Source organism: Lissotriton helveticus, chromosome 2_1 (assembly GCF_964261635.1).
Source record: "Lissotriton helveticus chromosome 2_1, aLisHel1.1, whole genome shotgun sequence".
NCBI classification, from domain to species: Eukaryota; Metazoa; Chordata; class Amphibia; order Caudata; family Salamandridae; genus Lissotriton; species Lissotriton helveticus.
Window position 1 is genome coordinate 511,621,670 of NC_136059.1, and position 144,179 is coordinate 511,765,848.

Consider the following 144,179-nt stretch of genomic DNA (forward strand, 5'->3'; position numbering starts at 1 on the left):
AACAATTCCTTTTCCCCAAAAACGATTTTCAAATCATAATTTCAAAACACTGCACATGGGAAAATTACTTAAAATGTCCTTAAGACACATAAAAGCGTTTTTTAATTGCCTTTGCAGCATGTTTGTATCACTTTTAACATGGCTATGTAACACAAACAATAAAAATCTAAATTTTCCTTGCACAGGTGGGAGCATATTTACAAGCAATTTGCGCCACATAATTCATAATTTTCTCCTTAAAGCACACTATTCTCTATCTAAATTAAAGAAATATTTTCTCACCTTAGCAAATACTTTGAGTTTGAAAACAGTCTCAGAAACACACCAATTTGTCTTCAGCAGAGCAAAAGGTATGCACTCCAGAGTCTGCAGCTATCAAAAGCACAGAAATGCTGTAATTCTTCACACATATCTCTCATGTCACCCAATCAAAACTCTTCCCTCACTTTTTTTCAAATGAAAACCCTTCCCCCCTCTGCCATTTCATGCCTTTTCTGCATGGCAACCACCTCTTGGAAGACTTCTGGTGTTTGCAAGTTCACACAACAATGTTGCAATTGAACTCTGAACTCTCAGTGCACCTGCATATCCAGTGCATTCTTTCATTTAATGATTTTTTATTGACCATTCAAAATACATCTTTCAAATAACTCATCCGTGCACCCTAACTTTCTGTTTTCAGCAATCAAAATCCACCAATCACTGTTACTGCTTCATGAACACAGAAACTCCACAGTTTTTTTCATTTTAAACTCTCATTTTTTCAACTGCCATTTCATTGCCACACTTCATCTGACTGCAGGAGAACCTTCTCTCACCATGTTTTCTGTCTGGATTGTTGGACATAGTTATATTCACTGGGCTCAAAGGTACACTGAAAACAGGAATTTACCTAACCTCAATTTACAAGATGTGGAAATTAAGTGGTTTGGCCACAGAGGATTAAAATGTCACCAATTGATACCATTGGTGAAAACCTTTATGCATTTGCCCAAACCTGACCTGTTAATTGTGCACTGTGGAGGTAATGACTTGGGCACTTTGACTAGTGTAGGTCTGGAAATGCTTTTAAAGGACACCTTTGAGCAATTAATGGCACTTTTTCCTCAGCCTGCCTTGGTATATTCAAATATATGCCAAAGACAGAAATGGAGGTGGTCAAACCAATTTTGTCCACAAATTGAGAAGTCGAGGAAGCATGTAAACAAATCTGTTTCAGCTTACATGAGAGACCATGGAATGGGCTCCCTGTACAACAATAACTTGCGTTACTACATGCAAGATATCTACAGAGGAGATGGAGTTCACTTCTCAGATGAGGGCAACAGAATTTTCACTCTGAATTTAAGAATGTGCATTGGTACCTACTTATAAGTACCTAAATGTACCATAAACCCAAAAGCTCTTCTCAGAGCTACCCTACATCTGATCACTCACAATTATTATTTTACTCTAACATTTTTCACTAATTTTCAACAAAGTACGCTCCCTGGGGCGCTACCCGGTACGCGAACCGGGAGCTAACCTCGCGAAATTTAAAAAAAAAATGTTTTTTTTTCGCACATATGGGCCTCCTCAGCCACCCTCACAAAACCTAGGGGGTCAAGATAAGTCTACCGTGCCCCCTTCTACCCATTCTGAACATTATTTGCCCTCCATCTTGTATCTTAATTCGACCGAAACACAAAATGGTGGACTCCCGTTACGCTTAAGGTTCGCGAACCGGGGCGCTCAACGGTTCGCGTACCGGGTCGCTCCCTGGGAAGCGCACCATCAAAAAAGGTGGGAAAGTAGTTCACAGAAAAGCCACTGGAGACAATTTCACCAAATATAGACTAGCTCATACTACATACCAATCCCTACCATTTTCACAAATTTGATTGGAATTCCATTTAGCCATTTAGCCTGTAGACCTCTCTAAATACCGTGAGGTAAATTACTTCACAAAACACATCTGATGTGTTGGAATTGACAACCAATTAAAATGTTACTTTCATTTTCTACTTTTTTTTACCTGACATTTGATTGGTTATATACCTGAATATATATAAAGGAAGAGAAGAAAACACAGCCATTTTGACTACTACTTCTTGGTGTACATTTCAATAGGATTTTCACTAATTCCTTCAACTTCTTTCTAAAGGTAAGTTTTTATTTTTAAAACTGAAGTATATTGTGCACTATAAGTTAATATGGTAAACTTTTTCTGGAGTTAGGCTTCTCTTGAATAATTATGAATTTACTTACGTTAAATCACATACACTTTTTTATATTCCTACTTCCACTCTGATACTATACACTGCCCAAAATTAATCCCAACAGTGCCCTATCTCTACTAATATATATTTTTTTAATCTAAATTTCAGGCAAAATGGAAGGCGAACAGAAAGTTGAATTTCAAATTGTCCTGCAAGAGAGCAGCCAAGAAATCAATGATGAAAATGATATTGAATTTTTCGATGAAACTTTAGACAAAGAACTACTGCAATGTGTACAAGCAGTAGATAACCTCCTTGAAAATGAGGACATTTTACACCCTCAGAGACTACAATGTATATTCAATGATAATTATGAAATTTCTGACAATGAAATGTTAGAAAGTTTAATAAATTATGAAACACAATCACAATAAAAAAAATGCTTAAAAAATAAAGAAAATAAAAAATAATCAACAAAACCAACAATCAATTAACATACAGCATTTGAAAAGTCTATCATTCATTTTTCATTGCAGTACGCTGCCCAGAACGCTTCCCGGTTCGCGGACCGGGCGCTCCCCACGCAAAAAAAAACAAACATTTTTTTTTGTTTTTTTTGCCCCGCGGGGCCCTTTTAAAACCTCCACATTAAACCTAGGGGGTCAGGGAGGATCTAGTATGCCCCCTTATGGTTATTTCCCCCTTTGTTTTGGCCTCCTCTTGTCTCTCAATCCTACCGAGAGACAAGATGGCGGCCGCTCCGGACTGTTTAGAATGTTTACAGACACCGGAGAGCCAATCAGCTTAGCTACGCGAAGTTCCGGTACGCTTAAGGTCCGCTGACCGGAGCGCTGCCCAGAGCGCGCTTACAGATATATATCTTTTTTTAAACGTTAATTTCTCAAAATCCACTGGAGCACATATATTGAGACCTACAAAAGGCACATCGGGCTACCAGTCCCTACAATTTTGCCAAGTTTCATGCAAATCCATTCAGCCGTTCGGGCTAAAAGTGAGGCCAACCGCCCTATGGAAAACTCAATGTTAAAAACACGTTTTGGGACCCCCCTTTTTTCTCGACCCCCCCTGGACGAACCCCCCCCCAAATTTCCAGGGGCTGCTCAGAAACAAAATGTTCCATTTTCCAGAAAATTTCAGCCAATTCCGTCCACAAACGCCAAAGTTATTAGACATAGAATTTTCAAAAATCCCATAGGGAAAAAATCCTAACTATATATACCTACTGGCGACCGCCAGTAGGTAATACATATATATATATAAATATATATATATAGTTATATATATATATATATATATATATATATATATATATATATATATATAAACACTCCACCAGTACCGGTACAGGAGTTCGGCTGTCACGGGCGGTCCTGTTGTAGCCACCGGTAGGCTTCCAAATTCGCTCCACGACACTTCAATTTACTGAAGAGAACAGGACACCCATAAGCTCAAGTTCAAGAATTTATTCTGCAGGTGAAAGAATCTCCACGACGCGTTTCGCCATTACGGCTTGGTCACGCTCATCGTACAGTGCCGCACACACTGTACGATGAGCGTGACCAAGCCGTAATGGCGAAATGCGTCGCGTGGCGAAACGCGTCGTGGAGATTCTTTCACCTGCAGAATACATTTTTTAACTTGAGCTTATGGGTGTCCTGTTCTCTTCAGTAAATTGAATGTGTCGTGGAGCGAATATATATATATATATATATATATATATATATATATTATAATTTTCACAGTCATGATCTCAGAGGAGTTTATGACCCGTCGCCACGAAGATCAACATTTTTTACCTCCCGGAGAAAAGAAGCTCAAAATAATTACGGCTCGAAAGTATTTCGTTATGGATGTTCTGTTAAATAGATAACTTTATTTTCCTTTTCTTTTTACTGTAACAATGGTATCAATCGTTATATTGTAATAGATTGTCCGATTGTTACAGAAGAGGAATAGGAGATTTTTATGCGCCATCTGGAATACACCTTAGAGCTTACGAAATATTAGAACATACTTGATCAGATATTTTTTTTAAGAAAAATATTTTACAAAATTGCAGAATAGAAAATATAGCTATCATGCATACTTTGTTACTTTAAATATTTGATAAACCCTACATTTCTGAATGTTATTTTCTAATTTCTATTCTTCTCATTTGCGGTTCCTATTCACCTTCTCCCTAAAGAAGATATAGGACCAGTACTGTATATTATAATAGTACTATCCTATATATTCTTAAGTGAGTATGTGATTTGTTGGCGGAACAGTGTGTGACCTCTAAGCACTACGACAGAACGTTCCTAAATTCTACAGAATACAAATTTGAAAAATAATAATGCATACATTTCTATGTAATATGAAGTCAGTTGTATTTAACTGTTTTTTACTTGTTCTCTTGACCTCAGATAGTGTTGTGCGGGAGTGTTTGTTGTAGCACTTCTATTCAACTTTATCTAAAAGTAACTGATGCCCTCTTACATTATCCAGAATATGGGGCAACACTTTTACAAACTATAGCAGAAAAGAGAAGGATATGGCCACGCTTAACTGATATTTTATGAAATTCCATTTTTAATTGTCACCCCTTTCATATATCCAGCGTCAGTTTCTGAAGAAAGTTTATTTGTAGTTGCTAAATAAAAACTGTTTCAAACCTAGACTGAATTTTTAGCTGCGCAACCACACTTCCCCATCAGAAAAGAAAACACCACATTATAAGTAAATAGTGCTCCTGGAAAGTATGTCACCCGCAAACTTGATAAAAAAACAGCGCAAGACACTGCCATTTTTACGCCTTGATTTGTACACCACACGGCAGTTACATAAATGGCCCTTAAAACATATAAAAACTATTTTTACCTTCATAATCCCTCTCCACCACCTTGTGACCACTGTACAGAGTTAATAGTGTGCCTAACCTCCCCTCTACTACTTTTTTTTCCCATACTCCTTTTGACAACAGTGAACCGTTCCCACCCAATAAGGAGCAAACTTGTGCTCAAAACACTTTAGCCGATAAAATGTCCATGTTTTTCAGCAGAGGAGGAGGAAATGGCTGCCAACACTTCTACTTTTAATGCTTCCCAGCCAATGAATATTGAGCTTTGTAAGGTCCCGCTGGGAACACGTTACTCAATTAAATGTTCCTAATACTCCGCGAAGAGGGAAGGAATCGCTAACAACACTTTTACTTTCAACAGTTATAGCCAATCAACTATAAGCTTGGGAAAGTCCTCCTTGGAACACGTCAGCAAATCAGATGTCCCTCCTATTCCGCAGAGGGGAAATGAATGGCTGACAACACTTCTACTTTCAATAGTTTGCAACCAACCAACATAAAGCTCAGGAAAGTCCTCCATACAGCATGTAAGCCAATTAGATGTCCTTACTACTCTCCGGAGCAGAAGTGAATTGCAGAAAATACTTCTACTTTCGATAGTGCGCACCCAAATGAACATTATGCTTGCTGTTGGAACACCTTTTTTATTTTTTTTAACTTTATTTTCCAGGTTTTGCATACAGGAATAGGATAATCATTACAGTGCAGTATACAGCACTTGTAATAATAAAGCACATACATAGCAAATATAATGTAAAATGTTCACAGAGATCATTGTAAGTAGACGGTATAATATGGTCAGAAGTCGAAAATATACATCCAATGAAATCAATAAAGTGATACTCCATACAAAGAGACAATAACCTCATCAGTGATCAAAACATTACAGATGACATCATATCGATAGCGGCAGTAGGCAGAGGATAGATCATCCATGCAACACTCCACCACAGAACTGATGTCTAACAAATACCCTCAGGAACAATACCACTTGTCGTCTGCGAGCCCTGGTCGGATTGCTGTCTGGCTATGTAGTCCCGGTATGGGCCCCAGATGTCTACTGGCCGTGACGAGCTAGGGATCAGAGTAGAGTATTCTTTGCAGTTGACATGGAAAATGCCAAACTCCGGAGCCATACCTGAAGGGAAGGAACTCTATTACTACCCCACAATAAAGCAATCTCTTGTTTGGCTAATAGGAAGCCCAGAGCTGTCAGCTTTCTGACCTTCTGAGGGAAGTTGACCACATAACCCAGCAGTGCGATCTCAGGGGTGGGTAATAACTGCCTGGACAGTATGTCTCCCAGTGTGGAGTGGACGAGGGACCAGTACTGGTGTATCTTGGGACATGGAGAAGTGTGGATCAATGGTTAGAGCGGCAGACCCTGAAGCAGAGGTCAGGCCCGGGACCAGGGTTCAATTCCCGACGCGGCAGGGTCTTGGGTTCAAATGTTCGCGGACTCGATAATTCTCGCCTCAGTGCCTACTCTAATCATGGGTCACACTCTGCAACTCTGGGCAATAGCTTGCTTAATATCCATAATGGCCCCAACAACGCTAGGATGCCTGGCTTCACCTTGGGGGTGCCCAGGAGTGGGCACATCACAGGAAAAGCCAGGAAGGGTTTCACAGCAGTATTCGTACAGCGCCTTGAGACCCCTGAAGGGGAGATAAGTGCGCTATACAAGTATAAATAATAATGTCCAGGCGAGGTGAGCAAAGTTGGCAAATGGGGGCAAGCACTTCCAGCAATGATGGGGCCTGTTGTGGTCTATTCTATGTTGAACGTTCGGGAGTGTGATTCATTCTGTGAAGGAACTTAAAATGAAGAAGTTTGTGCCTGCTGTTCAACCAGACCTCTTTGGTAGCCCTACAGCACTTCTACCATTGGTCATCAGTAATGGGCCTACCCAAATCCACCTCCCAAGCTGCCCATATCTTGGCGTCAGATAAAGGTCTGAACACCCCACATTTTTTATATAGTTTCGAGACCAAATGTGCGCCGGTAGGATTCTGTATCAGCAGTGTCAGTGGTGGGGTTGGTTCGGGGGCCGAAGGGAATGTAGGGAATGTGGCCCGAAGCATGGAGTGCATACGTGTCATGACAAAAGTATCCATAAAGGATCGTTCTGTAAATCGGGCCTCCTCCGATACCGAGAAGACATGACCCTCAGGAAATAGATCCCCTATTGTGCGATTGTTAAATTTCTCCAGTGTACGCTGGACCAAGACTTCACCTGTAATTGGAAACAATGAAGGATTTGGTAGGGGCAGCTCTGGAGAGTAGAGCAGCTCGAGTCCCAACAATCTTCGCAACCTGTCCCACGCCCAACATGTGGTGGAGACAGTTTGAATGTCTCGGGGGTCTCGAGGAAGTCCCGTAGGTATAATAGTGGAGAGGTGGCGCGGAAGCACAAGGTCTGCCTCCGGCTTTAAATATGGGACGCGTGCATCAGGGTGAAACCAGACATGCGCGTAACAACATTGAGCTATTAGGTAATACATGTAAAAGTCTGGGACCCCAAAGCCCCTCCCTCTCATACGGCAGGGTCAAGGTCTGAAAGCGAACCCGAGGTGTCTTGTCGCCCCAAATAGGGTGCAGTAACAGTGTACGTAGCTGTGAGAAAAAGGTCTTCGTAAGAGGGATGGGAATATTATTAAAAAGATATAGAAACCGGGGGAGGACCCGCATTTTAATTATGGCAACTCTTCCAGCCATTGATAACGGCAATCGTAGCCATTGCTCGATCTGCGATTCAAGGGAGCTAATCGCCCTGCCGTAGTTTAGCCTGATCATAGTGGTAGTATCTAGATGGACATAAACACCAAGATATTTAACCGCGTCACTGCACCACTCAAGTGGGAACTTGCAGGTCCAGGCAGTCGTGCCAGCTGTTAGTGGGAAAATAACTGACTTATGCCAGTTTATGCTGAGCTAAGAAAACTTAAACTGAATATGGCCTGGTGCCAGAAGACCACCAGGACTCCAGCACGCACAACGAAATTAAATACTCCTTTTGTCCATATAATGCATTTTTTATCTTATATCTTGTCAAAAAAGTTCATAACATTACAGTCATCATATACTGCTAATCAATAAATCACAAGAAAATCACAAGAAAAACATTCGAAATTCGCATGTTCATCAAATACACAAATGATAATAATCAGTCTCAAAATTGTTAAAAACAAATCAATAACACCCAATGCATTTCGGGGCCAAGCCCCTTCGTCAGGGGTCTATTGGAGAGAAAGAAAAGAAAGAAAGAAGAAACTTTATTACTCTTGAAATATAGTGATTTTGTAGTAGCAGCAAACAAATTACAATAACTAGGTAAGCCACATGCAGCACGAGAGTTGTTTAGCATGCATACTCTCCCTCCTTGACATCAAGAGTAATAAAGTTTCTTCTTTCTTTCTTTTCTTTCTCTCCAATAGACCCCTGACGAAGGGGCTTGGCCCCGAAATGCATTGGGTGTTATTGATTTGTTTTTAACAATTTTGAGACTGATTATTATCATTTGTGTATTTGATGAACATGCAAATTTCTAATGTTTTTCTTGTGATTTTCTTGTGATTTATTGATTAGCAGTATATGATGACTGTAATGTTATGAACTTTTTTGACAAGATATAAGATAAAAAATGCATTATATGGACAAAAGGAGTATTTAATTTCGTTGTGCGTGCTGGAGTCCTGGTGGTCTTCTGGCACCAGGCCATATTCAGTTTATTCTTTATAGTGTGCAGGCACTAATCCAACACAGCACACATATTGGTTTAAGAATCAGCATACATATGAGCTAAGAAAACTTGCCAAATCGGACAATTTCCAATATCAAGTCCAGGTTGAGCTGGGGCAAAAGCGAAACTAGAAGGGGCCAGTACGGAATTGGAGGCCACGGTGCAAGTGCTTCTCCTGAAAATGGCACACCAGGGGATCCATGGCCAAAATAAAAAGCAGTGGGGATAGGGGGCATCCCTGTCTCATACCCCGAGATAGAGTGAATGGGTCAATTAGAGTGCCGTTCACGTGTAATCTAGCAGTAGGTTCAGTGTACAGAAGAGCCACCGTAGAAACAAAGCATTCCGGCATACCCATGCATCGCATGACAGATAGGAAAAAGGGCCATTCGAGTGAATCTAATGCCTTTTCGGCATCCAGGAGGAAGGCGGCAGCCGGCGTGGAGGGATCTATCCTGTGCAATACAGTGAATAAGGTCCGCAGATTAAGTGAAGTGGATCTATGTGGGACAAGGCCGGACTGTGCCGGCGAAATGATGCATTCCATTAATAAAGACAATCGTATTGCTATTGCCTTAGCCAGTATTTATAATCGAGGTTCAATGAAGATAATGGTCTATAGGAGCTACACAAGTTAGGGTCTCTGCCTGGTTTGGGAAGGAGAATAATGACCGCTTCTCTGAATGTTGGAGGAAGGATGCCCACCTCCAGTGCCTCCGCATAAACCTTGACTAACCGCGGGACTAAGATTTCTTTATATGCTTTATAAAAATCGGCGAAAATGCAGTCAAGGCCAGGTGACGAAGAACCCCGTAGTACATCAATGGCTTTCACAATGCTATCCTGGGAAATGGGAACGGACAAAAAATCCTGCATATATCGTTCTAAGTAGCCAGTGCAATTTCCGCCAAATACTCCCCCTGGTCCCGCAGATCCCCAGTAATTCTGGAAGTATACAACATTTTATAATATGAAAGGAAACAATCGCATATGTCTGGGGTAGAGTGTAACTAGGTGTCATTCGGACCAATAATTTCCGTGATGTAAGCAAAGTCCCGCGGAGGGCGGAGAGTGTGCGCGGGTAATTTACCAGGTCTCTCGCTCTCGCCCTCGCCATACCGCCGCGCAGCGTGTTGTTTATTAAGGAACAGTAACTCTCACTCCGCCGTCTCCCTAAATTCAAGCAGCAGGGCCAGACGCCTTGCCTCCAATGTATTTGAGACCGTGACAAGTAGGTCTCGGTCTAAGGCCGCTATGTCAGTTTCAATGCGGGTTAAAGTAGAGCGGAGATCCCGCAGGACACCGGCATCTTTGGCAATACAGACTCCTCTAATATATGCCTTGAACCCCTCCCAAAGTACGGGTGTCAACTGACCCGGTGTTGATTTCAAAATAGTCCTCAAACGCTTGCCTCACTTCCTCATTAAAAACCTGATCCAGCAACGCGCTTCCAGGAAAGCGCCATTGTCTTTCGTAGCCACCCGGTCTGGGGATATTCAAGTGGAGCACAACCGGAGAGTGATCCGAGAGTGTACGGGGGAGTGTAAGTATACCACCTAACCAGCCAGCAACCCCCGGGGAGACCAGCCAATAATCTAACCTTGTCCACGTATTATGAAACCCCGAATAGTGCGTGAATTCCATAAGGTGTGAGTGCAGTGTATGTTCGACATCTATCAAAGAAAAATGAGTACATATGTCCTTAAGAGCTTGTCGGGCCCAAGGTTTCGTGTCTGTGGAGGTGCAAGTGCTGTCTCTGGATGGGTCCAATAACAAGTTGAAATAACCCCCAATTATCATTAGCCCGGGGTTAAGTGATAGGAGCCGAACCTGCAGCTCATGGAAGAAGGCTGGGGAGTCTACATTAGGATCATAAACCCCGACCAACGAAATGGTGTGTCCCATCAGTGAGCCAGTGACGATCAGGGTTCGACCCTCAGCATCACTCAAGGTTTTGTGTAGTGAAAAAGGGACACGTTTGTGTATGAAAATTGCGACACCCCTAGCATACCGACTGTAATTGGAAAAAAATCTGTGGGAACCCCAACTCGTAGTGGCAGGAGTGTGATCGGAGTTAGAAAGATGCGTCTCCTGCATGAACACAATGTCAATGTGATGTCTGACAATATAGTTGAGGACTTGCCTACTCTTTCTGGTATTATTTAACCCTCTGACATTCCATGACATCAAGGAAAGTCCGGAAGGACCGGGCTGTTGTCCTAGCTTGACCATTGGAGAACCGTCTTCTCAAGCGCACTGCAATGCATGCCTATCTCATGCCTTAAACTAGCAACTTGATCAATAATACTGCAAAAACCTTTAAAACTGAGCAAATAACACCCCCACCCACCACCCAGCCTCCTGCTAACCCCAAAGAGGCATACCCCATGTTTAGTAGCCAAATTCTTGTGTGATGAAAACAGCAACATAACTGTAGGAGACAAAAGCGCACATCTCAAAGAGAACACATTATGTAAAGGTACCTTGGTATTCACCATAGGGCGTGGCAACGCCTCGCCAGCCGGGCAATAGAGAATACAATATTGTCACGTAGAAGATAAAATGTATGCATGAACTAAACATAGCAGAACACAGCGATAAATGCAAAAATCATTCAACCAGTCCCGGGGTGGGAGAAGAGTTCTACGCAGTCCTGTGAGCCCCCTTGTAATGGTGAGGCGGGATGTGGTCCATCAGTCGTCCCAGAGCGGTTCTTCCTGTATTCCTGGCAGAATTCCTGTGCCTCCATCGGAGTATCAAATATACGAGCTCTGCCATCCACATCCACCCTCAACCTCGCCGGATACAGCATTCCGTACCTGAGCCCCAAGTTCTTCAAGGCTGCTTTGGCTCCCTGGTATTTACACCTCGCCTCATAGACCATGATGGTAAAGTCAGGGAAAAAGACAGTTTGTTACCTTGCCACTGGACGTCCCCCGGAGGGAAGCATCTTTGTCTCTGAAGTTCATGAGCCTGGCAGCGACCTGTGAGCACGCTCAACAACAAAGCCCTGCGTGAATGTTTCCCTGCTGAACAGCTCTGCAAGTAGTTGTCCTATATATGTCCAGTGCCGTCGTCTCCCGAATCCCAGTGATACGGATATTATTGCGGCGGCTGCGAGCTTCTAAATCTTCATTTTTGATAGCTACATCTTTGAGGATCTTCTCCACCCTTTCTAGCCGCTTCAAGGTAGGTGACGCACCATCTTCGATGTCCGAGACCCGCGCCTCCACAACATCCAGCCGTCGATCATGTACTTGTATTTTAGTTCCCATGTCAGCCAATTTCTTGTCCAGGTCATCAAATCGACCATCCAATGCCCTAAAACCGGCTCTCATCTCAGATTGCATGGCAGTCGCAAGAGAGGCAGGGTCTTCAGTGTTGTTTGAGCCCGTGCCCCACCAGCCAAACTAGGAGGGACATCTGAAGCGGGGCCAGCAGCCTTACCAAACTGTAGCATACGCTGTTTAGGGTCTTCCTTTCCCATCTTGCAAGGGGAGGAGGGGAACCTGGCTGTGGCCTATTAGATTAACAGCTGAGGCGTGATCAGAGGCCAGAGTGCCAAACACGTGGGTGTCTTCCAGCCAGTTCTCCAAGCAACAGGACCATTGACTGGCTGACAATGCAATGCAGCAGACGTGGCAGCATTGGGTGGCAAATGTAGAGTAGAGAGGTGTCCAAACAAGGATGGAGGTGAGGTCACGTAGGTACAGTGGGAGGTTCAGGACAGAGTCCTGAGGAGTCCATGGGCTGGCGCAGCCACGTGGCAACCACGATACGCACAGGGGAGGGCAGCACGGAGAGCGTCGGGCAGCACAGATCACAGGACACAGGCAGGCGAACAGTTCACGATAAGACTCTGGTAGCTCCAACCCCCTCTGGGAGGTAGAGGCCTCCAATGGTCATCAGTCATCAGAGTAGAGCCAAAGCATCAGGGCGGTCAGAGGTCCCAATTTCACAGTGCCTGGGGGTAAAAAGGTGTTTGCAGGAGACACATCCACTTGCGCGTGTCTCCCTTAAGGCAGGCCACTGTTCTCCCTGGTCACTGCGTGTTCAGGAGGGGCTGGGGGGAGTCAGCACACTTGACGAGGCCCAGCGCAGCCGCAGCTCCCGGTTGGAGCGCTGGGGCCACCTTGCAAACCCACCTCGCCTCCCGCCGAAACCAGCACGCCAGGCCCCGGCGTGGCAACGCCCACAAGGCCTCGGAAGCCCCGAGAGAGCGCCGTGGCAGTGGGACCTGGCCCAAAGGTGCAGCAGGAGGGGCGGGGGAGGAAAGCCCACAACAAGGAGCGTGGGGGAACGCAAACCAGCACCGGGCGCTCGCCAGGTCCAAAGTCACCGCCCCGCAGATGCCATCTCCACCGTCGGGGAAGGCCGCAGGGCAGCGCCAGGTCTCCGCGCCGGCCCGCCACAAGCCAGCCCCGGATATTGCCGCCGTCCGCGCCCGGCATCAGACTGTTCCCCACAACCTCCGGGAACTGCTGGAGGGTGTCTGCAAAGGCCAAAATGCTCCTACATCGAGCAAATAAAGGATTATGAGGCCCGGCCGGCGGAGCTTTAGGCAAAGGCGGCCATCTTGGTCGCCTCCGTGGCCACGCCCCTCTTGTTGGAACACCTTAGCCAATTAATTGTTAAATTTGTTCCATGCACACATACAGAACACGCCGTCCTACATATTAATACATTTCCTGTAACAAAGTGACTATATCCGTAACAAAAGTGAACACTGCCTAATAAATAAACATTATTCCACATTATATTAAAGAAAAGTCGCATTGTTGTTTTCCCGATATAATTTCCACAGCCTACTGCACTGCCCTCCCAACATGAGTGAAGCCCCAGGACTGTGGGGGCCCCAACGAACCCCTGCTATTATTTTTATTATATTTTCCACTGACATCTTCTACGACTAACGGTTCCTATGGAAACATTTTATAACTCCAGCACAGTAACTGTTTCGATTAGCAACATAGTGTGGTGAACTTCTAACCTCTGTGCTCACTTAAGTGTTCCATGAAATGTTACTATGGTAACAGGCAATAAGCCATTTGAGGGTAGGGTTGAAAGGTACTGCCTGTACAGAAACCGTTATATTTACCCAGGATACTCTACATGACAGAAAGGAAAGCAAAGTAAAACAGACCACTGGGTACCAGATTTACAACTCCCTTGCGCCACCTTCGTGTCCAAGGCACCCCCTGCAAAATTCGAATTGTGGGGGCCTCAACGACACCCCTCAAGCCCCGGGAACCACCACCCCCGGGGATTTGTGTATTGTGGGAGGCAGACTGTGTGGCCCTCCGTCTGGAACCCTCAAGGGCCCTCGGGCCCTGGGAACCGCCATGCCCCAGGGCCGGCTCCTGCAGTGTCCCGGGGTACCTAACCCTGGGACACTGCTGTTTGCTATGAGAGGGCGGGAGTCTCGCGGCTCCCTCCCTCCCATAGCAAACTTAGTTTTCATTTTGAAAGAGAGAGCAGTGAAATCTGTTCTCACTTTCAAAATCCAAACCAGATTGCTTTTCCACATGCAAGTTAGCATCGCCATAAAGCCCCGTGGGGTGGGGGTCCCCGCTGCTTTGGAGACTTTGGACCCCTCCCCCCACCATTTTTTTTTTTTAGCCCGGGGGATAACGATCCATAAAATGTTATAATTTTGCCCCCGTTATTTAGCCCCCCAGGGGCTAATTATAAAAGAAACTCAATTTCTTTTTTTACGGCAGAGTCCACACACCCTACACCCACATGCCAGGTCTTTTAAAAATATATATATATGGGCCCTGGGGTCCTCCTGGGACCCTCTAAGCAGGTCTAGAGGGTAAAAGTATTTCTACCCTGCCCCCTTTCTACGTTTTGCACACATATTCCACTGACTTCCTCAGCCTCGCTTCTACCGAGGCACAAAATGGCTGCCAACAGTTCCTGGTTTCGAATGTTGACAACAACTTGACAGCCAATTAGCATTCAGCGCGTGATCTCAAGGGTGCGCTTATGGTGCGATGACGATGCGCGCAGACTACGCGGATCCACCGCACCCATAGATATATAAATGATTTTAGCTGTAATTTTCTCAGTAACTACTGAACAGATTGACACCATTTAAGCAAAAGGCACAAGTCTGAACTGAGGACTACCTCTTTGCCAAAGTTGGCGTAATTCCGTTCAGCAGTTCAAGCTGTAGCTGTGGCTAAAGGTCCTATGGGAAATTGCATGGGAAAACACGTTTGGGACCCCCTTTTTTCTCGGCCCCCACTTGACGAATCACAGGATAGGAGCAAACCAGAGCTGGCCAAAAGTTTGGAAAATTTCGCAAAGATTCATCAATCGGCGCCAAAGTTATTGGGAATAGAATTTTGTGGTTTTCCTATGGATAATAGGTCCTAATTATAACTACCTACTGGTGACCGCCAGTAGGTAATATATATATATATATATATATATATATATATTCACTGAAAAAACCATAGGTTATAGACCATATATAGTTAGGAATTAGCATTTAGAAAACCTTATTTTACTCACACAAAACCATTGAAATTCCATATATAGTTAGTTGCACTAACTATATATCGCGCACCCGCAATCCACTGCTGATGATGTCACATATTACATCATTCATGACATGGTCAGTGACATCACTGATGACATCACTGACATCTCAAATGACATCACTGATGACATCACTGATGACATCTCAAATGACATCACTGATGACATCATGACACACCAATACCAGTTACTACATACGCACTCACTGATTCCTACGTCTACACACACATTCACTCATTCACCCATACAATCACTCATACATACAGTCACTCATTATTACAACACTATCATATGCACTCATACACCTATGCAGACAGTCACACACTGCCACTCATCCATGGAGTTACTCACACACCAAGTCAGTCCTGTAAAGAATCAATCACACTTCCATTTCTTCATCTATACAGTTAAACACAGAACACCATACTTCAGTGACATCACTGATGACATCACTAATGACATCTGAAATGACATCACTGATGACATCTCAAATGACATCACTGATGACATCATGACACACCAATACCAGTTACTACATACGCACTCACTGATTCGTACGTCTACACACACATTCACTCATTCACCCATACAATTACTCATACATACAGTCAGTTATTATTAGAACACTATCATATGCACTCATACACCTAGTCAGTCCTGTGAAGAATCAATCACACTTCGATTTCCTCATCTATAGTTAAACACAGAACACCATACTTTTCACACATATACTAACACATACTTACTCTCTTATACAATCACTGATACAAGTACACATTGATATGCACAGCGTCACACACCTCCCAGCCAGCCACACACACACTCAGTCTTCCATCCATCCAGTCATTCTTCAATATGTAAAACGTATTTAAACTTTACAAAAACACACAGACACTAGATGATGTCATCAGTGATGTCATTTGAGATGTCATCAGTGATGTCATCAGTGATGTCACTGACCATGTCATGAATGATGTAATATGTGACATCATCAGCAGTGGATTGCGGGTGCGCGATATATAGTTAGTGCAACTAACTATATATGGAATTTCAATGGTTTTGTGTGAGTAAAATAAGGTTTTCTAAATGCTAATTCCTAACTATATATGGTCTATAACCTATGGTTTTTTCAGTGAATTTTCAAGGTTTTGTAAATGCTAATTCCTAACTATATATGGTCTATAACCTATGGTTTTTTCTGTGAATTTCATTGGTTTTTTAACAGCTAATATCTGTAGCTGTAAAATGTATTCTTCTTTAAATCCAAAAATATATTTTATATGTTTATGAATAATTTTTTTTTTAAATATTTTTTTTTCTTCGTTCCCGCTTCGCGAATCGGGAAGCTTCCCGTTAGCTGACCTTGATGCCGCGAAATAGACCGCGAGCCGGTAAACGTTTCTTTACCGCAAGTGACGCGTTAGAAAACAACATCGTGACGCCTCCCGTCCGCATGACGTTTCACGTTCTCGCGTGATACGTCATATGACGTGCTACGTTAGCGAACTGGTACGCGAAGCGAGTCGCAAAGCGCAGGTTTCTGGAAGCAAACCGGGAGGCCCTGCAAAGCGCTTAACGTAAACACAGCAAGTCATGTGACTTGGTAATAACACTTTTCATTGGTTCATTTCACTTTTGGTTTCCTAATGATGTAAGACTAGGTCATATAATCTAAAATGAACACTTTTGATTGGTTGAGAACTCTTGTTTTTCCCAAATGATGAAAACCCCTCCTTCTTTCCTCACTCTGACTTTCATCTTTGTGAGAGGAAGACCTATTGTCAGTACTGAGCAATGGCTTCATTAGTAGCTTCAGCTGGTGCTTCCCCACCACCTCCACCACCTCCAAGGAAGAGAGGACCACCTGCTGAAGTTATCATTCAGCAAGAGGAGGAAGAAGAGGAAGAAGAGGAAGAGCAGGAAGAGAGGCAGTTTTTGCGTGAGGAGCCCAGGAGGTCTCATGTCAAAGAAAACTTTATTTGGCAATTTTTTAAATATCCCCGGGGCCAAAAAAAAGTCAATGCCCGGTACGTAACTTGCCTGATATGTAAGAAAGATTTGTCCAGAGGGACAGATAAAAAACATAGTTACGGTAATTACACAATGCATCGCCATATGGAGAGGTGGCACCCTATCAACTACAGTGCTGCGCAGTTACGTGACCAGCAAGATAATCCCCCTTCTGTGGCCAGAAGATCAGTTGTACAGGAAGTGATGGGACCAGAGGCGAGGGAGATTGTCCCAAATATACAGATGAGGTTTGGGGAAGTCAAACAAGTGTGCGTGCGTTGTAATCAGATCATTTGCTACAGAGAAAGTAGCATCAATCTAATCAACAGAGCTATCGACAATCATGATTGTCCGAAACGCCCCAGAGAATAAATTCTTTTTTTTTGTTGCTCCTGTTGAGCCCTTTACAATGAATCGTTTTCGTTCCCCCCCCAAAAAAACCAAAAAAAATATTAAACCGTTCAAAAAATACAAAAAAAGTAAAAAAAAGTGTTCAGAAAAATAATATAAAAAATATAAAACAACAAAAATAATTAAAAAAAAAGGTATTTTCAGAACTACCTCCCCTTCATAAAAAAATTGGTAGAATGTTTAGCACTCTGCCAACCTCTATTTTTTAAGTTCGCTTCCCGGTTCGCTCGCCGGTACGCGAACCGGGAGCGAACCAAAACATTTTTTTTTTTAAAAAAGAAGAGTAAGTATAAGGGAAGGAAACAGAGAGTAATGTTAAAAGAAAGACAGCTATAGGGACTAAACCAAAGATACTGTTTAATAGATCTATTTACCGAAGAAAAGATGGAAGAGGGTATAATTGTGAAAAACAAAATAGATAAGGAAGTGAAAGAAAAAAAGGAGAGTAGAAGAATAACAAACAAGAGTTTCTTAGAGAATGTGACTGAATGATCAAATTAAGATTAAAACATTGGAATAACAGAGAGAAAAAACAGAATGCAGAAAAGAAGAAGTAACAGAAAAGGAATGATTGAAACAGCAAAGAAATGTAAATAACATAGGGGCATATTATCAACATAGGCGATAAAAGTTTCGCTGCTTTTATCGGCAGAAATCTGCCGCTAAAGCCGCTTTTGCGGCAGAAAACTGCCGCTAAAGCCACTTTTGCGGCAGTTTTCTGCCGATAAAAGCAGCGATAATTTTATCACCTGTGTTGATAATATGCCCCTTAGTGTGTTTGAACTACAGGGAGAAAGCATAATGAACAAGTAGTGAAAGAGTGATGAGTCAGAGATAGTGAGAGTAATCGAGACGGAGTGAGTGAACAGGAGTGAGGAACTATGAGAAGAGAGGGACTGAGAAAAAGAGTGGAAGGAGTAGAGTAATTAAGTAATAGAGAAAGGAATGAGGGAAGTAGCAAAGGCAGGAAAGTGAGGGTTAAAGAAATGAAGCAGTGGAACTAATAGAAGTTAAATGTGATAGAAATGTAACGAAAAGAGTACAAAACATTTACCTTATAATTGTCGTTAACTTAGTCAGTTGTTATTTTTATACTTTCAATCTGTGAAAGACAGAACAAACATTTGAAAAATATTAATACATGTATTTAAAAATTAGAAAAGACAAGGGAAAAGATTGAAGGAAAAACAGTTTTTCAACAACTCTGACACTTACAGAAGCCTCTGTGTTAGAACCCGGGGTCTCTGGTTGGCAGAGGTAAGTACCTTAGACCAAGTAGGGACCCTTGCTTCTAGTCAGGGCGAAGGAATAACCCTCTGAGATAACCCCTGCTCACCCTCTAGGTAGCATGGCGCGAGCAGTCTAGGCTAAACAGAGGCAATGTGGATAACATTTGCACTTAACACAACAATAATCCCCAATCCACCACAAACTGAGACCACACAGGTAAGTATATTTTATAAAAATATATAGCTTTATCTAGTTTCAGCATGTAAATGAAGCAGTTGCACGATAATCACTTCTTTAGACAACGTAGCATTTTATCTTACGGGTTGCACTTAATTCTTAATGGTTCTTGTAAATAGGCAGTTCTCAGAATCATAACAAAACAGTCTCAAGTCTCTCCAATCAGGGGTCTAAAAATATTGCCCCTGATTTCTATTCAATCCGCTCTCAAAGCGAGCAGTTAAAGCAATGCCCATGCTCAGTTATTCACAGCCAGCCTTCATAGGCACTTATCCCCCCAAGCGCGGCAACCGCGCCTCACCCGGTATCCTGGGGACTTCTTTTCGGCTTGTGCGAGGCTGCCACGTGCGCCGGATGGCCTCAGGCGCCTCGCGCCTAGAAGAGCACACTCGCTCCTGGCCCCGGCCGGTCCCCTGGTGCTCTCCCGCCCGCTCTCGACAATCCAACGAGCGGCGGGGGATGCAACACACCTCGGGGGACGACAGGCCCGGGGTGAGGAACACACGCGGACTCACTCCCTCGGCGAGGACGGGTCAGCCAGCTGCTCCGGCGGTCGGCTCCTCGCTGGGGGGAGTAATCATATCGCGATTCCCTCGGCGGCTTCCAGGCTGCTCCACGCTGCGGCCAATCAGGTCGCGGCCCTCCGGTTGAGCCCCTTCAGTACCCGGGAGTCAGCCAATGGCAGAGCGGCTCCCGGGACAGTCAGGCAATGACGCTCCGCTACCTCGGCCAATCACGGCCCACCACCGATGATGACGCTGCGCCGCACGGGCCAATCCCGTTGCGGCGTTAGTGAGGGGGCTCGGCTCCCTCCACCAATGGGAGCGCGGCGTCTTCGTTCTTTGGCGCTTCAATTCCCCCTCGCAAGGCAATTCACGGAGGGTGTTTCTGGCCCCGGGCCGCGTCGGTGATTCGGCGGCAAGACTCCCTTGGGGCCTGGGATCGCGGCAGGACGTCTCTGTGGCCCCCCCAATCAGCAGGGGGGGATCCTAGTTACAGAACCACACCACGGTCCCTCCTCGCCGCTGGAATCTGTGCCGATGAGCACAGCGAGCTCCAGACAGCTGGCAATTGGGACACACGGGTTGGGGCCGCTCCTCACACGATCTTTCCGCAGTTTGTGGCAAAGCTTCAGGAACCTTTAGCCCTGGGTTCCAAGCAGGAGGCCAGCTCTTCTCAGGCCCTTGGAGATTCAAGTTGCAGACACAGCACACAGCAAGGTCTTGGCAGTTTCAAGCAGGCAGGGTCACAGCACACAGCAAAGCCCCTTTCTCCTCCTCAGCTTCCAGTCAAACAGCAGAACAGGTCAGCCCTTAGAGCACACTGCAAGGCAGTCTTCCTTTAGTTCCCTAGCTGTCCTCCTTCCAGCAGAGGTTCCTTCTTGATTGTAGAATTTCAGAATCTGACTTCTGTAGTCAGGGGTCCTTTCCTTATACCCCTCAATGTCTTTGAAGTCCTTTGAAGTCTTTGTGCATGGAGGCCCTGGGTCCAGTCTAAACCAGTTCTGAGGGTTGCGGAGCACTGAGGTGTCTCTGGATTTCTTCTTCCTGTCAGCTTCAGGGCCAGAGGTGTCAGTTGACCACCAGGAGGGAGCTAGCAGGGGGAGGCAGGCCAGCGCAGCCCAGCACTTATCAGGCATTCCTTCCTCCCACCTCCCAGGCAGGCAGATGTGCTCTTTCATCCCCGGGCTGGCTCCGACCCTCTCCTCCGGGGCTCTGCAGCCCCCCCTGTCACATCCAGACCAGGCAGGCATTCCACAAACCCAGGCACACAGAAAGGTTTAGACAAGAGAACAGCCACTTTCTAAAAGTGCTATTCTCCAACACAGGATTTAGAAACACCCTTCACTAACAGATGTGTCATTAAATTCTGAGTTCAGGGATATCTTTCACTTATGTCCCATCTTGTTCCTATGGGAAGATAGGCTGGCATCACATGGGGCCAGTCTCCTCCATGTTACTCTATGGAGCAAGAGAGCCTTACAGCAGTGAGCACATAAAATGGCTGCTGCCCACTACCAGAGCATGTGACCTGCACTAGTACATGCTCTACCTTAGCTATACACTGCACCCTGCCCAGGGGGGTACCTTGAGCCTTCCATAGGGGTGGCTGATGTGCACAGACAGGGAAGGGTTAGGCCCAGCCAGTGGAGACACTGGCCAGGGGGACAGGGCAGTGCACTGACTGCACACAGGCCCTGCGCTGGCAGGCCTGAGTCACTATTTTAAAGCTACTCATGTGGGTGGCGCAATCTGCGCTGCAGGCCCACTAGTAGCATCTGTCATCACCAGCCCTGGCACACACAGTGCACTTTACTAAGGACCCCATGGTGATACAAATATGCCAATCAGGTATATTCAATTAATATGGCAATTTACAGAGGGAGCACTTACGCTCTGACACTGATCAGCAGTGGCAGAGTGTCCAAAGCATCTAAATCAGCAAAAACGAAATCCAGCACAGCATCAAAACACATGAGTCAGAGGCAAAAAGATGGGGGAAGAACCACGCCAAAAGGTGTCAGGTCTAACACTCTGCTTCTCCAGGCCCCTTACACAGTCCTAAAAATATACATTTTAAACTAACAGTATCTTGATGCAGATGAAGTGAGGCCTATCTTGCAACATGGTGCATCTTTTGCACTGCTACTGTCTCACAAAAGTGATGCAACGGCAGCGCAAAAGAGGTGCACAGCCATCATAAAACTGTCCCTAACATTTTAAATGATTGGTTCAGGATGACGATAAAGTTTGGCCTATCCAGAGGTTTGTTTGAGGTGAGGCCTACTCAGGGTTGCAGATGAAATTTAGAGTTGTTGAAGAGTACAGAGGAGATAATACATTTGCAGGCCTACCAATGAAGTGAGTCATGTCCACTGCACTCTTGAACAAAGGCAAAACCTCCTCTGTTTCCCTGGACAGACCTAAACTTGATCTGCACAATGTGATTCGTAATGTTAGGAAACACAGGTGATGTAATTGAAAAACGTGCAATTTCTTTTGCTCATTTCACAATCACATCACTTGTGTTTCCTTTGCTTAGGTATCTCATTGTGCAGATGTAGTCCAGCATATGAAAGAGTACGCAGAAGTGCAGCACTGCATGCAACAACTTTGACACTTACTGAAGCCTCAGCTTCTGCATGCCCCCTACACAGTCTTAATTATATACATTTTAAACTGACGGTATTTTGCTGGAGATGAACTGAGGCCTATCTTGCAACATGGTGCATCTTTTACACTGCTGCTACGTCACAAAAGTGACGGAACAGCGGCGCAAAAGAGGCGCACGGCCATCATAAATCTGCACTTAACATTTTAAATGATTGTTTCTAGATGCTGATAAGGTGTGGCCTATCCAGAGATTTGTTTCAGGTAAGTCCTACTCAGGGTTGCAGATGGAATTTAGGCTTGTTGAAGAGTACAGAGGAGATAATACATGTGCAGGCCTACCAACGAAGTGAGTCATGTCCACTGCACTCTTGAACAAATGTCAGACCTCCTCTGTCTCCTGGAACAGGCCTAAACCTCATCTACACAATGTGATGTGTAATGTTAAGAAACACTGGTAATTTAATTGAAAAACGTGCAATTTTTTTTGCTCATTCCACAATCACATCACCTGTGTTTCCTTTGCTTAGGTATCTCATTGTGCAGATGTAGTCTATCATATGAAAGACTACGTAGAATGTGAGCACTGTATGCAACAACTTTGACACTTACAGAAGCCTCAGCTTCTCCATGCCTACTACACAGTTCTAAATGTATATCATAAATACAAAAAGTACAGAATTAATTATACATGTTAAATGGTTTATTTTTGCTGTTCTCAGAATTTATCAAATTTCACTAAAAACAGTGACTTGAAGGTATTCATCATATAACAGCGGGGAAAAAAACACAATCAAAATGATTGTGTTTAAAAAACCCACATAACATAACTAATCAAAAATCAGAACTCCTTAAAATTAACTTACTTTCCATAACGTCGAAGGATGTCCTATGAACAGCTTACACTCTGGTGTGCTGTTATTATTTTCAGCCCGCCACTTTCTGAAACAAAACCTCCATCGTTTTGAAAATATGTTACATACAATAAATGACTTCTCGCTCTCTACCACACGTTTCCACAAGGCCAAATTGTGTAAGAGCCATTTATAACTCTTGGAATTCTTCTAAGCAAATCCCGTCATTTTGTATTTCCGCAACTTTCAGAAAGAAAACGTTCAAGATCACTTTCACAATCCTGGACTAGTAATATCTTACCCTTCTTGCTCACTCATGTTCTACATTTCCTATGACACTGATACTGCTTACTATGAAGCAGACTTACACTACCTCTATGACTACTACAATTATTTAATTCTCTACATCACTTTTAATCACAAAGCAATTTAAAAGAGTAGATAAAATTATATCAACCCCTAGAATCATTATAGGCCAGTTACCTACCCTAAATTCTCTTTTCTGAAAACAGAAAGTAAGAATATTTTTAAGTAAAAAGGCAACATTGTATCGTAGTCAAATAGGAATCATTTACGAAACAGCAGCTTTTTTTACATTTTAAATAAGCTCTGTAATAAGCGGATCTTGTCAAAGGACCATCATGTCATATAATAGCTGCAGTTAAAAATGTTCTTCCTAAAATAAACGACTGTGTAGCCACAACATTTGTAATTAAAGTTGAAGACTTACTTTCATCAGGTTTATATAGTTGGAATTTTAAAATGACATTATAACCAAAAGTTTGGACAAATAATCTAGACAGCATTGCAGACTTACATTACCTCTACTCCATGTTTTAATTGGCTGCTTGAATTAGCTTATAAAAAGAAACAGTTTTTCTGAACTCATTCAAAGTGCAGTTATTTTTCCATGACGTTAAGTGTTATGGTAAGAACACCGTTTGCTTTGGGAAATACTCTGTTGTCCTTTAACTAATCCGTGCCCACCACTTTCTGTAAGAAAACCTTTTTTTCCAGGAAGTAATTAAAACTCAAAAATAACTTTTGACTCTGTACTACACTTATGTTCAAGGCCAAATTGTGTAGGAGCCATTAGAACCTCTTGAAATTCCTCAGAGCAAATCCAGAGATTCCTTCCCTAAAATTCTGGTTTTAAAAACACCAGGTAAGAATTTTTAAGGTCAAAAGGCAAATTTTTTTTTAAGTTAAAACAGAATCATTGCAGAATGACCAGCCGTTTCTAGACTTTAAATAAGCTGTGTAATGTCCTGAGGTTGTTGAAGGACCGTCATGATATATAATTGCTGCAGTTACAAAAGTCCTTCCTGATATTGACAACTGCGAACTCACAAAATTTTTAATTAAAGTTGTCAATTTTGTCCCATCAGGCCTACATCGTTGGAACATTAAAATGACATACTGGCCATATGTTTGTATAAATAATGTTGACAACATTCAGACTTACATTGGCTACACTCCATGTTGTGATCAGCTGCTTTTACTAGCTTATTAAAGGACACTGATTTACTGTCTGGCAAAGTTAAATATATAAATTTTTCTGAGTCTACACTAGTAGTACTTGATACCCTACAGTTCTCGCAGTCATGCTGCCATTGATAAGAAAGCCCAAACAGGTGATCTACATCTACACCTTCATCATGCAATACATCAAGCATATACATTAAAAACTCCTGACAATCTTGCTGAATATTTTGAGAGAATTGTGTTTGACCTGAACATCTGTCTAACAGATTTCGAATTTCAGACACACTTTCTATTTTTGTTCTATCAGTGCTACATTTCTCTAACACAGAATTCAACAAACTGCAAAATCTTTGATCCGAATTGACCACAATCTCTTGTTTTACATTTTCTAGAGAAAACAAAACATTAACCACTACATTAGCATAGCAGTTGACACCAGAACTGTTTTCAAATTGAAAACCAACAACATCTTCAACAAAATCCTTTTTCTTCTGCTTATAATTTCTGGTTCATCGAATTTTCGTCTTTTTGCTACAACCTCCCTACTATTGGTCACATTTCTTCGTTTCCGGCCTACCACACGTTTCTCAAACAAAGGATATTGAGGCAAATGTGGCGCATACTCTCTTCTTAACCTATTGTATTCCTTAACACAATCTAGATCCGCACAAATGTTTGTGACATCACACTCAATCAAGTACAATCCCGATAAAGTTCTAACTCGTGACAATGCCACATATGCCATACCCTCCTTGAACACAGAACTGCCAATATTCACCAATGCACTGTCTACACTTAAACCTTGTGATTTATGGATTGTCACCGCATATGCCAAGCAAACAGGAAACTGCTTACGGCGAACATATAAGTCTTTTACAAGCAAAAATCTAGCAGAGCAACGACCAATTAGCTGTACTTCCTCAATGCCATCAAATTTAATTTTTAAAAATTCAATTCCATCTCTATTTCTGTATTTCACAAAATCAACAACATTACCCATTGATCCATTTACCAGACCTCTTTCAACATGTAAATTCCTTCTTAAAATTATACGGCAATTTAAGCACACATTCAGAGTCTTTTCAAAACCTGCAGTTTTAGATATAGTCTTCTCTAATGAATCCAATTTTGATTTCAAATTCTCAGACAAAATAATTGTTGATCCCATATGCTCTACTCTGTCAATAGCTTCCAGTTTCACAATCTCTTGGTTTTCTAAATACAACATTTTGTTGTTGAAGATGGCACATTCTGCAAGAGTTGGCATCAAACATATTCCAGATTTCTTCTCAGTAATTTTCTGAAAAATATTCTCAGGCACAACGTCTTGTTCTGGATACAAATTTGACAGTAATCGTGCATGTAAAGCTTCTTTCCCATGCTCGGTCACTTTTCCGATTCTAACATCTTGTAGAATATTCTTGTAATCTTCATCCTTCGCCTGACGCATATTTTCACGCAGTTCAGCATAATTGAAGTTTAACCATATATTAACGTTGCCAATGCTCCCTAGGCACTTCCTGGTATCTTCATGCGTAAGTACTTTGAACACAGGTTGTCCTTTCACTGGTGTCAGCTGCAGAAGATCACCGAAAACAATGATGTGTTTGGCACCAAATAACACATCATACTCTGTTTTAAGAACTTCTTGCATTCTCAAATGCACAAAGGCAAGCATGACATTGGAAACCATGCTTACTTCGTCAATGATAAGAAGTTTCATTTTCTTCAAGACTCTTGAAACTTCACAACAAGCATCTCCAGATAACTTGTGGTATTGTAATTTGTTATCATGCTCCACTGGCAGCATCAGTAGACGATGCAAAGTAATACCTTTAATGTTATGTGCTGCCAGTCCAGTTGGAGCGGTGACATTACAAGACAGCGATGACTCAGTCCTTTTCTGCAAATAACATGAAATTGCTTTAATGAGGAAACTTTTTCCAGTTCCCGCTTCTCCACTCACGTACAGTCGGACAGGCTTCAACGACGTACATGAGCACTCTTTCTTCTCATGACTTAATCCATGATCAATTTGGTTGGTAACTTCATCATATATTTTCCTCTGCTCAACGTTGAGTTGTCTTTCCAAGTCTTCTAAGTTAACCGCATCCTCCTGAGCATGTGCCATGGCTGTTTCCACTTCAATCATGGCAGTGGCAGCTTCATTTTCGATAACTGGTCCTCCTAGTGGATCCTGACTCAATGAAACAGAACTCTGACTGTCCTGAGAACTGTCTCTAGCAATCTCGGCTGCAATCGTTGCTTCCTGCTCGATTTCCGCATTCAACATTTCTAGATATTTGGGAAAAACAGGACATTCTATGGTCTCCTTGGCGGCATTGAAAGAGTGTTCGTAAGAGAGGAAATCTCCAAGCAGTTCCTCTTCTGCACGCCAAGGCTTGAAAAGTTGCAAAAGTGCTAAATAGAAAAACTCTTTTTTTTCAGGAGATTCGCCACTCAATTTTCGATGGTTTACCAAGTGGCATTTTCTTTGCTTGACGAGACATCCCTCACTTCCAATTACAGCATACACTCCTTTATCAATATCTTCTTTGATGTTCCTCTTGAATATGTAATTTTGTAGAACCTCATACAGACAAACATTCTCGAGGTGACTGCTTCTATTTGGATAATATGTATCCAACATGTTGGTCTTCAAAATATCAGTACTGTTTGGCTCCTTTTCCGCCAAATACTCAATTTCCCGCACAGGTTTCAGAACTCGATTACACGTTGCAGCAAGACCAAGACTCGCCCAAACGATACTCCTGGATTTGGCATAGAGACTTGCTGAAGATAACCGGTCAGAACATTCGTAAGCTCCGATTTCTTGATGTGACAACATCTTCAGACTGAAACTGTACAACTTCTTACTGAGGCTCTTTTCATGGGAAATGTCCTCCCACATATCCTTCAATTCTGTCTTTTCTTTTTTGGTGATGTAAGATGTCACATACCGAGCCACAGCCATACAGTTATCAGCCACAAACTGTATATCCATGTTAGCATTCCACATGGACAAAATCACTGGGTTGTAGTCGTTGATGTACTTGGACTCTTTGTTCCTTTTCAAATTGTATGTGTTTTTAGGTGATTTCTTCATCACATTATGTCGCAGCGAAGACATCAAACTGTTCACTCTTCCTTTAGAAATCACCGGTCGTGGAAAGGCGAAACGACATTTGGTGTAGAACTTGTCCTTGTTTCTGAATTTACGACGACAGTACTTTCCACAACGATGGCTTTGGAAGCGTAAAACTTGTTCTCTTAGGCTTTTCTCTTCCTTTGCGTTTGGAACAGCACATGTAGAATACTGTTCTATGAAAATCATCACTAAGTCTTCTGGATCTGTTCCAAATTTAGGTGCATCCTTGATCCACAGCAGCATATGTATATGAGGAGCACCTCTTGCTTGGTACTCCTTTCTCCAGAAGAAATCCAACACCTCTCCAAGAGGTGGATTTTTCTTGTTCATGATGAAAGACATCATAGCTTCAAATCTATGATTGAAGTACCTGCATACATTCACTGGATCCAAAGAGCACAGTTCTCCGGGTGTCTTGAATTCAATATTTTCAATGTTTCCATTTGCCTCTCGTAGAAATTCAAGTAAGTCTTCCCAGCCATACTCGGCACAGCTGAGAGTGAGGCATACATTTTAAATCACCATGACGACGGTACCAGTACTCATTAGTACCACGCTGACACGCCATGAGATTAATCAGGTGAAAATCCAAAATACTGTCTTGCACCTTGACTTTATCCATAAAGTCACTTGCCGAGATGTTTTGCATCTGTATACCACTTTTCAAGATGTGGTTCACTGCATATGACAGTCCAGACAGATCGCTTTCAAACAGGAGATGAAACAAATACGGAATGCATTGTCGAAACCTAGGATCTTCTGCATAAAATCGTAAAGTCCGGTATTCAGAAGCAGGAATTTGATGAGGTCGCTCATCATATCTTCCTCCTTGACCTGTTGGAAATAGCTGTGGGAAACACCGAGCTTCCAAACTTTCCTCCCAAACACTAATTGGACTCCCTTTGGCTTGTTTCATTTGAAACAACTCAATAGCATTCCCCATGACTTCCTTGGAATGCAAAGGATGAACACTATAATGTTCATATATTTCTTCACTTTTAGAGGGTTATACTTTCTCAATTTGACCACCACACAAATCACTATCCTCTTCTTCACTTACTTCCTCTTCTGCAACATATACATTCTTATAGTACTTATTGCTTTTTTTCAAATACAATGTTGCCTTTTTGACTTTCCTAACATCCACTAAATCTTGCCATATTTTCTTACTCTTTGTCGGAACCCCATTAACTAAGATAACCAGAGATTCCTCTTCCACTTTTTCTACTCCAATTGTATTAATGTTTTTCTTCAAATCTAGAGGCAAATAAACAACTCTTCCCTTTAATCCTCTCTGTAAATCTGATGGAGGCAATTTCCCTGTCTTTGGCTCCATTCTTACAATAGCCTGAAAGGGATGGATACTTTGAATCAAAATAGATTCATAAGTATTTAAATCCTTCAATTCAGAAGGAATCTCAACCAATTCCAGATTATTATGAACCGCTCTAGCAGGCATCCGGTTTTGATTTAATTTGTTACAACAATAAGTACACACACGTTGATCCAATCCCAAATCAAAAAAATTTCTACCATCAAGTATGTTGCGAAATCCTTCCATTCACAATTATTTTCCCTTTCACTTTTCGCATATAAATCCACTAACTTAGTCTGATTCTTATAATAAGTGTGTCGACAACACACACAAGTGAAATTAGGCCTCTCACTTGATTTCACCTGAAACGTGGCAATTTCCTTCTGAAAATTATCTGTACTGGAAACCTGTACACTATCTTCCACATTACCCTCTTCTTCTGGGTCAATTTGAACATTCTCCTCTTTACTTCCAAAGTAACAAAACTCAATTTCTTCACAAATATTCTTCACATCTATTTCAGAACCATGCAAAAGAGCAGTGCATAATTGTTTAAGCATAATTGCTGGACTCTTAGCATAATACAAAATTCTAACTAATTTCCTCACTTTATTATGATGCACTGCTAGCATCCGGAAATGATGAAAAACACTCTGGCATACTCTCCTGGAAAGACAAGCCAGTGAATGACCATGCAAACCTGTCACTTCTCTCACTCTGCAAGGATCTAATTCTTGCAACAACATCATTTTCTGCTTCAAACTTTTCTTATTAAATGTCCGTACAAAATCACAAAGCAAATTGATGGAATCCTGTCGCACACTGCAAATACTACTACACTTCCAGGTGTACACAGGTCCCTTAGGACGTCTTCCTAAAACCTCATTACCTAACACCTCTTCTGCCTCTGTTGTCACAAGTTTTTCTTTTTCAACTGAACAACCATCTTTCACCTCATAAGCTCGACTACTGGTGTCAACTGCATGCACCAAATAATTATCCTGGAAATAACTCTCCTCATTAAAAAATGCCTCACAACTTGAACTATGCATCCATTCTCCTGAAAAAACTTCACAAAAATTACTACGATTAACTGTTCTCTTCCATCTACTATTTCTTTTGAAATCATAAATTGCCTTGTTTAGCTTCCTAATTCTATTGATTATCAAAATAAATAACTTTTGCTTAATTTCAAATGCCTGATCAATAACTTTCTCAACTTTTCTTTTTCTCTTATAAAAAACCACTTTCTGTTGACCTTTCTTAATATTTTTTAACAAATTGCCAATTATCCTGTTGCGGAACATTCGTCTACGAATGTCCCTAAACTGTTGTTTCCTTCTACTATCATGCACAGAGTTATCTCCTGCTCTAGCAGTAACATTTTTGATTGGCCTTTCCTTTCCGTTTAAATTGCTTCTCTTTTTCTGGACTAAAACATTTTCTGTAGTACTACTTTTTTTTCTACAAATGTTTCTTATGAATGATTTCGTTGTCTTACCCGGAGCTTTCTTGGTGACTTGACGAGTTTTTATTGTAGAGGACTGCTGCAGCAATTTTTTAAGCTGCTGTCTTTGACGTTTTGTAGCCTTTCGGATTCTACCCTTAGACGGCATACTCTAATTTCGAAATGATCTCCAGTTGAATCTGTGGTAAAATATAATAAAAAATGTTATTAACCACTATTACCAAACAGTAAATCAATAACAGTCGTCAAAAATTTAACACACTACTTGTAATTTTTACATAGAATAATTTTTAGTGCATTGGCAAATTTACTTTCACAAATAGTAGCAAAGAAATGGAATGCTTCTACATTTTACCTGTGCTGTTTTATATGTGAATCTGATCTAATTTTATGAGCATATTTGACTATTTCATTAAAGACACTACACATAACCTGTTTTTGAAGTTGTGTTTAATTTTAAATGAAACGGTTTACATTTTTACTTTTCATTTCAAGTAAATTTAAAAAAAAATGTTTATAGTTCCATAGGCTCAAGCAGGTCAGCTTCCCACCCTATGTCATACAATTCTGACAAATCGGCATCCTCATCATGTTCTTCATCATCCTCAGGATTTAAATCATCCAAGAGATCTACTTCCACTGACGTTTCAATGACAAGTTCAATGATAAGGTCGAGATCAACTGATTGCTCATTATCACTCATGGTTGATGTTGTCGTTATCTTTAAAGAAAGAGAACAACAATGAGATGTTGCAGAGTAAGAGACAAATCTCAGAGACTATAATAGTAAAATTGTTTAACAAGAGTAACATTTTGCAGCTATTATTTAGCCATGTCCAGCGATGCTGAGGAGGTGAGGCCTATGTCCAAGTTTTCAGTGAACAGGACTCACCTCTTCTTAACCTTGGATAAGCCTCACCGACTCTGTGTCCCCTCTCATACTTAAATGTAAAGGGGCAGATTTATGTTAACTGGCGCATCCCCACGGATGCACCAGTTAATGTGCACCGCTGCTCTGCCACCCATGGTGTGCCGCATTTACAATGTGGAGCACCATTCAGTAAAAACAGCACAGATGCGTCACGCATCTGTGCCGCAAAAGCAGCACATTGCAGGAATCACGTCGTAAGCGCGACATGTCTACTGCAATGCACAGGAGCAAGCCACACATTGCATGGAGCATCACTCCTTATGCCTGTTTCAAACAGGCGTAAGGATTTGATTCAGCAATGCTATAAAGCTGACTCAGTGAAATCTTCTAAATTTCACTGTGTTAGTTTTACAGGGCTTTCATGCAAATGAATGCCCACCCTGCAACAAAACGCCTATATGAAACCTGACGCAGGTTTCATGTGGCACAGGACTTTACAGCATGACACATCTGCCTAGATGCATCAAGTTGTAAATATGTCGCAACATAGCGCATCTTTTGCGCCGGCGCTACGTCACAAAAGTGACGCAAAGCGTCGCAAAATAGGCACACGGCTATCATAAATCTGTCCCTAACATTTTAAATGATTGATTCAGGATGACGATAAGGTGTGGCCTATCCAGATGTTTGTTTGAGGTGAGGTCTACTCAGGGTTGCAGATGAAATTTAGGCTTGTTGAAGAAGTGGAGAAGTGTGGCTCAGGGGTTAGAGGCAGCAGACCCGGAAGCTGAGATCGGTCCTGGACCAGGGTTCAATTCCCCGCCTCGGCGGGTCTTGGGCTAAAAATTCCACGGACTCGATCATTCTCGCCCCAGTGCCTCCTCGACTCACAGGTTCACACTCTGCGACTCTGGGCAATAGCTTGCTTAATCTCCACAACGGCCCCTCGCGGCGGGATGCCTGGCTTTCACCTTGTGGATACCCTGCTATCTCACAGGGGAATACCAGGAAGGGTTCCCTAAGCAAGTGCCGGGAAACCCACTGCGGGTAGCTGTGCACTATATAAGCTCAACTACATTTACATTTACAATACAGAGGAGATAATAAATGTGCAGGCCTACCAATGAAGTGAGTCATGTCCACTGCACTCTTGAACAAAGGCCAGACCTCTTCTGTGTCCGTGGACAGGCCTAAACCTCATCTGCACAATGTCATTCGTAAAGTTAGGAAACACAGGTGATGTAATTGAAAAATGTGGAGTTTCTTTTCCTCATTTCACAATCACATCACCTGTGTTTCCTTTGCTTAGGTATCTCATAGCGCAGATGGAGTCTAGCATATGAAAGAGTACACAGAAGTTGAGCACTGTATACAACAATTTTGACATTTACAGAAGATTCAGCTTCTTATCTTGTTGGAGATGAAGTGAGGCCTGTCTAGCAACATGGTGCATCTTTTGCATCACTGCTGCATCGGTTTCATGTGGCACGGGACTTTACAGCATGACACATCTGCCTAGATGCATCAAGTTGTAAATATGTCGCCACATAGCAAATCTTTTGCACCGCCGCTGCGTCACAAAAGTGACGCACAGTGGCGCAAAAGAGGCACACACCTATCATAAATCTGTCCCTAACATTTTAAATGATTGATTCAGGATGACGATAAGGTGTGGCCTATCCAGAGGTTTGTTTGAGGTGAGGCCTACTCAGGGTTGCAGAGAAAATTTAGGCTTGTTGAACAGTACAGAGGAGATAATACATGTGCAGGCCTACCAATGAAGTGAGTCACGTCCACTTCACTCTTGAACAAAGGCCAGACCTCTTCTGTGTCCGTGGACAGGCCTAAACCTCATCTGCACAATGTCATTCGTAAAGTTAGGAAACACAGGTGATGTAATTGAAAAATTTGGAGTTTCTTTTCATCATTTCACAATCACATCACCTGTGTTTCCTTTGCTTAGGTATCTCATAGTACAGATGGAGTCTAGCATATCAAAGAGTACACAGAAGTTGAGCACTGTATACAACAATTTTGACATTTACAGAAGATTCAGCTTCTTATCTTGTTGGAGATGAAGTGAGGCCTGTCTAGCAACATGGTGCATCTTTTGCATCACTGCTGCATCGGTTTCATGTGGCACAGGACTTTACAACATGACACATCTGCCTAGATGCATCAAGTTGTAAATATGTCGCCACATAGCACATCTTTTGCACCGCCGCTGCGTCACAAAAGTGACGCTCAGTGGCGCAAAAGAGGCATACACCTATCATAAATCTGTCCCTAACATTTTAAATGATTGATTCAGGATGACGATAAGGTGTGGCCTATCCAGAGGTTTGTTTGAGGTGAGGCCTACTCAGGGTTGCAGATGAAATTTACGCTTGTTGAAGAGTACAGAGGAGATAATATATGTGAAGGCCTACCAATGAAGTAAGTCATGTCCACTTCACTCTTGAACAAAGGCCAGACCTCTTCTGTGTCCGTGGACAGGCCTAAACCTCATCTGCACAATGTCATTCGTAAAGTTAGGAAACACAGGTGATGTAATTGAAAAATGTGGAATTTCTTTTCCTCATTTCACAATCACATCACCTGCGTTTCCTTTGCTTAGGTATCTCATTGTGCAGATAGAGTCTGGCATATCAAAGACTACGCAGAAGGTGAGCACTGTATGGAACATGGCTATCTAACTCAAAGAATCAAAATCTAATTTTGCCAAGCACACATGGGGGTGTATTTACAAGGACCTTCCACCACGGGAAAATGTCTTTAATTAAAATTTAAAAAATAACATCAAAGGGACTCAAATGCCTTTTAAATATACCCCAAGCAACCTATGAAACTCTAGCACTACATATCAAGAAACCTAATTGATTTCAAAAATTGTTTTTAAACACATCATCTAAATCAATTATATACCTACATTCAAGGGGAAATGACTTAAAATGGCCTAACACACACAAAAGCGTTTTTTAAGGCCCTTCCACCATTTTTGGGTCACTTTTAACATGGCTTTGTAACTCAAAGAATTAAAATCTAAATTAGCCAAGCACAGATGGGGGCATATTTACAAGGACCTTGCACCACGGTGAAAGGTCTTAAATTAAAATGGGAAAAATAACATCAGAGAGACGCAAATGCCTTATAAATATGCCCCAAGCAACCTATGAAACTCTAGCACTACATATCCAGAAACCTAATTGATTTCTAAAAACGTTTTTAAACACATCATCTAAATCAATTATATACCTACATTCATCGGGAAATGACTTCAAATGCCCTAAGACACATGAAAGCGTTTTTTTAAGGCCCTTGCACCATTTTTGGGTCAATTTTAACATGGCTATGTAAGTCAAATAATCAAAATCTAAATTTGCCCAGCACAGATGGGGGCGTATTTACAAGGACCTTGCACCACAGGGAAAGGTCTTAAATTAAAATGGGAAAAATAACATCAGAGAGACTCAAAGGCCTTATAAATATGCCCCAAGCAACCTATGAAACTCTAGCAGTACATATCCAGAACTCTAATTGATTTCAAAAAACGTTTTTAAACACATCATATAAATCAATTATATACCTACATTCAAGGGGAAATGACTTAAAATGGCCTAAGACACATGAAAGCGTTTTTTAAGGCCCTTCCGCCATTTTTGGGTCACTTTTAACATGGCTATGTAAGTCAAATAATCAAAATCTAAATTTGCCAAGCACAGATGGGGGCATATTTACAAGGACCTTGCACCACGGGGAAAGGTCTTAAATTAAAATGGGAAAAATAACATCAGAGAGACTCAAATGCCTTATAAATATGCCCCAAGCAACCTATGAAACTCTAGCACTACATATCCAGAAACCTAATTGATTTCAAAAAACGTTTTTAAACACATCATCTAAATCAATTATATACCTACATTCATTGGGAAATGACTTAAAATGGCCTAAGACACATGAAAGCGTTTTTTGTAAGACCCTTGCACTATTTTTACGTCACTTTTAACATGGCTATGTAAGTCAAATAATCAAAATCTAAATTTGCCAAGCACAGATGGGGGCGTATTTACAAGGACCTTGCACCACAGGGAAAGGTCTTAAATTAAAATGGGAAAAATAACATCAGAGAGACGCAAAGGCCTTATAAATATGCCCCAAGCAACCTATGAAACTCTAGCACTACATATCCAGAAACCTAATTGATTTCAAAAAACGTTTTTAAACACATCATCTAAATCAATTATATACCTACATTCATTGGGAAATGACTTAAAATGGCCTAAGACACATGAAAGCGTTTTTTGTAAGACCCTTGCACTATTTTTACGTCACTTTTAACATGGCTATGTAACTCAAAGAAACAAAATCTATTTGTAAAACACTTGACACAAAGCAACATTTTAAATACACAACTTTCTTCATAATTTTCTCCCTAAAGCATACTATTCTCTATCTAAATTAAATAAATCTTTTCTCACCTTAGCAAATACTTTATGAGTTTCAAAACAGTCTCAGAAACACACCAAATTGTCTTTAGCAGAGCAAAAGGTATGCACTCCAGAGTCTGCAAGCAACAATGCCACAGAAATGCTGTAATTCATCACACATATCTCTCATGTCACCCAATCAAAACTCTTCCCTCACTTTTTTAAAATCAACACCCTTCCCCCCCTCTGCCCTTTCTGCCTTTTTTTCCATAGCAACCACCTCCTGAAAGACCTCTGATGTTTGCAAGTTCACACAACAATGTTTCAATTGAACTCTGAACTCTCAGTACACCTGCATATCCAGTGCAATCTTTCATAAAATGATTTTTTCTTGACCATTCAAATTACATCTTTCAAAGAACTCCTCCATGCACCCTAACTTTCTGTTTTCAGCAATCAAAATCCACCAATCACTGCTACTGCTTCATTAACACAGAAACTCCACAGTTTTTTTTCATTTTAAACTCTTATTTTTTCAACTGCCACTTCATTGCCACACTTCATCTGACTGCAGCAGAACCTTCTCTCACCATGTTTTCTGTCTGGATTGTTGGACATAGTTACATCTACTGGGCTCAAAGGTATGCTGATAACAGAAATTTACCTAACCTCAATTTACAAAATGTGGAAATTAAGTGGATTGGCCACAGAGGATTAAAATGTCACCAATTGATACGATTGGTGAAAACGTTTATGCATTTGCCAAAACCTGACCTGTTAATTGTGCACTGTGGAGGAAATGACTTGGGCACTTTGACTGGTGTAGGTCTGGAAATGTTTTTAAAAGACACCTTTGACCAATTGATGGCACTTTTTCCTCAAACTGCCTTAGTATATTCAAACATATGCCAAAGACAGAAATGGAGGTGGTCGAACCAATTTTGTCCACAAATTGAGAAATCGAGGAAGCATGTAAATAAGTCTGTTTCAGCTTACATGAGAGACCATGGAATGGGCTCCATGTACAACAATAACTTGCGTTTCTACATGCAAGATATCTACAGAGGAGATGGAGTTCACTTCTCAGATGAGGGAAACAGAATTTTTATTCTGAATTTAAGACTATGCATTGGTACCTACTTATAAGTACCTAAATCTACCATAAACCCAAAAGCTCTTCTCAGAGCTACCCTAACTATGATCACCATAAAAAATTTTTAAATGTACATTTTTTTTTACTAATTTTCACAATTTACGCTTTCCGGAGCGCTACCCGGTACGCGCACCGGACGCTAACCGCGCGAAAATTATTATTTTTTTTTTTCGCACATATGGACCTCCCCAGCCACCCTCAGAAAACCTAGGGGTTCAGGATACGTCTACCGTGCCCCCTTCTACCCATTCTGAACATTTTTTGCCCTCCATCTTGTATCTCAATTCTACCGAAACACAAAATGGAGGACTCCCGTAACGCTGCCGGTTCGCGTACCGGAGCGCTCACCGGGAAGCGCTCGATTAAAAAAGGTGGGAAAGTAATTTACAGAAAAACCACTGGAGACAATTTCACCAAATATAGATTAGCTCATACTACATACCAATCCCTACCATTTTCACAAATTTGATTGGAATACCATTTAGCCATTTAACCTGTAGACCTGTCTAAATACCCTGAGGTAAATTACTTCACAAAACACATCTGAAGTGTTGGAATTGACAACCAATTAAAATGTTACTTTCATTTTCTACTTTTTTACCTGACATTTGATTGGTTATGTACCTGAATATATATAAAGAAAGAGAGAGAAACACAGCCATTTTCACTACTACTTCCTGAAGTACATTGCAAGATCATTTTCACTGACAACTTAAACTTGTTTTTAAAAGGTAAGATGTTATTTTGTAAATTTGAATTTGAAAGGAGAACTATGTCATGCACTTTAAATTAATTTGGGAAAACATTTTCAGATAGTTATATACTGTCCCTCTGTAAGAGTTAGAGATTGAGAAAGGCTTGTTTATTATAATTATGGATTGATTTTGGTTTCTGTGGTATAATTATGAATTTACTTAGGCTTCTTCACAGGCACTTTTTAATAGTACTACTTCACGCCTGAAACCATACAGTACCCATAGATTACTTCTCTGTTATAAACTCACAAGTACCTGTCTGAACTTAAACACAACAGTGCCCTATCTCTACTGATATATTTATTTTTTATGCAAATTACAGCAAGAAAATGGAAGGAGAGCAGATTATTTCCTTCAAAATTGTTCTGGAGAACAACACAGAAAAAGTTATTGAGGACAATGATGACTCAGATTTCATGGATGAATCACGGGACCATGAATTAATTCAATGTGTAGATGCAGTAGATTCGCTGATTGAAAATGAGGACATTTCCGACAATGTGTTGTTAAATGTTCTGTTAAATTTGGAAAAAGAATCACAAAAATAAATTTATATTTAATAAAAAAAAAGCACAAAAAAAACAACAAAATGAACAATCAATAAACATACAATATTTCAAAATATCATTGTCTATCATTCTTTTTTCCTTATAGTACGCTCCCCAGACCGCTTCCCGGTGCGCGTACCGTTTGCGCAACTACCGCGTTAGAAAACAACATCGTGACGCGTCGCGTAACGCGTTGTCACGTAATGCGTCATATGACGCGCCGCGTTAGCGCACCCGGAAGCGCTCCGGTCCGCGAAGCGCGAAGCGCAGCTTCCCGGAAGCGATCCGGGGCGCGGCGCGGAGCGCGTAACGTAAGCATAACAGGTCATGTGACTTGTCATGTGACTTGTTAATAACACTTTTCATTGGTTCATTTCACTTTTGGTTTCCTAATGTTGTTAGGCTAGGTCATGTGACCTAAAAATAACACTTTTCATTGGTTTAGAACTATTTTTTTTCCCAAATGATGAAAACCCCTCCTTGTTTTTACCTCATTCTTACTTTCTACTTCCAGAGAGCAAGACCTATTTTTCACAATGGCTTCTGTAATAGCTGCAGCTGGTGCTTCTCAGCAACCACCACCACCACCACCACCACCAAAAGGACCACCTCCAACACTGGACTTTGGTAGAGAGGAAGATAATGAGGACGAAGAGGAGGAGGAGGAGGAAGAGCAAGTAAGGCAGTTCCTGCCAGAAACACCAAGGCAGAGCCATATTAAAGAGCACTACATATGGCAATTTTTTTAAATTCCACCTGGACAAAATAAGGTCAATGCACCACAGGTGTCTTGTTTGATATGTAAAAATATACTTTCTCGTGGCAACCCCAACAAGAAATACAGCTTTGGCAATCATACAATGATTCGCCACATGGAGCGATGGCATCCTAATAATCTTTCCCAAGCACAAGTAAGGGATCTTGCTGCCAATCCCCCAAATGTCATCCCCAGCACCTCCAGTGGACAAAGCTCATTCACCGGACCAGAAGGCCGAGAAATAATCCACAATATTCAAGCTCCTTTTGAACACTACAAAATAGTTTGTATATATTGTGGAGGAACTATTTGTTATGGAGAGAAGAGTATTACTTTGATTAACCGAGCTGGAGAAAATCATAAATGCAACAAGATGAGAAAACAATGAATCCTTTTTATTTTTTTTTGCTCCTGTTGAGACATGTTCAAACCCTGCTTTTTTGTTACTTCCTCTAAAAAAACACTAAAAAAACACAAAATAGTTTCCAAAAATCAAAAAAATATCAAAAAATTGTTCAGAAAATTAATGAAAAAAAGAAAAAAAAGAAAAAGAATAAAAAAACAGTTCTTTTCAGAACTACCTTCCATTTATAACAAAATTGGCAAAAATGTTATACCCTGTCTTTCTTTTTTCCTCATAGTACGCTCCTCGGACCGCTTCCCGGTGCGCGTACCGGGCGCTCCCCATACAAAAACAAAGAAAAAAAATATTTTTTTTTTTTGCCCCGCGGGGCCCTTTTAAAGCCTCCACATCAAACCTAGGGGGTCAGGGAGGATCTACTATGCCCCCTTATGGTCATTTCCCCCTTTGTTTTGGCCTCCTCTTGTCTCTCGATCCTACCGAGAGACAAGATGGCGGCCGCTCCGGACTGTTTAGAATGTTGACAGACACCGGAGAGCCAATCAGCTTCGCTTCGCGAAGTTCCGTTACGCGTCAGGTACGCGAACCGGGGCGCTGCCCGGAGCGCGCTTACAGATATATATATTTTTTTGAAGGTTAATTTATCAAAATCCACTGGAGCACATATATTGAGACCTAGCAAAGGCACATCGGGCTAACAGTCCCTACAATTTTGCCAAGTTTCGTGCAAATCCATTCAGCCGTTCGAGCTAAAAGTGAGGCCAACCGCCCTATGGAAATTAACATGGGAAAAACGCGTTTTGGGACCCCCCTTTTTTCTCGGCCCCCCATTGATGAACCCCCCCCAATTTTCAGTGGCTGCTCAGAAACAAAATGTTCCATTTTCCTGAAAATTTCAACCAATTCCGTCCTCAAACGCCTAAGTTATTCGACATAGAATTTTCAAAAATCCCATAGGAATAAAATCCTAACTATATATACCTACTGGCGACCGCCAGTAGGTAATATATGACGCTCAGTCTTTTCTTAATACTCCATAAGAATTACACAGCACTCAAGGGGGTCGTGGTACCCACAAATTATTTATTGTGCGGGGGACCTGCACAGACGCGTTTCGGCATGCTGCCTTCGTCAGTGTGTATAGCACTGTAACATTCAACATGTTTATAAAGTTTTTCTCAGTTTTTTTCACACAGACATGGATATCATCAAAGGACTAACCCTCCTACAGTTACGGCGGGCGCCATCTTGGAATGCATATACCAAGCCATTGAAACATGCTCAAAGCACATATTCTGTTCGCCGATGAGCTATGCTCATAACAGTGAGGGTATTCGTTATATGGTTCAAAATTATATGAACAATAATAACATTTGATATTCAACAAAAATAAAGCCGTGGATCGGCTTATGTCCTCTGTTAATCTATCCTGTAATGAATATTTCACTGTAACATAAATTCACATGTGTTACACCGAGTCAAATAAAAATTCATCAAATCCCAGCATTCAAAGAATTAATATATAGGGCAGTTCATCAATACCTATAGTGAATCAATAGGTTTAAATATATAGATTAAAGCTTCATTAATCTAGTATTATGGAAAAAGCGAAAACATCTATGCATCAGTGGTAAATTGGCATGCATGCTTATGGCAGACTACAAAATATTTTATATTTCAATCAGAATTTACGATTCTACGAGTCATATCTCACATATCAAGGATCACAAGTCAAAACAGGCATATGGGAAATAGGTTTGAGATCAATGATTATGCATTCCATGTTGATGCACCTAACGTTATGAAACAATACAGCCAACACATTGACCTTTCTATTTGTTGCTCGCATAACGATATTACTTTCCCAAGTGGAACGCCATCTCCTCCCCGCTATTTAGACCTTTCGGATGCTTAGTGGACAGGTCTATGATGATGTACCTCGACTCCAATCTGCGGAGTCGTCTTAAGCGGTCGCACCCCTGGCATTAGGTGGGACAATATCCAAACAAAAATATTGTAATTTGTTACGATCCCGACCATGTGTCTCAGCAAAATGGCGGGCCACAGGATAGGCGGGATCTGCCTTGTCGATAGCCCTAAGGTGTTCTAGTACCCTCAGTTTCAGTTCCTTGATTGTACTGCCGATGTAGCGAAGGCCACAGGGGCAGAGCAAGCAGTAAACTGCATACTGGGTGCTGCAGGTGATAAACTTTTTGATGGTTATTCTCTTCCCTGTCTCCGGTATCATGTACGATAGAACCCTTCTGCTGCCCGCACAGCCTTTGCAGCGGCCACAGGGGTAAAACCCTTTCTGTTCTTTGAGGGTATTAGTTCTCGATATTGGTCTCTCAAGGTGGCTCGTAACAAGCATGTCTCCTAGTGACCTTCCTTTGCTGAAGGTTAGTAATGGATAGGCAGATAAATCTTCCTTCAGCACGTTATCCGTTAATAGGATATGCCAGTTTTTTTTAAGCATAGCTATCAGGTCATTGGCCCCAGATGAATAGGGCGTCATCAGTCTAAATTTCCCATGGTTTGTGGCTTTATCTCTGTCACGGCTACCCCTTGTGGGTTTGGCAGTGATCAAAGTCCCTCTAGAGATCTTTCTCACCTTCTCAGTGTCCTTTGCAGTAGTTCCGTGTCATATCCCCTAATCGCGAAGCGTGATAGACACTCCGAGGCAGCCGCCTCGAAGTCAGTCCTTGGAGCAATTTCTTCAGAGTCTCAAAAGTTCTCCATAAGGAATGCTCCTAATTAGCTGAGGGGGATGGCTGCTGCTGGCAAAGAGTGTTGAATTGCCAGCAGTCTCCTTTCTGTATAGGGTAGTGTGTATTTGTTCCCCTTCTATGAATACTCTCAGGTCCAAATACTCCGCTGCCACCGGACTAATGGAACTCGAGAACTACAGGTTGAGGTTGTTATCATTCAATACCCTGATATATTCCTCAGCTGTATTCATCCCACCGATATATATATATATATATATATTCACTGAAAAAACCATAGGTTATACACCATATATAGTTAGGAATTAGCATTTAAAAAACCTTATTTTACTCACACAAAACCATTGAAATTCCATATATAGTTAGTTGTACTAACCATATATCGCGCACCCGCAATCCACTGCTGATCATGTCACATATTACATCATTCATGACATGGTCAGTGACATCACTGATGACATCACTGATGACATCTCAAATGACATCACTGATGACATCACTGATGACATCTCAAATGACATCACTGATGACATCACTGATGACATCTCAAATGACATCACTGATGACATCACTGATGACATCTCAAATGACATCACGGATGACATCACTGATGACATCTCATTTGACATTACTGATCACATCACTGATGACATCTCAAATGACATCACTGATGACATCACTGATGACATCTCAAATGACATCACTGATGACATCACTGATGACATCTCATTTGACATTACTGATCACATCACTGATGACATCATTCATGTGATAATACGATGAACCTCTTCAGACTCTAATATAACCTTAGATACACTCAGTGTAAACACAGACTCGCAGATTGTCACTCATCCATGAAGTTACACACACACCTAGTCAGTCATGCAAACAATCAATCACACCTCCATTTCCTTAACTATACAGTTAAACACACCTTACTTATTCAAACATATACTAAAACATATTTACTCACTTATACAATCCTGGATACAAGTTCACAATGATCCATACAGCCACTCACACATTCACTGGCTCTTATGCACAGTTATTTATATATGTCAACTCTCACATGTACTGTATTTTACATATGTACTTACTTTGACATGTAGCACTGAGATATCTATTCACTCACCAATACAGTCATGCACACAGTCAACCGCCCATACAGCTGTTTCCACATGCACTTTTGAACCCATACATCTATGCAGAGAGTCATACACCTCCCAGCCACCCATACACACTCTCAGTCTCCCATACAAATACTTGGGCAACCAATCAATAACCCATATAGTTAATCATATAGCTACTGATCAACACATGCAGCAGTTTACAGAACAACAGACATAATGATGCACAAATTAAGACAGTTTAGTCACTAACCCATGCACTCAGTGAGACACATTTAATCACTCACTCATACAGTCAGTCATGCACCTACTAAATCCTTTGTTCAGACACTTCTACATCCACTCATTCTTCAATATGTAAGACATATTTTAACTTTACAGAAACATACAGTCACTGGATGTTGTCATCAGTGATGTCATTTGAGATGTCATCAGTGATGTCATCAGTGATGTCATTTGAGATGTCATCAGTGATGTCATCAGTGATGTCACTGACCATGTCATGAATGATGTAATATGTGACATGATCAGCAGTGGATTGTGGGTGCGCGATATATAGTTAGTACAACTAACTATATATGGAATTTCAATGGTTTTGTGTGAGTAAAATAAGGTTTTTTAAATGCTAATTCCTAACTATATATGGTGTATAACCTATGGTTTTTTCAGTGAATTTTCAAGGTTTTGTAAATGCTAATTCCTAACTATATATGGTCTATAACCTATGGTTTTTTCAGTGAATTTCATTGGTTTTTTAAAAGCTAATATCTATAGCTGTAAAATGTATTCTTCTTTAAATCCAAAAATATATTTTATATGTTTATTAATAATTTTTTTTAAATATTTTTTATGTTTCGCTCCCGGTCCGCGAACCGGGAAGCTTCCCGTTAGCTCAATTTGATGCCGCGACCCGGTCCGCGAACCGGTAAGAAATCAACATAGTGACGGTATCGCGTTGCCGCGTAATGCGTCTTATGACGTACTGCGTTAGCGCACCCGGAAGTGCCCCGGGGCGCGGACCGAGGCGCGAAACGCAGCTCCCCGGAAGCGATCCGCGGCGCGTCGCGAAAGCGCGACGTATCGCGTTGCCGCGTAATGCGTCTTGTGACGTACCGCGTTAGCGCACCCGGAAGTGTCCCGGGGCGCGGACCGAGGCGCGAAGCTCAGCGACCCGGAAGCTAACCGGGGCGCGTTCCGCAGCGCGTAACATGAGCGTGAGAGGTCATGTGACTTGTTAATAAAACTTTTCATTGGTTCATTTCACTTTTGGTTTCATAATGATGTAAGGCTAGGTCAGGTGACCTAAAAATAACACTTTTCATTGGTTGAGAAGTATTGTTTTTCCCAAATGATGAAAACCCCTCCTTCTTTCCTCACTCTGACTTTCATCATTGTGAGAGGAAGACCTTCATTACTATATCAGAAATGGCTTCAGTAGTTGCTTCAGCTGGTGGACCCCCACCACCACCTCCACCTCCTCATGGGAAGAGAGGACCACCTCCCCAGGTGATGACCAACACTGAGGAGGAAGAGGAAGAAATGGATGAAGAGGAGGGAGAAGAACCACAGTTCTTAGAAGAGGTGCCCCGGGTTTCACATAAGAAAGCCAGTTTCATCTGGCAGTTTTATTCGATCCCTCCTGGCCAAAAAAAAGTCAATGCGAGGTATGTCACCTGCCTCATCTGTAAAGAAAAATTATCCAGAGGGACGGATAAGAAATATAGTTACGGAAATCATACAATGCACAGGCACATGACAAGGAAGCATCCACTCAATTATAGCCGGGCGGAAATACGGGATTTGCAGGAAAATCCAAGATCAACTCCTGTGGCCAGATCAAGAATACCCATTTCATTGACACCAGCAGAGGCACGGGAAACTGTGCCAAATATACAAGAACATTTTGGCCACATGATACACTCTTGTATGCACTGTCGTGCGTTGTTAGCATGTGGCAACATGAGCATAAATGTTATAAACCTGGCGTATGAACACCATAATTGCCCTAACCGCCCCCAGTAATTTTTTTTTTGCTCCTGTTGAGCCCTTTTCAATGCCTGTTTTTTGTTGTTTCCCCCCCCCAAAAAAAACCCAAAAAAATATAAAATCGTTCAAAAAATACAAAAAAAACAAAAAATGGTCAAAAAAAAAAAATATATAAAACAACAAAAATATAAAAAAAAAAAGTTCTTTTCAGAACTACCTTCCCTTTCAAAAAAAATTGCTAGAATGTTTAGCACTCTGGCAAGCTCTATTTCTTTTGGTTCGCTTCCCGGTTAGCTTCCCGGTACGCGGACCGGGAGCTAACCAAAAATTTTTTTTTTTTTTAAAAAGAGTAAGTATAAGGAAAGTAAACAGAGAGTGATGTTAAAAGAAAGACAGCTATAGGGAGTAAAGAAGAGATACTGTTTAATAGATCTATTTACCAAAGAAAAGACGGAAGAGGGTATAATTGTGAAAAACAAAATAGATAACGAAGTGAAAGAAAAAAAAAGAGAGTATAACATTAGCAAAGAAGAGTTTCTTGGAGAATGTGAGTGAATGTTCAAAATAAGATTAAAACATGAGGAATAACAGAGAGAAAAAATAGAAAACAGAAAACAAAAAATAACAGAAAAAGATTAATTGAAACAGCAAAGAAATGTAAGTAACATAGAGCCATATCATCAACATAGGCAATAAAAGTTTTGCAGCTTTTATTGGCAGAAATGTGTCGCTAAAGCTGCTTTTGCGGCAGAAAACTGCCGCTAAAACCACTTTTGCACCAGTTTTCTGCCAATAAAAAGAGCAATAATTTTATTGGCTGTGTTCATAATATGCCCCTTAGTGTGCTTCAACTACACAGAGAAAGCATTATGAACAAGTAGTGATAGAGTGATCAGTCAAAGACACTAAGAGTAATAGAGACGGAGTGAGTGAACAAGAGTGAGGAACTATGAGAAGAGAGGGACTGAGAAAAAGAGTGGAAGGAGTTGAGTAAGTAGGTAATAGAGAAAGGAATGAGGAAAGTAGCAAAGGCAGGAAACTGAGGGTTAAAGAAATGAAGCAGTGGAACTAATAGAAGTTAAATGTGATAGAAATGTAATGAAAAGAGTACAAAACATTTACCTTATAATTGTCGTTAAATTACTCACTTTTTGTTTTTATACTTTCAATCTGTGAAAGAGAGAACAAACATTTGAAAAATATTAAAACATGTATTTAAAAATTACAAAAGACAAGGGAAAAGATTGAAGGACAAACAGTTTTTCAACAACTTTGACACTTACAGAAGCTTCTGCTTCTCCAGGCCCCCTACACAGTCCTAAAGATATACATTTTAAACTAACAGTATCTTGATGCAGATGAAGTGAGGCCTATCTTAAAACATGGTGCATCTTTTGCATTGCTGTTGTCTCAGAAAAGTGTCGCAAGACACTAAAATTTTAAATGATTACTTCAGGATGCCAATAAGATGTGTCCTATCCAGAGGTTTGTTTGAGGTGAGGCCTACTCAGGGTTGCAGATGAAATTTCGAGTTGTTGAAGAGAACAGAGGACATAATACATGTGAAGGTCTACCAATGAAGTGAGTCATGTCCACTGCACTCTTGAACAAAGTCCAAACCTCCTATGTTTCCCTGGACAGACCTAAACTTGATCTGCACAATGTGATTCATAATGATAGGAAACACAGGTGATGTAAATGAAATACGTGCAATTTATTTTGCTCATTTCACAATCACATCACTTGTGTTTCCTTTGCTTAGGTATCTCATTGTGCAGATGTAGTCCAGCATATGAAAGAATACGCAGAAGTGCAGCACTGCATGCAACAACTTTGACACTTACAGAAGCCTCACCTTCTCCATGCCTCCTACACAGTTCTACATATACATCATAAATGCAAACAGTACAGAATTAATTATACATGTTAAATGGTTTATTTTTGCTGTTCTCAGAATGTATCAAAATTCACTAAAAACAGTGACTCGAAGGTATTCATCATATAACAGCGGGGAAAAAAAAACACAATCAAAATGATTGTGTTTAAAAAACCCATACAACATAACAAATCAGAATTCAGAACTCCTTAAAGTTAACTTACTTTCCATGACGTCAAAGGATGTCCTATGAACAGCTTACACTCTGTTGTGCTGTTATTACTTTCAGCCCGCCCTTTTCTGAAAGAAAATCTCCATCGTTTTTAAAAACATGTTACATGCAATAAATGACTTCTTGCTCTCTACCACAAGTTTCCACAAGGCCAAATCTTGTCAGACCCATTTATAACTCTTGGATTTCTTGTAAGCCAATCCCGTCATTTGGCATTTCCGCAACTTTCAGAATTAAAATGTTGAAGATCATTTTCACAATCCTGGAATAGTAATATCTTCCCCTTCTTGCTCAGTCATGTTCTACATTTCCTATGACACTGATACTGCTTACTATGAAGCAGACTTACACTACCTCTATGACTACTACAATTATTTAATTCTCTACATCACTTTTAATCACAAAGCAATGTAAAACAGTAGACAGCATTGCAGACTTACATTCCCTCTACTTTATGTTTTGATTGGCTGCTTCAATTAGCTTATAAAAAGAAATAGTTTTTCTGAACTCATTCAAAGTGCACTTATTTCTCCATGACATCCAGTCTTATGGTTAGAAGTTATGTCTCTGAACTACACTTATCCTCAAGGCCAAATTGTGTAGGAGCCATTAGAACTTCTTGAAATTCCACAGAGCACATCCCGAGATTATTTCCCTAAAATTTTGGTTTTAAAAACACCAGGTAAGAGTTTTTAAGGTCATACGGCAATTTTTTTTTGAAAATTAAAACAGAATCGTTGCAGAATGACCAGCCATTTCTAGACTTTAAATAAGCTGTGTAATGTCCTGATGTTATTGAAGGACCGTCATGATATATAATTGCTGCAGTTACAAAAGTCCTTCCTGATATTGACAACTGCGAAGCTACAAAATTTTTAATTAAAGTTGTCAATTTTGTTCCATCAGGCCTACATCGTTGGAACATTAAAATGACATACTGGCCATATGTTCGTATAAATAATGTGGACATCATTTCAGATTTACATTGGCTACACTCCATGTTGTGATCAGCTGCTTTTACTAGCTTATTAAAGGAGACTGATTTACTGTCTGGCAAAGTTAAATATATATATATTTCTGAGTCTACACTAGTAGTACTTGATACCATACAGTTCTCGCAGTCATGCTGCCATTGATAAGAAAGCCCAAACAGCTGATCTACATCTACACCTTCAGCATGTAATACATCAAGCATATACATTAAAAACTCCTGACAATCTTGCTGAATATTTTGAGAGAATTGTGTTTGGCCTGAACATCTGTCTAACAGATTTCGAATTTCAGACACACTTTCTATGTTTGTTCTATCAGTGCTACATTTCTCTAACACAGAATTTAACAAACTGCAAAATGTTTGATCAGAATTGACCACAATCTCTTCTATTACATTTTCTAGAGAAAACAAAACATTAACCACTACATTAGCATAGCAGTTGACACCAGAACTGTTTTCAAACTGAAAACCAACAACATCTTCAACAGAATCCTTTTTGTTTCTGCTTGTAATTTTAGGTTCATTGACTTTTTGTCTTTTTGCTACAACCTCCCCAGTATTGGTCACATTTCTTCGTTTCCGGCCTACCACACGTTTCTCAAACAAAGGATACTGAGGCAAATGTGGCGCATACTCTCTTCTTAACCTATTGTATTCCTTAACACAATCTAGATCCGCACAAATGTTTGTGACATCACACTCAATCAAGTACAATCCCGATAAAGTTCTAACTCGTGACAATGCCACATATGCCATACCCTCCTTGAACACAGAACTGCCAATATTCACCAATGCACTGTCTACACTTAAACCTTGCGATTTATGGATTGTCACCGCATATGCCAAGCAAACAGGAAACTGCTTACGGCGAACATATAAGTCTTTTACAAGCAAAAATCTAGCAGAACAATGACCAATTAGCTGTACTTCCTCAATGCCATCAAATTTAATTTTTAAAAATTCAATTCCATCTCTATTTCTGTATTTCACAAAATCAACAACATTACCCATTGATCCATTTACCAGACCTCTTTCAACATGTAAATTCCTTCTTAAAATTATACGGCAGTTCAAGCACACATTCAGAGTCTTTTCAAAACCTGCAGTTTTAGATATACTCTTCTCTAATGAATCCAATTTTGTTTTCAGATTCTCAGACAAAATAATTGTTGATCCCATATGCTCTACTCTGTCAATAGCTTCCAGTTTCACAATCTCTTGCTTTTCTAAATGCAACATTTTGTTGTTGAATTTGGCACATTCTGCAAGAGTTGGCATCAAACATATTCCAGATTTCTTCTCAGTAATTTTCTGAAAAATATTCTCAGGCACAACATCTTGTTCTGGATATAAATTTGACAGTAATCGTGCATGTAAAGCTTCTTTCCCATGCTCGGTCACTTTTCCAATTCTAACATCTTGTAGAATAGTCTTGTAAACTTCATCCTTCGCCTGACGCATATTTTCATGCAGTTCAGCATAATTGAAGTTTAACCATATATTGACGTTGCCAATGCTCCCTAGGCACTTCCTGGTATCTTCATGCGTGAGCATTTTGAACACAGGTTGCCCTTTCACTGGTGTCAGCTGCAAAAGATCTCCGAAAACAATGATGTGTTTGCCACCAAATAACACATCATACTCTGTTTTGAGAACTTCTTGCATTCTCAAATGCACAAAGGCAAGCATGACATTGGAAACCATGCTTACTTCGTCAATGATAAGAAGTTTCATTTTCCTCAAGATTCTTGAAACTTCAAAACAAGCATCTCCAGATAGCTTGTGATATTGTAATTTGTTGTCATGCTCCACTGGCAGCATCAGTAAACGATGTAAAGTAATCCCTTTAATGTTATGTGCTGCCAGTCCAGTTGGAGCGGTGACAACACAAGACAGCGATGACTCTGTCCTTTCCTGCAAATAGCATGAAATTGCTTTAATGAGGAAACTTTTTCCAGTTCCCGCTTCTCCACTCACGTACAGTCGGACAGGCTTCAACGATGTACATGAGCACTCTTTCTTGTCATGACTTAATCCATGATCAATTTGCATGGTAACTTCGTCATATATTTTCCTCTGCTCAACGTTGAGTTGTCTTTCCAACTCTTCTAAGTTAACCGCATCCTCCTGAGCATGTGCCATGGCTCTTTCCACTTCATTCATGGCAGTGGCAGCTTCATTTTCGATAACAGGTCCTCCTAGTGGATCCTGACTCAATGAAGCAGAACTCTGACTGTCCTGAGAACTGTCTCTGGCAATCTCGGCTGCAATCGTTGCTTCCTGCTCAATTTCCGCATTCAACATTTCTACATATTTGGGAAAAGCAGGACATTCTATGGTCTCCTTGGCGGCATTGAAAGAGTCTTCGTAACAGAGGAAATCTCCAAGCAGTTCCTCTTCTGCACGCCAAGGCTTGAAAAGTTGCAAAAGTGCTAAATAGAAAAACTCCTTTTTTTCAGGAGATTCGCCACTCAATTTTCGATGGTTTACCAAGTGGCATTTTCTTTGCTTGACCAGACATCCCTCACTTCCTATTACAGCATACACTCCTTTCTCAGTATCTTCTTTGATGTTCCTCTTGAATATGTAATTTTGAAGAACCTCATACAGACAAACATTGTCGAGGTGACTGCTTCTATTTGGATAATATGTATCCAACATGTTGGTCTTCAAAATGTCGGTACTGTTTGGCTCCTTTTCCGCCAAATACTCAATTTCCCGCACAGGTTTGAGAACTCGATTACGCGTTGCAGCAAGACCAAGACTCGCCCAAACGATACTCCTGGACTTGGCATAGAGACTTGCTGAAGACAACCGGTCAGAGCATTCGTAAGCTCCAATTTCTCGATGCGACAACATCTTCAGACTGAAACTGTACAACTTCTTGCTGAGGCTCTTTTCATGGGAAATGTCCTCCCACATATCCTTCAATTCTGTCTTCTCTTTTTTGGTGATGTAAGACGTCACATACCGAGCCACAGCCGTACAGTTATCAGCCACAAACTGTATATCCATGTTAGCATTCCACATGGACAAAATCACCGGGTTGTAGTCGTTGATGTACTTGGACTCTTCGTTCCTCTTCAAATTGTATGTGTTTTTAGGTGATTTCTTCATGACATTGTGTCGCAGCGAAGACATCAAACTGTTTACTCTTCCTTTAGAAATCACCGGTCGTGGAAAGCCGAAACGACATTTAGTGTAGAACTTGTCCTTGTTTCGGAATTTACGACGGCAGTACTTTCCACATCGATGGCTTTGGAAACGCAGAACTTTTTCTCTTAGGCTTTTCTTCTCCTTTGCGTTTGGAACAGCACACGTAGAATACTGTTGGATGAAACTCATCACTGAGTCTTCTGGATCCGTTCCAAATTTAGGTGCATCCTTGATCCACAGCAACATATGTATATGAGGAGCACCTCTTGCTTGGTACTCCTTTCTCCAGAAGAAATCCAACACCTCTCCAAGAGGTGGATTCTTCTTATTCATGATAAAAGACATCATAGCTTCAAATCTATGATTGAAGTACCTACATACATTGACTGGATCCAAAGAGCACAGTTCTCCGGGTGTCTTGAATTCGATGTTATCTACGTTAGCATTTGCCTCTCGTAGAAATTCAAGTCAGTCTTCCCAGCCATACTCGGCACAGCTCAGAGTGAGGAACCATGTGGGAGTACCTAAGTTCCTCAGCATACATTTTAAATCACCATGACGACGGTACCAGTACTCATTAGTACCACGCTGACACGCCATGAGATTAATCAGGTGAGAATCCAAAATACTGTCTTGGACATTGACTTTATCCATAAAGTCACTTGCCGAGATGTTTTGCATGTGTATACCACTTTTCAAGATGTGGTTCACTGCATATGACAGTCCAGACAGATCGCTTTCAAACAGGAGATGAAACAAATAAGGAATGCATTGTCGAAACCTAGCATCTCCTGCATACAATCGCAAAGTCCGGTATTCAGAAGCAGGAATTTGATGAGGTCGCTCATCATATCTTCCTCCCTGACCTGTTGGAAAAAGCTGTGGGAAACACCGAGCTTCCAAACTTTCCTCCCAAACACTAATGGGACTCCCTTTCGCTTGTTTCATTTGAAACAACTCAATAGCATTCCCCATGACTTCCTTGGAATGCAAAGGATGAACACTATAATGTTCATATATTTCTTCACTAGTACAGGGTTCTACTTTCTCAATTTGACCAGCACACAAATCGCTGTCCTCTTCCTCACTTACTTCCTCTTCTGCAACATATACATTTTTATAGTATTTATTATATTTTTTCAAATACAATGTTGCCCTTTTGACTTTCCTAACATCTACTAAATCTTGCCATATTTTCTTATTCTTTGTCGGAACCCCATTAACTAAGATAACAAGAGGTTCCTCTTCCACTTTTTCTACTCCAATTGTGTTAATGTTTTTCTTCAAATCTAGAGGCAAATAAACAACTCTTCCCTTTAATCCTCTCTGTAAATCTGATGGAGGCAATTTCCCTGTCTTTGGCTCCATTCTTACAATAGCCTGAAAGGGATGGATACTTTGAATCAAAATAGATTCATAAGTATTTAAATCCTTCAATTCAGAAGGAATCTCAACCAATTCCAGATTATTATGAACTGCTCTAGCAGGCATCTGGTTTTGATTTAATTTGCAACAACAATAAGTACACACACGTTGATCCAATCCCAAATCAAAACAATTTTCTACCATCAAGTTTGTTGCGAAATCCTTCCATTCACTATTATTTTCCCTTTCACTTTTTGCATATAAATCCACTAACTTAGTCTGATTCTTATAATAAGTGCGTCGACAACACACACAAGTGAAATTAGGCCTCTCACTTGATTTCACCTGAAACGTCGCAATTTCCTTCTGAAAATTATCTGTACTGGAAACCTGTACACTATCTTCCACATTACCCTCTTCTTCTTGGTCAATTTCAACATTCTCCTCTTTACTTCCAAAGTAACAAAACTCAATTTCTTCACATATATTCTTTACATCTATTTCAGAACCATGCAAAAGAGCAGCGCATAATTGTTTAAGCATAATTGCTGGACTCTTAGCATAATACAACATTCTAACTAATTTCCTCACTTTATTATGATGCACTGCTAGCATCCTGAAATGATGAAAAACACTCTGGCATACTCTCCTGGAAAGACAAGCCAGTGAATGACCATGCAAACCTGTCACTTCTCTCACTCTGCAAGGATCTAATTCTTGCAACAACCTTATTTTCTGCTTCAAACTTTTCTTATTAAATGACCGTACAAAATCACAAAGCAAATTGATGGAATCCTGTCGCACACTACAAATACTACTACACTTCCAGGTGTAGACAGGACCCTTAGCACGTCTTCCTAAAACCTCATTACCTAACACCTCTTCTGTCTCTGTTGTCACAAGTTTTTCTTTTTCAACTGGACAACCATCTTTCACTTCATAAGCACGACCACTGGTGTCAACTGCATTCACCAAATCATTATCCTGGAAATAACTCTCCTCATTAAAAAATGCCTCACAGCTTGAACTATGCATCCATTCTCCAGAAAAAACTTCACAAAAATTACTACGATTAACTATTCTCTTCCATCTACTATTTCTTTTGAAATCATAAATTGCCTTGTTTAGCTTCCTAATTCTATTGATTATCAAAATAAATAATTTACGTTTAATTTCAAATGCCTGATCAATAACTTTCTCAACTTTTTTTTTTCTCTTATAAAAAACCACTTTCTGTTGACCTTTCTTAATATTTTTTAACAAATTGCCAATTATCCTGTTGCGGAACATTCGTTTACGAATTTCCCTAAACTGTTGTTTCCTTCTACTATCATGCACAGAGTTATCTCTTGCTCTAGCAGTAACATTTTTGATTGGCCTTTCCTTTTCATTTGAATTGGTTCTCTTTTTCTGGACTGAAACATTTTCTGTAGTAATATTTTTTTTACTACACATATTTCTTATGAAATATTTTGTGCTCTTACCCGGTGCTTTCTTCGTGACTTGACAAATCTTTTTGTTAGAGGACTGCTGCTTATTTTGTTTCACCTGCTGTCTTTGACGTTTTGCAGCCTTTCTCTGTCTTTCTATTGTTGGCATGGTGAAATCTTGAAATGATCTGCAGTTGAATCTGTGGTAAAATATAATAAAAAATGTTATTAACCACTATTACCAAACAGTAAATCAATAACAGTGATCAAAAACTTAACACACTACTTGACATTTTAAATAGAAGATTTTTTAGTCCTTGGCAAATTTACAATACAGAAATAGCAGAAAAGAAATGACATTTATATTTATGTTACCTGTGCTATTTTATATGTGAATCTGATCTAATTTTATGAGCATATTTTAATATTTTATTGAAGACACTACACATAACCTGTTTTTGAAGGTGTCTTTATTTTTAAATTAAACGGTTTACATTTTTACTTTTTATTAATTATAAATTTTAAAAATAAATGTTTATAGTTCCATAGGCTCAAGCAGGTCAGCTTCCCACCCTATGTCATATAATTCGGACAAATCTGCATCCTCATCACGCTCTTCTTCATCCTCAGGATTTAAATCATCCAAGGGATCAACATCCACTGATGTTTCAATTACGAGTTCAATGATGAGGTCAAAATCAACTGATTGCAGATTGTCGCTCATGTTGATGTTGTCTTTATCTTTAAAGAAAGATAACAACAATGAGATGTTGCAGAGTAAGAGACAAATCTCAGAGATTATAATAGTAAAATTGTTTAACAAGAGTAATATTTTGCAGCTATTATTTAGCCATGTCCAGCAATGCTGAGCAGGTGAAGACTATGTCTAATTTTTCAGTGAACAGGACTCATCTCTTCTTAACCTTGGATAAGCCTCACCGACTCTGTGTCCCCTGCACATACTTAAATGTAAAGGGGCAGATTTATGTTAAATGGCACATCCCCAGGCATGCACCAGTTAACGTGCACCGCTGCTCTGCCACCCATGGTGTGCCTTATTTACAATCAGATAGGAGAAAGCTGCGTCAAAACCCTGCGCCTGCTTTAAGCAGGCATAGGTCTTGACGCAACATTGTGGAGATGGGGCACCCCTGAGCCTTGCTTGAGCTGCATCGCACTTGCGATACAACTCCAGCAATCACTACCTTTACAGCACAGATACGTCACGCATCTGTGCCATTTTTGCCCCATGATGCCCCGCATTGTAAATGCAGCACACCATGGGTGGCGGAACAGCGGCGCAGGATGACTGACACATCCCTGGTGATGCACCAGTCATCATAAATCTATCCCTAAGCTTCTTATCTTGTTACAGATGAACCGCCATATGTACCATCAAACTATTTTGCATTTCCTAAATAGCAAATTTTAAGGGATAAATAGCAATTCTTTACCATTCCTAATTTGCAATGAGCAAATTGCTAATTGCAAGTTACCCATTCATTTCCATGGGCTAGGAGGCTCATAGGAATGAAGGTTTAATTTGCGATTAGCAATTTGCTCATCACAAATTAGGAATTTTTCCAAGGGTGCAGGGGTGTCTCAAAAACACCCTGCTGCACCCCTGAAAAAGAAATTTGGGGGCATATGGCACACATACATGCCCTAAGGGCATGTGTTGGCATCATATGGGACCTTTTGTTTTTGGGAAAAAAAGCTTTTTGAAAAGAATTCACAAATTACCACCAACTAGAAGTTGGTGGTAGTTTCCAAATCCTTAATGTCATTTTTTACATATTTTTTGTTTGATACATTGCATTTAAGTAATCGCAAAATTTGCAAATCCTTCAGTGCAATCGCAAAATAAGGAATAGCAAATTTTGCTACTCCTTATTTTGCATCAAACTTGTTTGATACATACCATTTGTCTAATTAACATTCGCAAAGGCCGAAATTCGCAGAATTTTGATCTTTGCGAATGCTAATTAGCTTGATACATATGGCCCCAAGTGAGTCCTGTCTTGCAACATGGTGCATCTTTTGCATCACTGCTGCATCGGTTTCATGTGGTACGTTTTTTTTACACCATGACATATCTGCCTAAATGCATCAATTTGTAATTTTGTCGCCTCATAGCAAATCTTTTGCACCGCCGCTGCATCATAAAAGTGACGCACAGTGGCGCAAAAGAGGCATACACCTATCATAAATCTGTCCCTAGCATTTTAAATGATTAATCCAGGATGACGATAAGGTGTGGCCTATCCAAAGGTTTGTTTAAGGTGAGGCCTACTCAGGATTGCAGATTAAAGTTACGCTTGATGAAGAATACAGAGGAGATAATACATGTAAAGGCCTACCAATGAAGTAAGTAATGTGCACTTTATTTCGCCAGTCATCATAAATGTATCCCTAAGCTTCTTATCTTGTTACAGATGAACCACCATATGTACCATCAAACTATTTTGCATTTCCTAAATAGCGAATTTTAAGGAATAAATAGCAATTCTTTACCATTCCTAATTTGCAATGAGCAAATTGCTAATTGCAAATTACCCATTCATTTCCATGGGCTAGGAGGCTCATAGGAATGAAGGTGCAATTTGCGATTAGCAATTAGCTCATCACAAATTAGGAATTTTTTCAAGGGTGCAGGGGTATCTCAAGAACACCCTGCTGCACCCCTGAAAAAGAAATTTGGGGGCATATTGCGCACATACATGCCCTAAGGACATGTATTGGCGTCATATGGCACCTTTGTTTTTTGGAAAAAAATGCTTTTTAAAAAGAATTCGCAAATTACCACAAACTAGAAGTTGGTGGTAGTTTCCAAATCCTTAATGTCATTTTTTACATATTTTTTGTTCGATACATTGCATTTAAGTAATCGCAAAATTTGCAAATCCTTCAGTGCAATCACAAAATAAAGAATAGCAAATTTTGAATTAAGGACATTTTAAGTAATTTCCACATGTGCAGTGTTTTCAAATTATGATTTGAAAATCGTTTTTGGGGAAAAGGAATGGTTTGCAAATTTATGACAAGGACATAATGGTGTATGCTTCTCTATAAGGCATTTCAGTGTCTCTGATGTCATTTTTCCCATATTACATTATAAGACCTTTCCCCATGGAGCACATTCCTTGTAAATATGCTCCCACCTGTGCATGGTGAATTTAGATTTTGACTGTTTGAGTCACATAGCCATGTTAATAGTGACCCAAAAAAATTGGAAACGCTTTAAAAAAACACATTCATGTGTCTTAAGGACATTTTAAGTCATTTCCCCGTGGACAGTGTTTTGTAAGTGACGCAAAAGAGTCATACACCTATCATAAATCTGTCCCTAGCATTTTAAATGATTAATTCATGATGACGATAAGGTGTGGCCTATCCAGAGGTTTGTTTAAGGTGAGGCCTACTCAGGATTGCAGATTAAAGTTACGCTTGATGAAGAATACAGAAGAGATAATACATGTAAAGGCCTACGAATGAAGTAAGTGATTTGCACTTTATTTCGCCAGTCATCATAAATGTATCCCTAAGCTTCTTATCTTGTTACAGATGAACCACCATATGTACCATCAAACTATTTTGCATTTCCTAAATACCGAATTTTAAGGAATAAATAGCAATTCTTTACCATTCCTAATTTGCAATGAGCAAATTGCTAATTGCAAATTACCCATTCATTTCCATGGGCTAGGAGGCTCATAGGAATGAAGGTGCAATTTGCGATTAGCAATTAGCTCATCACAAAATAGGAATTTTTTCAAGGGTGCAGGGGTATCTCAAGAACACCCTGCTGCACCCCTGAAAAAGAAATTTGGGGGCATATGGCGCACATACATGCCCTAAGGACATGTATTGGCGTCATATGGCACCTTTTGTTTTTTGGAAAAAAATGCTTTTTGAAAAGAATTCGCAAATTACCACAAACTAGAAGTTGGTGGTAGTTTCCAAATCCTTAATGTCATTTTTTACATATTTTTTGTTTGATACATTACATTTAAGGAATCGCAAAATTTGCAAATCCTTCAGTGCAATCGCAAAATAAGGAATAGCAAATTTTGAATTAAGGACATTTTAAGTCATTTCCACATGTGCAGTGTTTTCAAATTATGATTTGAAAATCGTTTTGATTTGAAAACACTGCACATGAGGAAATGACTTAAAATGTCCTTAAGACACATGAAAGTGTTTTTTGATTGCCTTTCCAGCATGGTTGGGTCACTTTTAACATGGCTATGTAACACAAACATTTAAAATCTAAATTTGCCATGCACAGGTGGGACCATATTTACAAGCAATTTGCGCCACAGAGAAAGGTCTTACATTAAAATGGGAAAAATAACATCAGGGACAGTCAATTGCCGTATAAAGAAGCATACACCATTATGTCCTTGTCATAAATTTAAAAACAATTCCTTTTCCCCAAAAACGATTTTCAAATCATAATTTCAAAACACTGCACATGGGAAAATTACTTAAAATGTCCTTAAGACACATAAAAGCGTTTTTTAATTGCCTTTGCAGCATGTTTGTATCACTTTTAACATGGCTATGTAACACAAACATTCAAAATCTAAATTTTCCATGCACAGATGGGAGCATATTTACAAGCAATTTGCGCCACATAATTCATAATTTTTTCCTTAAAGCACACTATTCTCTATCTAAATTAAAGAAATATTTTCTCACCTTAGCAAATACTTTGAGTTTGAAAACAGTCTCAGAAACACACCAATTTGTCTTCAGCAGAACAGAAATGCTGTAATTCTTCACACATATCTCTCATGTCACCCAATCAAAACTCTTCCCTCACTTTTTTTCAAATGAAAACCCTTCCCCCCTCTGCCATTTCATGCCTTTTCTGCATAGCAACCACCTCTTGGAAGACCTCTGGTGTTTGCAAGTTCACACAACAATGTTGCAATTGAACTCTGAACTCTCAGTGCACCTGCGTATCCACTGCAATCTTTCATTTAATGATTTTTTATTGACCACTCAAAATACATCTTTCAAAGAACACATCCATGCACCCTAACTTTCTGTTTTCAGCAATCAAAATCCACCAATCACTGTTACTGCTTCATGAACACAGAAACTCCACAGTTTTTTTCATTTTAAACTCTCATTTTTTCAACTGCCATTTCATTGCCACACTTCATCTGACTGCAGGAGAACCTCCTCTCACCATGTTTTCTGTCTGGATTGTTGGACATAGTTATATTCACTGGGCTCACAGGTATGCTGAGAACAGAAAATTACCTAACCTCAATTTACAAGATGTGGAAATTAAGTGGTTTGGCCACAGAGGATTAAAATGTCACCAATTGATACCATTGGTGAAAACCTTTATGCATTTGCCCAAACCTGACCTGTTAATTGTGCACTGTGGAGGTAATGATTTGGGCACTTTGACTGGGGTAGGTCTGGAAATGCTTTTAAAGGACACCTTTGAGCAATTGATGGCACTTTTTCCTCAGACTGCCTTGGTATATTCAAATATATGCCAAAGACAGAAATGGAGGTGGTCAAACCAATTTTGTCCACAAATTGAGAAGTCGAGGAAGCATGTAAACAAATCTGTTTCAGCTTACATGAGAGACCATGGAATGGGCTCCATGTACAACAATAACTTGCGTTACTACATGCAAGATATCTACAGAGGAGATGGAGTTCACTTCTCAGATGAGGGCAACAGAATTTTCACTCTGAATTTAAGACTGTGCATTGGTACCTACTTATAAGTACCTAAATGTACCATAAACCCAAAAGCTCTTCTCAGAGCTACCCTACATCTGATCACTCACAATTATTATTTTACTCTAACATTTTTCACAAATTTTCAACAAAGTACGCTCCCTGGGACGCTACCCGGTACGCGAACCGGGAGCTAACCTCGCGAAATTTTAAAAAAAAATGTTTTTTTTCCCGCACATATAAGCCTCCTCAGCCACCCTCACAAAACCTAGGGGGTCAAGATAAGTCTACCGTGCCCCCTTCTACCCATTCTGAACATTATTTGCCCTCCATTTTGTATCTTAATTCGACCGAAACACAAAATGGTGGACTCCCGTAACGCTTAAGGTTCGCGAACCGGGGCGCTCAACGGTTCGCGTACCGGGTCGCTCCCTGGGAAGCGCACCATCAAAAAAGGTGGGAAAGTAGTTAACAGAAAAGCCACTGGAGACAATTTCACCAAATATAGATTAGCTCATACTGCATACCAATCCCTACCATTTTCACAAATTTGATTGGAATTCCATTTAGCCATTTAGCCTGTAGACCTCTCTAAATACCCTGAGGTAAATTACTTCACAAAACACATCTGAAGTGTTGGAATTGACAACCAAATAATATGTTACTTTCATTTTCTACTTTTTTTACCTGACATTTCATTGGTTATATACCTGAATATATATAAAGGAAGAGAAGAAAACACAGCCATTTTGACTACTACTTCTTGGTGTACATTTCAATAGTATTTTCACTAATTCCTTCAACTTCTTTCTAAAGGTAAGTTTTTATTTTTAAAACTGAAGTATATTGTGCACTATAAGTTAATATGGTAAACTTTTTCTGATAGTTATATACTATCCCTCTGTAGTAGTTATAGATTTAGATAGACTTCTCTGTTATAGTTATGGATGGAGTTAGGCTTCTCTTGTATAATTATGAATTTACTTACGTTAAATCACATACACTTTTTTATATTCCTACTTCCACTCTGATACTATACACTGCCCAAAGATAAATTCACTGATAAAAACTGCCTATCTAAAATTAATCCCAACAGTGCCCTATCTCTACTAATATATTTTTTTTTAATCTAAATTTCAGGCAAAATGGAAGGCGAACAGAAAGTTGAATTTCAAATTGTCCTGCAAGAGAGCAGCCAAGAAATCATTGATGAAAATGATATTGAATTTTTCGATGAAACTTGGGACAAAGAACTACTGCAATGTGTTCAAGCAGTAGATAACCTCCTTGAAAATGAGGACATTTTACACCCTCAGAGACTACAATGTATATTCAATGATAATTATGAAATTTCTGACAATGAAATGTTAGAAAGTTTAATAAATTATGAAACACAATCACAATAAAAAAAAATGCTTAAAAAATAAAGAAAATAAAAAATAATCAACAAAACCAACAATCAATTAACATACAGCATTTAAAAAGTCTATCATTCATTTTTCATTGCAGTACGCTGCCCAGAACGCTTCCCGGTTCGCGGACCGGGCGCTACCCACGCAAAAAAACAAAAAAAAATTATTATTTTTTTGCCCCGCGGGGCCCTTTTAAAGCCTCCACATTAAACCTAGGGGGTCAGGGAGGATCTATTATGCCCCCTTATGGTTATTTCCCCCTTTGTTTTGGCCTCCTCTTGTCTCTCAATCCTACCGAGAGACAAGATGGCGGCCGCTCCGGACTGTTTAGAATGTTGACAGACACCGGAGAACCAATCAGCTTCGCTACGCGAAGTTCCGGTATGCGCCCCGGTCCGCGAACCGGGGCGCTGCCCGGTCCGCTGTTACAGATATATATCTTTTTTTAAACGTTAATTTCTCAAAATCCACTGGAGCACATATATTGAGACCTACAAAAGGCACATCGGGCTACCAGTCCCTACAATTTTGCCAAGTTTCGTGCAAATCCATTCAGCCGTTCGGGCTAAAAGTGAGGCCAACCGCCCTATGGAAAACTCAATGTTAAAAACACGTTTTGGGACCCCCCTTTTTTCTCGGCCCCCCCTTGACGAACCCCCCCCAAATCTTCAGGGGCTGCTCAGAAACAAAATGTTCCATTTTCCAGAAAATTTCAGCCAATTCCGTCCACAAACGCCAAAGTTATTAGACATAGAATTTTCAAAAATCCCATAGAGAAAAAATCCTAACTATATATACCTACTGGCGACCGCCAGTAGGTAATATATATATATATATATATATATATATATATATATATATATATATATATATATATATACCACGACCCCAGAAGAAAACAACAGGAAGAGGAGAAACTACCGGCGCAGACAGAGGCGAAAAGTCCGAAGACAGGCCAGCCTCGTACTACAAAAAACAAGGGAGGGTGTGGTGGAATCGTAGATAGACCAAGACAAAGAAATAGAAGGAACTGTAATTAACTTATCAGAGTCAAGTTCTCAACAAAGCCGAAAAACAAATTCTGGCCCTTGGACTGTCTTACTGTCCAGAATCCATTTTTGACTATGCCAACACAAGAATGGATATCTATAAATGTGTGCGTAAACGGAAACTCTGAAAATATTATGCATTACTCAAAATGAATTCGAAAGTAGACACCACTACGCAGAATGATTTGGACACAGATGTATCTTTGAGACTAACCTCCACAGCTGAACAGTCTCTCTTGGAATCTCTGAGGGAGTTACAAGAGGAAAATGAATGTACTTACAGCCAAGAACTATCACCCACATTTAATCCTGATGTATCGCAAACATTAGAAATAACCAGGAAAAACACACCGTTCAAGAAGAAATTCACATTTACCCCTATATCTCCAAGAGATGGCCTTGATATTTTCAGTGACAATGTTGCTAATGAAATTAAAAAATTGAATCATAAACTTTAAACATTAAGCGGAATATAAGCAACAACATCAAGCAATATTACTCGCTTATAAACAAATAGCAAAAGGATAAAAACATTGTCATCAGAAATTCAGATGAAGGAGAGAACGTGGCGTTGTGGGCCCGAAAGGTATGGAGGAAGCTATGTCTCAGTTGAATGGCAGAACATGTTACAGGATCAGCAATGCATTGGCCTTAAGGGAAAATATCATGTGACTTTTATGGAAAACTAGTGGCTTGGAAAAGTGTGGTACTTTTAACTATGGCTAAACAAAAGGAGAGGTAGGGAGCGTAGAGTGACACTCTTAAACCCCGGTACTGACAAATAAACAATGGAAGAGTGTCAAATGCTATGAGTTCAAGCACGACCACACATGGGGAGCACGACAACGACTTCAATTAAGGCGTTCAAGTGGTTTGAAGAAAGCCCTCACTCACCACCTAGTGATGACATGCTTCATCATTGGGCCCACCAAAGAGACCGAGTGTCTCTTCGGTGTGCTACAACGCCAGATCTACTGCGGAGCGGGTTAGTGAGTTCAGGCAGTGTTGTGCGAAGAGAAGTTAACTAGTGAGTGTTGAGTGGTTAAAACCAGTCCGTAGTGTATCAAAATAATAACTTTATTGGAATGACCACTAGGAAAAGACTTAAAATTATGTGTCTGGAAATTGCGTCCACAGTTAATAGAGTGGGAATTTCTTAAGTATCAGTCGACATGTTTCAGCCATGAAACGGTGTGATTTTACCTGGCATTCATCAGGACTATAGTGAGATAAACCCTGGTGGAAATGGACGCGCTAAGGCCCACCCCAACCATGGGACGTGAAAGTGAAAATGTAACAAAATCGTGAAAAAGTGCAAAAATAATTAGGGAGAAAAAATTAGTTCTACCTAATAACTCCTGGTTTAGGAGGCTTCCAACTTGAGCGTTTCTGCACCTGTGAATAGAAAGGACAAGACGTACAGATATGACAAAACATACATTCAGTGATGATGTTAGGCACTGTATATCGATAGTGCTCCAACGCGTGATTCAAGAGGCAGGGGTGATGAGAATACCGGTATAGTTATCACCACCACAGTCCCTGGGTTCTTAAATAATACACGAAGGGTAGTGCTGTGTGCTATTCGTGCTAAATTAAAATTTGGGAAGATTAAAACAAAAAAGGGTATTGAACCTTGTGTCTATCAAATTAAAATGCAGGCACAGCCATGCTCGCAAGTTTAAATTTTCAATATAAACACATCTCACTTTTCTGGTGTTCAAAGTTCGCACCATGGGTCTCAGGAGGGGGGTGGGAACGTAATTGGCACACCCTGCGATTATGTCAAAACAGAAGAGAAAACAGTACAATCAATCATTTTGTGCTTGCGGAATACTTAGCTCGATTGTCACAATGTAACAGATGGGCGATCTCTACTCACGCCCTCGACATTCGGCACCCGCTCGGCACCTATGTCTTCCCTCGACCGGACCCCGAAGATGTAAGCGCGGGGCCGGGAGAGCGTTAGAATGGAGAGTTGCCGAAAAACAACTTCCGGGTGGGCGTGGTCGGGTGCTCGCACTGCCGCATTGTGAACCAATCGGAGAAAGCCATCGTCATTTGACAGAGTCGTCACCTGATCAGGAAATGCAACGTTAGTGTAAGTTGCCATGGTAACCCAGTGCCGATGCAGGTTTCCAAACATTGTCAATAAATGTGACAAACCCCCGTAGTTGAGGCTAGCACTATCGTATGCTAGCACTGCCACATTGTGAACCAAATGGAGAGAGCCATCGTCATTTGTCACAGTCGTCACATGATCATGAAGCGCAATGTTAGTGTAAGTTGCCACGGTAATCCTTTGTCAATGCCGGATTCCTAACGATGTCAGAAAAAAGGGCAGCCCTCCGTGTTGGGGTCACAGCGGCAAATGGAGGGTATTACTGCGACGACAGCCAATGAGCTAGACTTGGCTGATTTTTACTCCAACTGATAGTAGGAGGGGCTTTGTATTCCGTATGATTAGATAAAACCGCTGTGCTAGCAGTTCTCAGTTGTCTGGCTGTCTGACACAAATCATCTAGTCACAGAATTCCATGGGATGTCATCATTAAGCCCAAGCCGGTGGGTCCCCAGTCTGTAGACCCAGCGTTGTTCTTTCTCGAAGAGGCGGTTGTTGATATTATAGCCGCTGTCCAAATGTTCGATGATAGTCCAATTCATATCATTTGGGGTGTGATTAAGTTCAAGAAAGTGCCTGCTCATTTTTGTAGTTGTTTTTTTGCATCTTACATTGGACCGGTGCTCACAGATTCTAAGTTTCACTCTTCTACTCGTCATGCCCACATAGCGTAGTTTGCAAGGACAGGTGATAAGATAGATCACATTTTCAGTGTTACAATTTGTGTGATCTCTTTGGATCCAGGTTTTTCCGGGTTCGAGCTCTAACGTTTTAGAGTGTGTTGTCAGGTGGCAGACGCTGCAATTTGAGCAGGGGTAATGACCAACCACTCTTGGTAACCCCCAGGTGTCAGTTACGCTTCTTGGAGTCGTTGTTATTTGTTGTTTTGGTCGGGTATGCACCAAGGCATCTTTGAGACTGCGTCCCTTCTTGAAGGAAAAAAGTGATTTTTCCCAAGTCCTATTAGTACTGGACAAAATTCTCCAGTTCTTATTGATTGATTTTTTTATGAGGTTTGGCAGTGTGCTATGTGTCGTCACACATGTCAGTGGGGTGTCTCTCGTGGTGGTGATCTTCTCCTCCAAAAGCACTTCCCGCGGCTGATTCCGTGCTCTTTTGTAGCCTTTTGCCAGAATTGGTTGTGGATAGCCTCTCATCTTTAGTTTGGAAGTTAAATCAGCAGATTGGTTTTTAAAATCCTGTAATTCGGAACAGTTTCGTATCAACCGTAGGTACTGACCATACGGGAGATTTTCTTTTAGGGGACGAGGGTGGAAACTTGTGTATTCAAGGAGGTTATTTTTAGCAGTAGGTTTGTGATATGTCTTGGTTACGAGTCTCGTACCTTTGACTTGGATTGTTACATCGAGGAAGGAGGCCTCGGATTTACTGCTGGCATGAGTAAATTTCAAGTTTTTGTCTAGGGTGTTGACCCAGGTGAAGAAAGCTTGAAGCTGTTCATCATCACCAATCCAAATGATCAGGATGTCGTCGATATAGCGTTTCCAGAAATAGATGGAACTAGAAAAAGGGTTGTTGGGTTGTAAGATATGTTTAGCTTCAAAATCAGCTACATACAACCCTGCCACACTTGGGGCAAAAGTACTGCCCATCGAGGTACCAGTACATTGAAGAAAAAGGTTGCCTTTGTAAGAGAAAAAATTCTCTTTCAGGGCTAGTGTGGCGCAGTCCAATATGAAATTTTTGGAAGCCTGGTAGTTCCACTCAATGGAATCTAGAGCTGACCCCAGGACCTTGATGGTATCGTCCTGTGGGATGCTCGTATAGAGGCTCTCGATGTCTAATGTGACCAGTGTCACCATGTTTTCAGGGAAGACGAGATCCTGGATTGACTGGAGAAGGCTTTTGGTATCCTTAAGATAAGTTGGGGTGTGCTGTACAATTGGCTTTAGGTAAAAGTCACAAAAGCGCGATAAAGGTTCCAGTAAGGATCCAATCCCGGAAACAATGGGACGGCCAGGAGGGGGCATTCTATTTTTATGAGTTTTGGGCAGCGTGTAAAAGTATGGAATTATGCTTTCATTGGTACTGAGAAAAGCTGCCTCATTCCTCGAAATTTGTCCGCCTTCTTCAGCTCTAGTGACCAGATTAGAGATTCGTGTTCTCAGGTCCTCTGTTGGATCTGATGTCAGTGGTTTATAATTCTTTTTATCATTCAATAGTAATTGACAGGCCTTGTCATAATCGGTAGTGTTTTGTATGACAAGACCGCCACCCTTGTCAGCTGGCTTGATCGTGATGCTCTGATCATTTTGTAAAGTTTGTAAAGCACGGTACTCCGCAGTACTGAAATTATGATAGGTTACCGGGTCTTGGTAGGTTTCCAGGTCAAGAGAAACTGCCTGTTCAAAGGCAGTGATAGCAGCCGGCACTGTATGGGGGGGAGGGTTGAAAGTGGAGTTCAATCTCAGGCTTGTGTCCCCATTGCGAGTAGCTTCATTAGGGTCTTCCTTTCCTTCGAAGAAAGCCTTGAGTTTTAACTTCCTAAAGAATGCAGCGAGCTCGCAGTGGAGCAAAAACTTGTCGGGGCGAGATGTAGGGACAAAGCCTAGACCCCTTTCTAGGATCTTTACTTCCACCGGAGAAAGAGTCTTATCAGAGAGATTCGTTATTAGGCTCGCATGTTGCTCGTTCCCGGTTGTTGGTCCTTGTTGCGGGTGTGGTTGCTCACCGCGTCCTGATCTTCCCAGGTTACTTGATTCGACCCTCTTCTCCTCCCTCTTCCTCTCCGGCCCTGGTCTAAAAAAGGCTGGCGATATTGGGGGTTGAAATGTGGTGCCTGCATTTTAATTTGATAGACACAAAGTTCAATACCCTTTTTTGTTTTAATCTTCCCGAATTTTAATTTAGCACGAATAGCACACAGCACTACCCTTCGTGTATTATTTAAGAACCAAGGGACTGTGGTGGTGATAACTACACCGGTATTCTCATCACCCCTGTCTCTTGAATCACGCGTTGGAGCACTATCGATATACAGTGCCTAACATCATCACTGAATGTATGTTTTGTCATATCTGTACGTCTTGTCCTTTATATTCACAGGTGCAGAAACGCTCAAGTTGGAAGCCTCCTAAACCAGGAGTTATTAGGTAGAACTAATTTTTTCTCCCTAATTATTTTTGCACTTTTTCGCGATTTTGTTATATTTTCACTTTCACGTCCCATGGTTGGGGTGGGCCTTAGCGCGTCCATTTCCACCAGGGTTTATCTCACTATAGTCCTGATGAATGCCACGTAAAATCACACCGTTTCATGGCTGAAACATGTCGACTGATACTTAAGAAATTCCCACTCTATTAACTGTGGACGCAATTTCCAGACACATAATTTTAAGTCTTTTCCTAGTGGTCATTCCAATAAAGTTATTTTATTATTTTGATACACTACGGACTGGTTTTAACCACTCAACACTCACTAGTTAACTTCTCTCCGCACAACACTGCCTGAACTCACTAACCCGCTCCACAGTAGATCTGGCGTTGTAGCACACCGAAGAGACACTCGGTCTCTTTGGTGGGCCCAATGATGAAGCATGTCATCACTAGGTGGTGAGTGAGGGCTTTCTTCAAACCACTTGAACGCCTTAATTGAAGTCGTTGTCGTGCTCCCCATGTGTGGTCGTGTTTGAACTCATAGCATTTGACACTCTTCCATTGTTTACTTTTAACTATGGACAAATATCACTTCATTAGGAGAGATCATCCAACTGTCCCCAACATCTATTTTATCCCAAAAATTCACCAAAATGCTTTGAAGCCTCCCGGAAGGCCAATAATTTCGGCACGATCAAGCCTACTAGGGAATGCGTCCAATTACATTGACTTTTTTTTATACAAGAGTGGGTTCAAGGATTACACTCATATATAAGGGATACAAGTGATTTTATCTCCAAATTGAAAGATTTTAGATGGAATAGTAACTATTTACTTTTAACTGTGGACGTTGTCTCCCTATATACTTATATCAATCACAAAGATGGAATACGTGCCATAGAATTCTTTTTGGGAAAAAACAAGGCGACCTTGCATCAACACAATGTGGTGTTAGTGAACATGATACATTTTTGTTTGTACAACAACATATTTCTGTTTGATAAGACATTTTTTCAACAAATGCGAGGAGTTGCAATGTGGACCAGCTTCTCCCCCAGCTATGCCTGTTTATGTATGGGCTGGTGGGAGGAGCTGGTCCTCATGGAGACACACAAATAATATATGAACAACAATGTAAAAATGTTTTACAGTTAAATAGATGACTTATTCATTGTGTGGGAAGGTACACAAGGGGAGTACATGGAATTTGTGTCTGAAATTAACAAAAACAGCGTCAACCTTAGCTTACACAGTATTTCTTCATAGAAGTCTTCTTAGATCTTTGTTTATTCCAAGCTTTGCTGCTCACAAGTAGTTACTTCAGGCTATCAGCATAACAATACATGGCCAATCACTCCGGCCAGCAGCAAAAGAACTCCTAGCCAACACGTGTTTCGTCTCTATGGAAGTATCCACTGATTTCTTCAGGGCTAAAATTGAACAAGTGAGCCCACATTATAACCAATATGGCCACATCAACAGTTGTCTATATAACCAATAGTTACAGAGAAAGAGGGAGCAAAAGCAGTAGGCCACAGAAGGCTAATATTCCTAATACCAGACAAGGAAGTAAAGCCACAGATCAGAAGAGGGAATGTCACCAAGAAACACCGAAATAGACTACCTAAAAAAGACACCCAGTGATAAACTCGGCGTAACATACAAAGTACTCAACATCCAGAGAATCCAAAGGAAAAACAAGCAACCAGTGCACACCAAACTAAATGCATAGGAGTCTCACACTCCTGACCAACTCACCATTTCCTGTATATAGTCTAGCAATATCAGGTATAAGCTTGTGACAATAATTAGTTGTAAAACTAACCAAGTAAAAGTCTATGAATACTTAAGTTAAGAACCGACAACAAAAAATCCATGAGCGTATCTTAAAGGCCGTAAATCTATAAACAAATCAATCATCTCAAAATTTGGCAGATTATATAAATGTAAGTGAAGCACCCAAAAAAACAAAAAATATAAAATTATTATTATTATTATTATTATTAAACATTTATAGAGCGCATGGCTACCCTCGGGCATACCAGCGCTAAACAACTGGGTAGAGAGACCGATAGATTTAAGAAGCTGTTTGTTGAAATAGTGTTCTAACCGGGTTTTTGTTCTATTTTTGAGTGAAGGTGACTTTAGCCTACTATCATTCTAATAGCGGGATTAGAGCCTTAGATTTGGCCTATTCACAAGATGCCTGACATAATTCCCTATTCTGTTCTCTATTCTAGGGCCTATAAGCTTATGTTAGGGGATAGATTCCTTAGTATTGGTATTATTTCGTCCTTTTGTAAGGTTATTAGTATATTCCTGATAGAGTTATTCATCTTTCTGCTTACTTCGGGCCTTGTAGGCCTCGAACGGGAGAGACTCCATCTTTCTTTTTGCCTAGGCTGCTTGAGATGCTTTTAGGTCAAATGTGATGTTTTAGTTATAAGGTGTTGTTCGCTTGGAGAGAATCGGCTCGAGCTGGCCCTTATCGAATGACTGTATTTTTCTTCGCGTCAAAGACGCAACATCAGGCCGGCAGGCTGAGAACGTGTCCTTGGCACGGGGTGGTACAAGAATTTGGGGGGCGGCAGGTTACTGGCTGGAAATTTCCATGCATGAACAGGGTTCTATATTAGCGAAAGTATAGAGAGGAGGAGAGTTCGTTCATTCAGTCAGTTAGTAGACAGTAGCTAGTCGTTAGCATTTTTGCAGGTAATCAACTTGGAGCAGACAGTCGCCATTTTGAAGTCTGAAAAAGACCAAAGGCTGATAATCTCTCAGAAAGATTGAAGTTACTATAATTGGAGCAGTTGGTGAGCTTTGATACTAAGATCAGAGCATGCAGTGTGAAGAAGTTAGTGGAGCGGACGAATACTAGAGCGGCAGAAACTGATTTATAAGATCGAAGTTGGAAGGTGAAGATAGTTCGTGACCGAGAGGAGAGAGGAGTAGTGCAGAACGACGAGAGTGAGACAGACGAAACAGAGAACAAGAGAGAGGTTCCAGTGACTTGGAGGGGAGCAGAGAAGACAGAGCATAGTGGTGCAGACGTATGTCCATGACTGCAGGGGTGATCCTAAGATGAGCCAAGGCACAGACGAGAAGGGAACCCAGATGACAACTGAGTCCAGACTTCGTACTCATAAGGTGACGTCGACCCTTTCTTATTAGCGCGCACACACATATCTTAATTCTTTTCTTTGCTTTTCAGGCTATATGTTGTATTACAGTGTTATATCGTTGTTATAATTTGCTATTGTGTAATAAAGGGACCCCAGTTCTTAGTGAACCACTGTGCAGGTGTTGTTTTTATGATGAGCCTAACCTTTCTTCTAATCAGATGCTGTTACGTGGACGGATGTGTTTCCCGTATGGGTAAGTGGTAACTGAGAAAGGGAGCAGGGAGCGCCTAAATCGGAGAATAACCTTTGCATGTTGTGATTTGGCCATTATATAGATATATAGAGAAACTTCCCAACAGAGAGAGAGAGAGTTGAAGGTATCAATAGGACAGCGATCGCCTGTTGTGAAGCGGCGTTAGTAAGAGCACCGGAGGGATACGGTGTGTATCGTCACACGATTGTGACGGCAGCGTGAGCACCGGTAGGATACGGTGTGTACACCCGCAGGATTGCGGCTTGAGAGAGTGAGCACCGGGAGGATATGGTGTGTATACCCGCAGGATTGCGGCTTGCGCGAGCACTGATTGAGGTCAGTGTGTAATGGTAAATGATCAGAACTGCCCCCTTCACTATGAGGAGGAGGGTAGCATAGTCTGGGCCTGAGTTGCCGCGAGACTATAAGGTATGAGTGTGGTGTAGAGTATGGAATTCCATAGCCAATAGTGATTGTTTCTAATAATCCCTATGGATCTAGGGGTGTTTTTGATGATATAAGCTTGTATATTGCTAATTCCCCATACCCAGGAAGGTACCTAGGTACCGGGGTAAGTAGGTCCTGAGGAGGGAGGTGGTTACCTTTCAGCCGGGTTGGTGGTGTCTTGGGGAGCTGATTCTATCTGGTCCGAAAATCCGGTCGTTACATCTGGCGTCACGAACCGTTTACGTAAGCCTGTTAGCGCGGTTTTGTTTTTATCTTGTTGGTTTGCGCTCGGCGCGTGCGGAGTACATTTTGTATATTATTTATTTATAGTTGTATATATCTTTTTGTTGTTGGCACAATGTTTTTGAGAAGGTCCAAATCTACTTTTAAATTGCCTATTGAAATTCCCGGATGGGAATCAACGCCGTATGAGGCATTGGCTCATGAGTGGGCTGATTGTACTGGTTTGAGTGAGAATTGGAGTTCTTGTTTGGTAGCGGCGGATCCGACTCATGTGATTGCCTGCTTACAGAAAGCGCCGATTGTGAAAGGCGAGGAACTTCCTATCTTGGGACGCAGGGGTTGGATTGTATTGTATGCGTACAGGATTGTACATGAGAAGTTTTTGAAATTGCAATGACAATGTGCTGATCTTGAAGAAAAGTTTGTTGAAGTGCAGAATGCTCACACTCTTTTGAGATGTCAAAATAACTTGCTTGCTGACAAACTTGAAACTTATCAGACTATTGCTGAAAGAGCTGCTGTTCGTATTGCTAAATACAAATATAAGAATCGCCGTGGTCGAGTTAGCAAACGGAAAGTGCGTCTGGTCGTGGCGAAAGCCGGACTGGACTGGAATCCTGATGAGTGGGACGGTAATATCTGGGACTCGAATGATTCTGGCTCCTCGGCTGAGGAGTCTGACAGACGCGAGTATTCTCGCACCGGACGTGACTGTAAATCTAATACTTTTGACACACTTGATGATAACGGCGAGTGTGGTCGGCATTGTAAATCTGACGACCTTTCTCAATCTGACTGTCTCTCTAAATCTGTTGATCGGGTTCCTTGTGATCCTCGTACTGAGGTTTCTACGCATCCGGTTTTTCGCGAAAGTTACAGCAGGCTCCTGGTAATCCTAATGGTATTCCTTTGGATAGCTTAGAAGACTTTACGCAACAGGAAATTAGTGACATTTTGGAACGATTTCGACAACGGCCCGGTGAGGCCTTGCTTACGTGGATGGTGCGTCTCTTTGAATTAGGTGCTGCTGGCATCATGTTGGATATGGGAGATGCTTTGAAGTTTTGTTCTTTGAGTTCTGATTCTACTGTGCAGGATCATTTCCGAAACTATAATGGCGTTGGTCAAATTAGTTTGCTTCAATTAGCGACTGATGGTTGTAATCACAAGTACCCTACTGAATCTGACTGGCCTCTGAATGACAAGCCATGGTATACTTTGCGAGATGCGGCACAAAGATTGAAGGAGGAGGTGATGAAGACTGCGATTTTTCTGAGTACTTCTGACAGATTGTTGGATGGTTTGTTGACATCTTCTGTGCGGAACCGCATTATCCGTTCTTCTCCTGTTGCATATAAACAGGTTATGATGACATTATTGATCAATCAAACTGGTAACGCTTTGTCTTTGGTGCTTGAATCTGTACGTCAGCTTGGTGAATTGGGCGAATGGCTTAAACCTGAAAGACAATCCATACCTGAGGGTCGTACTGGTGGAAATGATCAGTTTACTAGACGTGATATGTTTCTTGCCCAGTTGTATGATGGCGTGAAGAGAGAAGAGATTGATGGTGAACCTAATAATCGTTTGTGGGTTAGGTTTCACAAACGTGGTTTGGATAGAAAGGAGGGTGCTAGACGTGTACGGAAGAATGATTGTGATCGTGAATATTCTGATGGCAGTGGGGATGACAGACGTCGTGATGATTCGGATCGGCGTGATAGACGGCGGAACGGAAGAGATGTGTCCCCTCGGTGTGAGAGAGAGAGGGGGAGAGAGGGGGAGAGAGAGAGGGGTAGAGATGAGCGTGTTGAATACAGATACAGAGATGAAAGGGATCAGTCCCCCGAAATAAGGAGAAGAAAGGAACGACACAGGCTTTCTGAACGAAATTCACAATACCATGTAGATTACAAAAACCCGTTTCGTGATGGGAAAGGATACGAACAGGAAGTTACATTGTCTAAAAAATTTGAGAGTCTTTACCCTGACCTGTCTTGGTTGTCTGAACGCAATAAAAATGACTAGGAAATAGGTCAAGCTCCAGTACGCAGTTGGGCTCACAAAGACAATAGACCCTATATAGATATTGAAATTTTTTGGAGACATCGTAACATACAGAGGGCCCGTGCAATGGTAGATACAGGAGCGGAGGCCACTTTAATTCATGGAAAATAAAAGAAATTTAAAGGACAATTTTTTACAATTACTGGTTTAGGTGGAAAGGAAACCCCCGCAGTACAAACAAATGTTGAGATGAAAATAGGTAGAATTCCCCGAAAAGAATATTCTGTTTTAGTTGTGCCACTCTTAGAATCCATAATTGGAATAGATATCTTAAAAGGTATGACTTTATATTTAGATGATGGATGTTATCAATTTGGAAATAGAAGTTATATATCATCCAGACCTGTACGAGTTGGCCGTTTGAGGATGCCTCCTATAAAAATTCCCCAGGCTACAAAGGTTATTTCCCAAAAACAGTATTGTATTCCAGGTGGGCATGAAGAAATTAATGCTACTATTCAGGATCTAGTGAATGCAGGAGTTATAACTCCGGTTACCTCTGCTTGGAATAATCCCGTTTGGCCGGTGCGTAAAAGTGACAATTCTTGGCGCATGACTGTTGATTACCGCGAATTGAATAAACGTACACCCCCTTTGACTGTTGCAGTACCGGACATTATTACCTTAATTGAAAGAATTCAAAAACATCCAGGTATGTGGTATGCTTCTATTGACATTGCCAATGCTTTCTTTTCAATTCCAATTGCCCCTGAGTGTCAGGAACAGTTCAGTTTTACATGGAATGGACGTCAAAGGACGTTCAGAAGTCTTCCCCAAGGCTATGTACATAGTTCTACAATCTGTCACCGGCTGGTGGCAGAACATTCAGCTGAAATATCCATAAACCCACAGATACAGATGTGTCATTATATTGACAACATTTTGATTCAAGGGGAAACACAGGATCAAGTTCAGACTCAGTTAGACCAGGTTATCAATCATTTGCGAGACAAAGGTTGGGAAATTAATCCAGACAAATTACAAGGTCCATCACAAAGTGTAAAATTTTTAGGCATCAATTGGCATAAAGGAAACAGAGAAGTAATTCCACAAGTAAAACAGAAAATTCTTGATTTTGCAGTTCCCCGGAACAGAAAAGAAGCCCAGAGATTCATTGGTTTATTTGGTTTTTGGCGTCAACATATTCCACATTTAAGTCAGATATTAGCCCCTTTGTATAGAGTCACTCGTAAGAAGAATGCGTTTGAATGGAATAAACCGCAGCAAGATGCGTTTGATTTGGCGAAAGAAGCGATCCAGTATGCTTTGGATCTGTGGCCTGTACGTGATGGTGATGTGGATCTGAATGTGTCTGTGCAAGGTCCTTATGCGAATTGGAGTTTGTGGCAAAAACAAGGCAGAAATAAAGTACCGCTAGGTTTCTGGACTAAAAAGTTACCTGATGCTGGTGAGCGCTACACACCCTTTGAAAAACAGTAACTTGCATGTTATTGGGCTCTGGTGGATACCGAGCAATTGACTTTGGGACATGATGTGATGTTGAGACCTGAAATTCCTATTATGCAATGGGTTCTGAGTTCGCCGAAAACTCATCGAATTGGACATGCTCAAGAGGCGAGTGTGATTAAGTGGAAATGGTACATACAAGACAGAGCACGTGTGGGACCGAAAGGTATTGCGACGTTACATGAGCAAGTGGTGCTGGCGCCATCGAAAGAGACCGAGAGTGATTGCTCCGTACCTATAGTACAGGAATCCCCTGTTAAGTGGGGTAAGCCATTTGATGATCTGTCCGCGGAGGACAGAAACCATGTGTGGTTTACGGATGGTTCAGCGAGGTACATAGGAGAGAAGAGGCATTGGAAGGCAGTGTCCTATAATCCTGTCACACAAAAATTGCTGAGTACAACTGGTGAAGGAAAAAGTAGTCAATTTGCTGAATTATATGCTGTTTATCAAGTTTTAAAACAGGAACTACCTGGTACATGTCACATTTTTACTGACTCCTGGTCCACTGCTAATGGATTGGCAGTCTGGTTACCAACATGGTATGCTCGCAAATGGGAATTGCATTCTAAAGAACTCTGGGGTAAAGAATTATGGCAAGAAATTTGGGAATTGCTTCCGCAAAGTACTGTTACCATCTTTCATGTGGATGCCCATACACCAATAGACTCCCTTGACAAATTCTTTCACAATATTGCAGATGAGAAATCTAAAATTGCTGAGGCAGTGGTGGACATGCAGAATTCTGATTTGGCGGGATTGGCGAAATGGGCCCATCAGAAAGCAGGACATTTTGGAGAAAGAGCCACTAGCAGGTGGGCTGCTGACCGAGGAATTTATATTCCTCTAAATGTAATCAAAGATACTATAATGCATTGTCCTGTCTGTCAACATTCTAGACAACGAAACGTACCCCAAATTGTTAGAGGACAATTACATCGAGGTGAATTACCCGCTCAAATTTGGCAAATTGATTATATCGGTCCACTTCCCATGAGTAAAAACTGTCAATACATATGCACCATTGTAGATACTTATAGTGGACTTTTAGTGGCCTTTCTCTGTAAACAAGCTACTCAAGTAAATACCATTAAAACATTGGAATTAATTATGCTGTATTATGGTACCCCATTTCAAATACAATCTGACAATGCAACCCATTTCAAAGGAAGATTGGTACAGGAATTTTGTGTGGAAAATAACATTGAATGGGTGTTTCACATACCGTACTACCCACAGGCAGCAGGCCTTGTGGAGAGAATGAATGGTTTGCTAAAAGATCAATTACGTAAATTATCTGATGACAAATATAGAAATTGGAGAGATCATTTGTTTCATGCACTATTGATTTTGAATAATCGCCCTTATCTAAATGCTGACTCCCCATTAATGCGTTTATTTCCTCCAGCTGTTGATGCTAGACCAAACACAGTTAAAAATACGGTGATGTATTGGGAAATTTCCCCTGGAGCCCTAGCTCCATGCAGAGCAACCCCAGGTTCCGCAGGCTTAGACCTGCATGCCATGAATGACATTACTGTAAAAGGAAGAGATTGAGTTATCATTGAAACTGGCATTGGTGTCAGCATACCCACAGGAAGTTTTGGATTAATTGCCCCGAGATCGGGCCTGGCCTTAAAAGGCATTCAAGGGCTTGGAGGTGTAATTGACAGTGATTACCAGGGAGAGATTAAGGTACTCCTGCTGAATAGCAGTGATGTTGATTTACCAATTCATAAGACAGACCGAGTTGCTCAATTGCTAATTGTTGGACCCGGTCCTTTGGGCAGGTTCACCCCGTGACTTTTTGCTTTTTCCTAGCCTGTTTTTGGAACCTGGATTGGTGATTTTAGGCCTCTGCGCACTTTTTCACTGTGGTACAGTGTAAAGTGCGTGTGCTCTCTGTGAATGGATGGTGAGTGACCTGCCCTCCCATAGGAATGAATGGGGAATATGTATGCCCATGGTAGATTCCTGATGCATGGGGAGTGCAGGGTCGAGTTTGATATGTGTGAACTCGTGGTAAGGAATGCTGCAGAATTGTATATGCGGCATGGCTGTGTCTAGTCTAGAAGCGCCACTTTTAGAAGTTGGCATAATTGTGTAGTGAGTCTGCTGGCACGTGATTGGCTGATGGGCCTGGCCCAGGCATGCCTGGGCCTGCTGGTAGATGGACTGTCTGGTGAGTAGGACGGGGTCTGCAGGGCCCCGGAGGAGGGGGTCTGAGTCAGCCGTAGATGAAAGGCCCCCATCTGCTGTTAGGGAGCGGAGGAAAGAGCGTCTGGTGGAACCAGGCTGTGCCTGTCGGCCCACCCCTGATGGCTCTCCCTTCTGATGGCCCACTGTCACCTCTGACCTGAGGCTGACAGGAGAAGGAAACCAGATACACCCAGGGCTTAGGGGCTCGCTTACACAAAGACTTCAAAAGACTTCAAAGCCTATTCTGTGTATAAGAAGGGGCTGTGTTCCCTTCCAATTTGTTCTTGTTTTCTGACTTGAATCTGCCAGGGGCGTGCTGCTGCTTGAGCTCAGGGGACTCCCTGAGTCCGGCCCAGCCCCTGGACTCCTGATGGACTTGCCTGGATTCCTGGGGGACCCCTCTGCCCTGCCTGGGCGGATGGGGGGACTTGGCTTTGCCCCCCTGGGAAGCTCTGGGGCTCTGGCAGCATGGAGGAGCTGCATTGTCCTGTGGATAGCGCTGGAACTGGATTTCTAGCGCCTGGAGGCGCTGAGCTTCCCCCTGAGCGCTCTGCCTGTTTGCTAGCGCTATGGAGCGCTTGATTTCCCCCCAGCGCGTAGGAGCGCTTTATCCTTGGCCATAGCGCTTAGGAGCGCTTTATTGTGTCCTGTTTATTTGATGGAGTGGGCCGATCGAGTGCCTACCTCGATTTATTCTTTGTTTAAAGAAGCCGGTGCCCACCCGGCATTTGCCTCCCTTTCACCGCCGCCGCCCGGGCTTGGAAGCGCCTGAGGAACCAAAGGCGCCGCGCTCTCATTGGCTGAGAGAGCCGAGCCCCCTCACCAACGCCGCAACGGGATAGGCCCGTGCGGCGCAGCGTCATGGCCCCTGTCGGGCCGTGATTGGAGGAGGAGAGGAGACTCGTCATCGGGGCCGCGACGGGATTGGCTGGTCGAGGCGGCCCCGGGAAGCTGAGAAAGGCTGGGGCGGCGCGTGTGTGGAGAGAGGGGAAGATGGCGGCCGTTGCGGGGCTCCCGTGGTCGAGAGGGAGCCCCGAGAGAAGGGAAAAGCCTGGCTGCCTCGTCGCCGGTCTCCCGTGTGGAGAGGGAGACCGGACCTGCTAGGCGTCGAGAGAGGTGCCGGCCGCCGGGAGGACGCCGCAGAGAGCGGCGCGACGATGGAGTCCTCCCCCCGCAGCAAAGTCGGTGAGTGAAGGGCTGTGGGGGAGGAAGCTCCGTGCGGTGCCGGTCGAGGCACAGAGTCAGGGCGGCCCCGGTTGGCAGTGGGTCGCCCCAACGTAGTCTAAAGCCAGAGAGGCTCAAGGGGCCTCATCTTGTTGGCGAGCCCTGAGGCTCGTAGGGGCACAATGGACTTTGGTGCATCTAGGGCAGCCCCAGTTGGCAGTGGGTCGCCCCAACGTGCGTGAGCCCTGAGAAGCTAAGAGGGGCCATGTTCTGTTTAAGAGCCTGTTTGGCTCCAACGACCCCCACAGTTGTCCTAAGAGCCTGCTAGGCTCAGGGGGCATATTTGTTCAGAGCCTGTGTGGCTCCAACCTTTTGCGCAGTGTTGTTCTAGGGCCATGAGGGCCCCGGCGCAGTTTTGAATCTCCAGCTGCCCAGCAATTAGTGGGCAGCTGCACCGTTTAGGCGCAAGATGGAGAGTGAGTCCCTGAGAGGGATAGAGATGGCACAGAGGTGCCCGGCCAGTCTCAGCTGCGCAGCACTTAGTGCCAGCTGCAACGTTTAGGCCCTTGTGAGGGTTCCCAGGGGCCCAGCAAGTAGTGGGCCCCTGCATCGTTTAGGCCCCTGACATTGAGACTCAGGGCATTCTAGCCCCAACAAGGCCAGTTGGCCTAGGGACTGCCACAGGTGGTGGCTTGTGTAGGTTTTGCACAATTGTATGGTTCTTGTACCTCTGAATGTGATTTCTTGCGTCATGTCTTATTCCTGCACCTCTGAATGTTTTTAGACATCATGTGACTATTGTGCTACTGTATTATTCTGGTACCTCTGAATGTAATTTTATTGCATCATGTGCTTTATTCTTAACACCGCTGAATGTGTAGGTTTATGCATTATGTGTTTTTCTTGACTACTCCTCTGAATGTATATTTATGCATCATGGGTAATGTGTCCTTTCTTAGACCCCTAAAACGCTGTGTGCTACTTAGGTGGTTTTCCTTTACTACTCCTCTGAATGTGTTTCATACATCATGGGTAATGTGTTCTTTCTTAGACCCCTAAATGCTGTGTGATACTTAGGGGGTTGTTCTTTTTAGTACAGGTGGTCCTAGTGAGGTCCTGGTCCCCTGCGTGACAGTCTCCTAAGGGGTTAGGGTTGCATAGGTGGTACTTACCTGTTCCCAGTAGTTACTGGATGTGCTCTATAACTGTTACTTTGTGTTACAGTGAAGTTTATATACTTTTATTCTAATTACTGACAAGTATTTCTATATCTGCAAAGTGTTGATTCAGGCAGTGGCCCATGTGGCCCTGTCTTGTAAATAATCCCTTGTGAATATTGCCGTGCCAGTTGGCACAATGTACATGTGTAATTTCTGTCTGATATGCTTTGACAATACAAAAGTTATTTTAATATAACCTTGTGTGGAGTCTCTTTTGTGGTGTACCTAGTATGTTGTTGCTGTTGTGCGCTGACGCAAATGCTTTACACATCGCCTCCGAGTTTAGCCTAGACTGCTCGTGCCAAGCTACCTAGAGGGTGAGCAGGGGTTATCTTGGCGTGTGACTTGCTTGCCCTGACTAGAATGGTGGTTTCTGCCTGGCTTTGGCGTCAGCCTTAGCCTACCAGAAATAGCGGGTTCTAACATTGGTGGCAGCGGTGGGATTTGGACTTGTATTTGCACAGTGCCATAGCAACAACTGGCTACATTACAAAAACTCTGCGTTTTTCAGATAGTCACATATTTGGGATTCTTGTTTTTGATTTTGTTTTTCCTCAAGAGTGTCATTTTCAGATGGTGTTCCTGCGCTTTATGTTTAGTGGCAGGTGAGAGAAAATGACAGGGCGGGACGCCAGTAGAGAGGGGAGGTTCCCATAGATTAGGAATCCCTTGCTGGGTCCAGTGTCCAACTCCTATTCCTGTCCCTGTGTGGGTAGATGGAAGAGAGGGAGGGTTGAGGAGAAATTGCTTACTCAGGAGTAAGCATGGGCGGATCTAGCGGATCTCGCGTACGCGAATTTGCGTATTTACAGATTCGCAATCCGCGACAATACGCGAACTCTCGCGGATTTGCGGATTTTCCCGTTTTTTGTGTTGGCGAGCGTTCGCGCGGATTTTGGGACAATTTCGCAATTGCAAACTTACTTTTCGGCTCGCAACGGCCGCGACTATGTTGTTTCTACGTCTGGTTTATCATCACAGGTTCACAGCACCCTCTGTTTCACCACTGCCACCCTCTGGGACACCCATGCCACCCTCTGGTACATTCTCACTGCCACCCATTAGGTTTGTTTATCACTGTAGTTTATGGGGGTTGAAAAAAGCAAGCACACCTCCCCTACTTCAACTGCCATGAATTAATTTGGGGTTGATTAATGTGTCAGTTATTTTGAAAGTTCCAGTCTGGCTGGCACCTGCTTCCTTCCTTATCTGTAATATGCTTTCTGTTGCAGTGCAATTTTTTTTCACAGGACCTTTATGGTCTACTTGTAGCTATTCTATGAGCCTGCTGTTTGGGTCATAGCAGGGTCATAGAATAGTTGCAAACTCTGGAGGGGCCCCTCAGGAAGCACTAGAGTGAATGTTACTAATGTTAAGTTTGAACTTTTGCACCTGCTCATTGCTTTCAGTTTAGCAAAAATCGTTTTTTCTGCAATTTCGCGCGTTTTTTGGGGCGCGAATCCGTGCGAGATCGATTTCGGAAGCCGCGAATGCTTGCGAATACACTAAGTTTTTCTTTGCGACGTGTATGTTCGCGTGATTTTGTGCGTGTTCGCGAGGCGCTTGTAGCTATACGTTTGCCAAGTTACCCTAGCGGTCGTACACGGGCGCGGCCATCTTGTTTGCGTGACGTAATTCCGTTTCCGGCCGCTATGTGTAATCTCGCAAACTGTGCTGCTCGCTAGTACAATTTCGCGCGTGCTCGCGAGGAAAATCTCACGCGAACTTACCCACGCGGTCGTGAACGGGCGCGGCCATCTTGTTTCTCATTCATTGCTATGGTTCTGGGCATGCTTTCTGTATCCTCTCTGAATCTCTGCCATCCTTTGCTTGTTTGAAGTTTATTTGATCTATTTTACTTATTATCTATCCCTCTATTTTTCTAGCTCTATATTTTTGTGTTTTCTGCTGCTTTTAGTTACTTTTAAACTACTTTTTTAAACTCTTTTCTTTTCTTCTTCACTATTCTATTTCTTCTTTATCATTTAACTTTATTTCTGCCCAGACCATGGTAAAGGGAGCCGGGAAGCACCCTGAGAAGGGGAAGGGTCCCGCACCCCGTGCCCGGCTCCCGTGCGGGCGTTTGAGGGGGGAGCAAGTGGTGCCACGGGAGATCTTTAGCGCGGAGGAGGTGGCCGCACTCATCTTCCACGTCCAGCGCCGCCTCCCCAAGACGATCCTGGGAGGCGGCAAGATCGCAACCGGCTATGGCATCCGGGAGCGCCAGAAGCGGTGGGAGAAGGTGTGCCGGGCCATGTTTAAGCTCTCTGGGGTCCGGCGCACATATAACCAGGCCACCCACCGCTGGACAGATGTCATGGACCGGGAACGGGACTTGCTGGACGCGCTCGGCGTAGAGGTCCCCGGGCTTGGTGAGTAGTAGTAGTAGCTATTCATCACTACTCTGTTTTATCCGGCTCTGTCATTTGCAAATCTTTGTTCTTTACCAAGAGCAATAATGCTGCCGATTACATTGTAGGTAAATTATATTTCAAAATCTTCTATGCATTTCAGGTGCACTGCTCTCCTTCTCAGTAGCCTTGCTTGCTACTATGCTTATTTGTTTTGTATTTTGTGTTCATTTCATTGGCCTGAGAAATTATGTATGAGTGTAGTGTAAAGATAAGAACTGCGTAATGCTAGACACTAAGGGTCATATTTTCAATTACCGGCGCATCCCTGCAAAGTAGCAGGGGTGCGGCAGTAATTGTGTGCCATGCCACCACCACCCATTGGCCCAAAACGTCACAGAAGCCTTACGCATCTGTGCCGTAAAGGCGGCGCATTGCTGGAGTTGCGTGCCAACGATGGCGCAGCTCCAGCAATGCTCTGGGGTACCCTATCTCCCCAATGCTGCATCAAGCCGTACGTCGGCTTCAAGCGCGCAGGGTTTGAGTCATGCATCATTGTCCTAAAAGTGACTGATTGACATCTTGTAGATTTCCCTCAGCCACTTTTAGGATTCGTTCCTGCGCAGGTACGCCCTCCCTTGCGCCGGAACGCCCCCTGATGGCGCAGGGCTTTACAACGTGATGCATATATACGCCGCACCAACACCATGGCGAGTCTTTTGTTCTGCCGCTGCGTCACAAAAGTCACGCAACAATGGAGGAAAATGAGCCGCAAGGGACTTCTAAATCAGCCCCAACAGACTGAAGTCCAGTCCTTCCTTTAGACACATGGCTATAAGAAGAAATAGTGGCGGTGGTCGGTGGATTGATAGTTTGAGTATTCACTGATCTGCAAGCAGGATGGACTTTGTCTGTCACTTCGCGTGCTGCGGACTGCTGCCTGCCAGGCCTAGGCAAACCTCTTTAGTAGTCTGTTTATTGAGTTACATAGGAACTTTCTAAGTCAACGGTCCGCAAATCAGGCAATACGAATAACGTAGTATACCACATGAGATAGATCCCGTGGAATAGTTGTATATCTATTTGCTATTTCTCCAAAATATTTTGTTATTGTTCTTTTGAAATGTTTGATTTGGTTGACAAATCTCATCCATGTTTTCTGGTCTTTCTTTCTTTCATGTTGTACATCAGCTCCCCCCAAGGGCAAGAGGAGTCGGACACAGGAGGAGGAGGAGGGTGCTGTTCAGGAGGATGCAGGCCAGGATCGGGCAGGCGAGGGCTCCTTTGCTGGCCCCAGTAAGTTTAAATTTTAATAAAGAGTACCTATTTTTTCCTAGCGTTCCTCATTCGATTTTTTCTAAATCGTCTTTGATCTTCTTGTAGACTGGATATAAATTCTTATCCTGCCTCAAATATGACTCCATGTGGTATTACTAGATTATTCTTATTAGTCTGTCTGTGTAGCTAACTAAGATTGGACATTTGGCAATTCCATTGTACTCCCATTCTATTCAGCAATAGCTCTATGCACTGTCTCCTTACTGACTAGATAGTGTGGCAGAGTCATTTAGCTCCCGAAGTCACCGATGATTGATCCCCAATGATCTTTAGATTATCCTACGCAGGACAAGAGTACGGAGTCACAGTCAAGAAGTGTCAGAGGCACTCATGCTTGCAAAAATTCCAAAACCTTTAGCTCATCCACTCTAGTCTGGAGGACCAAAAACCACAGAGTCTATTTAACTTTAATAGCTTTATTAAAGGAAAACACATTTATTAAAATCAACTTTGTCATAAAACTATTTAACTGAAAACGGAAAAGTGCTTAGTGCTGACGATTAATTGGACACATTTCTTGTGGTCGAGCCGAGCTCTCACCTGGTTTGAACTTGATCCTGGACTCGTGTTCTTAGAAGTCAAGCTTCTGTCTGTTAGGAGAAAAAGTGGTGCGTGTTAAAAATAAAAAGCAAGCATTCATCAGTTGTGCATAAAAGTGCAGCAAGACAACAGCCTTCCCTGGAAAAAGGGACATTTTTACTTTAGAGTAGACAGTCACAAATTATTACATTGTATTCTGTTTTTTTAACATTTCTTTATTACTCCTAGACCAAATATTATATAGTAGTGAGTGGTGTATTCTAACATTCTTAAATGTACTTTGTAGGTGGAACATCTGGTGGCGGGGCCAGCGCGGAGGTGGCGGTGTTGGGCGAGGACTCGGAGGACTCTGGGGAGGAAGCGGTGCAAGAGCCGGCGGACGGTCCTGTGGGGGTTCCCACGGTGGTGGCGGGAACAGGTAAGCTATATATTCCTTACTTATTGAGATTGAAGACTGCATAGTGTGCTTTCTGCACAGGTGTATTACAAATCAACCAGGTAGTAGCCTCCTCGAAATGTACTCCGACTTAGCTGTGAAGTTTTTGGTGAGAAGAATCCCAATAAGATCTTAGATGAACGTGATGGATGGGATGAACGAAAAGCGAAAGAAGGGTGTAAGTAAGTGGGACGCGAAATTTTATGATGGCTGGCAAAGAAGAACGATATGTGTTTGCTTGGCCCCCGAGGTGGCTGGGAAGGAAAGAATATGGTATGGTGCATGGCTGGGTCAATGATGAAGCAAGGATGGGTGGAAGGACAGCAGCCTGGGTGGGTGAAACAGAAACTGTATGTGTGCGTATACTTTGAATGAATGGATGCCTGGAGCATGGTATTCTCTGACTCTTAGATAGCACATGTGTATCTACAGAGAGTAGATGGTCGCTGGATGAACTAAGTGTTACCTTGAAGAGCATGTACCACCGCACCCGCACGTCCGTTCCAGTGTAGGGAAGGCAAGGAAAAGAAATTGTAAATGTGTCCAATACTACCATGAATAGTAGCAGTACTTTGTATTGCAACTGCAAGCACAGCATATATCCGGTTATTACGGTGGACACTCCGTACCTCTCTTAATAACTTTAGTTTAGTTGTAGTACGTCATTCATGTGTGGGTGTATCACTGTTCACTCAATATTAAGCAAAGCACCTAAAGTCATCCCATATGTCATCAAATACGTCCCATGTGAAGTGATAGATAATCAAATTATTTAGCTTCTTCATTTTCCTTTTCTAGTACTCATTTGCACTGTAGGGTGAAAGGTAAATTAATTAAGCAGTAGCCCTTGTAACAGAGTATTCTCAGTGCCACCCGTAATAGAAAAGTAATAGCTTCACCACCTGCATGTACTGGACCGGTACAGTAACGCCAGTGTGTCTCACTCATCATGGTGTGCAACTGTTTTTCTCGGGTGCAAGTTCACTGTGCTGCCATTCTGCCGGCTTGCATAAGATAACGTACCAATTTTCCTAAACAAGAGAGAAGAATAAGAATAAGACTGGGGTACTGTCATAGTCGACTGTAATGGAAGTCCATAGTGGTCGTAGAATTTGTTCATTAAACTACCACTAATGTTAGAGCAAGGATGCAGAAGTGGGAGGTTACATAGATACTGTCCTCAATAGTTATGTACTGTGCTTTCAATTTGCTACTTGTACTGTGACCCAACTTTCGGCTCAATCACTTTGTGTTAATAATGCTAAGGAGCATTGGTTACAGACTATGTCTTTCTTTCTTCATATAGTTGCTCCTTCCAAATCGACATCACGGAGGGAGCAGGCTCGAATGGCCCGGCAACGGAGGCTGGATGCCACTGTCACCGAATATCGGCGGCTGGTGGCCCTGGAGGAGGAGGAGGACACGCAGTCGACCGGTGCAACCACCACAACATCCTCGACTGGGACAGCTGCATCCTCCTCCGTGACCCCACGGGCCGCCAGCATGCGCAGTGCTCCAGCGGTACGGAGCCGGGCTAAGAAAGCCAACCGCCACCGCCAAGCAGCAGAAAGACCAGCTGCCCCCCACAGGAGCTGCAAGGCACGCCAGCGCCGCCTAGGAGTCCGAATGTCCTACCTGGAGCAGGAGGTCCTTAGGTACAAGAACTTGGTGGAGGGCCTCCGCTTCGACCTTGCCACCCTCCGCAAGGAGTATGATGCCCTGGCCGCAAAATTCACCAGCACCCTCCAGTAGCGGAGTGTCCCTTGCCCTTTTTTTAGAGACTTTTGGGGGTGGGATTTGGGAGTTGGGTTCTTTTTGGGACTTTTCAAAGACAATCGTTGGGGTTAGGGAGGGTCTTGAGGGAGATTATTTTGTTAGGGCTACATAAATATACTTTTTTGAACTTTATCTGACCATACCTGTTTTTTACTGCTTTTCAGTCTGGTGGGTGGGGGACGGGGGTGTAACAGTAAGTTTGTTTTCCTGAACAGTCGTAGGACTTTAGTAGTACTACCGTCAATCTCTCGTCTAGTCCTAATACTCCATTATACTACCTCCCACCAAACGCTTATCTTACCTGTAATTTGTGTTAGAAATTAGGGCTAGGCCCAGGGCTGGCTCCACGTGAAATGGGGATTAACGTTGGCAATCCTGGGCGGGTGAAATTTCCTCATTGCGGTGGTACTAGTGGTGTGACACAGTGGCAGTTGCATGCCTATGGAAAAAAAGAAAACGTTTCCTGGTTTGTCCTTACTGTAGCATTACAACAGTTACGGTACGATCGAGAATATAGCAGGTGACAGTACACTAGAACAGTGCCATAATGTAGCCTAACAAATGGTAAAGTATTTGCTTGCAAGTATAACTAGTACTTGCGTTGAATTTATTTGACATTGGCTCCTACTACTAGAAGAAATAGTACTGAAGCTGAGTAAGTCTAGAAGATATCCTCGTATTCCTTCGCCAGCCTGTTGCTATGACCTTATCCTCCCCAGCAAGTGTGTGGAATTATTGATGTCATTTTAGTCAGACATCAAGCAAAACAACACAGCCCGGGGGAAGAGGGTTAGGGTTTGGAAAATGCACGGGAATGGGGGTTTCTTTTTGGGTAGGTTTTGTGGAGAGAAGAAAAAAAATGCACAGCCTGGACAAACAATAATTGAAGATAAAGAAATCTTTTGGTACAAACTAAAGCTAAGCACATGCAGTCACACTCATAGAAGAAAACAATGGATACTGTATCTGTATTCTGTATGTTGTTGGAGTTGTCCTGTTGAATTTGGTAAGTAAGTTGCATGCAGCAAACAATTCCTCTTATTAGCGGCACTCCTCCATTCCAGCTGACGCTTCGTCCATCAATGTTGGTGACCACTGACAGAAGACACCCTGTCCACTGCCTGCCTGGCGGATGTTGACTGAAACCCGGCCTGTAATTATTGAACGGAAAACAGGAAGTGCTATTACAATACCACTGATAAATAAATAAAAGGTATGTACGCTGTGTGGTGCAAAAAGTCACACTTTGATTTCCCTAATAGACAGTACAATATTTTTGAAATTGCGTGCTCTGTCTGAGTCACCTTTTTAAGGATAAATAAGTGTGGCCAAAATATTATAGCGGATCTTTCCCCTCAAGGTAGGTGTACTGTAAACTGTGTTTTAGAACACAATTTGACCTTCCCAGCAATGCTCCCACCAAGACCCTTACTAAAGCCAGTCGCAAAAATGTAGAAGACCTCCAATCAGATCTCCAAAAACGATGCCTAGCAGAAAAATGGTGACAAAACGTACTTTGAAAGTAACAGTAGGCCCAAATACACCCTTACCGACCGTGGATTGTATTCAAACCACTTGCAAGCAAGCAAAAGTATCCATAGCCAGCATCGCTCCAACAGTGCTCTAAAACCCCAGAACTGGGTTGCAATAGAACACCCCGAAACACATGCAATCCTGCTGCTAGGGCTAACCCTAACGAACCCTAACTTACAAAAAGTGCCAAAAGGTGTTTCCTTATGGATTTTGTCCAAAACACTTCTATCCGTTATTAGACCTTCCCAGGAATGCCCCAGCCAAGACCCGCCAACCCACCCGCAAAAAAGCACGCGACAACACCCCCAAACAGCGAAAAAGATAAATCTCATACTTACTATATCTCTCGGCCTTCGGTCCAAACGCGCTGTGCAGCTAGGTCATCATCATAACTCCTGTTTTCCACCACGGATTTCCTGAAAAGCAAATGCAATCAAGATTAGACTGTCGCAGCAGTGCTTCGACAGAGACCACGGCCGCAACCCACCCACGAACAGCAGGAAGCCCCCCAAAACGCTACATTGAGCAAGATGTCAGAAGAAATAGCAAGGAAAACGCTTTCCCTTAAGGATTTTGTCCAAAACACTTCTATCCAGTATTAGACCTTCCCAGGAATGCCCCAGCCAAGACCCGCCAACCCACCCGAAAAAAGCACGCGACAACACCCCCAAACAGCGAAAAAGATAAATCTCATACTTACTATATCTCTCGGCCTTCGGTCCAAACGCGCTGTGCAGCTAGGTCATCATCATAACTCCTGTTTTCCACCACGGATTTCCTGAAAAGCAAATGCAATCAAGATTAGACTGTCGCAGCAGTGCTTCGACAGAGACCCCGGCCGCAACCCACCCACGAACAGCAGGAAGCCCCCCAAAACGCTACATTGAGCAAGATGTCAGAAGAAATAGCAAGAAAAACGCTTTTCCTTAAGGATTTTGTCCAAAACACTTCTATCCGGTATTAGACCTTCCCAGGAATGCCCCAGCCAAGACCCGCCAACCCACCCGCAAAAAAGCACGCAACAACACCCCCAAACAGCGAAAAAGATAAATCTCATACTTACTATATCTCTCGGCCTTCGGTCCAAACGCGCTGTGCAGCTAGGTCATCATCATAACTCCTGTTTTCCACCACGGATTTCCTGAAAAGCAAATGCAATCAAGATTAGACTGTCGCAGCAGTGCTTCGACAGAGACCCCGGCCGCAACCCACCCACGAACAGCAGGAAGCCCCCCAAAACGCTACATTGAGCAAGATGTCAGAAGAAATAGCAATAAAAACGCTTTTCCTTAAGGATTTTGTCCAAAACACTTCTATCCGGTATTAGACCTTCCCAGGAATGCCCCAGCCAAGACCCGCCAACCCACCCGCAAAAAAGCACGCGACAACACCCCCAAACATCGAAAAAGATAAATCTCATACTTACTATATCTCTCGGCCTTCGGTCCAAACGCGCTGTGCAGCTAGGTCATCATCATAACTCCTGTTTTCCACCACGGATTTCCTGAAAAGCAAATGCAATCAAGATTAGACTGTCGCAGCAGTGCTTCGACAGAGACCCCGGCCGCAACCCACCCACGAACAGCAGGAAGCCCCCCAAAACGCTACATTGAGCAAGATGTCAGAAGAAATAGCAAAAAAAACGCTTTTCCTTAAGGTTTTTGTCCAAAACACTTCTATCCGGTATTAGACCTTCCCAGGAATGCCCCAGCCAAGACCCGCCAACCCACCCACAAAAAAGCACGCGACAACACCCCCAAACAGCAAAAAAGCTAAATCTCATACTTACAATATCTCTCGGCCTTCCGTCCAAACGCGCTGTGCAGCTAGGTCACCAATCATCATAACTCCTGTTTTCCACCACGGATTTCCTGAAAAGCAAATGCAATCAAGATGAGACTGTCGCAGCAGTGTTCCCAGACCCCAAAACTCACCCACAAACACCCGGAACCCCGCCAAAGAGCACCTCAAAGGCAAGCAAGTCAGCAAAAACGGCAAGAAATTTCCACCTCATATTTGGTCCAAAACACTTTTATCCATTATTAGAGCTTGACAGCAATGGGCCCAAAGCCGTCAACTCACCCGCAAAGAAGTAGAACACCCCCACAAGTGCTGAGTCTTTCTTCATTGGGCGTAATCCAGCACTCTGCTTTGAGGGAAATCACAGTCTGGAGGAGGAGGATAGAGGAGCATGTTCTTCTGAACTTGTGAACCTGAGGAATGTAGACTGCGGCACCTTCAAATCAATAAGCAAACAAGTGAAGACAGTTCTGCTGATGGGCTTGTTTTTGTGGTTAGGTGATTAAAGTTTGAATCAAATTAACTGTGCAAAACAAAGAAAGACAGACACACAGGAATAAAAGTGAATAAGGACGAAAAAGAAAGTTATTGATTCATTGTCTCATTTTCAGGGCTCGGTGTCAGGGAATAAGAATAAGAGTTCGTCATCATACTCTGCGAATTCAGGCAGGATGAGGTCAGCGTCACCGAACAGAGAACAAATTCCCTCATCTACGTTGCTGTCCTCCTCGTCTTCATGCGGCGTGCTTTCTCGTACTTTGTAATCTGGTGGTATGAGGTGCTGATTCATCTTGATCATTGTTAGCCTCTCCACATTTTTGGGCGAGAGGCGGCTCCGTTTGGGAGTTACAATGCCACCAGCAGCACTGAAAACACGTTCAGAAGACACACTTGCGAGTGGGCAAGACAAGTAGTTTATAGCCAGGTTGGAGAGCTGTGGCCACAATTGTTTTTTGCCATGCCAATACTGCAATGGCTCATCATTAAGAAAGACCTCTGTTGAGTCATTCAGATAGTCCTGCACCATCGACTCAAGGTCATCAACGGTTCCTCCACTTTGCTTACTTTTTGCTGTGCCTGTGACTTTTTTTCGAGAACCATACCCAAGCAAACTTAGCCAATCCTCTACAGCAGCCACTGTTACTGTTGTGTGTGGTGCAGATGATCCAGTTGCCGGTGTCTTTAACGGCTGAGAGGTCACTTGTGCCCCAGCCACAGGTGCAGAAGTGGATTCTTGTGACTGGGGATGGCCTGCTGATGCTGATGCTGATGTACTGCCTTCTCCTTCAATAACCTGCCGTTCTTTTTCAAACCTCTTGGCTGACCAGGCTAGCCAATGTTTGTACTTTTGAACATCTTCATCAGTAAAAGGAAAGAATGCTTCGCCTGCCAGCGCCTTTTTGTAGCGTGGATCCAGAATAGTAGCACAAATGTAATGCTGTTCTGACTTGATCTTTTGAAGACGTTCATCACCACGTAGGCGCTCTAATAATTTCTCAGACAAAATAAAAGGGTCTTTTTTTTTTACATCTTTTTCAAACTCAGAAGACACCGCCATCAGTTGGTGCTCCAGCATGCACAACAATGGGATAGCTTTTCCCAAATTAGAGTCCTCCTGGCTGACTGCACGCGTGAAGAACTCAAAAGGACGAAGCATGTCTGTCAGGCTTTTAACTATGTCCCATTGCGCCGCAGCCATCCGCAGGTCCTCCTTCTGAGATGTACCCTCTGTTAAGAAATAGTGATCGAGTACCGTATACTGCTCATACAGACGCTCAAACATGTAGAAGGTTGAGTTCCAACGTGTTGCCACCTCCTGGATGAGAGCTTTCACTGGCATTCGACGTTCAAGTAGCAGCCTCCTCAGATGCTTCCGGGCCTTAAAAGAATGGCTGAAATGGTTGCACATTTTGGGGCAGGTGGCCATTACCGCGAACGCTGCACTGTCTCTATCACTCAAGAATTTTTGAACTACCAGGTTGATACAGTGCGCCAAACACGGCACTCTGAAATAGCCACCCAGCGACATGGCCTTAACTACATTGGCGCCATTATCCGTGGAAACATAACCAATCTGGCGTTTTTTTGGGGATAGCATTTTCGAGACCTTTTTGTTAAACTCGTCCAAAATGTTTTCGGATGTGTGACTTTTCTCCAAGCCAAACATGGCTAGTGTTGCATGTTTCCGAGCAGCTTTGAAAACTTGGTCCGGGTCAACACCTGCGTTTAGCTTTGCTTTAACACCTGAAAAAGAGACCCAGTGTGCAGTGATGCACATGTAATCAGCGCCTGCGCCACTGGTCCACATGTCTGTTGTCAGATGTATTGTGTGAACAGCACTCTTCTGCAAAGCTGCCCCAATCGCCTCCAGCACATCTTCATGTAGTGCTGGAACCGCAACTCTGGCAAAATAGAACCGGCTAGGAACCTTCCATTTAGGGCAGAGCGTTGCCACTAATTCTAGAAAACCTACCGCTTCTACAAAAGAAAAAGGGAGAAGGTCCACAGCTAGCATTTTAGCCAGCTTAGTGTTATACAGATGCGTCAGTGGGTGGTTGCGTTCATATGGCACGTCTGAAGAAAACATGGTTCTAATGTTGCCCTGGACCAAGCATTTACGGGCTGATAATGACTTCGTTGACCCAATTTTGCTCGCTGGTGAACTTTTGTGCGTTGGTGTCTCACTCGCTCCAACACTCTTAGTGTGCCTCACATTGGGTGTGCTGCTGACAGGGGTACTGGGTGTAAGGGAAGTGTTTGACACGTCTTCTTCCTCCTCGTCATCATCAGATGCAACATCAACGTTTTCTTGAATTCGGGCTTCCTTGATCGCATCTAGGTGCGCAAACCATTGGACAGTGTGCTGTCTCCTAAGATGACCTCTCTGGCCTCCGGTACCATAGTTGGTACCTGACTTACCACGACTAACTGCAAACTTACAAAGGGTACAAATGGCAAACTTTGGATTTTTTTGACAAACAGTAAAGAAGTCCCAAACTGGGGACTTGAAGTGTCTGTGGGGCCTGGAGGAGGCGGCGATACTGGTGGTGGTGGTCATGAAGCTAATGCCAGATGAAGTGGAAGATCTGAATTGCCCAACTTTTGTACGTTGTGCACTTTCACCGCCACTAATTAAGGTCGAGGTGGATGGAGGTCCCTTCTTGCCAGAAAGAAATATGGAAGCGGGACGAGTTGGTGTACTACTTAACTCCAATGATTGTGGTGTTTCCACTGCCTCCTCATCGACAACATCATCATCATCACGCTCAGCAGCTCTTCGGGCTAGGGTCAAAATGTCTGTTTGCTGCATGCCCGCTGGGGCTGCAGTGACCTTTATGATGACTGGGTCGTCGTTGTCAGAGTCTTCATCAGCAGCAGTATCCGCCACTTCTTGTTGAGCCTCATCACACTCCATAACTCTGAGACTTTGGACGAGCTTCCTTTTACGCTTAACTACCTTTGTCAGATCATGGTGTGCCTCACTCTCAGACGGCAGTGGTGCTGGTTCCCAAGTTTGATCCATATCATCAGAAGGAGGTGTGCTTGAAGAAGATGTAGACACCACCCTTGATCTCTTCCTTGCTAGGGGTGTGGAAGACAATGAATGATCATCAGGAGGAGTGGCTTCCTCAAATGATACCTCGCCTTGATTGTCGATTTCCTGATGTGCCCCTACTTCGGGAGGAACAACTATTGTGGGCACTTGTGACCCTCCATGCACCTCTGCTTGCGCATCTCCTTGCGCTGCCTCTCCTTCCACATGTACTTGGGCTTGTACTTGCACATGTGATTGTTGTTGCGGCTGTGGTTGTTCAACACTCGTCAGATGAGCTACAACAACCTGTGTTGATTGAGGGACATTGCTGCTGCTTTCTTGCGATGAGCCAACATCACTGGTCGATGGTGATTGAACAAGTAGATTGGCTGCCTCTGCAGCACTCAAGGGCTTGGACTTAAGTTGGCGTGGTGGTGGTGGTGGCACTGAGCCCAATGGAGCGGGGGTGCTGCTGCCAGCTTGGTCCCCAGCAGATCCCGCTGCTGCTGCAGGCATACTTTTTTTTTTACTCCCAAAAAAAGGGGCGGGCGGCACACCAGTCTCCTTGGTAACTTGCTTCTTCTGCTCCTTACTGGCACCTTTCTTGCTAGAGGAGCTACGGGTAACTTTTTTTGGGGCCATCTTCTTCAGAGCAGGTCAGAACAGCAGGCAGCAGTTGCACGAGTTGCAGAGTTGTCTGTGTCCAGACGTGACGTCGCGTGACGTTATGCTGCACACACACACCGCTGCAGGACTTCTTCCTGGCACTGGTGGTTCTCTTGAGTCTTGTGCACCTAAAAGCAATGGAAGACAGAGGAACATCAGTTCAGTTATACACCCCAAAAAATCGACAAAACACAGAAAAATCAGCACAATCCCATGCCATCCATGATGTTTACATTGAAGACACCCCACAGAAAGAATAGGGCCATGCAAGTATGCAACACTCACTACCCCTGGGCATAATGGATGAAAAGTAGGCAAAATAAGTGCAGGCCTCAGACACTGCCTCTCTTCAAAATGGCCCCTTACACCCCAAGCCAGTCCACATCAACAGTACACCCCAAAAAAACAGAAAAACAGCCAAAAATCACCACAATCCAATGCCATCCAGGATGTTTACATTAAAGAGAGTGAGACCACACTACATGCACACTCAGTCCATGCACCACTACCCCTGGGCAAAAGGCCCCACCAGCAGCCCCAAAAAAACGACAAAAAACAATAAAATCAGCCCAATCCCAGCCCATCCATGGCCTCAATGGTGTTTAAATTCAAGAAGACACCCCTCAGAAACACTAGGCCCATGCAACACTCACTACCCCTGGGCATAATGGATGAAAAGTAGGCAAAATAAGTGCAGGCCTCAGACACTGCCTCTCTTCAAAATGGCCCCTTACACCCCAAGCCAGTCCACATCAACAGTACACCCCAAAAAAACTGAAAAACAGCCAAAAATCACCACAATCCAATGCCATCCAGGATGTTTACATTAAAGAGAGTGAGACCACACTACAGGCACACTCAGTCCATGCACCACTACCCCTGGGCAAAAGGCCACACCAGCAGCCCCCCCCAAAAAAAAAACAACAAAAAACAGCACAATCCCAGCCCATCCATGGCCTCAATGGTGTTTAAATTCAAGAGGACACCCCACAGAAAGACTAGGCCCATGCAAGTCACCACCCCTGGGCAAAGGGCCCCACCAGCAGCCCCAAAAAAACGACAAAAAACAATAAAATCAGCACAATCCCAGCCCATCCATGGCCTCAATGGTGTTTAAATTCAAGAAGACACCCCTCAGAAAGACTAGGCCCATGCAACACTCACTACCCCTGGGCATAATGGATGAAAAGTAGACAAAATAAGTGCAGGCCTCAGACACTGCCTCTCTTCAAAATGGCCCCTTACACCCCAAGCCAGTCCACATCAACAGTACACCCCAAAAAAACAGAAAAACAGCCAAAAATCACCACAATCCAATGCCATCCAGGATGTTTACATTAAAGAGAGTGAGACCACACTACATGCACACTCAGTCCATGCACCACTACCCCTGGGCAAAAGGCCCCACCAGCAGCCCCAAAAAAACGACAAAAAACAATAAAATCAGCACAATCCCAGCCCATCCATGGCCTCAATGGTGTTTAAATTCAAGAAGACACCCCTCAGAAACACTAGGCCCATGCAACACTCACTACCCCTGGGCATAATGGATGAAAAGTAGGCAAAATAAGTGCAGGCCTCAGACACTGCCTATCTTCAAAATGGCCCCTTACACCCCAAGCACATGTTGCCTGTACCAGCCAGCACTCAAGATGGCCACCACCACCACCCACATGGCCAGTCCACATCAACAGTACACCCCCAAAAAACAGAAAACCAGCCAGAAATCACCACAATCCAATGCCATCCATGATGTTTACATTAAAGAGAGTGAGACCACACCACAGGCACACTCAGTCCATGCACCACTACCCCTTGGCAAAAGGCCCCACCAGCAGCCCCAAAAAAACGACAAAAACACAAAATTCAGCACAATCCCAGCCCATCCATGGCCTCAATGGTGTTTAAATTCAAGAAGACACCCCTCAGAAAGACTAGGCCCATGCAACACTCACTACCCCTGGGCATAATGGATGAAAAGTAGGCAAAATAAGTGCAGGCCTCAGACACTGCCTCTCTTCAAAATGGCCCCTTACACCCCAAGCCAGTCCACATCAACAGTACACCCCAAAAAAACAGAAAAACAGCCAAAAATCACCACAATCCAATGCCATCCAGGATGTTTACATTAAAGAGAGTGAGACCACACTACAGGCACACTCAGTCCATGCACCACTACCCCTGGGCAAAAGGCCACACCAGCAGCCCCAAAAAAAAAAAAACAACAACAAAAAACAGCACAATCCCAGCCCATCCATGGCCTCAATGGTGTTTAAATTCAAGAGGACACCCCACAGAAAGACTAGGCCCATGCAAGTCACCACCCCTGGGCAAAGGGCCCCACCAGCAGCCCCAAAAAAATGACAAAAAAACAATAAAATCAGTACAATCCCAGCCCATCCATGGCCTCAATGGTGTTTAAATTCAAGAAGACACCCCTCAGAAAGACTAGGCCCATGCAACACTCACTACCCTTGGGCATAATGGATGAAAAGTAGGCAAAATAAGTGCAGGCCTCAGACACTGCCTCTCTTCAAAATGGCCCCTTACACCCCAAGCCAGTCCACATCAACAGTACACCCCAAAAAAACAGAAAAACAGCCAAAAATCACCACAATCCAATTCCATCCAGGATGTTTACATTAAAGAGAGTGAGACCACACTACAGGCACACTCAGTCCATGCACCACTACCCCTGGGCAAAAGGCCACACCAGCAGCCCCAAAAAAACGACAAAAACAACAAAAAACAGCACAATCCCAGCCCATCCATGGCCTCAATGGTGTTTAAATTCAAGAGGACACCCCACAGAAAGACTAGGCCCATGCAAGTCACCACCCCTGGGCAAAGGGCCCCACCAGCAGCCCAAAAAAAACGACAAAAAACAATAAAATCAGCACAATCCCAGCCCATCCATGGCCTCAATGGTGTTTAAATTCAAGAAGACACCACTCAGAAACACTAGGCCCATGCAACACTCACTACCCCTGGGCATAATGGATGAAAAGTAGGCAAAATAAGTGCAGGCCTCAGACACTGCCTCTCTTCAAAATGGCCCCTTACACCCCAAGCACATGTTGCCTGTACCAGCCAGCACTCAAGATGGCCACCACCACCACCCACATGGCCAGTCCACATCAACAGTACACCCCAAAAAACAGAAAACCAGCCAGAAATCACCACAATCCAATGGCATCCATGATGTTTACATTAAAGAGAGTGAGACCACACCACAGGCACACTCAGTCCATGCACCACCACCCCTGGGCAAAAGGCCACACCAGCAGCCCCAAAAAAACGACAAAAAACAATAAAATCAGCACAATCCCAGCCCATCCATGGCCTCAATGATGTTTAAATTCAAGAAGACACCCCACAGAAAGACTAGGCCCATGCAACACTCACCACCCCTGGGCAAAGGGCCACACCAGCAGGCCCAAAAAAACGACAAAAATCAGCACAATCCCAGCCCATCCATGGCCTCAATGGTGTTTAAATTCAACAAAACAGTTGTATCATGCACCCCTAACCGACCCTGGTCCTACTGGTTACTGTGGCTACCCACAATATAATTTATTTAATGCTCTGAAAAAGTTCCAAAATTGTACTTGCAGCAGCTGTAATGTCCCAAACAAACTTACTTGTGAAAGTTGATTTCTAATCCAAAAGTGATCCAAAGACAGTCAAAAAGGCCTCAAATCCAAATATCCAGCAGCACCCACAAAAAGTAATCCTTCCAGCTCCAGATCCAAATGAAAGTGACCAGGAGATGGACAAAGCACTGGGAGGAGCCTGCTGGACAGGAACAGGAAGTTGGAGACTGTGGGGCACTTCCTTCCTCCCCCCCCCCCAAAAATGGACTCCTTGCAAAAGAAAAGGCCATGCAAATGTCAACCTGAGGAGTGATTCTGATAAAAATCATAATTTTCTGAAGGTTTATCCTGTTTGCTGGTGATTTTCTTGTGCAGAATTGCAAAATCTCTATTTCGCGAGTGCGAGATTGTTCCTTTCCGCCGCAACTACGTGTTCGCAATTGCGAACTCTCGCGAGGTGTGCTGTGCAAGGTGGCAAGCCGCGATTACGTATTCGCGGGCGCCAAACTCCCGCGGGATCACGCAGCAAGATCTAAAATGGCGCGGCACTAGAAAAATATGATCGAGAAAAACAACTCGGCAAACGCTTAATGACGGAAAGTGAACGCCGTGCACCACGCCGCGCGCCGCAACCAAGCAAAAATCTGCCGCGAGCGGATTCACGGATTTTCGACAAATTCGCGAGAGTTCGCGGATTGCGAATTTGCCGAAAATCCGAAAAATCCGCGAGCGGAGCAGATTTTACGCCCATGCTTACTCAGGAGGGTGGTTATTCCCTGAGTGTAGTGTGTGTGTCTGGATTCCCCCGTATGGTAGGATCCAGTGGTGGCAGCTTAAATGTGTCCAGTGCGTGTAGTCCCATTCCCAGTTCCCAGAGTATGGTGCCTGGTGCTCAGTAAGAGGGTGACAGGTTGAGAGTCAGAGGCAGTGAGGAACTGTCTCACCAGTCTGGAGGGGGAGTGTGTGGATGAGTGGTGTCTTGAACTGGAGGAGTTCGTGTGAGTTTTTTTGTAAGGAGCTTGCACGTGAGGTGTACCTCTGGTGGTGTGCAGGACGTCCTGCAGAGGCATTGGACAAGAAGGTGGATGTCTGGCGGGGCGCTGGATGTCTTACAGAGACATTAGGGAGTGATTCTAACAGTAGTGGCTTGTGTATCTGATGATCCTGTGTAGGTGAAGAGGTTCATGTGTAGCCCGGCTAAGTCCCATTAGGATGGTAGGGGTGTAGGGGCTCACGTCCTGTCTCAGTGGAGGCGGAGTGAGTGTGGGACGGTGTGTCCCACGTTGGCTCGAAACCCTGTCTCAGGGCCTGGAGGGTTCCCTAAGGGAGCGCCAGGTCAGGGGCCTAGGCTGTACTTATAAGTCATTTGAAGAGGATCTTCCTGTGTCTAGAGGACGGGGAGTGTCTGTAATCAGAACTCCGGCGGTCCTGGTGTTGGGCTGTACCTCTCCTAAGTGTGCTGCAGAATGGTATATGCGGCATGGCTGTGTCTAGTCTAGAAGCGCCACTTTTAGAAGTTGGCATAATTGTGTAGTGAGTCTGCTGGCACGTGATTGGCTGATGGGCCTGGCCCAGGCATGCCTGGGCCTGCTGGTAGATGGACTGTCTGGTGAGTAGGACGGGGTCTGCAGGGCCCCGGAGGAGGGGGTCTGAGTCAGCCATAGATGAAAGGCCCCCATCTGCTGTTAGGGAGGGGAGGAAAGAGCGTCTGGTGGAACCAGGCTGTGCCTGTCGGCCCACCCCTGATGGCTCTCCCTTCTGATGGCCCACTGTCACCTCTGACCTGAGGCTGACAGGAGAAGGAAACCAGATACACCCAGGGCTTAGGGGCTCGCTTACACAAAGACTTCAAAAGACTTCAAAGCCTTTTCTGTGTATAAGAAGGGGCTGTGTTCCCTTCCAATTTGTTCTTGTTTTCTGACTTGAATCTGCTAGGGGCGTGCTGCTGCTTGAGCTCAGGGGACTCCCTGAGTCCGGCCCAGCCCCTGGACTCCTGATGGACTTGCCTGGATTCCTGGGGGACCCCTCTGCCCTGCCTGGGCGGATGGGGGGACTTGGCTTTGCCCCCCTGGGAAGCTCTGGGGCTCTGGCAGCATGGAGGAGCTGCATTGTCCTGTGAATAGCGCTGGAACTGGATTTCTAGCACCTGGATTTCCCCCCAGCGCGTAGGAGCGCTTTATCCTTGGCCATAGCGCTTAGGAGCGCTTTATTGTGTCCTGTTTATTTGATGGAGTGGGCCGATCGAGTGCCTACCTCGATTTATTCTTTGTTTAAAGAAGCCGGTGCCCACCCGGCATTTGCCTCCCTTTCACCGCCGCCGCCCGGGCTTGGAAGCGCTTGAGGAACCAAAGGCGCCGCGCTCTCATTGGCTGAGAGAGCCGAGCCCCCTCACCAACGCCGCGACGGGATAGGCCCGTGCGGCGCAGCGTCATGGCCCCTGTCGGGCCGTGATTGGAGGAGGAGAGGAGACTCGTCATCGGGGCCACGACGGGATTGGCTGGTCGAGGCGGCCCCGGGAAGCTGAGAAAGGCTGGGGCGGCGCGTGTGTGGAGAGAGGGGAAGATGGCGGCCGTTGCGGGGCTCCCGTGGTCGAGAGGGAGCCCCGAGAGAAGGGAAAAGCCTGGCTGCCTCGTCGCCGGTCTCCCGTGTGGAGAGGGAGACCGGACCTGCTAGGCGCCGAGAGAGGTGCCGGCCGCCGGGAGGACGCCGCAGAGAGCGGCGCGACGATGGAGTCCTCCCCCCGCAGCAGAGTCGGTGAGTGAAGGGCTGTGGGGGAGGAAGCTCCGTGCGGTGCCGGTCGAGGCACAGAGTCAGGGCGGCCCCGGTTGGCAGCGGGTCGCCCCAACGTAGTCTAAAGCCCAGAGAGGCTCAAGGGGCCTCATCTTGTTGGCGAGCCCTGAGGCTCGTAGGGGCACAATGGACTTTGGTGCATCTAGGGCGGCCCCAGTTGGCAGTGGGTCGCCCCAACGTGCGTGAGCCCAGAGAATCTCAGAGGGGCCATGTTCTGTTTAAGAGCCTGTTTGGCTCCAACGACCCCCACAGTTGTCCTAAGAGCCTGCTAGGCTCAGGGGGCATATTTGTTCAGAGCCTGTGTGGCTCCAACCTTTTGCGCAGTGTTGTTCTAGGGCCATGAGGGCCCGGCGCAGTTTTGAATCTCCAGCTGCCCAGCAATTAGTGGGCAGCTGCACCGTTTAGGCGCAAGATGGAGAGTGAGTCCCTGAGAGGGATAGAGATGGCACAGAGGTGCCCGGCCAGTCTCAGCTGCGCAGCACTTAGTGCCAGCTGCAACGTTTAGGCCCTTGTGAGGGTTCCCAGGGGCCCAGCAAGTAGTGGGCCCCTGCATCGTTTAGGCCCCTGACATTGAGACTCAGGGCATTCTAGCCCCAACAAGGCCAGTTGGCCTAGGGACTGCCACAGGTGGTGGCTTGTGTAGGTTTTGCGCAATTGTATGGCTCTTGTACCTCTGAATGTGATTTCTTGCGTCATGTCTTATTCCTGCACCTCTGAATGTTTTTAGACATCATGTGACTATTGTGCTACTGTATTATTCTGGTACCTCTGAATGTAATTTTATTGCATCATGTGCTTTATTCTTAACACCGCTGAATGTGTAGATTTATGCATTATGTGTTTTTCTTGACTACTCCTCTGAATGTATATTTATGCATCATGGGTAATGTGTCCTTTCTTAGACCCCTAAAACGCTGTGTGCTACTTAGGTGGTTTTCCTTTACTACTCCTCTGAATGTGTTTCATACATCATGGGTAATGTGTTCTTTCTTAGACCCCTAAATGCTGTGTGATACTTAGGGGGTTGTTCTTTTTAGTACAGGTGGTCCTAGTGAGGTCCTGGTCCCCTGCGTGACAGTCTCCTAAGGGGTTAGGGCTGCGTAGGTGGTACTTACCTGTTCCCAGTAGTTACTGGATGTGCTCTATAACTGTTACTTTGTGTTACAGTGAAGTTTATATACTTTTATTCTAATTACTGACAAGTATTTCTATATCTGCAAAGTGTTGATTCAGGCAGTGGCCCATGTGGCCCTGTCTTGTAAATAATCCCTTGTGAATATTGCCGTGCCAGTTGGCACAATGTACATGTGTAATTTCTGTCTGATATGCTTTGACAATACAAAAGTTATTTTAATATAACCTTGTGTGGAGTCTCTTTTGTGGTGTACCTAGTATGTTGTTGCTGTTGTGCGCTGACGCAAATGCTTTACACATCGCCTCCGAGTTTAGCCTAGACTGCTCGTGCCAAGCTACCTAGAGGGTGAGCAGGGGTTATCTTGGCGTGTGACTTCCTTGCCCTGACTAGAATGGTGGTTTCTGCCTGGCTTTGGCGTCAGCCTTAGCCTACCAGAAATAGCCGGTTCTAACACTAATCATGCCTGTTTTCAGTGGCGATATTCAGAAAGGCACCGCCCCGATTCTATTAACTGTTCGAGGACAAAAAGGTTTTGGCTCCTCTGATAATCCAGGAGCGAGAGTATGGGTGCAGTCGCCTAAAAATCCCCCTGAGCAAGCTGAAATTATTGCAACCGGTCATGATAATACGGTACTTGTCATGAGACCAGGGAGAGATAGCTGGGAAGCAATCCCAGCTGATAAATGTTACTTACGAGAATGAATGATGCCTGTATTTGATTTCATTTTCAGATCATTCTCTGGACTGCTGTTGTAGGATGTGCCGGCATTGGACTCCTTTTGGCCTGCTACGTCGGGAGAGGAAGGAACCCCCAGACTTTGGTTGATTCACTAACCAGGAGACATCGTTCCTTTGCTGCGTGGGATTCATCATCGAACTTTTGGACAACTCGAGCACGGAGAGTGACAAGCTCCCCACATTTCTGTTTTACACCGATGCGTTCGGTAACGGACATATTAGCGACCTGTTTGGTTGCCGTCCCAGCTTCTTTGGAGACCCTTGCCCATATTTTCAATATATCAAATGCCCGTCCTAACATTATTCTAGGTGACTTTGCAACCCATGAGTACTGTCCTTTATGTACAGTGCTGTCAGACCCAGTACCACCAATTCATTCCCAGATAACAACATATAATATCACACAGGGTGATCTATGTTTCTTCCTCACATGTGATCCAAGTGCCATAACTGAATGTGTTTGTTTAAAATTGAAAGGTGCCATTTTATTCACAGATCACGAAAAAATGTTATGTTCTCGAAGATTACCCAAATCCTGTACTTCAGTCAAGAACAATATGACATGTAAAAGTCTTGTAGTAACCCCTAGCCACTATCGTACAATGTTATTACCTTCTGGTTGGCTTTTCTCTTGTGGCAATACATCTTGGCCTATATTCCTGCAAATATTACCGGAGGACCCTGTGTTATTACTAGATTAAGTTTGCTAATGTTTGTGGAAAGATTTCTGTCAACTTGTCCAGGTTCATTGCTGCGAATTTTTTAAGTACATGCTCTAAATTTTGTACGGGCATCTCTGTATCTGCCAGATCGATAGGGCAAGGAGACTTGGGGAATGTATTATAAAGTTTATTAACTTTTCCCTTGAAGAACTCTGCAAGTGCATTACGCCGTTCTGGGATGGCCTCAATGGATATGTCATTTGTAGGGAGCTCTAGAAGATCCTGTGCGATCCAGAAGATTTCCCTGCGAGTGTTATTGGCTGATGTGATGATCTCTCCATAATAGGTTGCTTGCACTGCTTTTATTTCTTTTTGATACATTTTTACCGCTTCTTTATATTTCCATTTACTCAGAGTCCTGGAAATCCTTCCTCCATTCCCTCTCGAGTCTTTTATATGTCTATTTTAGTACTCTCAGTTCGGAGGAATACCACAGAGTTCTTTTTTTTCTCCAGCTTTGTGACTGTATTTAATTGGGATGACCGTGTCTAATGAAGACTCGATCCAGCATGTAAAGGTTTCTGAGGCTTCGGTCAGGTTAGAGTTGGAATCTGGTTTAAGAGTATTAAATGCTGATGTCCTGGTATCTATTGAGAGTTGGGCCCAAGGCCGTACTTTCCTTTTTCTTATTGTGATGCTGGGAGTTTGCGATCTCGATGTTATGTAGAAAGGGATAAGAAAGCGGTGAGACCAAGGAATATGTCTAGGCTCGCCGACCAGTATTCCAGGGTGATCGCTTAGACTGACGATAGCATTGCGCTGACTGCCTCGCTGTGAGGGGAGGTCTCCTTAACGTTATGTGCAATTTTGCTGAATTGTTTTTAAAGTGTTGAATTCTGTTTATTGCCAGATCGTTTTAAATATTGTTTTTAATAATTACACCTACTTGCTCCTGTCCGCTTACCCGCACTTAAAATCTTGATTTCACATCTTGCTGCTTAGCGAGAACTCAGGGCTCTCACGCTTCATCTTGAGTGAGGGACCAGAGGCTCCTCGCACGCTTTGCGGCACCATCTTGGGTCGCGCGCTAATGCTGAGTGACAGCATTTGCCGGCCTACTTAAGTCAGGCAATGCAAGCACGCAGAGGCAAGCCTGTCTGCGTCCATGCACCGGCCGCTCCCAGCGCCAGCCATGCTGCTCGACCCAGTCCAGATCTAGGCAGGATAGAATACTCCAGGGAGAGGCTGCTTAGTATTGGTAAGAGGGAAGAGGTGGGGAATTTTCAACACCTAGCGGCTATGAGGGGTGATAACAGCTTCCTAAACTGTGGGTTGGTGAACTGTAGATCCTTGATAAAGCACCACACAGAGATTTCCAATATGGTAGAGGATAAGGACCTGGAGGTCCTATATCTCACAGAGACCTGGACACGTACAGACTCCCTGGTGGAACTAGGCCTTGTTTCGCCGGAAGGTTACAACATTTTCCACAAACCAAGGGCTGTGGGGAGAGGAGGAGGAGTTGGGGTGTTATATAAGGAAAAGTGGGACTTCGCACCCCTAGAGATAAAGGTGATTACAGGAATATAACTATTGGGTTTCTCTCTACAGGAGGCCAAAGGGAGGCTAATCACGGGTACAGTTTGCTACAGACCCCCTGGATTAGATACCCAATATCAAGCACTTCTTGATATTATCACGGACCTGACCCTAACCCACTCCAGAATGATCATACTCGGAGACTTCAACCTATGGGATAATGGGACTCTTGGCAACCACCTGAGAGATCTAAAGCAATTGTGCGAGAACTGTAACCTATCTCAACTGGTACAGAATCTGACCCACCAAGGAGGACACGTTTTAGATCTCTTATTCGCCAACCAGATGGACATTAAGATAGTGGATATATTGCCCCACAGCTGGTTGGATCACTCTCTAGTTTGCTTCCATATATCAATGGAGGATAATAATAACCATTGGACGACCTACCAACAGGGAAGAGAGTGGGCCAAGCTAGTAAAAAATAATATATATTTGACAGCTCCGAATCTAAATCTTTTTGTCCCAACAAACTCTGTTGGTGAAAATTATCAAGTATACTGTCATTTTATAGCTAGCTCTCTGGACAATATAGTTCCAATAAAGAGACTCAAAAACAGATAAAAAGCATCTGCTCTGTGGTTCAGTGAGGAACTGAAATCACTACGATTGAGCTGTAAGCAGGCGGAGAGAAAATGGAGAAGGGCCTATCTAGAGACGGAAAGAAAGGAATTGAAATTAGCACAGGCCAGGTACAAAGAGTCTATAGCCAGGGCTAAAGCAGTTTTTTATGCCAATTCTATTCTGCTTGCCTCAAATAGTACAAAAGCTCTGTTTAACATTGTTAGGGATCTCTCCCATCCAGCATGCACCAGCAGCAAGGTGACTGCCTCGCAGAAACTCTGCGATGCGATTGCTGAACATTTCGAAGAAAAAATCACCAACATTGTTGGTGAACTTTGCCCTAATAATATCAACATTCAGAATGACCCGACTGAGAGACCAGGGGAAGGGTTTAGGGCAGCTTCTTGTTTGGAAAACTTTCAAGTCCTCGCAGAGGACCCTTTCAACAACCTAGCCCAAAGTATCTCCTCAGGCCCCCACGGGATCCCTTCCCGCATAGAATCTGGAAAGTTTCTGGGAAGGAAACCCTTCCCTGGCTGCGATTAATTTGCAACCAATCCCTGGAAGAAGAAGTGGTTCTGGAGGCTTGGAAGCAGGCAGTAGTCACTCCTTTGCTCAAGAAACCCTCCCTAGATCCTGTGGTCCCGGCCAACTTCAGGCGTATATCCCTTCTGCCATACCTGGTTAAAATCCTCAGGAAAATAGTTAGAAAAACTCTGTCAGGCTATCTAGAGGACAATCATCTACTAGATAGAGATCAATTTGGCTTTCACCCGGGCCACAGTACTGAGACTGCCTTGGTCACCGTACTGGATAATCTACGGTTGCGTCCCGACAAGGGAGATTTTTCTGTTCTAGTATTACTAGACATTTCGGCCGCATTTGATACGGTGAGCCATACAGTAATGATTGCAAGACTAAAAAACATGGGGATAAAAGGACGAGTCTTGCAGTGGCTACAATCTTATCTTTGAGGGACGTAACAGACTGTGACTATGCCACCGTTTGAGTCCAGTCAGTCCTCTTTACTTCACGGGGTTCCACAGGGGTCTGTGATAAGCCCCATCCTCTTTAATATCTACCTGCGTCCTCTACTCTCTCTAATCAAGTCTTACGGAATCGAACTGGTTAACTACGCGATGACACCCAATTGGTGTTCTCCCTGGAAGGGAAACAGGCAGTGTCCATGGACAAGTTCCAGGAGTGTATGCTCCAGACAGTAGGCTGGTCAGGCAAAACTCTCTGCAATTTAATGGTGGAAAAACAGAACTGATATTTTGTCCCCCCACCAGCTTGCACCAACATCCAATGCTGGAGTTCAAGCTCACCCCAGAGGATGATCCCCTGATTCCTGCCATAATGGTGCGTAACTTGGGGGTACTAGTGGATGGTAGTCTCCAAATGGAGTCACAGGCAAACAAAACTGCTAATATTTGCTTCTCACTGTTGCTGAAGTTATGACAGATCCTCCCGCTTCTGTTGAAAGATACTCTCTCGCTTGTAGTAAGGAGCGTAATCCTTAGCAGACTGGACTACTGCAATGCCCTGTATCTGGGAGCAAGGCAGTGCATCCTACAGAGACTGCAGAGAGTCCAGTCCATGGCAGCATAGCTGGCTTTGAATAGGCAACGTAGGGCCTCTACGACAGGAGCCTAGAGAGACCTACATTGGTTACCTGTTAAAGAGAAAATCTTTTTTAAATCTTTTTGTATTGTGTATAGAGCGGCGCATGACGTGGGTCTCATCCCACTACAGGAAAGATAAACCTGGCATAATCTGAAAAGCAGCTCCACTCCTCTAATGCAAACCTGATAAGGGCAGCCAGATTTATGAAAAACAGGATGGGAGGCAGAGCCTTTGGCATGGCAGCCGCACGTCTTTGGAATGACCTGCCCCAGACCATCAGACAGGCCAATTTGTTGACCTGTTTTAGAAAGATTCTGAAAACTTGGTTATTTCCAAGGGCGGAAAACTAGACCTTCTACTGCCAGCTTAGGTTTGCCCATGTGCTGACTACTCTGAAGTCTAAGCGCCAGGATACTAAAATTAGGGTCTAAAGTGTGGCCCTTTATATGTGTGGGGAGTAGAACTTTTTGCGACAGTTGTATCGCTGAAAGATCACGAATGAGCTCTAGTGCGTTCATTATACGGGGCTCATCAAAATGGAGATTGAAGTGTCCCATAAGAGTGGTGTTGGGAGAAGTCGCAGCTAAGGTTGCGTCGACCTGCGGAAGGGATTTGATAAATTGCCCACATCCCCATGGGCTGCAATAAATGAGGACTCCACCAAAGGAGTCCTTATTTACCAATGTAACTACAAAACTCAACGAGCCGAATGGGAGTCCTCCCAATCTAAAAAATATATTGAATAACTTGAGGAGGCAACCCATCTTAAGTATTACCTTGAAGAGGCTCCAGTCGGAAGGAGAGTACTCCTCAAGTCACCGGGGCGTCTGGCACTCACGCCATCTTTTAGTATCTTTAAATATCCATTAGTGTAAGAATCAGGGCAAAGAAAGGACTAACCACAGAGTACAAGTAAGGTGTAAACTATAAAAATTAAAAGTGGACTGCATGAGCATTAAGACGCCCTGAGCGCCATCTTTACATGACGCCATATTTGAATCCAAATACGAAATTCTTAACCAGCAAGCTAAAGTGGTAATGTCTACCAAAGTCATCTAATGAAAAAATATCTAGTTAAAGGCTCGTAAATGGAACTAATGATACCAAGCCACAAAAATATATTCAAATCCACCAATATTCATACACGAGTCTCAAGCTGCATATCACGCTGTATCAAACTACACTGAATCAATCAAAACACCAATCTACAGGTGAGTCTCACACAGGGCAATGTGCCTAAAATGCCCCAGTCAAAAGTTGAGCCATAACAGTAACATTCCACAATGAATATATTTGTTCACACTGATATAATAATCATAAAAGTTCTAATTAAGAGGCACCAAGAATAACCCAAGTGATAGAAAGGGGTCATAAATGGTCCTATTAAAGCCCGGATAAGTACCAGGAAGAATAATCACCAAGTAGAAATGAATTTAAAGGCAGAGAATGAGATCACAGAGTACAAAAGCACTTAATTAAAAGGACCAAACAAATAATACAGTATAGTGTCCACTAGTACATCGGTATCCTAAGCCACTGTGATCCAAATATCAAGTCCGAGAAGGAGTCAACATATTACAGTACATAATAGGAAAGAACAAACATTAACAGAGTCAAATAGTACAATTTTTAGACAGACAAGGAAACCCGGAAGCACAGAAGTGAGATGTTCCCTAATACCTCAAGTTCCTAGAAAATACTGTGGTTCATTGTAGATGTTAAGACCCATTTCTAAGGCCCGTATTCTTAAAATCCATCGTACTTCGCCTTGTCTAAGTTTAAGCTCCTGGTTATCACCCCTTACATCCAATGTAACAAATTCGACTCCATGGAATATAAAGGTCAACTGTTTGCCTTGTGCCCCACAGCCAAGGGCATGAACAACAATAGGGTACAGTGTCTAAATTCTTCAGAGCCCTGAAGTGTTCTGAGCTACAATCCTTAAGACATCTGATTGTACTGCCTATATAGACCTTATCACATTTGCTAATTATGGCATAAATCACAAATTTCGTTGAGTAGTCAATTTGTGTGTCTATGTGACACTTCCTTGAGCCATTATATTCAAAGTCGTGAATATCATGAATTGATAGTCTGAACATACTGCAGTTTGCACACCTATATGAGCCTTTATTAAGCTTGTATAACCATGCATGCCCAGACTCATGCACCCTGGGATAACTTGGGCTAAGATTAATTCGTATGGTTTTGCCTTTACGATACGATGGCTCAGTACATGCGGTTGCAATATGACATCAGATGTGAGAGGGTACCAATAACATTTAAGTATGTCATGTATTTTGTATGACCATGGGTGATAACTCGTTTTCAGTCTGACTGGAGAGATACTTGTACCCTCACCTTTTGTCCTTGTCTTCAATGTTTCACTCCTAGCAAGATTAGAAACTCTCTTTCTGGCTTTAAGAATAGTACCTTTTTCATAGCCCTTCCCAAGAACCTCTGTTCTATGCCAATCGCACAGTTTTAAAATTCAACGTTGTCACTACAAAGTTACATGTTCTGAATAATTCTCCATAGGGGATAGAGTTGATTTGAGATTTCGGGTGTGCACTGCTGGCGTGCAAAACAGCATGACATGATGTGCTCTTTCTATACATTTTGCTGCTCATTCTGCCTTGATCAGCATAGAGTTCAACATCAAGAAATACAATGTTATCCCTGCTGTGTGTCATATTAAATGTCTTATTAAAGGAATTGTGATTCATGTGTGTGAAGAATTCTTGCATGTCTTCTTCACTACCAGTCCAAATTAAGAAACAGTCATGAATATTTATCTTCCATAGTAAAAATTAAAATCTTGTCACTTATACCCTGCTGGACCCAAGATATGCGCCGCCTCGAACCACCCCATAAAGAGGCAGGCAAAGGACAGTGCAAATATAGAACCCATCGCAGTCCCGCATATTTGCTGATACCAATTCCCATTAAACATGAAGACATTATGTTACAAAATCAACTGTGACAAGGTAATCAACATTTCTGAATATTCCTACAATTCAATTGGTCTTTTGTACTAAAAATGTTGTAATGCAGACAGACCATATGTGAGTAAGTTTCGTATCAAGGGACACTACATCCACAGTGACAAACATCATAGTCGCATCCCATGTGATGTCATTAAGAATGTTCAAAACATGCTTGGTGTCTCTGATACTAGACGGTAGATTAATCACATACGTCTGTAAAAATGTATTGACAAATTCAGATATTCTTTCAGTAGGTCCCCAATGCCCGAAACAATCGGTCTACCAGGTGTAACGATGGGTGCCCACGCACGGGGCACTAGGACCTGCCCGAGGGAGAACGAGGGCAGGTGGAAAGGGAGGAGCCAGGGACTGGGGACGGCAGTTAGCCGATGACCCTGTAAGGAGAAGGACATGGAATAAAGAAGTGCAACCTTTACACCGAGTGTCCGTGTATTTGTGGAAGCAAAGACACTACATCTGGCCACGAAGGTGGGATGAAACCTGTGACGTGAGAAAGACGGCTAACTCCCTCGCACGTCCCTGGAGGCCCAGCCGTTGAGCAGGCATCCAGTATTGTGAGTTGGTGACCGCGTGGTGGTGGAGTCACTGCGTGAGCATCCTCGCGCGCTGGGAGCCCACCCCAGCTGTCCGGAGGTGTGTCCACTTGCCCGGAGCTCACCCCGCTGCACCGTGTGTGTGTAGCACGCCCTGGGGTTAGAGCACAAAGAAAGAAAAGAAAAATCCGCCAGCTCGCCGGGAGCCCACCCCGGCGCTGTAATGATTATTGAAGGCTGACTCACCTGGTGTTCCCGCGCCGACGCCCTTCTGAGAGGGTGAGTGTTGGCTGGCACCGACGATCGATGCAAGGGAACGATAGTGAAAGTATCGTGTCTCCGGTCGAAGAAGGCCAAATCTCGTCGTACACGAGATTCTCGCGGCGGTCATCTTGGAGTCAGGCGATTCATCCAATCCCCTGTCAGGGATCTGCGGCGGCCATCTTGGGGTCAGGCAGAGAGCCTGAAAGCCATCAAGCACTGGTAAATGCACGGTGCCCAAAATAAACAAACACTGGCGGGTGCAAGGAAACAAGTAAACAACCATTGGTGAGTGCAAGAAGCAAGTCAACAAGCATTGATGAGTGTATTGGAAATAATTAACAAGCATTGGCGTGTACAACAGGGAAAGTAAACAAGCACTGGCGAGTGCAAGGAAACAAGTAAACAAGCATTGGTGAGTTCAAGAAGCAAGTCAACAAGCATTGGCGAGTGTAATGAAAATAATCAACAAGCATTGGCGTGTATAACGGAAAAGTAAACAAGCACTGGCGAGTGCAAGTAAACAAGCATTGGTGAGTGCAAGAAGCAAGTCAACAAGCATTGGCAAATCAATAAAAAAAAAACGACAGAAAGGACTTTTGTCAGTACGTGGCTGACTAACGGGATCCCGCGATGTCTGGATCACGTCAGGCTCTGTCGAGGCCAGATGCAATCTGGTCTATGAGACGCTCAACCCCTGTCCCTATACAGGGCTTCAAAATCTAAATCATGTAACATATATTGATTCAAATGTTATCAAAAACGAATTGTAACTAGAATTCAACTTTGTATTTCAATGTATATTTGATCATTTAAATTATTATCACATCAATTTTGACAATTGAAAACATAAATTACTTGCTTATTACACTATTCTAACATGTTTAAACAATAGACAGTCACTCATTGACCTGTGGGAAACAAACGACATTAACTAAAGAACCCAATGCATTTCGGGTCAATTTAGACCCTTCTTCAGGGGTACAAATCAATGGTGCTTTACGAAAATTGTTATTACAATAAACAGACTTTCCATTAAAGATGATTCATTAAAGATGATTCGGGACTGTATTACGTTCGGTCCGTTCCGTCGGCACTGAAAGTAACATGTATCAGAAAAAAACATATATCAAAATATGTTTTGCTTGTAAGTCATACGTAACATTACACGAATCAAAACAGGGTGTTGCACACGCGGGGGTTCCCTGTGTTTGTGTATACTAACATTCACCATGAGGTTGTGTGTGAAAGAGGCATCCCAATGCAATTCGAAAAGGAACATGTTCCTTACTCACATGCTATTTCAACGTGGGAGCCAGAGATTGTGACTGAATTTTACACGACTCTGCCTACTTTCTCTGTATAACTCGGTTCCTCCTAGAAAATATATAAAGTAAAGTATACTAAAAATAAACCCTTTGCTTTCATAACTATGACTCATTAATAGCTGTCCGATGGACAAACATTTACCTTTGTGTGGCTAGATGTTTTGTTTCGTGTTCATAACAACGTGCCAAGACTAGCCTCCTGTCAATCTTAAGGCGGGGTAGAATACCGTACTTCCTCGCGGTGAATGTATCCGCTTAGAAGTGGGCAGGTAAGAGTAGTGGCAAATCAGGTTTTTTGCACGGCAAGTCAATCGTGTTATTATGGAGGGGTCACACTCATTACAATCCTTTCAAACCATTGTAGGAAGAAACTCGGCTGGATACATTCACCACGAGGAAGTACGGTATTCTACCCCGCCTTAAGATTGACAGGAGGCTAGTCTTGGCACGTTGTTATGAACACGAAACAAAACATCTAGCCACAAAAAGATAAATGTTTGTCCATCGGACAGCTATTAATGAGTCATAGTTATGAAAGCAAAGGGTTTATTTTTAGTATACTTTACTTTTATTTTCTAGGAGGAACCGAGTTATACAGAGAAACTAAGCAGAGTCGTGTAAAATTCAGTCACAATCTCTGGCTCCCACGTTGAAATAGCATGTGAGTAAGGAACATGTTCCTTTTCGAATTGCATTGGGATGCCTCTTTCACACACAACCTCATGGTGAATGTTAGTATACACAAACACAGGGAACCCCCGCATGTGTAACACCCTGTTTTGATTCGTGTAATGTTACGTATGACTTACAAGCAAAACATCTTTTGATATATGTTTTTTTCTGATACATGTTACTTGCAGTGCCGACGGAACGGACCGAACGTAATACAGTCCCGAATCATCTTCAATGTATCATCTTTAATGGAAAATCTGTTTATTGTCATAACAATTTTCGTAAAGCACCATTGATTTGTACCCCTGAAGAAGACTCTAAATTGACCCGAAATGCATTGGGTTCTTTAGTTAATGTTGTTTGTTTCCCACAGGTCAATGAGTGACTGTCTATTGTTTAAACGTGTTAGAATAGTGTAATAAGCAAGTCATTTATGTTTTCAATTGTCAAAATTGATGTGATAATAATTGAAATGATCAAATATACATTGAAATACAAAGTTGAATTCTAGTTACAATTCGTTTTGATAACATTTGAATCAATATATGTTACATGATTTAGATTTTGAAGCCCTGTATAGGGACAGGGGTTGAGCGTCTCATAGATCAGATTGCATCTCGACAGAGCTTTTCAGTAAGGGGGGTGGGGCAACCCCCATATGGGTCAGCTCACTAACCTATGTAAAAACACTTAAAACAAGACGTAGGAAGAGATAATAAAAGGTGTGCTAGTCTACACTTACAGAGCATTTTTGGATCACGTCAGGAAAATGCTCAACCAGGTCCCATGGGTGTGTTGGGAGTATCGTTCCTGCAACCTCCGGAGCCCCTCACTCTTGAATCTGGTGGGGGTATGGGCTTGCGATGGCAAGAATGGCTAGAAGATTTCACGGACTTCATGAAAGGGTCCCATGTAACTGATGCTGCACAGCAATTGATCGCCCTCAGGAACTTGGTAGGCAAGGAAGTCGGACAAATCATAAAAGAGTTGCCTGCTGCGTCCGCTGCTTCATACGCTAGTGTCTGTGAAGCACTCAACCACAAGTTCTTGCACAAAAAGAATGTCGATTATGAGCGATATACATTTAACCTGGCATCCCAAGAGAAAGGTGAGCAAATGAGTGTATTCATCACACGTCTGAGACGCCTAGCAAGATATTGTGACTTTGATAATTGTTCCACGGAGGATGCCCTCTGACTGAGAATTATAGAAGGCTGCCTGTCAGAGCCTTTGAGACGCAAACTGCTTAAGAAAAGCTATCCACTAGATGAGATTGAGGAAATGACGAGAGTCGATGGTCCTCACCACAAGTGCGCTCCTTCAGATCCAAAAAACAGTACCACCCTTCAAGTCGTCGGCGCAGAAGCACGAACTGCACCAAGAAAAGATCAGAACGACAACTAAAGTGCTACAGATGCGGCTATGATTTCCCACATGCAGACACATGCCCAGCGCTAGGTCAACGATGCCGGAAATGTGGCAGAGACAACCACTTAGAAAGCATGTGTGGGACCTCCCACAAGGATGATCAACGAGAACTTACCAGGTAGTATCGTCCCTCAAGCAGCCGTCACCATGCCAGAGCAGTACAGGATAGACGAGACTCATCCACTGGGTCGTCACAATCCAGCTGTCAATCCTGTCGAACACACCGATCTCGACGGTCGTCATCCAGAGGGTCAAGATCCCTATCACCCATCTCACAGGACCGTGATGAATATATATGTTTCGTAGCGGATCCTGATCGTCTAAAGGAATATCCACGGCTAGACATCAGAATTGGCTCCCACCATGCCAAGTTTGTGCTGGACAGTAGGGCGACGCTAAATTACTTACCTGTAGCGGAATATCAAAGAATGAAGACACCACCCAAATTGATCAACGCCCATGTGCGAGTATATACGTGGATGTCAAAGAAACCACTCCACTGTCTTGGGAAGTTCCTGACCGATCTCTCATATCAAGATCGCACCATCCAAGCATACATCCACGTCATTGATGGGCCTAAGGCGGACTGCTTACTGAGCCTGCCCACCGCAGAACGGCTGAGACTGGTGGACATACTATACAAAGTGGATGACGAACTAGACATTACTCAGAAGTTCCCTAAGCTTTTCCAAGGTCTTGGGAAGATGAGAAACTGCCAAATTAGACTCCACATCAACGAGCAAATCACACCGGTGGCACAACACCACCGAAAATTATATTGAATACAATGTATTTGTTTAACTATAAATATTGTGCACTGTTATTAAAGTTTGCTAGCCATTCCCAGATCCTGCCCCGGCAGCTGTCGGGCCCTGCCATCCCATTCCCGTACAGGCTGTCCTGTTCCTGTCCTTTTATGCTTAATTAAAGCCTGTCAACTCCAGCTACCTCGAATCTTGACTCTTATTTATTGAGCTATCTGTTTATATTGTATCCAGTCAAAAATAGAACCGGTAATTAATTATTTATTTACCACATAATGGCGCCCGAATAGGGACTTGCCCTTTCCCCACGCGCCGGAGAAGCCACGCAGGCCCCCTGATCCTCTACAGCCGTGACGGAACCATACCGTGCACGTGCAGATATTTCTGCTTCAAGTATCCCTCAGGCCCACGGAGGAGACGGAGGTTGCGGTCCAGCGTCCAGACGAGGCGGTGGAGGAACGCGGCGAGTCCCGACCAGAGCCCAAGCCGAGAGTCCAAGGTCCGAGGAATCCGGAGGCCCACCTGTAACTGAAGTCCGAAGTTCGTCCGTCCGTCGTCGTAGCAGTCCAGTCCAGTCCGAGGCCTTCCGTTCTTGCTGCCCGGGGAGTACCACTGCTGGGGTAGTATCTAGACAGGGTCAATTAATTTGTCTCTGGTCCGTGGGTTTGGGTACACAGATCCAACACGAAGTGTCCACTTAGGTGGATGCGGGTCCTGACGTGTCTCTTTATGGGACCGGTAAGTTTCGTACTGTTTTAGCAGTGCATCTAGTCTGTTCTAGTAAGTTCTGTTCTCGAGAAATTCATGTGTTCTGTTTTCAGTATTCCAGGTAATATTCTGTCCGAACTGTTATTTTAAATGTTATTCCATGTGTTTTCAATGTCGTGGTATGAATGACCTCTTTTCAAGTTATTATTGTGTTTATCGTGTATTGTATTGTGTCCAGACTCTAGCCTAGTTATGCCTCTGTTCTCTAAGTTACGTCAGTTAAAAACTAGAAAAGGTCTGCTCGAGGAAGCAGTTCCTGTCCCGCCTAGGGACAGTCCAGGTCATTTTATGTATCATAAGCATGGCATAAGTGCCATATTATATCTAGATTTATGGGTAGAGTACACCAAGGAATTAGAAGAGAAATATAGATGGCCTGTATCAGGTACATGGGATGCCGAGTGCATCATGCGAGTAGAAGAAGCATTGTGGAAAAAGAAAGCCAGACAGTCACAGATAGATGCCATCGAGTTATGGCGCAAAGAATCTCATAAAAGAACAGAGAAAGAAATCAGAAAGTCAGAGCTAAGTAGAGAATCCTCAGAAAGAGCCCAAGAAAGGGAATTAATCGAAATAGGTGAACGAGTTAAAACCGAACAGTCAGACAGACAGAGAAATGCCCTTATTAAGGGTATGTATCCTCTTCTTGCCGAGGGCTTGCCGAAAGCAACCCCGGAAGCACCATGTAATTTTCCGCCGCCATTAGTTCCGATTAAGCTACGTCACAAACCGACCGCAGCTGATATTTTTCTCTCGTCCTATTTGGACGACACAGTCCCAGAATATGCGAATCCTGTTCCACCAGCTCCTGTAAATAATGTGATTCCTGTTCTTCCAGCCACCGGGGCACCTGTTACAGCACCTGTTACGGTACCCCCGGTCCAGCCCATAGTACAAGTTCCCGCTACATCGGTCACTCTGCCAGCACGAAGAGTATCAGTCGACGATTCCAGTTTAGGGGCTACGGGGGGAGGTCCTCCTGGTACCCCGCCGCCACACAAACGTGTAACGTTAGTCGAGTTACATGAACGTGCGTTACAGCGTACGCCCAAATATCAGTCCGTTGCAGATATCAGACGAGCTCTTACCGAATGCCGTTATGATCCAGTCCCAGGCGATGATAATATGGTTATATATTCATTGCGTGTAAGACGGGTGACCGAGTATTTGGACACCCTACCAAATATGAAAGAAGATCTAGACAGAATATATCGTTTCATCCGTACAGGAGACGATTCAGAAAGTATTGGCGAAATCATGTCTCTAAGGAAAGCTGAGACCCAGCTCATGCTATTAAAGTTTTTAATCAATTGTTTAGTAAGGGAACAAGATTGTCCGACTAAAGATCCGACCGAAATGAAAGTCCTGACAAGGTGGAGTGATAATATAGCTGAGGGTAGACACAAGACACTCAGTAGTATAGAAAGTATGTACAAGAAAATTCGTAAGGAAATAATAAGGTTACACGACAATCGTAAAGCAGCACAAGTAAGCGAGAAGGAAAACGACTCTTCTACTGAAGAGGTAGAAGACGAGAATCCCGCCAGAATAGCGTATGTAGGTAGATCTAGACTTCCAGACCGACATTTACGCCTAGAACACAAGAAAGTCTTTCATCTTCCAGCACCAGAACAAGGTTCTCTAGAACAAGTATTTCAAGCTACCGATCACATTCTGAAATCACGAATCGGTTATAGTGAACTCAGTACCATGCATGAACAAGAACTAGACCGATCAGCAGTCCGATGGACTACTGATTCTACCACTTTTCCAGACGAAATAGTGGCACAAATGTTTCTGAAATTGCCCCCAGCCGAGCAGCGACTGGTGGGTATGTATATGATCCAGCACCTCATTACACTGTATGAGGGTCAACATTCTGATCCAGGTCCGTTACATGATGTCCTGAACGAGTTACTCCAGTATGAATGGAAAGGTTTAGGTACTGATTTAATTAGCGTCATTCTAGAACAGCGCCACAAATATAGAACGTTTCTGAATCCACATTTTGTTCACGTCTCACCCCCAGAAAGTAAACGATTCTACATAGATAGACAGAATCCGTTACGAGAAGTACATCCAGTTAGGACAGAGGGTGGTGAAATGCAACGAGTATTTGTTTACACCCCTATCACAAAGATGGAACTCTTAGAGATGAAGAAATTAATTCCCTGTCACGACAAAGATCCAGCAGGGTTCCATCGAGAATTAAAAGACATGCTCTGTATGGGAGAGTACACGTATCCAGATATCATTAAAATGCTAAAGGTCCTGTTGCCCGCAGGGGTATATGAAAAACTCAAGGAAAAAGAATGGGAGGTGGGAGAGAAAAAGATTGATTGGACAGCTCTAGAAGCTGAAGATAAAATACGAGTACCAGGTACCGGTCTTGGGGACAAATGTAAAGAATTGCCCGAGTTATTGATACAAGTTTTGCCAAGATTATTAGCCACGAAAAAGGAAGATTGGGATGCAATCTCAGCATGCAAACAGAAACAGGATGAAGACACTAGTGATTTTTATTCTAGATTTGAGAAATGTTTCATTATCAACAGTGGTTTGAAGACAGGTAGCGAGTCATACCCTCATCTTTTTGTTACTAAACTAGTCGAGAATTCAAGTCCACAAGTTAAAAATCGAGTATTGAAAGTCGAAAGTACCTGGCAAGCTAGTACCCCGTCACAGATGCTCCAGATGCTCCAGTATCACCAGAATAGAATCAGGGAAGAGCAAGAACACGAAAAGAGACGTATGAAAGACACGAAAATGAAGGTACTAGTTGCACAATCTGTTCCACAAGACAGTCAGAAGAGGGGTCCGAATCAAGCCAGTCATCCTGCAGCTCCCGTTAAAGGGACATGCAATTATTGTAAACAGCCAGGTCATTTTATAAACGAGTGTGCAGTTCTGAAACACAACATAGCCACTGGTAAGACTAAAGAAAGGCCACGTCCGCCTAGACAAGAACAAGTTTCGCAGACTTCTCAGTCACCACAGAATGCACAACAGACAGTTCCAGCACCGCAGCCTATCGCTGCAACACAGCATGTTACACAGCAGATGTACCGGTATGCCCAGTCAGAGTATCCAGAGTATCAACAGTATTCATGAAACAGCCTAGAGAGGGAGGTAGGCTTGCCTCTCATCGAGATACCTGTAGATCAAGAGGGTCCCTATGTACACAGTCAAGTATTAGGGAAAGACAGAAAGTTTTTGATTGATACAGGGGCAAGTAGGACTACTATCAGTCATGACGAGGTTCCAGGGGCTCCGCTCTCAGGCTCTAGAAATGTTTCCCTTGGATTTTCAGGAAAGCCTATTGTAAACGAGATATCAAAGCCAGTTACTCTAGAAGTTGGTCCATTGTCCCGAACTACTGATTTGTTACTTACGAAATCATGTCCAGAAAATTTGTTAGGCATTAAAACATTGAAAGAATTAGGTGCAGTTATTTGCTGCTCTCCAGAAGGAATCCGATTGTTTTTGCGTGACTTTAAAGGTCACTATGTATTACGTGATTTTGATCCAAGGCTCTCAAATGTACCGCAGCATTTATGGGCGCAAGGTCCAACTGATGTAGGTTTTATGCAAATCACACCCCATCGTGTGACTCTCAAGCAAGGTATAGTCCTGCCACGAATCAGACAGTACAGATTGCCACCTGAGGCTGTAGCAGCCTTATCCAAAATTATTGACGAGCTTATTGCTCAAGGAGTGGTTGTAGAAACTGACTCCAATGTATGTAATTCTCCTATCATTCCGGTCTTGAAACGTACTGATCCAAATGCACCTCCAGTATATCGATTAGTGATTGACCTTCGAGAACTTAATAAATGTATCATACCCCAGTATCCAGTAGTCCCAGATATTTCTTCCCTACTGACAGCCATTGATTCTGAAGCTACATTTTTCACTGTTATTGACCTCAAGAATGCATTTTTCAGTGTTCCCATTCATCCAGACAGCCAGTACCTTTTTGGTTTTTGTTTAAATGGAAGGAGCTATAAATTCACACGAGCTCCTCAAGGTTTCACAGAAAGTCCTAGTATTTACAGTCAAGCACTTAAAAGACAACTAGACAATATTCACATGCCAGCTGACACTGCCCTGCTCCAGTATGTAGATGATCTACTGATCACAGCCCGTTCTGAGCGTGCTTGCGAGCGAGCGTCACTTACAGTCCTGTATTTTCTAGCCGAGATGGGACACAAGGTGTCCCCTTCGAAGCTTCAATTCTGTGTCCAGCAAGTGATCTACTTAGGCCACTTACTGTCCAAGTGGGGTAGGCAGTTGACACCAGACCGTATCCAGTTAATAGCGAGTCTTCCACAGCCCAAGACACAGAAGGAGGTACGTGCTTTTATTGGCCTCACTTCTTATTGCAGACAATGGATTCCTCAGTATGCATTTCTAGCCAAGCCACTGATACAGTTAACGACACAGGAGGCAGCCGTATCGACTGTCCTCCCTTGGACATCTGAACATACACTTAGTTTTAATGAATTAAAGAAAGCTTTATGCCAAGCACCTGTTCTAGCAACACCGAACTACAGTAAGCCTTTTACACTTTTTGTCACAGAACGTGATGGTACTGCATTATCTGTTCTCACACAAGATCAAGCAGGACAGTACAAGCCCTGTGCTTATTTTTCGAACACATTAGATCCAGTGGCCCAGGCTCTGCCTGCGTGCCTCAAGTCAGTTGCAGCCACAGCTCTAGCCATCAGACAAAGTGATTCCATAGTGCTAGGACACTCCCTGACAGTACAAGTTCCACATTCCGTGGAAGTTCTTTTAAACCGAACACAGACTCAGCACTTGACAATTGCACGTTTAATAGGTTATGAACTGACACTGTTCCAGCCACACATAGAAATCAGACGCTGCAACATTCTAAATCCTGCTACACTGTTACCGTCAGTTACTTCAAATCCTGCCACACATGACTGTGTGGAAGTTATTAACACTATGACAAAGCCAAGACAAGACCTGACAGACATTGCATTACCTAATCCCGACCTGACACTTTATGTGGACGGTTCATGTATGAGAACTAGTACAGGAGAACTAGTAGCCGCGTATGCAGTGACTACTGAAACCGAAGTTATTGAAACACATCGTATTGACACCTTGTCTGCTCAAGCAGCAGAGCTAGTTGCTCTGACCCAAGCCTGCATACGTGCCAAGAACCTGAAAGTAAATATATACACAGATTCACGTTACGCATTCGGAGTTGTACACGACTTTGGAGTGCTCTGGCAGGAGAGAGGTTTCATGACTTCTCATGGAACCAAGATTCAGCATGGTCTCCTCATTCAAGCTCTGTTAGATGCAATACATTTACCGACAGCTATCGCTATCATGAAGTGCAAAGCACATACGAAAGTTACTGACATCATTTCCCAAGGTAACGATCTAGCAGATCGAACAGCCAAGCTTACAGCTCAGACCCCAGACATTTCAGTTATCACGACACAGACACTCACTCTAGATCCGACTACTTGTATGACAGTTAAGGACCCTACACAAGATGTCATAGACATACAGTTACATGCTACTCCCGAAGAAATCAAGAAATGGTCTGAACAAGGAGGGGTCCAGACAGATCAGGGATGGGTGACGAAGGGAAAAGCCACATGGTTTCTCCCCGACTCTATGGTTCAAGTCATTATCAACACCGCACATAGTCCAGCACATCTAGGAGAAAAAGCTATGTTAGACAGTATACAGAACCTTTGGTTCAACAAGCACTTACGAGCTGCAGCCAAGCAGAAAGTCCGTACTTGTATGATATGTTGTCAATTCAATCCAGGTAAAAGTGTCCCGGTGGAACAAGGTGGATTCCAACCTCCTGACCACCCTTTTGAAGTCCTCCAGATGGATTATATTCAGATGGAGCGATGTCGAGGTTTCAAGTATGTCCTTGTAGTTGTATGCGCTTTGTCCAGGTGGACAGAAGCATATCCAGTTCCAGATTACACAGCCGTGACCACTGCCAAGCAGCTGGTTCGTGAATTCTTCCCCCGTTATGGACTCCCTAGGGTCGTGTATTCTGATAACGGCCAGCCATTCTCATCTGAGCTAATGAAGCATGTTTCCCTTTTGTTAGGGTACCAGTGGAAGTTCCATTGTGTACGCCATCCAGAAGCAGCCGGTCTCGTAGAGAGACATAATCAGACCCTGAAAATACGTATTGCCAAGATATGTCAAGAGAAAGGTGTAGACTGGCTAGTTGCCCTGCCAGTTGCTTTATTCTTTATGCGCATGGTCGCACATTCCAGATCAGGTCTGTCTCCTTATGAGGTCGTATTCGGCCGCCCCCCAAACATGTGGGGTACACCTAGACCCCGCAGTATTACAGATGTTTCCAGTAATATGTTGACAGATTACCTAGCTTCCTTGATGTCTGCCCTACACTCTTGTCGTTCACAGGTTGCCGCCGCATTTCCAGACAATACTGAAGTGAAACCGCATGAGGTCATTCCAGGCGACCTTGTCCTTGTAAGGAACTTTGATCGTTCAAGTCCGCTGGAGCCTCGTTGGAAGGAGCCACGACTAGTCCTTCTGACCACCCGCACGGCCGTGAAGTTGGAGGGCCGCAAGGGGTGGGTCCATCTGTCCCATATAAAGAAGTTCCATGGAGTTCGTGAAAAAACATTTGTAAAGGACATTTCTAAAGACTGCCTGAAACCAGACTCTGAACTGAAAGTTCCTCTGTTAGAGAAAACTCCGCAACAGGAGTATAAGTTGAAGCTTCGGTCTAGTAAAATAAGTCAGCCAGTTTAATTGTCTAAGTCCCTCTCGGGTGAAACGGTTAGACAGGTTTCTGACATGTATGAGATAGACCCCCATAGTGAGAGAGTTAGTCAAAACTCTATAAGATGTATCGTTTTTCTAAGTTTTCTATTGTTTCTAAGTTTGATGGTTACCTGCACAAGTTATGCATTGCATTTATGTTTTCCAATTTCTCATGTAAATAAGTTTTCTAATGCCACAGTAGAGCACACATTTAGTGATCTGCCTCCTCACGAGTTATCCTATCGTCTTGCTATGAGAAATAATACATTCATCAGAATGTTACACTATTCACACCAGACCAGCAATGCCACTAATTGTTGGGTGTGTGGTCGACTCCCCCATTTCCAGACACCGAAGGGAGTTCTGCCACTCTTTCCTTATCCGTTTTCACATAATGGTTCGTGTGGAGCATGGTCCATGTTAACGTCATCCTCCAATGATATGTCCCTTCTGAATAGAACATGTTTTCCAGACAAGCAAGGTCTCCCCCATAGAACAGGGTTAGATCTAGAAAATGAAGTATATGATTTAGGTAATTATTCTTCGAATTTTATGGTCCTGAATGTTCAGTCTGATACTACTCCAGACTTACCTGCTATTTCAGTACTACCAGTCAAAGGCGAATTATGTGTCCGAAATAATGGTTCCGCACATGTAGGACATAGTGATTGTACTACTACTGTCGAGTATAGTGACAGTGGGAAATCTATTTTCAAAGCTTCACGTCATTCTTATTTTGTTTGTGGTCAGACCGCATATGTTCGTCTGCCCCTCGATTGGGATGGAACATGTTACATTGCCTTCCTACTGCCACCAGTTTTTCTAGCCCCATCTGATTATCACAGAAACACACATCTAGTACACGCCAGACATAGAAGGGAGATTGAGTCCCCAATTGTCGATCAAACTGAAACTACTCTAGAACAATATCAAGACTTCAATAAAGGTTTCTTCTTCTTTATAGGACCTGTCCAGAATAGTAAGTTAATACGTAGACTAACCAGAACCCTTGAAGCAGTAGTGAATGAGACTACTTCTGCTCTAGGTAACTTAACCGAAGAGCAATCTGCTATGAGATTTGTCGTGCTCCAAAATCGTCTCGTTCTTGACGTCATACTGGCCGATAGAGGAGGAGCATGTAGAGTCATCGGATCTAGTTGCTGCATTTTCATTCCTAATAACGCGCCGTCTGTTTATTCAGCTATAACCAGACTTCATAAAATTGCCCATCAGTTACACCAGAATCCAGGCACCTGGACATGGTCCGGTTGGCTTTGGAGTATCATATCTGCCTGGGGATGGAAAGTATTGTCATTCCTAGGTATTGCAGTAATGATCATATTCAGCTGCTGCCTCTGTATACAATGTGGCCCTGCGATTTGCGGCATTTGTGCTACCTCTTGTATTCCTAGTCCTAAGTCCCGTTCCAAGACAATTCGAGACGAGCAAATGATGCTATATGAAATGATAGATGGTATCATGAATATAGATGTTTCCTGATGGAAACGTAGGGCACAAGGAGGGAATGTGGAAAAGTAATTTTTGCCATGTTATATGTGCCTACGTGTTCCCCATCTTATGTTATATGTGCATGATCGATATGCATGTATTCCCCTCTGATCGATTAAAGACGCAATTACAGTTGTGTCCATCTCTAGTATGCCAGTTTCCAGTCTTCGTGAAAGCAACGAATATCAGGCCTATGTAAAGTTACGTTGCCACGTTTCACAGTGTGCACGTTAATTCATTGAAAAATCCCCGTTTCTAGGCCTCAAAAGGGCCCGGACTCAGATTCAGCTCCTGTTTCCTGAAACCCTCTCCGAGGAGCGATACAGCCCCCACCTGTATCCCTGACCCTTCACTTGCTTTCATGTCTCGCAGTGCCCGGCTCGGCCTGGCTCTGCCTCCCAGTCTGCCAAGAGTATGTTATGATTCTAGTTATCAGTCCAGCCCTCCTTCTCTGCATTCCTAAGCTACTGAATTGCATCAATAGTTTCCGTCATGGTCTAGCCTTTATGTCTCCATGTAAGAGAAATACTGTATTAATATTCATTTAATATTCCTCGCACACACACTATATGTAGAATAATGCATGCCCCAGTCTTAGTGTCTGTTAGCCTTTACCCTGATAACTTTTGGATTCTATCAACATGTTCTCTAAACACGAGATACTAGATAGGCTTTAGGTACAAGTCGCTCTGACACTCCAGACTTTCGTCTCCTCTTCTAGCACAGAAGTCATAGCCCCCCAGTTCTCCCTAGTAACACGTCATTGTCAGTTTGCGCGCACCACTAGGTTAAAGGTCCCAGCTGCTCAGGTAGCCCCCTCCATGTTTCCGCCCCTTTTATGACATATTCTGTTACGTTTGCATCACATGTCTATGTATACGCCCTGTACACACCTCTTGTTACACCCACTTTATGCCTTATCTTTCGCGACTGCTACAAACTCCGCCTACTGCTACGCCTACTGTATTGAATACAATGTATTTGTTTAACTATAAATATTGTGCACTGTTATTAAAGTTTGCTAGCCATTCCCAGATCCTGCCCCGGCAGCTGTCGGGCCCTGCCATCCCATTCCCGTACAGGCTGTCCTGTTCCTGTCCTTTTATGCTTAATTAAAGCCTGTCAACTCCAGCTACCTCGAATCTTGACTCTTATTTATTGAGCTATCTGTTTATATTGTATCCAGTCAAAAATAGAACCGGTAATTAATTATTTATTTACCACAGTCTAAAGGAATATCCACGGCTAGACATCAGAATTGGCTCCCACCATGCCAAGTTTGTGCTGGACAGTAGGGCGACGCTAAATTACTTACCTGTAGCGGAATATCAAAGAATGAAGACACCACCCAAATTGATCAACGCCCATGTGCGAGTATATACGTGGATGTCAAAGAAACCACTCCACTGTCTTGGGAAGTTCCCGACCGATCTCTCATATCAAGATCGCACCATCCAAGCATACATCCACGTCATTGATGGGCCTAAGGCGGACTGCTTACTGAGCCTGCCCACCGCAGAACGGCTGAGACTGGTGGACATACTATACAAAGTGGATGACGAACTAGACATTACTCAGAAGTTCCCTAAGCTTTTCCAAGGTCTTGGGAAGATGAGAAACTGCCAAATTAGACTCCACATCAACGAGCAAATCACACCGGTGGCACAACACCACCGAAAATCCCATTCCATCTACAGGAAGCCTTGGAGAAGGAGCTCCAAGACTTACTTGAGGCTGACATCATAGAGAGAACTGATGGACCAACACCCTGGGTCTCCCCGGTTGTAGTGGTTCCGAAGAAAGTAGAGACGGACCGAGTCCGTCTATGTGTGGACATGAGAGCGCCTAACACCGCGATAGAGAGGGAGAGGCACCCAGGCCCCCACATCAGTGACATGATCACGTCACTCAATAAAGCCAAAATATTTTCAAAATTGGACCTTAACAAAGGATATCACCAACTGGAGTTACATGAGCGGTCCCTATACATCACGACATTCTCAACACATCTAGGGCTGTTCAGATACAAAAGACTCAGATTTGGGGTGTCCTCCGCTGCGGAAATTTTTCAGGCAGCAATCAGGAGAACAATCCATCATGTTCCCCATGTGCTGAACTATAGTGATGACATCCTGGTATATGGGGCCACCGCTCAAGAACATGACACCGCGCTAGATCGGGTCTGCCATGCCCCGTTGGAGATGTGGGCTCGTTCCTGGGCATGGCCAGCTACTGCTCCAGGTACATACAAGACTATGGCACAATAAGTCACACCCTGAGAACCCTCACCAAACAGAGGCAGCCATTTCAGTGGTCCACTCAATGTGAACGTGCCTTCAGAGACATCAAGAAAGCCGTGGAGTCTGCCAAAAACATGGCCTACTCCAACCCAAAAAAGAAGACAGAAATAACAGTGGATGCCAGCCCTGTGGGGTTAGGGGCCATTTTAGCACAGTATGACAGAGATGAAGACCAACGCCACATCATAGCGTATGCCAGTAGGAGTCTCACAGATACGGAGAGGGCAGACTCTCAGCCAGAAAAGGAAAGTTTAGCTGTCGTCTGGGCCTGTGAACACTTCCACACTTTCATCTTCGGAAAGCATTTCACCTTGGTCACTGACGATCAAGCTCTAATCACAATTTTCGGAAACCCTTGAGCCAAAATGCCGCCATGAATAGAGAGATGGGGCCTCAGGTTACAAGAATACACGTACAACATTCTACACAAGCCAGGGAAAGTGGCAAACCCTGCCGACTACATGTCCAGACACCCCACTCGGACCAGCAAATCCAAACAGTCGATTGCGGACGAATACATTCATTTCGTAGTAGATCAGGCTAGACCCCCTGCTGTTCCGCTGGAAGCAATCTGTGAGGCAACACAGTCAGACGTCACCCTGCAGGAACTCAAACGCCGCATCCAGACCAATAGCTGGCGGCATTCAGAAACTAAGGAACAAGGTGACCAAGAAATGTCCGCGTTCAAACACGTCCATGATGAACTGTCAATAGCGGCAAATGGTCTCATCTTAAGAGACACTCGAATCGTGATTCCAAGACACCTAAGACAAGGGGTTATCAATTTGGCCCATGAAGGACACAGGGGCATAGTAGCCACGAAAAGAGCACTCCGAGAGAGGGTCTGGTTTCCAACACTGGATCTAATGGTGGAAACAATGTTGAAGGATTGCCCACAGTGTCAGCTAGTGAGCCGTCCAGATCCCCATGCACCGCTGCAAATGTCTCCACTGCCGGACGGCATCTGGCAACACATTGCCATTGATTTCTTTGGGCCGTTCAAGTCGGGACAATATGTCCTGGTCATCATGGACGAATATTCCAGATTCCCCATTGCACATCTCTGCACATCCACCAAAGCCTCCAGCGCCATGCCAATTCTAGATGAAGTCTTCGCTGCGTGGGGCATTCCTCATGTGGTAACATCTGACAATGGGCCCCCATTCAACAGCCATGACTTCGCGGAGTTCGCTCAACACCTAAATTTTAAACACCGGAAAATCACACCACTCTGGCCGCAGGCCAATAGGATGGTTGAACGCTTCATGGCCACAGTCAAGAAAGCCATTCAGCAGGCGGAGCTCACTCGAAAGAACATACAGACAGCACTAAATGAAGTACTACGTGCCTACCGAAACACACCGCACTCCACCACAGGCAAATGTCCGGCCACCCTCATGCTAGGCCTGCCAGTGCGCACCAGACTGCCCATGATGAATGTCCCGGTGAGTGAACCACATCTGGATTCTGATCATGAGGAAATTGCAGCCGTGGACAAGCTAAAGAAAGAAAAAATGAAGGGATATGCAGATGAACGTTGAAATGCCTCTCACTTTGAAATCCGGGAAGGAGACTGGCTGTTGGCACGGCAAGAGCAGCACAGAAAGACTGACTGCAAATATCATGAGACTCCGTTGAAAGTTGTGAAACAGAAAGGAACCATGATCACCGCAGAAGCAGACGGAAGACGAGTCACCGGGAATGTGACACACTTTAAGAAGTGCAGCCCTAGCGTAAAAGAACTATTGACTGAATCACTAAGTGAGAACAATGAACATGAGACACCGCTCAGCAGCAGTCAGGTATTGATGGGGACTCCTGATGAGCACGAGCGAGATATCCCTGATCTTCATTCGTGCCCCAGACTGATCATTAGAAAACCGTCTCGCCTCATTGAAGAACTTTAAGTGGCAATCGTCAGCGACGTGAAAGGAAAGGGTGTTGATACATTGTTGTGTTTTGTTTATTTACAGAGGGGGGAGATGTAACAATGGGTGCCCACGCACGGGGGCACTAGGACCTGCCCGAGGGAGAACGAGGGTGGGTGGAAAGGGAGGAGCCAGGGACTGGGGACGGCAGTTAGCCGATGACCCTGTAAGGAGAAGGACGTGGAATAAAGAAGTGCAACCTTTACACCGAGTGTCCGTGTATTTGTGGAAGCAAGGACACTACATCAGGCAGTGAGGAAACCTTCTTATGTGTCTTTGATAGTGCGTACATACAGGGAAATCTCGGTCTGTCTACTAATAGATACCTATATTCATCATCATTAAGTAGGCCCTGAGCATTCCAGTTTTTTAATTCTCTATTGATGACTTTAGTAATCTCTAGCGTAGAATTATGAGTAAGCTTCTTATTCCAACACCCTTTGCAAAGCTGTCCCATAATCTCCGCATCATAAGCAATTTTATCCATAACAACGATGTTTCCACCTTTATCAGCTTCTCTTATAATGATAGTGTCATTAGATCTAAGCTGCTTTAATGCAGCTTGTTCCATGAATGTTAAACTGGTCTTATGGTGTGACAATTTTGTGTGCATCATGGTCTCCTCCTATTTCTCCAACTCTCTTTTGACTATCTTATGGAAAACATCAACGTTGTTCCCACTAGTCAATTGAGGGGTCCATATTGGTTAGAATGTGGACTCACTTGTTTAATTTTAGCCCTGAAGAAGTCAGTGGATACTTCCAAGGAGACTAAACACGTATAGAATAGATGTTCTTTTGCTGTTGACAGGAGTCATTGGCCCTGTATTGTTATGCTGATGGCATGAAGTAACTACTTGTTAGCTAAGCTTGGAATAAACAAACATCTAAGAAGACTTCTATGAAGAAATACTGTGTGGACTTTTCAAATTTTATTATGAACCTTTTGTGCTCAGGATATTAAATATTGAGTTTACCTACACTTTCTATCATGTCCTGTGGCCCGTTCATTTGTGCAAAGTCACCCAGGGGAAGACCAGTCACAGTCTTGCTACCCCTGAGTCCTGTGGAAAAGTAAATTTTGCCATGTTCTGTGTCCCTACGAGTCCTCCATTATATGTTATGTGTGCATGATTAATATGCATATGTATTCCCCATGTTCGATTAAAGACGCAATTACAGTTGTGTCCACCTCTAGTATGTCAGTTTCCAGTTCTCGTGAATACTACGAATATCAGGCCTATGTAAAGTTACGTTGCCACGTTTCTCAGTGTGCACGTTATTTCATTGTAAAGTCCCCGTTTCTAGGCCTCAAAAGGGCCTGGACACCAGATTCAGCTCCTGTCTCCTGAAGCCTCGCTGAGGAGCGATACAGCCCCCACCTGTATCCTCGACCCTTCACTTACTTCCTGCCTCACAGTGCCCGGCTCAGCCTGGCTCTGCCTCTGAGTCTGCCAAGAGTATGTTATGATTCCAGTTATCAGTTCAGCCCTCCTTCTCTGCATTCCTAAAGCTACTGAACTGCATCAATAGTTTCCGTCATTGTCTAGCCCTTACGTCTCCACGTTAGAGAAATACTGCATTTAGTGGTCATTTAATATTCTTCATCACGCACTACATGTAGAATAATGCATGCACCATTCTTAGAGTCTGTTAGCCTTTACCCCGATAACTTTTGGATTCTATCAACATGTTCTCTAAACATCAGATACTAGATAGTGCTTAGGTACATGTCGCCCTGACTCTCCAGACTTCAGTCTCTGCTCCTAGCACAGAGTTCGAAGCCCCCAGCTTCTCCTAGTAACACGTCATTGCCAGCTTGCGCGCACCATTAGGTCAGAGGTCCCGGCTCCTTAGGTAGCCCCCTCCATGTTTCCGCCCCATTCATGACATATTCTGTTACGTTTGCATCACATGTCTATGTATACGCCTCTGTTACACCTACTTTCACCCTTATCTTTCGCGACTGCTATTGACCACACCCACTGTTCCGCCTATCGTATGTATTGTAATGCAACTGTTTTAGTATATATGATCATGTCTTGTTATTTAATGTTAGCGCGCTCATCCCAGATCCAGCCCCCGGCAGCTGCTGGGCCCTGCCATCCTATTCCTATGCAGGTTGTCCCGCTCCTGTCCTTTATGCTGTAATAAACCTGCAAAAACTCCTACTACCTCGAATCTTGACTCTTATTTATTGAGCTATCTGTTATTGCTATGCCTAGACAAAAATAGATCCGGTATTATTTATTTATATACCACATAATGGCGCCCGAATAGGGACTTGCCCTTTCCCCACGCGTCGGTGAAGCCACGCCGGCCCCCTGACCCTCTGCAGTCGTGACGGAACTCTTCTGCGCACCGGCAGATATTTCTGCTTTAAGTATCCCTCAGGCCCACGGAGGAGACGGAGGAGGCGGTCCAGCATCCAGACGAGACGGTGGAGGAACGCGGCGAGTCCCGACCAGAGCCCAAGCCGAGAGTCCAAGGTCCGAGATATCCGGAGGCCCACCCGTAACAGAAGTCCGAAGTTCGTCCGTCCGGCGTCGAAGCAGTCCAGTCCAGTCTGAGGCCTTCCGTTCTTGCTGCCCGGTGAGTACCGTTGCTGGGGTAGTATCTAGACAGGGTCAATCTAATTGACTCTGGTCCATGGGTTGGTGGTACACAGACCCACAAACGAAGTGTCCACTTCGGTGGATGCGGGTCCTGACGTGTCTCTGTATGAGACCGGTAAGTTTCGTACTGTTTCAGCAGTGCATCTAGTTTCTGTTCTAGTCAGTTCTGTTCTCGAGAAAATTCATGTATTCTGTTTTCCGTATTCCAGGTAGTATTCTGTTCGAACTGTTATTCTGAATGTTATTCATGTATTTTAATGTCGTGGTATGAGTGTGAAGTAATTATCGTGTTTATTGTGTATTGTGTTGTGTCCAGATTATAGTTCAGTCATGCCGCTCTTTTCAAAACTGCGTCAGTTCAAAACCAAAAAAGGTCTGCTAGAAGCAGCAGTTCCTGTCCCGCCTAGGGACAGTCCAGGTCATTTCATGTATCAAAAGCATGGCATAAGTGCCATACTATATCTAGATTTATGGGTAGAGTATACCAAACAGTTAGAAGAAAAGTATAGATGGCCTGTATCATCCACATGGGATGCCGAGTGCATCATGAGAGTAGAAGAAGCATTATGGAAAAAGAAAGCCAGACAGTCACAGAAAGATGCCATTGAGTTATGGCGCAAAGAATCTCATAAAAGAACCGAAAAAGAAATCAGAAAGTCTGAACTAAGTAGAGAATCCTTAGAACGAGCACAAGAAAAAGAATTAATCGAGATAGGTGAACGAGTTAAAACCGAACAGTCAGACAGACAGAGGCATGCCCTTATTAAGGGTATGTACCCTCTTCTTGCCGAGGGCTTGCCAAAAGCGACCCCAGAGGCATCCAGTAATTTCCCGCCACCATTAGTTCCGACCAAGCTACGTCACAAACCGACCGCAGCTGATATTTTCATCTCGTCCTATTTGGACGACACAGTCCCAGAATATGCAAATCCCGCTCCGCCAGTCCCTGTAAATCAGGCACTTCCCGCTCCTCCAGACACCGGAGTACCTGTTACGGTACCCCCGGTCCAGCCCGCCATACAAGTCCAGCCTACATTTCCATTTCCCACTCTGCCAGGACGAAGAGCATCAGTAGACGACTCTAGTTTAGGGGCCGCAGGGGGAGGTCCTCCTCAAACCCCGCCGCCACACAAGCGTTTAACGTTAGCCGAATTACATGCACAAGCGTCACAGCGTACGCCCAGGTATCAGTCTGTTGCAGAAATAAGAAAAGCCCTTACCGAATGTGGCTATGATCCAGTCCCAGGCGAGGATAGTATGGTTTTATATTCATTACGCGTGAGAAAGGTGACCGAGTATCTAGTCACCCTACCAGATATGAAAGAAGATCTAGACAGAATATATCGTTTCATCCGTACAGGGAATGATCCAGAAAGTATTAGTGATGTCATGTGCCAAAGAAAAGTTGAAGTCCAGCTCATGATATTAAAGTTTCTGATTAATTGTCTAATAAGGGAACAAGATTATCCGACCAAAGATCGAGCCGAAATGAAAGTCCTGACAAGGTGGAGTGATAATATAGCCGAGGGTAAGCATAAGACTATCAGTAGTATAGAGAGTATGTACAAGAAAATCCGTAAAGAAATAATAAAGTTACACGAACAACGTAAAGAAGCACAAGTAAGCGAGAAAGAAAATGACTCTTCTACAGAAGAGGTAGAGGACGAGAATCCCGACAGAATAGCGTATGTAGGAAAATCTAGATTTCCAGATCGCCATTTACGCCTAGAACACAAGTCAATTTTTCATCATCCAGCACCAGAACAAGGTTCTCTGGAACAAGTATTTCAAGCTACCGATCACATTCTGAAATCACGAATCGGTTATAGCGAGTTAAGTACTATGCATGAACAAGAACTAGTCCGATCAGCAGTCCGATGGACTACTGATTCTACCACTTTTCCAGACGAAATAGTGGCACAAATGTTCCTGAAAATGCCCCCAGCCGAGCAACGACTGGCGGGTATGTATATGATCCAGCACCTCATTACATTGTATGAGGGTCAACATTCTGATCCAGGTCCGTTACACGATGTCCTGAACGAGTTACTCCAGTATAGATGGAAAGGTTTAGGTACCGATTTAATTAGTGTCATTCTGGAACAGCGCCACAAATATAGTATGTTTTTGAACCCGCATTTTGTTCATGTCTCACCCCCAGAAAGTAAACCCTTTTACATAGACCGACAGAATCCGTTACGAGAAGTGCATCCAGTTAAGACAGACGGTGGTGAAATGCAACGAGTGTTTGTTTACACCCCTATCACAAAGATGGAACTCTTAGAGATGAAAAAGTTAATTCCCTGTCATGATAAAGATCCAGCAGGGTTCCACCGAGAATTAAAAGACATGCTCCGTATGGGAGAATACACGTATCCAGATATTATTAAAATGTTAAAGGTCCTGTTGCCCGCAGGGGTATATGAGAAACTCAAGGAAAAAGAATGGGAGGTGGGAGAGAAAAAGATCGATTGGACAGTTCTAGAAGCTGACGACAAGGCACGAGTACCAGGTACCGGTCTTGGAGATAAATGTAAAGAATTACCTGAATTATTAATACAAGTTCTGCCCAGACTATTAGCAACTAAAAAGGAAGACTGGGATGCAATCTCAGCCTGTAAACAGAAACAAGACGAAGACACTAGCGATTTTTATTCCAGATTTGAGAAATGTTTTACCATAAACAGTGGCCTCAAGACAAGTAGCGAGTCATACCCTCATCTTTTTGTTACTAAATTAGTCGAGAATTCAAGTCCACAAATTAAAAACCGAGTTTTGAAAGTCGAAAGTACCTGGCAAGCTAATACCCCGTCCCAGATGTTACAGATGCTTCAATACCACCAGAATAGAATCAGAGAAGAGCAAGAACATGAGAGAAAACGTATGAAAGACACGAAAATGAAAGTACTAGTTGCACAATCTGTTCCTCAAGATAGTCAGAAGAGGGGACCGAATCAAGCCAGTCATCCTGCAGCTCCCGTTAAAGGAAACTGCAATTATTGTAAACAGCCAGGTCATTTTATAAACGAGTGTGCAGTTCTGAAACACAACATAGCGACCGGTAAGACTAAAGAAAGACCACGTCCGCCTAGACAAGAGCAAGTTTCACAGACTCCTCAGTCACAGATTGCACCACAGACAGTTACAGCACCGCAGCCTATTGCTGCAACACAGCATGTTACACAGCAGATGTACCAGTATGCACAGTCTGAGTATCCCGAGTATCAGCCATATTCATGAAACAGCCTAGAGAGGGAGGTAGGCTTGCCTCTCATCGAGATACCTGTAGATCAAGAAGGTCCCTATGTTCACAGTCAAGTATTAGGGAAAGATAGGAAGTTTTTGATTGATACAGGGGCAAGTAGGACCACTATAAGTCACGCCGAAGTTCCAGGGGCTCCGCTCTCAGGCTCAAGAAATGTTTCCCTTGGATTTTCAGGAAAACCTATTGTAAATGAAATATCAAAGCCAGTTACTCTAGAAGTAGGTCCATTGTCCCGCACTACTGATCTGTTACTTACTAAGTCATGTCCAGAAAATCTATTAGGCATTAAGACACTGAAAGAGTTAGGTGCAGTTATTTGCTGTTCCCCAGAGGGAATACGATTGTTCCTACGTGACTTCAAAGGTCACTATGTATTACGAGATTTTGATCCCAGATTGTCCAATGTTCCGCAGCATCTATGGGCGCAAGGTCCAACTGATGTTGGTTATATGCAAATCACACCCCATCGTGTGACTCTCAAGCCAGGTGTAGTCCTGCCACGAATCAGACAGTACAGATTGCCACCAGAGGCTGTAGCAGCCTTATCCAAAATTATTGACGAGCTCATGGCTCAAGGAGTAGTTGTAGAAACTGACTCCAATGTATGCAATTCTCCGATCATTCCAGTCATGAAACGTACTGATCCGAATGCACCTCCAGTATATCGATTAGTGATTGATCTCCGAGAACTTAATAAATGTATTATTCCCCAATATCCAGTTGTCCCAGATATCTCTTCCCTATTGACAGCCATTGATTCAGAAGCCTCATTTTTTTCAGTCATAGACCTCAAGAACGCATTTTTTAGTGTCCCCATTCACCCAGACAGCCAGTTTCTTTTCGGATTTTGTTTAAATGGAAGGAGCTATATGTTCACACGCGCTCCCCAAGGTTTCACAGAAAGTCCTAGTATTTACAGTCAAGCACTCAAGAGACAACTAGACAACATTCACATGCCAACTGACACTGCCCTGCTCCAGTATGTCGATGATCTACTGATCACAGCCCGTTCTGAACGTGCTTGCGAGCGAGCATCCCTTACAGTCTTGTACTTCCTAGCCGAGATGGGACACAAGGTGTCCCCTTCTAAGCTTCAATTCTGTGTCCAGCAAGTGGTCTACTTAGGACACTTACTGTCCAAGAGGGGTAGGCAGTTGACACCAGACCGTATCCAGTTAATAGCGAGTCTTCCTCAGCCCAAGACCCAGAAGGAGGTACGTGCTTTTATCGGCCTTACTTCTTATTGCAGACAATGGATTCCTCAGTATGCATTTCTGGCCAAGCCACTGATACAGTTAACGACACAGGAGGCAGCCGTATCGACTGTCCTCCCTTGGACATCTGAACATACACTCAGTTTTAATGAGTTAAAGAAAGCCCTATGTCAAGCTCCAGTTCTAGCAACACCGAACTACAGTAAGTCTTTTACACTTTTCGTCACAGAACGCGAAGGTACAGCATTATCTGTTCTCACACAAGATCAAGCAGGACAATACAAGCCCTGTGCTTATTTTTCGAGCACATTAGATCCTGTAGCCCAGGCTCTGCCTGCGTGCCTCAAGTCAGTTGCAGCCACAGCACTAGCTATCAGACAAAGTGATTCCATAGTATTAGGACACTCCTTGACAGTACAAGTTCCACACTCCGTGGAAGTTCTTTTAAACCGAACACAAACTCAGCACTTGACAATTGCACGTTTAACAGGTTATGAATTGACACTGTTCCAGCCACACATAGAAATCAGACGCTGCAACGTTTTAAATCCTGCTACATTGTTACCATTAGTTACTTCGAATTCTGCCACACACGACTGTGTGGAAGTAGTTAACATTATGACCAAGCCAAGACAATATCTGACAGATATTCCATTACCAGACCCCGACCTGACACTTTATGTGGATGGTTCATGTATGAGAACAAGTACAGGAGAACTAGTCGCCGCGTATGCAGTGACTACCGACACCGACGTTATAGAGACACACCGTATTGACACCCTGTCTGCTCAAGCAGCGGAGCTAGTTGCTCTGACTCAAGCCTGCATACACGCCAAGAACCTGAAAGTTAATGTTTACACCGATTCACGTTACGCATTTGGAGTCGTACACGACTTTGGAGTGCTCTGGCAGGAGAGAGGTTTCATGACTTCTCATGGAACCAAGATTCAGCATGGTCTCCTTATTCAGGCTCTGTTAGATGCCATACATTTACCGACATCCATTGCTATCATGAAGTGCAAAGCACATACGAAAGTTACTGACACTATTTCTCAAGGTAATGATCTAGCAGATCGCACAGCCAAGCTTACAGCTCAGACTCCAGACATTCCAGTTAATAAGGCACCGACACCTACTCCAGATCCGACTACATGTATGACAGTGAAAGACCCTACTCAAGATGTCATAGATATCCAGTTACATGCTACTCCCGATGAAATCAAGAAATGGTCCGAACAAGGAGGGGTCCAGACAGATCAGGGATGGGTAACGAAGGGTAGAGCCACATGGTTTCTCCCCGACTCCATGGTTCAAGTCATTATTAATACCGCACATAGTCCAGCACATTTAGGAGAAAAAGCTATGTTAGACAGTATCCAGAACCTTTGGTTCAACAAGCATTTACGAGCTGCAGCCAAGCAGAAAGTCCGTACCTGTATGATATGTTGTCAGTTTAATCCAGGTAAAAGTGTCCCGGTGGAACAAGGTGGATTCCAGCCCCCTGACCACCCTTTTGAAGTCCTCCAGATGGATTATATTCAGATGGAGCGATGTCGAGGTTTCAAGTATGTCCTTGTAGTTGTATGCGCTTTGTCCAGGTGGACAGAAGCATATCCAGTTCCAGATTACACAGCCGCGACCACTGCCAAGCAGTTGGTTCGTGAGTTCTTCCCCCGTTACGGACTCCCTAGAGTCGTGTATTCTGACAACGGCCAGCCATTCTCATCTGAACTCATGAAGCATGTTTCCCTTTTGTTAGGGTACCAGTGGAAGTTCCATTGTGTACGCCATCCTGAAGCAGCCGGTCTCGTAGAGAGACATAATCAGACCCTGAAAATTCGAATTGCAAAAGTTTGTCAAGAGAAAGGTGTGGACTGGCTAGTAGCTCTGCCAGTCGCCCTGTTCTATATGCGCATGGTCGCACATTCCAGATCAGGTCTGTCCCCGTATGAGGTCGTTTTCGGCAGCCCCCCTAACATGTGGGGTACACCTAGACCTCGAAGTATTACCGATGTTTCAAGTAATATGCTGACAGATTACCTAGCTTCCTTGATGTCTGCCCTCAACTCTTGTCGTTCACAGGTTGCTGCCGCATTTCCAGACAATACCGAGGTGGCACCGCATGAAACCGTTCCCGGATCCATGGTCCTAGTGCGAAATTTCGATCGCTCAAGTCCGCTGGAGCCTCGCTGGAAGGAGCCCCGACAGGTCCTCCTGGCCACCCGTACAGCCGTGAAGTTGGAGGGACGCAAAGGCTGGGTGCATCTTTCACATATTAAAAATTTTTATGGATTGAAGCCAGTCTCAAAGAACATTTCCCAGGATTCAAAGGACTGCCAAAGTACTATTCTTAAGGACTGTCCCGCAAAAGACAATGATACTGCACCCTCCCTGTTAGAGAAAACTCCGCAACAGGAGTATAAGCTTAAGTTAAGGTCTAGTAAAATAAGTCAGCCAGTTTGATTGTCTAAGTCCTCCCCTAGGTGAAACGGTTAGACCGGTTTCTGACATGTATAAAATAGACCCCCATAGTGAGAGAGTTAGTCAAAACTCAATCCGATGTATCGTTTTTCTATGTTTCATATTATTTCTCAGCATTATGATTTCCTGCACCAGTTATGCATTTTACTTGTATTTTCCAGTTTCTCATGTAAATAAGTCCTCTAATATTACAGTAGAGCACACGTTTAGTGATCTGCCTCCTCATGAACTCTCTTACCGTCTCGCTATGCGTAACAATTCTTTCATCCGCATGTTACATTATTCACACCAGACCAGCAATGCCACTAATTGTTGGGTGTGTGGTCGACTCCCCCCTTTCCAGACACCGAAGGGAGTTCTGCCACTCTTTCCCTATCCATTTTCACATAATGGTTCGTGTGGAGCATGGTCCACGTTAACGTCATCCTCAACAGATATGTCTTTTCTTAACAGTACATGTTTCCCAGACAAGCAAGGTCTTCCCCACAGAACAGGGTTAGATCTAGAAAACGAAGTTTACAATTTAGGTAATTATTCTTCGAATTTCATGGTCCTGAATGTTCAGTCTGATTCCACTCCAGACTTACCTGCTATTTCAGTACTACCAGTCAAAGGCGAATTATGTGTTAGAAATAATGGTTCCGTACATATAGGACATAGCGATTGTACTACTATTGTCAAATATAGTGACAGTGGGAAATCTATTTTCAAAGCTTCACGCCATTCTTATTTTATTTGTGGTCAGACCGCATATGTTCGTCTGCCCCTCGATTGGGAGGGAACCTGTTACATTGCCTTCCTACTGCCACCTGTTTTCCTAGCCCCATCTGATTATCATAGAAACACACATCTAGTACACATTAGACATAAAAGGGAGATCGAGTCCCCCATTGTCGATTATACTGAAACTGCTCTAGAACAGTATACAGATTTCAATAGAGGTTTCTTCTTTTTTATAGGACCTATCCAGAATAGTAAGCTAATTCGTAGGTTAACCAGAACCCTTGAAGCTGTGGTAAATGAGACTGCCTCTGCTCTAGGTAACTTAACTGAAGAGCAATCTGCTATGAGATTTGTCGTTTTACAGAATCGTCTCGTCCTTGACGTCATATTGGCCGATAGGGGCGGGGCCTGTAGAGTCATCGGATCTAGTTGCTGCATTTTCATTCCTAATAACGCGCCGTCTGTTTATTCAGCTATAACCAGACTCCATAAAATTGCCCATCTGTTACACCAAGATCCAGGCACCTGGACATGGTCCGGTTGGTTCTGGAATATAATTTCCGCTTGGGGATGGAAAGTCTTGTCCTTTCTAGGTATTGCAGTAGCGATCATATTCAGCTGCTGCCTCTGTATACAATGTGGCCCTGCGATTTGCGGCATTTGTGCTACCTCTTGTATTCCTAGTCCCAAGCCCCGTTCTAAAACCCGTTCCCAGAAAATTCGAGACGAGCAAATGATACTGTATGAAATGATAGATGGTATCATGAATATTGATGTTTCCTGATGGAAGCGTAGTGACAAGGAGGGAATGTGGAAAAGTAAATTTTGCCATGTTCTGTGTCCCTACGAGTCCTCCATTATATGTTATGTGTGCATGATTAATATGCATATGTATTCCCCATGTTCGATTAAAGACGCAATTACAGTTGTGTCCACCTCTAGTATGTCAGTTTCCAGTTCTCGTGAATACTACGAATATCAGGCCTATGTAAAGTTACGTTGCCACGTTTCTCAGTGTGCACGTTATTTCATTGTAAAGTCCCCGTTTCTAGGCCTCAAAAGGGCCTGGACACCAGATTCAGCTCCTGTCTCCTGAAGCCTCGCTGAGGAGCGATACAGCCCCCACCTGTATCCTCGACCCTTCACTTACTTCCTGCCTCACAGTGCCCGGCTCAGCCTGGCTCTGCCTCTGAGTCTGCCAAGAGTATGTTATGATTCCAGTTATCAGTTCAGCCCTCCTTCTCTGCATTCCTAAAGCTACTGAACTGCATCAATAGTTTCCGTCATTGTCTAGCCCTTACGTCTCCACGTTAGAGAAATACTGCATTTAGTGGTCATTTAATATTCTTCATCACGCACTACATGTAGAATAATGCATGCACCATTCTTAGAGTCTGTTAGCCTTTACCCCGATAACTTTTGGATTCTATCAACATGTTCTCTAAACATCAGATACTAGATAGTGCTTAGGTACATGTCGCCCTGACTCTCCAGACTTCAGTCTCTGCTCCTAGCACAGAGTTCGAAGCCCCCAGCTTCTCCTAGTAACACGTCATTGCCAGCTTGCGCGCACCATTAGGTCAGAGGTCCCGGCTCCTTAGGTAGCCCCCTCCATGTTTCCGCCCCATTCATGACATATTCTGTTACGTTTGCATCACATGTCTATGTATACGCCTCTGTTACACCTACTTTCACCCTTATCTTTCGCGACTGCTATTGACCACACCCACTGTTCCGCCTATCGTATGTATTGTAATGCAACTGTTTTAGTATATATATGATCATGTCTTGTTATTTAATGTTAGCGCGCTCATCCCAGATCCAGCCCCCGGCAGCTGCTGGGCCCTGCCATCCTATTCCTATGCAGGTTGTCCCGCTCCTGTCCTTTATGCTGTAATAAACCTGCAAAAACTCCTACTACCTCGAATCTTGACTCTTATTTATTGAGCTATCTGTTATTGCTATGCCTAGACAAAAATAGATCCGGTATTATTTATTTATATACCACAGTCCCCGCATAATCATCTCCACATTCGGAAACTCTGGATTTTGAAGCTGAATTACTGGCTGCACATTCTTTAGGGGCTCTTCCCAATTTGAGTGCATGCCTGCCTTTCATATGGGTCAAAAAAGATAGAGAGCTGGGTAATACATAGGAAGTAGTACTTATATACCATATGTAAATTTGTGAGCAGTGACCAAATAGAGGATTTTTGAGAGAGCACAACAGAAGATACATCCAGCTACAGAACACGCTTTTAACACACATAAATTCCCAAAACGTTTTGAAAAATCTGCAATATTACGTAGTCCCTTGCAACAACAGAGTAGCAGAAAGTGGGCTGCCAAAATAGCAAAATTCTGGAACAATACTATATGCGGCCAACAACAATACAAGACTACATACACATCAGGACAGTATGTAGGAAATTTTAAACAAATTGCAAAATATCAGCTATTGTATCGAAAGGTCACACAAATGACTAGTAACCCTTAGGTAGCAACAGTAAGACTGCCCAAAAAAAAAATCACTTTGGAGAAACAATATCTATTTTCTACACATAACACTACAGATCCAGACGCTTTCCTTCAGCTTCTTCCATCATCCACACCCCCAATGTCTCGTTTTGGAACAACCAGCATGCATACCTCCATCTTGCTCTCCGACATCTGTGACTGTTTTTGCAGTGTTTATCTGAAAAAGTATTTATCTTTGCCTCCAACACTGATGGTGTGGCGTAGGGTATGTCACCCGTGTTTGATCCTGATTCGGAGTTTCAGGTATAATTCATGTTGTTCGCTCATATTTGTGACAACTCATTTCCATTTTTAAAGTTGCATTTACATCCTGGGTTACGCTTAAATTCTCTTTAGATATTTAAGGTAATCAGCAGTATTTTAAGTAAGTCCCTTTCCTGTTACAACATTCTGGTGTCATATGGTAAATAAATGTTCTCTTATTTTTTAGATTCAGTAAATTTTCTCAAAATCTAATAGAAGTTACTTGATGTCCTTCCCTATAATGGGTAAGTTTAAATATTTCTATATACAATACAGACTCATCCCTTTGGGGACTGCTATTCATCCCATTCCTCCATTTCAGTTCTAGTATCCCACAGGTACTCCGTCCTGAATCAAATCTAGTCCTGATGATCCTCCATGCATTCTTCCACTAGGGTCAATATTTCAACCAAAACCAGGTGGATTCATGAGTTTCAAAACTATGAATTAGTTCTTTGTCTAGATGTATGTGGCCCCTTACAAACACAAGGATCAATGTAAATATTAGGGGACGGAGTATTCTCCATCAGCCTTGCGACAGATTTAATGGCTTCCAAGCCGAGGGTACTCTGACAGCCAAATTTAGAAATGACCACCAAGCTGGAGGTCATTTTAAAAGAAATGCCAGGATCCACCGTTACGGGGGTTTTGTCAATCATTTTATACGTTTGACGCAGCCACCTATCAAATGCATTTTTATTTTATTTTTGAAAAGATAAAAATGCAACTCTTGCCATAGCGAGGGGACCATTGAGCAGTTTTCACTTCCAATTACTGCCAGGTTTTTCCTAGTAGTGAAGCGCAGCGAAAATTGACCTGTATGTCCACACATCTAAATTATGTAGGTCAGTCTCTTATGTCCCTGACTCCATTGAGGCCGTCAGAGGGGTGTAAGCAAGCCGGAGACGGAGTAGTCTCCATCGTGTTTACACCAATGGTGAAGAAAGTGTCTGAAATCCATAATTTGGTGTGTGAACAGAAGTTAGGAGACTGTATATTAAAGCACAGACAGAATGTAAACATTTACAAGTGCTGTTCCATAACTAAATAGGAAAGTGTTGAAAGTAAGGACGAGAAGACGAGGTATGACTAGAGAACCTCTTTATTTGCCATCCACTCTCCGAATGACGTTACTGAGAACAACATCAACATTCTAAGCCAGACTCCTGAGGCAGAGTCCACTTGGGGAACGTGGATGGGTGGATTGGGTTAAACCACTGGGGTAAGGGGGAAAAGGAGATTACAACAGAAAACTATTCAGATGTGCAGTTTAAGTATTCCAATAAACCCATTTAAAGCTCCAATTTACATTTCAGAAACCAACAGGTCAGATATTGAGAGCAAGAAGGAAATATATTTATCTTCATTATGAGAACTCAATATTGAATTTGAACTTTATATAAATCAATAAGGCCTGACCATTTTAGTTTTGCATTTTGATCTAAAAGTTAGTGTACAGAGTATTTAGAGCAACTATTATTATTTTTGAAACAATTTGTTTATATTCATTTCTGCAGACTGATGAACTGTTTCAATATATGGTTTTTCTTATTTAGTTAATGTTAAACTATCAGTGTCTGTTTTTGCTTGCTTTATTTATGTATATTGGTATTTTATTTAAACAGTATGACTTCATTGAAGTGTTCTTATTTATTTATTTAGAAGTTTATAAAGCAACCAGCTACCCCCAACGGGGGTGTCCCGGCGCTATGTCAAACGGCAGAGGTATGTACCAGAAGGGGTATAGGGTCTGAAAAACAGCCAGGTCTTTAGGGTACGTCGAAAAATGTCTTCAGACTCAGCAGTACAAAGAGAAAGTGGCAAGCCGATCCAAACGTTGGCAGTGATAACTGCAAAGGCTCTGCCACCCATTCTAGACCGATGAAAGCAGGGGGTCAACAGGAGGCGAAGGTGGTTAGATCTGAGGGTAGAACTGTGTTGAGAGTCCTTGAGTCGAGCTCTAAGGTAGGCAGGGCCACGTCCTTGGAAAGCCTTAAAAGCCAGAACGAGAGCCTTGAATTGAATACGTTTGAATTACTATAGCATGTGTGATTATTTCTGTACTACTTTTGTATATATGCTTATGTTATGAATCAAGGCATGGGGTCGATTCATGAACTTGATATTAAGCTCTGAACTTAATGTTAAGCTGGTATGTGTAGAAACCTACCACCAACCTAGTACTTTATGTATGGAAAGGGTTCAGGGTAATTTACTCTTGAACTAGCTGAGAAACGAAAACACGCATTCCTGGAGAAAGACGTATTTGTTAAAGTGGAAAGCTGTAGTCGGAGTTGTGATGTGCCTTCTTCGTTAAATACATGTACCTACAGAAACCTTTTCACTCATCTATGCTCGAGTGAAAAACAGGCTGCACTTTATACTTTTGATGGTTTCTGGTACAGGTATTCACAAATCAGGCTAGCTGGAATTTATTAAGATGTGGGTTTATATGAGCTTCAAACTGAACCACGTATAAGGGAAATGATGCAAGGATATATCCAGCAACACCAGAAAACGGGCGTGATGAATTTCACAGAGGCTGAGGAAACCCCTCAACAAGGGATGGTTGGCAACTCCTCACACCCATTAGCTTTCAATAATCATCAGTGTAGCCACACACACTTAGGCCCATATTTATCAATATTTCAGGCAATGCAAAGCAGCAAGCCACTTAGCTGCGCTGCATAGAATGTAGAGGACAGGAATGCACACTATTAAACATTATAGGTGTTTCGGAACATGGCCCTCTCTGGAGGGTCACCCCAAACATTTTACATTTCTCCTTTTTTCTGACCTTGTTTTTGCTGGCTTCAGAACTCTGATCAATTTACCACTGCTAACCAGTGCTAAAGTGCATGTGCTCGCTCCCTAAAACATGTTAGCTTCTGCTCATACCCACTTGGCATATTTAATTCACGTTTAAGTCCCTAGTAAAGTGCACTACATGTGCCTAGGGCCTGTAACTAAACTGCTGCAAGTGACCTTGCAGCACAGATTGTGCCACCCAATTAAGTAATCCCTTGACCATGTCTTTGACCTGCCGTTGCAGGGCCTATGCATGCAGTTTACTGCCACTTTGACATCGCATTTACAACTACTTGCCAACCGTTCAACTCCGCTTTTATTACATAGAAGTTACCCAGGATGGCCCATT